Source organism: Oreochromis niloticus, linkage group LG22 (genome assembly GCF_001858045.2).
Source record: "Oreochromis niloticus isolate F11D_XX linkage group LG22, O_niloticus_UMD_NMBU, whole genome shotgun sequence".
Taxonomy (NCBI): Eukaryota; Metazoa; Chordata; class Actinopteri; order Cichliformes; family Cichlidae; genus Oreochromis; species Oreochromis niloticus.
The window spans coordinates 33384808-33528986 of record NC_031985.2 but is presented as its reverse complement, the minus strand read 5'-3'; the positions used below and the strand labels follow the sequence as shown (position 1 = coordinate 33528986).

The following is a 144179-nucleotide window of genomic DNA, read 5'->3' as shown; positions in this document are numbered from 1 at the left end:
AAATTATTTGGCACTGCGCTTTCCAAGGCCTGGAGAGAAGAAAATGTTAACTACTTGGTAAGAGTAATGTTTGGATTGTGCTAAAATTACATTTATATTGACTAAAGGTCAGTCAGAGGTTGTAGTCACCCCTGTGGCTACAATGCTGAGGCAAGCCATGCACTAAGATTGACCTAGTAAACTGTATAAGTTTTACAGAAAGTGGTAGAACAGCAGGGGTTAAAGGGGACCCAATATCTTCTTTTCATTAGCATTAGTAAATGTACTGGTATTTAAAATACTTATATAACATATACATTTTTCTCATAGATTTGAGAGTTAAATAACAGTGGTCATTTTTGTACCATTACATGAAGGTAGAAAATTATCAGCAGCATGGTGCCATGGTGGTTAGCACTGTGGCCTAGCAAGAAGGTCCCGAGATCAATTCCACCATCAGGTCGGTGGAGTTTGCATGTTCTCCCCGTGTTTGCGTGGGTTCTCCCCGGGTACTCTGCCTTCCTCCCACAGTCCAAAGACATGCACTTAGTGGGGATAGGTTAATTGGAAACACTAAATGGCCCAAAGGAGTGAATATGAGTGCAATTGGTTGTCTTTGTCTATGTGCTAGCCCTGCTACAAACTGGCGACCTGTCCAGGGTGTACCTCTGGCCCGAAGGCAGCTGGGATAGGCTCCAGCGCCCCCATGCGCCCTGAAAAAGAATAAGCGGATCGAATGGATGGATGAATAGAAAATGGTCTTGGTACAAACAACAAGGATACAAATAATTACCCAATACTGAGGGTACAATAACAGTACATCATGTGATGCAGCACTCTATCACACTTGTTCTTATCAATGATGCTGAAACCAGGAAACCACAGACCCTGAATTTGGGCCACTGCTTTAATCTCAGCTCATTTTGTTGGTCCTCCTCTAGGTTCTCCTCTTCTTGGTAGAAGTCCCTTTCTCTGGTAGAAGCGATTACTTTGCAAGTGTATTTGAAGAAACTTGACTGATGTTTGTGTCTTAAAGTAATTGCTGTCTATAGCTGCCACTGTTGGCATACTTGTCAGTTGAAACTTTAAGCCTTACTGCTATCCAAATGCCTCCAAAAAATATCCATAGGAACTAAAACAGTTTCGTACAAGGTTGTATCCATGAATTCCAATGTTGTTAACTTGGGACACTTGTTAACATGGGAATCTATGGGAATTGACTCACTTTAGGAGCCAGCCTTAGACTGGCTGCTCCAGGAAGTGCAAGTTTTAGCACTTCTGCATTTCTTCGTTTTTGAGACTAGGGTTCATTTTAGGTACACAGATGAGGATCTCAAATGAATCAAGAAAGCAAGATACCCCTGCAGTTAAATTTGAATAAGGCCAGGACATTCTATGAGCTGAAAGCCATTCCATCTGTAATGGGAATGATGGTTTCGGGCTTGTTTCACACGTTGTTTCATTATTTCCTAGAAGGAAAACCCTGTAAATGAATGTGTCCAAATTTCTGATTGTAACTGAATGTTCAATGGCTCCACATATAATTGCTTCTTTATCTGAATCTGTAGCACCTTGAGAACAAACCGGTTCCCTGGAACCATTACATGAAAGAGGAAAAATTCCTTAATGTGGAATTACAGCCAGAACATCACTTCACTTAGTGGTAGCTCCAAATGTTCTAATCTGTGTCACTATCTCCCTTAAAACCCTAACATCACTCAACCCCCAGCTGATATCACCAAGCAGCCTAACCTCCCCTCTGTTATCGCTACACATGGTCAACCACCTGTCGGTTTATATTAACAACAACTCTTTGCTATATTAAAAATTCAGTCAGCCTTGTAATAGTTTTTTCACATCTGAGATCATCATCATCATCATTTCACCCCAGCCTGGCTTTATCTCGTTCTTACCCATCACCTCTGCAGATCTGTGTTTCCCCTCCTTAATAGGTCTCTACTGACCCCCACTCCACTCACCTTATCCCTTGCTGCCTCACACTCCCTGTAGTTCCAGCCTCAACCTAACCCTATTTGTTGTTTCCCCGCAGACATTTTCATTAAGATGATGTCAGGATAAACTCAAACTCATTCTGCATTATGTTTACTCATGGAGATACTGGCCAGAACATCACTCTTCTTTGCTCTGATTTCAGTGTGGAACCATTTGAATAAATACAAATGACTGGGATGAGGGGGCGGGGATCAAATGAAAAAAAAGATAAGACTTTCACATGGCAGAGGTAATTATTGGCTTTGTTCAATGGAAAAAACAAGTTGTTAAATTTTGCATGAAATGCGATTTAAATGCAGAGGTCAAAACCTTGGCTCCATGTGCGTCCTTGGAGGGAAGAATCATTTCAAATCAGTACAAAGTTCATTTGAGCAATCACCTTTATTCTGTGATGAAACATTTCTATATTGATGGCACTGATCTCTGCCAGGATAACAGTTCCTCCTTATACAGAGCTTGGGGTGTGTTACAAAATGATATGAATCACACACTATGCCCTTTTCAGTAACCAGTTCTAAATTTAGTTGGATAGCTATGGGAGGTAGCACTTTCCAACACTAAATTAAGGAATATCTTTTGGAAGGATTTTGTTGTAGTTTGTGAAATAATAGGGACGGACTCTTTGGATCTCCTTATGCAGGGCAAATCACACTTCAGTGTACTTCCTCAAAATTTGAATGTCATATCATTAGGTAACACACTTAGAAGTCACTTCAGTGATTTAAAAAAAAAAAAAGGACTCCCAGGAGACTAAAAATCAGTGGTAGATAAACATTATTTTAATTTTATTTATTTTATTTTTTATTAATATTTTATGCAACACTTTAATCTTTGTTATTAGTTAATTGTTGTATTTAAACTTTATCTGTTTTGTACAGGGAGTGTTGATTGCTGGAAGACTGTTGCCAGCCATCAATATGGGATTTTCTAACATCATTACATTCCCTTTCACATACAGATACTGCAGTATTTGAAAGTTTAAGGTAAATAGCGTATTTACGTACCTGGTAAATGTAGTTTAGAGTATTTCACTAAACTACTAACTAAACAATTAACCCAGTTCTGCTGTTAAATATTTATATACATGTAGCAACCCGGCTTTAACTAAAACAACCATCTGTTTTAGTTCAGCACATAACTAGCTTCTAAATTCAGCAAGCAGAAGCATCTTTTAACAAAATATGCTAGATAGACCATAGATGTATGGATTGCTTCAAGCAATCTTAAAAAATTATAAGGTGTTTTTCTGCTCCCCTCAGTTTAGTTTTCATGCTTTCTTCCAAGGCATAGTTCCCTTCTATTTATCTTCAACGTACAGCTACCAGTTGGAGAAGAGCAGTGAGCAGTAACAAATACTGACAATCAATGTCTTTAGACTACTTGCATGAACACCAAGATGAAAATAAACAATGTGTAAAATTGATATTTAATGAAACAAAATGTAACGTCTTTAACAAATATCTCACCCTCTAGTTCACAAGTAAATCTAAGAGTATCTCCAGAAGAAACATAAAATTGCTCATAAGATCAGGAGCTTATTAGCTCATTTGTTGCGGCCCCTGTCAGACAAGTACACCACAATATTATGAATAGTTCAACACCGTAACACAACACTAGTGGAATAGTTAATGAAGGCGCACAGTCTAAGTGTTTTTATTTATATAAATATATTTATATGATCTTGTGAAGAACAATCATAACTGTTTGATTAGTTTGAAAAACTTTAATTGGCAAATAAATCAAAACTTTTAGCCACAACTGCCGGCTGCCTATCCAATCAGAAGATAAAAATGATGCTATGTTTTCTGTGCTACTTTTTCCATCAGTTCAAAAAAAGCAAAACAGATTTTTCTTCTGATTGGGTGAGCAAGACACCTACATGGGTGGTCTGAGCCAATAGCTAAAGCCAGCCGAGATTAGGATTGTGACTGTGAGCAAGATGGCATGCTAACTGGTACTTAGCTCAAAGCAGATCCTCACAATGCCCATTGGCTTGGCTGCAGTCTTCTCAATGCTTCTGAGCTGTGATTCAGAATGCTAGTCAGCCAAATGCGTTAAAGCCATGCACACCACCAATATCATGAAGCTAGAAGCTAAGTGGTGAGGGTTCAAGCCATTGCTCAGTGTTAACATTTTGTCCCTATCCAGAAAGTTATTCAGCATGGTAGGTAAACCACGTTTTCACAGGTTCTACTACAGCTTGTAGAACTGACTTTAACAGCAATAACTGGAAATAATTGTTTTCTGTATGACTTAGTTTCAAGTATCAGTCTATCAAATCATTTCAGATGTTGCTTCAGTTCCTTATTAGGATTTGTGGATATTCACTGTTTGCACAGTAGCCTTAAGGTCCCATCACAGCATTCCAGCTGCGTTACGGTCTGGAGTTTGACTGGACCATTGCAATACAGTGGTATCGCGTGAGTTACACTCTAAAAATAACCCGTGATAGGTGAAATCCACCAAGTAGCCAGCTTTAGCTTTATTGTTTACAATTATTACAGATGTTTTAAGGCTGTAAAAACCCCTCACTACACACTTTACAGACTTTTCTAAGACAGGCATGAACATTTTCACACTTTGCTCTCTTATTTAAACACTCTCAAAGTTCAAACCTTTGTAGAAAAATAAGTCCAGTATTATCGAATGAAGCAAAGATCAAACCCTGTTTTCAGGTCCAAAACATGGGAATAGAGCACTGCGAGTGAATTCAACATTAATTAATCAATGCTACAGAAGTGGAGGAAGCAAGAAGAATGATTTGAGTAAAGTTTGACTTATCTGACTGTTTTGTTTCACTTAATGTGCCTTATAATCGGTGCGCCTTATGGTCCAAAAAATACGGTAACTTCTACCTTCCTTTACCATTTCCAGAAGTCCAACTTTGTGTGCGATGGTTAGCATCTTCTTCTGCCTTTCCTTTGGCGGTGCAAAACGTTTTGTCGACATTGTTGTGTTTGTTCGGGAAAAAACTTGCAAACATACAGTTTGAGCCGCGTTATAGTGAGGGACCACTGTACCTTAATTCTTTGCATCCACTCATGGAAGGACTGTGGCATCGTGTTAACACACACTAAGTGCTACTTACCCTCATAATTACTATAGAAGCAGGACTATATGGAGTCCTTTATAACAAAACTGCATTTGACGCTGGTTTTTCAGAACACAGAAGACATTTTCATAGAATATGACTACCTGACTATTAGGTGTAAAAAAAAAAACAATAAAGGGGTCATAAACCAGACCTGACAGGAACCCTGAGATAAAGCAAATAACAACCAAAAGATAGACAATTGTTAGGTACTTACTTTAAGATGAGCAGGGAAAAGTAAAGCAAGGGTTGTTTGCAGTAAATATATGTGATTGCGCTTCTCTTCAGGCTCTGTTCAATAAGCAGTGAGTCATAAAAAGTCAAAACTGTCAAAACTGTGTTTAAAAGAGTAAAATCATTAAAAATATAGGCCTGGAGTGTTTTGCCAATTAAAGCCAATTTTTACACAAGGTTTGTGGAGCTAACAATGTGTGTATTTAACACTAAGAGCAGTGCGTTCATGCTGTGTAATTATCCAAGCTCTTGTGCACACAGAGCATTACTGAACTGTCGTGCAGCAGGTTTTCTTAGGTCGCTCCTGCTGTGATAACAAAGTTGGATCACAGAGGGTTATAACAGGGCATTTGGCTACAGAGTGGGCTAGTCATGCTAAAACGCCACGGTTGGAAATGTTAATGGTTCATTTCACTTTTTAACCCACACACTTCGCCTTTCTTGAACACTGACGAGCCTCAATAGAGTTTTTTGTAATCACTCTTTTCTGAGTGATACAGTGGAATAAATCAAGCATGGAGAATGAGTTCTCCTACAAGGACTTTTAACAGGCATGATATTTAATTTGTCACCCCTTAGTGCTGTCGCGAACAGCAGAGGCAAATTGCAGCCAACTGCCAAGTTTCGTGGTGACACCTTGATTGTCACCTACATTACGCCCAGCGTGTGCTTAGCTGGTTACTGTCTGAGGACTCAACAGGGGGTCATTTTCGTTAGTTTGATGGGAATTGTACAGATCTTGACCAGCATTTGACCAGTGAGGTCATATGTCAGCTGAGGCAGCAGCTTTAAACAGCCCAATAGTTTGTTGATAATCTAGAGCAGGGATATCAAACTCAGCCCATTTTGATCTTCAGTGGGCTGGACCAGTCAAGCTGCCCTTTCTGTCAATGAAAAAAAGCTTAACTACATATTTAGTTAAGATGTCTTAATATAAGAAAAGACATGTAATTTCAATAGTATTCCTGCAAAACGCTAACGGGGTGTTGTCGTCACCTGCCAGGTGGGCAGGTGGGTAGGTGGTTGGTGTGTGTCTTCTAAATTTCTAGGACAAGTCTGAATCTCGGTGACCTCAACCTCAAGGTCAGAGTACGTTTTCTGAAATTATTGTGAATGCGATAACTTGAAAAGAAGACAATGTAGGATGTAGGTGTATCTACTAGGAGGCTGGGAGGTAGCAGTGGTGGTTGTCAGTATTTTTCTCCATTATAAAAAATTTTATGTATCAGGACAACTCTTTGGGCTTAAACTGTATGAAATCAGTGTGTAAAAATAAGGTCTGGTAGCCCATTGCCCAGACTGTGCTGTAATGATAAAAGAGAAGGCTTTTTGATTTTTTCTTTTTTTGTGTGTGGATCCATTGTGAAAAATCAACATTTCTATCATACTACTACTATATTTTTGATCAGGGAGTGACAAGTATTCACCACTCAGCACTCCTCTCACAATCAAGGCTGGTGGACCCTTTGCAACTTTGAATCCAGGCTGCATATCAGGTCAGGTTGTTAACTTTTGGTGGGCCAAAACTTAACAACCTAGAGCTTTTGTTCTGCACTGCAAGCACAAACTGTCCTGAAGCAGTTTCCACCCGAAGTAGGCTTTTGGAGGGGAATAAAGATTCTTTTATTGTTAGATTTTAAATGAAGTCGTAATTGTAGCTAATGTTTATATACACGTGACTCCTTCCACGCTATCTGCAAGCTAACAAGCTAGCTAACACAGAACTCAAGACTGGAGACTGTTTCTGTTCAAAGAGCGTAATTTGCATAGTAATTTTGGTTTTTGAATCCACACACAAGCAAAGATGCGGACTCAGACACCGAACAAAGGCTTCAGAAAGTCACTGAACCGAAATGAGGTGTGTAACCTCAGCCTGTGCTGAGCCAATGTTATGAAAAAGTGGTGGAGCTGTAAAGACAAATTTAATTTTCATGTGCAGCTAGTTATATCGCAGGAGGCTTGGCTGTAGGTAAAGTATACTTGCTGACTGATGAGCTTTCATTTATTCTTTTTGAAATGAAACTTTCTACAGAATTGTTGTGAAACAGGCAAACAACAGCATTAAAGAGATATTACTGTTTTATAGCAAGATGTTTCTGACTTTAATAAATGTTACAGCTGCCATAATCAGACCTCGGAGGTTCCCTTGAGTTGGCTGTAATTACGGTACATTATTGTGTTTTAAAGTCAAATAAACTTTATATGCAGTGGCTGAAAGCTGCGCGTGGACCAAACCTACCCCACCCCCAATCCTGATATAAATGATGATGAGTCATTTACATCAGGATTATCTAAGATGGTGCGCCTGGCAAGATAGCCTCACATACTTAAAGGCTTTTATTTCTGTTACATACTGAAGGCCAAGCAAATACAATATTGCTATATACAAGCATGAATCATTGTTGAGCTTTGAAACAGTCCAGCTGATACAAAAAGGATTGCAAATTTTAAAAATAAAAATGTCTGCTCTGTGCTTTTCTGAATGATTTGGGCTGTATTTCAAAATCCTCACTGGGCAGATGGTTTTCCAGCTGGCATCATGTAACTTTTTATTAAGAGAATTAAATCATTCTTTCTGACATGCATCATATAATTTTACTCAGTTGATCTTGACCAGTTGATGTCTACATGGGTCTTGTCTACATAAGTAAAAAACAGAAAGATCCTTCCACATCAGGGTAAAAGAAGCTAAAATTCATTGAGTATATGTAGAGAAATAAGTAGTCACTTGCTCCTGAGTAAGAGGTGCAACTAAATAGTGCTGATTACATTTTATTGAGGTGCCTGGAACATTTCCTGATGCAATTTTTCAACCATAGCACGCTTTTAAAGAAAACAAAATAAATTTATTGTTAGATTTTGAAAGAAGTCCTAATTTTAACAAGTGCTTGGGGACTGGCGGGGGAGAGAAAAGAAGCGCAGTAGAAGAACAAGATTGCCATCTAGCGGTCTCTTTGGGTGATTACTGAAACCAACAACTGCCAACGTATTAAGAACTCTACCCTCAGTCATAAGAGCACGCCAGTCAGATTTTATTGGAGTTTTTTATGTTTATATAGATATTATGATATTTTCTCAACTATTTAAATTATAAGCTTTGCACTTGTAAAATTATCTTATATTTAGATACAGTCAGCATATTATACAGCATTTGTTATACAGTTTTTATTGATGTAAATTAAAGTACATGTGAACTGTGAACAAACACATTTTACTCATTTTTATTTACTTGCAGATTCCAGACATTAAAAAATGTTTTAATTTTAGTTTCTTATTATTTTTTTATTTTACATTGCATTATTGCTGCAGCATAGTGGCGCAATGGTTAGCACTGTTCCACAGGTGTGAATGTGAGTGCAAATGATTGTCTGTCTCTGTGTTTTAGCCCTGCAACAGACTGGGGACCTATCTAGGGTGTGCCCTGCCTGTCGCCCTGTGGTAGCTGGGATAGGCTTCAGACCCGATAAGCAGAAGAGAATGGATGGATGGATGGATGGACATTGCATTATTCAGGATTCCCAGTTCAGGTGGACTATTCCAGCTGGCATTGGGCAAGAGGTGGTCTGTCGCAGGAACAACAGACAACATTTCACACCTATGGGCAATTTAGAATCACCAATTAAACCTCCATTTTGTCTTGTTTTGTTTTGTTCTTTTCATTCAGAGGTGGAACTGCTGGTATGTTTCAGATGATTGTCCTGTTGCATAATCCAATGGCTGGATATTTTCCTTCAGGATTTTATGGTAGAGAGCAGAATTCATGGTTCCATCAATTACAGCAAGTTGTCAATTAGTCTTGGGGATCATTGTTTTTTGGCAAATGTGAGATCAGTCTTTTTGTTCTCTTTGGTCAGCATCACTTTTTCTCCTTGGAACTCTCCCATGGATTCCACTTTTGCCCAGTGACTTTCTTGAACCTTAATTGCCTTTACAGAGACAAGTGAGGCTTATAGTTGTTAAGATGTTGTTCTGGGTTCTTTTTTGACCTCGTTGATGATTTGTCAATGCGAGTAAATTTGTAGGCCAATCACTCCTGGAAAGGTTCACCACTTGTCCAAATTTCCTCCATTTGTGGATAATGGCTCTCACTGTGGTTCCCGGAGTCCCAAAGTCTTAGAGATGGTTTTGTAACCCTTTCCAGACTGATAGATGTCAGTGACTTTGTTTTTTCCAATTTTTGTATTTACTCATGTAAACATGAGTAAATAAGCTGTCACTGATGATATCTAGTAGCTATTCATCTGATCCATTTCCATCTTTTTTGCATACTCTACTACCATCTGTCTACATTTATCTTCTTAACACTTACCCAACACCTCTTCATCACCTCTTTTCCCTTCACCTAGACCTCCTTTAGAGTCCGCTCCGATCACGAGTCTCTCCTGCCTGGGGACACTCTCTACCACCTCATCCAGCTTACTCCTGAATTCGTCTTTCTCTTTAACTGAAATTCAATTTGTGGGGCACTTATAACATGCATCATCAAACCTTCAATTTCCAGCTTTAAAATCATGATTCTGTGTGATACTCTCTTCACCTCCACATCACTATTCACATAATCTTACTTCAAGATTCCCCTTATTTTATGCCACTTCTTATCTACACCATGGTAGAACTGTTTAAATCCACCTCCAACGCTCCTGGGCTTGCTTCTTTCTCCCTAGTATCTTGTACACACAATATATCTGCCTTCCTTTGCTCCATAAAAGCCAGCTGTCTCCCTTCACCTGTCCTACTCCCCCCATTTAACGTCCCCGTTCTCACCTCTGAACTGCCTTTCTTCTCTCTTGCTGTCTCTCCTCGTCCTTTGTCATCACTCAACAGTGGCACAGTTTCTACCAGCACCGGAGGTGTTTGTTGTTCACCCAGGCAGTAAATCCTATTCTTGATTATCCTAATGTTTAATTTTGCAAAGAAATTTAATTTAGGAGGGTCCCGCTCTTCGTGACACAACCCTCCCCATTTATTGTGGTCAACATTACGACTATCTGACTTGCGGCCCCTCCATAGTAGGGTCATCAATCTAAACCTAAGATTAGGATGATTCTTTCCTCACTTAATACACTTTTGTAATTTTCTTTTCATTTAGTTTTAGATTTTTTTTTCAGTTTAGTTTTTCTTATTTAGAAATGTTTAGGTTTTATTGATTTTACTTTTTTACAATATATGCTATATTTATCAGGCGTAATATTTAACATGTCCAGAGAAGGAATTATTATATATATTATAATTACATGTGCACCAAAGCCGCCTCTGACTAGTTGATTTGATTGTTAATTTTTATGCAAAACTGACTGTTAGTTTTTGCAAGTACGCAATAGTTTCAATTGTGGTTTGTTTGGTTTATTCATGCCTTGATTTCAGTTAATTTGTTGAGTTAACTACAGTTTTTTTAAACATGTTTACTGCCTTTATTTTTTAGTTTTTAAGTTTTGGTTGGTGACCTATAGAAACTGTCAGCTGTGCATCACAACCCTCTAACATCTAAGTTGCTGCTGTTAGGTTGCTGACAACTGCAACCCTAACCTTAATCCTAACTATAACCCTGGGCAATCAGAATCTAGAATTGTTTTTATTTTTTATTTATTTAGTTTTATTTAATGTCATTTTTTTCCAAAAGCATCCAAAACACATGCTTAGGGTAGCATTAGCATTCATGATGACTTAGACACCAGAGGGTTAAAGATATCATTAGAACTGAGATTTCAATTAATTACCCGGTAGCGTGGTGATTAATTATTCGCACTGGTCATTTTTTAAGAAAAAGGATAGTGAAAAAATATAATTAAAAAGAAAGCTTTTTTTTCCTTCTTTGGGCTACACTACTCTTAGACCTGTAATACTGATGAGCACTCAGTATTAGAGTAACAAACTCATGCCTACCTGTTGAAAGTATCAATGAAAGCTAAGGTTTGTAATGAGCATGGATGAGGTCACATTTAATTTGACACACCCAGACACTAAATCAAACCACCAGCAGAGGGAGACAAAGACTGTGGTTTGTTTGAATCCGAACCATGTAATGGACTATTTGCAATTATGGCTATTTATGTAATTTACACTGGTCTATAGCTCTCTACACCTAGTACCAGTCTAGAAGAAAAATTAAATAATTATCTCATATAGACAAAGTTTATGGTCTAGGACTCAACTTCATTTGTGTTTGAGAGAAGGGTTAGGTTTGTTAACAGGATTTTAGCTCTTGTCTAAATTGTACCCTACATGTTGCCCTTTAACTGCAGAAATAGGGTCCAGGCTCCACAACAGTAAACTGTAGTGGTAAGAGGGATGGGCAGGCATTATGTTGGATTCTCAAGCAATCAAAAGCATCAGTATTTTTGTGTAGAAGGACAGGCATTTTTACTTCTGCCTACAATTGGAGAATGTCAATCATAGCCAGGTCTACCACCATTTACACAGCAAAGAGCAAACATTTAAGCATCTTATATTTGTTAAAATCTGAAAGGTTCATCAAAACGTGGCACACTAAACAAGTCATTGTGAAGACAGGCTAAAGTTTCGTGCACTTTAATTGATTTAAGGCTCCAAAACATCCATCTATTCTCTTCTGCTTTTCCTTATCAGGGTCGCAGGGGGGCTGGAGCCTATCCCAGCTACCATAAGGCAAGAGGCAGGTAAACCCTGGACAGGTCACCAGTGTCCTGGGCTGGCCTCAATACAGTTATCTTCTGGGTTTCATTGTTTCATATTGTACCCACTTCCCACAGCAGGGCAAACAACAGAAGAGGACAAAAATGTTTCAACAGCAAGAGTGCTTTGTTCCATTTTTATTTGTTTTAGTACAACAGTTCAAGTCAACTAGTCACTGTATCTATTGAGATGCCAAAGTGTGTATTGCTCTTCTGCATTCCATGTGTAGAACCCTGTTCAGTAATGTTCAAGATGACATCCATCTCCATATCTGGCATGTTAATTCACAGCTATACAGCAAGAAGTCATGTGCTTTGAGGACAACCCCGTGTTTTTACAAAAGCAAAGAATCAGCAGCGGCACAAAACATGATTTGCAGGAGTAAACAAGCAGAATCTGGGTAGCAAAGCTGCACTAAACACTTGTATGTATAACAGCAGATGCCAAAAATCAAACCTTGTGCTACTTTGAGATTTTTTTTATTTAATTTTTTTTTTTTTTTTTCTTTTTTTTTTTTTTAAATACACAGTAAGTGCCGAGAACAGGTGTGGTTCACAGGGACATTTTCAAAACGCACTATGAAATCTGTAGGAATAAAGACCTATGCATAGAAACATGCTTCCTCAAAAAGGGTATGTTACACACTGCTAATTTTCAAAAAGGGCAGAAGCTGCACTGACAAGCTACATAATCAGATGAATTAGACAAGAGGGGGAGGGCAGGATGATCCACATGTAAAACCAGCGCAAATACACTTAGCAGAAGAATTGATATCTTCACAAAGTGAAACTTGTATTTACTTCAAAAAGGTGGGCAGTGAACACAACAAAAATACTGGCTGAACAAAAAATAAATCAATCTTTGGATACGTAAAAAACCCTATACAATCCCCCGTGTGTAACCTTCAGTTTTCCGAAGTGCCTTCTTCTGAGTTGGGGTCTTTGGTCTCCTTGTTCTTTCGCACCTCTTCCAATTTCTTGTCCTGTTAAACAGTACAAGATTAGTATCTTAATAGTACTCATGTCTTATGTCCATAGAGTCAAAAGAAATTACTGACCTTCTCTTTAAATTTCTCATTCATCGCTGCCATAATTGCTGTGCGGTTCTCTTTGTTAGCCTCCATCTTCTGGTTGAGCTTCTCCTCTGCCATCTTGCTGAAGTTGTTGTTCTCCTCCATGGCTTTCTGTTGCACTTCTTTTTCATGCTCACGCTTCTCAGCTAAGTGCTTCAGAACCTCAGCTTCATGGTTCTGGGAGAGGATGGTTAAAAATACATAAGATGCTTGAAATAGCCCACCAGATTTTAATTATTCCAACCCACGCAAAATATGTAATCTTTTTACCTTGCGTCTCTCCTCTGCAGCGTCCAGCTTCCTCTGAATCTCCTCCAGTGAAACATCCTTCTTCTTGGGAGGAGACAGTGGAAACTCGCCCTTGGCATCAGGGGCAGGAGTAGCCAGGATGACCTCAAAAGCCTGACCGGAGGCACGCTTGTCGAGCTCCTTAACCTGGATATCTGAACACATGCAAGGTAAAAAAAAATAAAATAAAATAAAAAAAATAGATTTAAAAACATGTTTAAATACTTGAAAGCACAGTGTAAAAAAAAAAAATTAGGAAATAACATAGTGCATTAAAGTGTAAGACATAGTTCACCTTCAGCGGCTGCCATCTTCAGAGACTGCTTCAGGTCAATTTAACTAAAGGAGGGAAATATCAGAGAGAGTCATATCAGCAGATGATTTTAGAATTACTGACGTCTAGTGGATGATTTACACCATTATCGAAGAAACCCTCCAAGATTAAAACAGGTCTCACTGGCGACATCCTGTGGCAACACGCAAAGCTGCAAGCAACCACCGCCCATCAATCCACACACACAAAAAGAAAAAAAGAAAAAAAAAAAATGGTACTGGCATTCAGGGCGGTCATGTTGTACACGCACATTGTTTATCTTCCAACATGAGGAAGCAGTGACATTCTGATTAAGCCACCAGCAGTCGAGCCGCTTCAGGAATGAGGAGGGCTTTTTAATAACCTGCCCATCGGTGAGGGCTGTTAATGACAAGTCACATTTAGCTGAAACAAAAGGCTGTGATCGGGCAGGGTAACGGCAGGCAGTGGGGGGGTGCAGGCAGGGCCTGGGCTCGGCCTTTGCTAGAAGGCAAATATGCACCAAGAAAAATGAGATTAGTGAGCGATGAGCATATCTGGGAGGAAATGATCATCAGGGAGCACCTGTTCCTTGCACCATGTGTTGGACCAGCGGGAGGGGAACACAGACACACACATCTACACACGTACCACAACAGCCGACTGAACAGGCATCTTGTCAAATAAAATTGCAGGAAAAAATAAAAAGGTAATTCCTCGTAAATGTGAGAAACATCTGTCATTCCATTTAGTCAAGTGGTAATGATGAGTGAATGATGAACCATGACCAAATTCAGTTGGGCTTATTCAATGAAAAGACCCCTCCCCTAATAATTCAAAAAAAGCTATCAGCTAGCTAAATGTGGCGTTAGAAGGCAGCATGAAAAAAGAAAAAACAGGAAAAAGGGGTAAAAAAAAAAAAAACAACTTACTTTGACACAATCTGAGTGAGGTTTAGTTTAAAAAGCCCACCCCTTGGTATCCATTGTGACACCCACTGTTGCCATTTTATAGAACTGCTCACTGAATAAGTCCAAATGTCCTATTCTGCCAATGACATTAAGGGCAATTCATGTAAATTCCTTGTTTCTGTGAGGCTGCTGGTGTCATTAGCTCAAAGCTTTAACAAACACCCTCAAACAAAGGCGCTTTTGGCAGCACAGTGACGAGCAGCTGCAAACAAAGAGAGACTGAAGGCAGGTCACTGCCACGAAAAAAAATAAAAAAAATCTCGAATAAAGATTTTCTCACAGGCGGCATTAATCGATGAATAAGGAATTCGAAAATGTCTCTGCAGCCCACAAGTTTCACGAACATAAAAAAGAAGTCTTCAAAGTCCACCCTCATCGCTGTCGGTGCCAACTGAGCCAGTGTCGCCTACCATACAATAGGCTAACAGCCCGCCAAGCAGCAGACAAAAAGAGCAACAACAATAGGCGTTTCTGTCTCATTTTGTCCCTGAAATGTTACAAAATGAATGCAAATGCCCACGAGGGCGAAGACATCCACAAAAAACCCACTTGTCACGTTAGTTTTTCACGTGCTGCGCTAACATAAGCGACAAACAACGAAAAACGTTGAAAGAAAATTGACCATACTGTCGAAAAATTACCGACTCCATTCAAGGATTAACCTCGTTTTGCCCTCATCTCCTCATAACGTTTAAAATTCAGACATATTCCTACTTACAAACGACAAAAATAATTCCTGTGGACTTTTTCGGTTATAGAGATGCTGTCAGTCACACCCACCTTCAACAACCTCCGGATGCTGTGCTCTGCTCTCACAGAATTTACCGCGAGCCCTCTGCGCGAGCTTACCAAGCGCGCACATAAATGGACCAAAGCAAGTGCCGTCACGCCGTTTGCTGGCCACTCATTGGCTTACCCCGCTTTCCTGGGTGCTTCTGGCGATTGTAGTTTTTTATGGCTGACAGTAGACATTGCGTTACAGTTATGTTATCGCTAAATATCTGGCCATTTAATGTACATTTTTGCTTTATTAAACAAATTGTGTGAAGCAACAGTCCATGGTAGTGGACTCGAAACATATATAATACCAGTATTTACAGGATCATTCCCCTAACAGTGATTTTGACCATGGCTCCACCCATTTATTTAAATACGTTGATAGCCTGCTGAATGTAAATTAAAAGCCCGTTCCTCTCTCGCTCTCAAAATAAAATACAATTTTAAAAAAAAAAGTTTGCTTTTCACTTAACAGAGTCATTCATGTTTAAAAGGCTTTTTTGTGTTTGTTTTTACTTTTTGTGGGGAGTTTTTTCAAATTGTCCAACAACATTTTTGTGATATAACAGTGATTTTGGAAGCTAATTGTGGTTCAACATACAAAAGTAATTTTAATACACTTGTGTGAAGTGCTATCAAGAGTAATGAATAACTGAATAAGTAACTGATTCTAGTTTTTGTTTGGAAAACAAAACAAAAAATAAATAAAGTCAGGTATTCATTCAACCAAATATATACATTTTGATACATGTAATGTTTAGGGAAAGTGCAGTGGAAACCTATATGGAGAAACACAGAGTTTCTACCGACCCTGAAACATATATCTTTGAGTCGTCTTTCTTCTTCTAGTCATCATTTGCAAACCCACCCTGTGAACTTTGGTGTAATCTGACATACACATCCTGAGAAATGTAACTACACATGGACTGATTCTTATATAGCGCTTTTCTACTCTCCCGGAGTACTCAAAGCGCTCTATACAACATGCCTCATTCACCCATTCACACCCACTCGTACAAGCACTTCTAAACACAGTGCAAACGAACCTGCATTCACACACATTCGTACTCCGATGAACGCATCGGAGGGCAATTTGGGGTTAGTATCTTGCCCAAGGATACTTGACATGCAGATCGGGGAAGCCAAGGATCGAACCACCGACCTTCCGATCAGTAGCTGATCTGCTCTACCACCTGAGCCACATCATGTCTATGCAGCCAGCAATATCTAATTGACTCATTGTGTACCGCCATTTCGCCGTATCAGTTTCCAGGTATTTGTTCTGCAACCATTTTTAAAATCGACCAGAAGAGAACAGATCAACTTAAATAGAGACCGCCAACTACTGTTTTGGCAGCATAACTGCACAACAACACAGTCACACTGTGCGCATGTACATTGATCCACTGCATAAGTATATATTAAACGTAATTAATATGGCCATACTTATAAAAGATACATGCATATAAAAACAGTACATTTGAAAACAATTTTTTAAAACTCAATAAAAAGTCGCCACTCCACTTGACCACTGTTTGTTAACTTTTAAATCATAATTTGAACTGTGAGAATAAACACCACCCTTGCCCCCTTCATTTATCAATTAACTGCAAACTAAAGACTTTGTCTTAGCACTCCGTCTAACAATATCCACAGGTTACTAGCACATGGTAGTAAATGTATGCTAGCATAATCCTAGAAAAATACAGAACTCCATAATGTAGACCTCGTCACAGATACCTGACATTTTTTTCATTCTTCTACTTTTTTGTATTTTTTTTATTTAAAATGGCTAATATCATTGTTGGACCAGTTGTTATGATTCATCAGAACTTGGTGGGTTGTCTTTCACACATTCTCAAGCTTAGGCGTGGGCTTGTCTCTGGTCTGTTCCTAAGGGCGGAGCTTCTTAGTGTGGCTATGCCCTTCCTCTTTGTTGACTGCACTGAATCATCCGTCTACTAGTATATGGAGAACAGGTGGTGCTACAGTTCTCTGCCAGACTGGTGTTGTTGCTGTGCATCTGAGAGCCCTGTTTGGAATTTGCTGGCACAATAATCTACTTACTTGCAGTATGGTAGCAGCCCAAGCTGTTTTGTTTTTCCTCCTCATCAACACTCTTGTTCAGTTATCACATCAACCTGTTCTATTTTCTTCATGAACGGTCAATCAATTCTCATTCTGTCCTCTGGCAGACCTCCCTCTGCATTAAAATTCACTTAATTTAAGACCCTGCTTGTTGTGTCTGCTTTGTGGGTCCAGCCTATCTCACACAATGACAGAACAGTCTGGTCATAATTTGGACCCCACTGGCTCAGCTGCAGTACAAGAAGCCCTGTCTAAGAAGGAAGAGCTTTTGAGTCAGCATGATCCGGTTCTGTCTGAAGGAGTGCCACACAGAGTTAACATCAGAGGAGCATACAGAAGAAAGATAGACATTAAGACCATCGACTCTCCAAATCACTGTTACAAACAAGCACCCACTGCCACTGATAATACCTGCCTTTTAAAGTATACACAGCACCATCATCTTCTCCAAACTAGGTCTCAAATGCATATCATCTGGTCCATATCTGAGGGTGATGAATGGGAAAACTGCTGTTAACACTCTGGTTGGCTATTTTGCTCTAGCAATTTGCCAAGCTCTGGCTAATATTGTGTTCAGATATCTTTAACATCTTTTTTTTTGTCTATTTGTATAACATATTAATCTTCTCAAATCACTCTCTCAACATGAGGAACATTCAAAAGATCCTCCTGAGACTCCTCGAAAAGGGATTTTATGTGAAAGCTCCATGGTTCCTTCATTAGCTTACTACATCTTGGAGAGTGGTCCAGTAAAGATGGAAAGCTGTTGTGGAATGACCACTCCCACCACCAACAATGGAATCCAGCATTTCTTTGGGTTGCAAACTTTACTAAAGATTGAATAGAAATGGAATGTGTAAGGAATACGTTGAGAACCTCCTTAATCCCACTGGCACGTCTTCTGTAGAGGAAGCAGAGTCTGGGGATGAGGGGGTCAACTCATCAACTCGTCCAGGATGAGGTCACTGAGGCAGTTAAACAACTCTTTGGTGGCAAGGACCCTGGGGTGGAAGAGGTTTGCCCTGAGTGCCTGAAGGCAACTCAGGGTTGTCTTGGTTGACATGCGTCTACATTGTTATTTATTTTTATTACTTTTCTTTCTTCATATTCTGAGGTGGAGTTGAGGGATTGGCTTGCCTCTGGTCCCCTCCTTAGGGCACAGCTACTCAGTGTGGGTTAACCATTCTTCAGCTGTTGGCAAATGAATCATCAGGGTACAGGTATAAGGACAGATGCTGCTATACTTCTTGGCCAGACTATTCCTATTGTTCACCTAAGAGCCCTGTTTGGAAGAAGAATCAACTAACTTGCAATCTGGTTTTGTTCTTCCTCATCACCACCTGGACCTCAGAACACCTGCAACCCACACTCAGCCTGTCTGCCCGCTCACCTCCTGCACCTCCTGCAACCCGAGGATACCCACCTGCTGACTCAGTACTTATTCCATACTCTGCAAATAAGATTCAATCTTATTCAATTAACTTACCAACCTGCTATATTCACTTCCTGGACAATGAATTCATTCTCGTTCTCTCTAGCAGAGTTTCTGTAACCCATCCACCATTGAAGCTATTTTAATTCCCCCATCCACTCTCTTATCTAATCACTTTTCTACCATAAAATTAATTTAATTTAAGATGCTCCCTGTTAAGTCTGCATTGTAAGTCCAGCCGTTCTTGCATTATGACAACAGTTCACCTACACTCAAAGGTAATAATGCAGCTTCAGACAGCGAGCATCCACTCTGACATATCTCTCATTCTGACCCTTAACTCCTCTGATGAATGTTATCTTACACTTGATTCTGTAAATTTCTCTGAGGAACAAAAAGGATGTTGGTTGTCCTGTCCTGCTATGTTTGAACTGAAGAATCTTTTCAGACCAGTGTGTCAGAATTTTCTGCTGATACATACTAGTGGGGTCAGCAAACACAGCCAGTAAAAAAGACTGTTTTGAGCTGTTTGCTTATTTACAAGGAGTCGCCACACTGAGTAGTTCTACATGATTAAATCCTTCATGCTTCTGTATTGTCGCCCCTAAACTGGGTTAAAATGGTCACTTTTAATCACTTTTAATGCACCTCTGAATCTTTTTCTCTCACGTGGCACTGACTGTTTCAATAAAACCACTGTGAGGCATTATGTAAATTCCAGGAGCTAGTGCTGAATTTGGCTTCTATCGACCATACTCAGACTATCTGATTTTAAGCTATTTTTAGCTCTGTGTTATTCTGATGACAGCAGGAGCAGATCAGTGTTTGTTCAGTCACAGTGATGCCTTGCTGAAAATATTTGTAACCACAGGGCCTACAGTTTAATCTATTTTTATTGCTGTCATGTGTATTCCATTTCATCTTGTGAATTGGGGCAGTGATTTAGGTTGGTTTTGAAGCTGCTTTCAGTGAAATGTATCAGCAAGAATTCAGCCTATATCCACATGAAATACTCTTTCCTCCACCGGGCCGCCAACCAGTGCCTAGTTATACTAATTGGATGGATAAAGGATGGATCCAGTGTCACTAACAAGTTAGTAGAATCACCAGTAGGGCAGGATGGCTTCACTGAAGTAAAATAAAATTACTCATGAGTCCTCACAAGTGGCTCAGTTCACAGTAGGTTAGGGGAAATAACTAAACAGAAGGCACATAAGACAAATGACTATCAAATTAAATGGGAAGAAACTAAACACTAACAAAACTGAAGATTTGACAAGCCAAGAAGGGATACTGGGAAGGTTTGAAATAAACTAAAACATTAAGATTCAAATATAACTCTAAACATCAGCAGAAACAAGAAAGAAAAAGTAAGACGAACTAAAGAGGACAGAGAAATGGATGCAACCATGAACATAAAGAAAAAAGCTAAAAGCTATAAACTAAGAATGCGAAATATCAAAACTTGGATTCTAGTCAACAACAGAGAATGCTAAATAATAAAGCCGATTTCAAAGTTCAAAAACCACAAAATCCTGCGTCCAAAACCACAGATCATGACAACAATTAGAGGAAAGGTGCCTTTGAAGACTATATCCACTGTTGGAGCATGATCTGTGCAAGTGACAGCTGATGAAGCTGTGTGGGTGACTTTTAGAACTTCTTTAGAACTTTCCTGAAAAAACAAACAAATAAAAACACACACAGGCATGCACTTTATTATCACATAGATCTACTTTCTTTGTCTTGATGCATGCTTAATCATCCAAGTAAGTAAATCCCAAAAGGTTGATTCTGTTCATCTGGATTTAGCATTTTCAGTGGGAGAAACATGTTGTCACTCATCCAAGTGACTTCTTCACGCACTGTGCAAATGTGCTTATAAGACTGGGGAAGCCTGCAGTAGGCTAAGACTGAAGAAGTCACTTGGATGAGTGACGAAACATTTCTCCCACTGAAAACGCTAAATCCAGATGAACAGAATCAACGTATTGGGATCTACTTTCTTTACAACCTTTTGGGGATTGAAGGTTCTTATGCTGTGAAAAGTGTTTGCCTCTGTCTGATTACTCTTTTTTTAATGTTTATCACACTTCAGTGTTTCAGAATGTTAATATTAGACAAAGATAACCCAAGTAAAGACAAAATGAAGTTTGATTTCCCTTCATATATGAAGAAAACCTTTCACAATTGGTCATGGAATGCTCATTTATCCCAAGGGACTGGTAGTTGTAAGTTGTTGTCAGGTGGTTATTAGTCAGTCTGTGTGGCAGAGGCCTTGTTTAAGTTAACTGTCTGCTGGCTTTAGTGTGAAAGTATTATCAGTCCCTTCATCATTTGAAAACTTAAGCTATGCCAATTGGCTTTTTTTCTCCAGCTCCAGGCTTATATTGGGGTACAAAACAGTATTTCAAATAAATCTGATCAAATCAGATATTTCATTTTGCATGATATAAGAGAAAAGGGCCTAGGTTGTGCTTCTTCTGCTGTTTCTTAAACACTGTCAGAGGTAGCAGTGAGAAATAGTCCTCTGGGATTATGACAGTAATGTAAGCTGACACACAAACAGTTTGGTTTTGCACAGTCTGACGGCAGACTAAGCACCAAACTGATATCCGACTGAAAGAGATGCAAAGCAGACCTGTTCCAGCACCTGTGACAAAACCTCACAGTGGAATGTTAGCTAGCATGTTAGATTCAAAAATCACAGCCAAAAATGAAGCAATGACCCTGCATGCTTTATATCAAACTATATTTTGAATCTGACTTTGCTGTTGGCTATTTTGCTCTCATGATAGATGACAGTCAGTCTGCCGTATTTTTCAGCTATCAATAGGATCAATAGGAGCCTTTAGTGTCCTCTGTATTCAATCCCAGTCAGCTGAGTGTGGCTGCGGAGGAGCAGATGGCGTTCACAGCCTGCCAGCATCAGTCTCCCTCTCTAACTGGATCTCTGGTGCTTCGCAGGACAAAGACGGGTGAGTGAGACACAAACACACATTGAGATGGGGAGGGCAAGGGGAGGCACAGAAGGGCTGTCTGTCAGTACTGTCCAGAGGCAGCACCAGCCAAAATCTGCAGATGCGTGTGTGTGTGTGTGTGTGTGTGTGTGTGTGTGTGTGTGTGAGAGAGAGTGTGTGTGGTAGAGGATTTGGTCTCATTTGGGGAGGCGAGACTTTGTTTGTGTGTGTGTTTGTGATTATCTTTTCATACATTCAGCCTTGTGGCTAAGACTGGGGCCTGAAAAAAAATCTGTTTTTGTAATCAGGTCATTGCTTTGAATTAGGAGACTTGCTTACTCATTTGAAATTTTCTGATGAGTTTTCATTAAAACAGAAAAAAATCTATATTAATATAGAAGTATATAAAAGATTCAATATATTGGTATATGCTTACAAGAAGAGTAACTGTCCACAGGGTTTGACTACATGGACATTTCAAAGCCTTGTGATGAAAGAGAAGACAAGTGGTTGCATGATGGGGGGGGGGGGGGGGGGGGTTGCATTATCTCCTACTGGGCAGCCACTGTGTCACCAGCAGCTGATCCACAGGAAGCATTCCTCTTTAGATGTAGGAGTAGTGGAACCTTCTTTTCAAAAGCAGTCAGCCATGCTGGTGTGTGTTGTGGCTGGAGCTGGAAGCCTGACCCATTTTTTAAGTCCACATAAATACAGTGTGCTGCACCACCAGCCTGCCTGCTTCCCTCTTTCCCTCCCGTCACAGAACCAATGAGATCCAATCATTAGCTGATCTGAAAATGGTAATGCTTTAATTGTCGACAGGAAGCTTGGCAGGTATAATGTGCCTCTGGGGCATGGTAAGAGGAGGCAAGTGCAGCTGCAGGTAGATGTATCCCAGTAATGTTTAACTGTTGGTGGGTAGCTGTTTAGGACTAAAGTGCAGCTGATGATTCAAATCCCAGAGTAATCAAACGCTACTTTACAGAGAACCCAAAAGCCCTTTTTTGTAAATACTGCACGCAAGACGATACACTCTGCCTGTTGTTACCACGGCTTTAAATCTATAGGACGTGTTTAACTGTAGCGATAACTTTTATGTAACTGTGAGTTACATAACCACCATCTCAGCTGTTTCTCTCTCTGGGAGTCTGCAGGCTATCTAGTAGTGGTTTCAGCATGCATGCCCCCACCCCCATTCTTGCTCTGCAAATGTGTGCACAAGGCTGTGTGTATGTCTGAGTGATGGCTGCTCACCTGCAGATTGTACCGTAGAAATGTGTTGTGTTGTAAATTCAGAACAAGGGAGGGGATTTGATCATTGTCTACAAGTGAACAGTTTAAAAAAAATAATAATTAAATATAATATTGATAAGCATTTTTGGCCTGTTGGGTAATATTAAACGGTTGATATATTTTATTCTTTGCTTTAACGTTTGTCTTAAATATGACAGAATAATCACAAATAGAAAGAAAATCACTGTGAATGTAATAGAAAACTGTGTATATGAAATCTATCTGTGATATTCACATGGTTTTCAATTAAGCTCGGCATATCAGGGCTGTATTCTTTTCCTAAAACTAATCCCATTAATCGGTTATTGGTAATTTCCAGAAGATCTAGACTACATATTTCTCTTCATTAAGCATGATCATGTCTGGAAAAATGGAAATGTGACGTGATAAAGACAAAGCATTCTAGACAAATACGGCCATTCACGAGCTTGAAAAGTACTGTTCAACAGGCAAGCAATGAGTAGGGCCATACCCTGAGGCATAAGGGCAATAATAAAGCCTTCCAGCATGTGGCCCAAAAGAGAAAGAAATGTGTCCCATGTGAATAAAAGTTAATTTTTAGAACACACAGGATGACCTGTGAGCAATATTATGGTCTTAAAAGCACAGTGCCCATGTAAAACCTAAACTCTTTATACGCTGATCAGGCATAGCATTCTGATAACCTGCCTAATGTTGTCTTGGTCCCCATTTTATGCTAAAACAGCCCTGACCTGTCGAGGCATGGACTCCACTAGACCCCTGAAGGTGTGCTGTGGTATCTGCGCCAAGATGTTTGCAAGATGTTTGTTTTTAAGTCCTGTAAGTTGTGAGATGGGATCTCTGTGGATCAGGCTTTTTTATCCTGCATATCCCACAGATGCTCAGTTGACTTGTGTTTTGGGGTACCCTGACACCAAGTCAGCATCTCAAAGTCATTGACGTACTCCTCATCCATTCCTGAACTGTTTCTGCTTTGTAGCAGGGCACATTATCGTGCCTAAAGACGCCACATCCATCATGGAATACTTTTTCTGTGAAAAACAACAGTCTCCAACAGTGTTTAGGTAGATTGTACGTGTCAAAGTAGCATTCACATGGATGGCAGGACCCAAGGTTTCCCAGAAAAACATTGCCCAAAAACATCACATTGCTTCAGTGGTTTGTCTTCTTTCCATAGTGTATCCTGGTGCCAGGTCCAGTTCTGATGTTCACGAGTTAGCATGGGCACCCTGACTGGTCTGCGGCTATCCAGCTCCATACACAGCAGACTGAGATGTTCTGTGTATCCTGGCACCTTTTTATCAGAATCAGCATGACGTTTTTTTGCAGTTTGAGCTACAGTAGCTTGTCTGTTAGATCAGATCACACAGACTAGCCTTTGCTGTCTAAGTGCATCAGTGAACCTTGGCTACCCATGACCATGTCGCTGCTTGACCACTGTTCCTTAGTTGGACCATGTTTAATAAATGCTGACCACTGCAGAACAGTAACACCCACAAGAACTGCAGTTTTGCAGATGTTGTGACTCAGTTGTCTCGCATCACATTCTAGCCCTTGTCAGACTTGGTCAAATCCTTACACCTGCCCATTTTTCCAGGTTTTAATACATCAACTTTGAGGACAAAATGTTCACTTGTTCCCTAATATATCCCGCTCACTAACAGGTGCCATGATGAAGTGTTATTTACATCACCTGTCAGTGGTCAGAATGTTATTCCTGGGCGGTGTATGTTATCACATCACTTGGTTGCCACTGGTTGAATTGCCAACAGCATCACAAGCAAGAATAGCCCACAGACTGGTTGTTTATGGCGCTGCCCCCTGGTGTTTGTAAATGTCTACAACAAAGACATGATGGTCTGCACAGATGGTCTGCTCATAGGATCTAGATATGGGACCAATGTACAGCCATATTTAAGGCAATAGGTGTTGCTGAAGATGCAATGCTAAGTTCTGAATTGGTTGTGGGTGCTTTTCAGCCACAGATGGCGTATAAAAGATACATGTGTAAATGCTACTCTGTATTTTGAGGCCTCAGTGTTACCTATTTGGGGTCTGTCTTTTTTTAATCCATTCATTATTTGATTATTTTGCCAGAAGTGACCATATTTAGCTAATCTATAAGATAATACTAGCAATCTTGATTATGATCAATGAATGGAAAGCAATAGGATGTCAAAAAAATGTTTTTATGACCTTGGTCCTTGTTGGGTGTTACAAACATGGCACAAGCTGGAAGCATGGCTATGGGAACGTCTCTAAATAGGCATGTGATTATATTTTTTAAAATGCTGGTACCTTCTGAATCCATCCCTCAGATATAGCCCTTCTATTATTTAACTCCTCATTATTCTTCCTAATCTCACACCCCAACACCCCCTGCACTGTGGCCTTGTCCTCCCACTATCTTGTTGCCTCAGTGTGTACAAAACAGTCCCTAATGAAGGCTGACAGATGGGACTCACATCCACTCAAATAACAGGCAGGGGGAGAGATGTGATCACCTTTTTTGTTCCACTAGTCTGGACAGCACAGTAGTTTGTGTCTTTGTTCAGCAGTATGTTAGTTGTTATGCGGTAAGCATCTAACAGAAGCAAAACACAGAGCTGGGATTGATATTACCTTTAACTCGCTGTTAATAATGCATGCTAGCGACACACAGCATAATGGAATTAAATTGGCTTTGCCGCATCAGCAAGTTTTGAAAGCAGACATTCATGTCTCAGTGTAATAATTTGGCTGTAACAGAACTAGAAACTGTTATCATGGATGGGTAATCAAAAGTAATCTAATTTTTCAAATATTTTTCCTATTTATTCACATAAATTGTTGCCAGTAATACAACACCAAGTAAATGTAAAAGTGGGGGGACCTTAAAATCTAGTTAAATGGCCTGTATTTGTATAGCGCTTTACACTACATTCAGTCATCCACACATTCACACACTGGTGATAGCAAGCTACATTGTAGCCACAGCTGCCCTGGGGTGCACTGACAGAGGCGAGGCTGCCGGACACTGGCGCCACCGGGCCCTCTGACCAACACCAGTAGTTGGGAGAATTATTCTAGTCAGCATAAATATGTGCTGTGAACTCCAGTAGATTGTTTTCTGTGACGACAGACTGTGTAACGTCCTGAATTCTGGCTTTCAGGGTTTCAGGGTTATGGCTCTTTGTGCAAAGCTTCTAACCTACAGCCATACTATCAAGGGGAGGTTCGACCTTCAACCTTCCCAGTTCATTACTGTAATCACACAGTTCATAGGCTGAGGATGTTGCTGTCCAGTATTTTCACACAAAATGATCATTTAATTTGCTGTCAAAGATACATCTCAAGACAAACTGACCGGTCACAATCATTTTCATTTTATTGGAACATAGTTTTAGTGTTTTGGGGTTTTTTTCTTTCTTTCTTTTTTAGGTTTGAACCCCCCAAAAAACTGTTGTTATACAGAACTGTGTGGCTGTGGTCAAAATAATATTTTTAAAGCTTTTTGAAGAATTCATCATCAGCCTGGTAGCTGAAAACCTTACACATTATAGCTTGGGCTGTTATCACATTACATGAGATTTTTAATTTTTGTTGGAACTTAGCTCCCATCACTAGAAGTCAGGCCCTTGAAAATGGAAAGCTATCAAGTCTAAACAGAATCTTAAATATAGGAAAATACTTTAGTTTTCTTCTATATATTCAAGGCTTACATAAATATTTTATTTTGGTGTTAGCCTCATGTTCCTGTTGCCCCCCCGACACAGCCTATAGTGAAATAAGAGCTCTGGCCACATGGGAGAGCTTGTTTTCAGCACTGTAAAAACAGCCTAAGCTCTCTTAAGGCCATGGTTATGGGGTAATGGGGAAGGGAGGAGGGTAAGGAAGATAAAAAGAAAGATGAGAAACATGGGGAGTCACCACTGACTACAAAGTGATGCAGGGTGGGGACATAGATGGGAATAGTTGGTGCTGAATCAGGGCTTGTTACCTCCTCTGGGACTGTGATGTCAGCCCCAGGACAGAGAGCAAATGAGAGGCAAACAAAGGAATAAGGAGGATGGAGGGAGGTGGAAGTGGTAAGGGAGATCTTAGGGGGATTGACGAAGAAGACTTGCAGAGAGGATGTGCAGATGGCTGCTGAAAGCTGCAGGCAAACACTGGATGTCAATGGAGATGCATTGTAGAACTACAATCTAATTTCAGTTCCCGTAATAAAATTACTTTTACAAGTAAAATTATTACTTATTGATTTATCACACTGATTAACTTGAGGGGGTGGGGTTTGCACATTTATTTATTTATTTATTGACCAGATTTGGTGCCTCAGCATTGGATACTGATGTGTACTGTCAGATTAGTCCGGGGTTTCGTTTGCTGCTGAGTAATAGTAATAATCCCAGTCTGGGCGATTATCCTGATAATATCATACCAACATCCACTCATACAGATGTCTGCATGTGAAGCTCAGCCCAGTTTAATTCAGAGTTTCATTACAAACTAACTGTTTCGGTGACCCTTAACTCTCAGCTCTTAGATATGACACTGATCTTCCACCTCATTGTGAACTGAACTAAGGCCCACACAGCTGCCTGTAAACAATGTAAGAAATTCAATTTTATTTATATAGCGGCAAATCACAACAACAGTTGCCTCAAGGTGCTTGGACTATGTTTTATGGGTGAAAGCTGGAATAGCTACAGAGAACCTACACAGACACAGAGCAGAGTTCATTTACTAACAATGCAATTCAGTGTAGTTCTCTTTGAAAATGGATTTGACTGAGCACCTCATTGATAAAAAGAATGAGTAGTATTTGTAGCTTCTTTGAGAAGGCACTGCAGTTCAATTACAGCTTTTTTGAGGTTGAGAAACAAACTTGTGTGCTTGTAGATTATAGTTTTGTTCACACTCATCATCACCTGCATACATGTTTATATCAATCTGCTTAGCACTTTTAATTTTAATTTTTATGTTTATTTAAGTGTTTGTCTTACAGTATGTTTTGCAGTACCGCAGCAATTTCCTAATGTTGTAAACCTGCTCAACACTTGGCAATAAAACCCTTTCTGATTCTGATTCTGAGTCTCTAGAAGTCTGTGAAAGGCGGTCTGCAGACTATGGCAGACTTGAGTTCACTGTGTGGAGAAAAATGAGAGATGGAAGAGGGACAAGGGTAATCCTCCCTTGAGTCTGTCGTTGAACATGACCAATTAAGATGGGACTTTATCTGAAAGATGGCAGAGGAGGGTCAAGATGTGGGGACTGTGACTGTCTGTCCTTTTTATCTGACTATATTTTTAGGAAGAAAATTCTGGAAAGAAGGAGGAGGGAGATTGGGGGAAAAAAAAAGGCCAAACATGCTAGACTGTAGAGATAGCAGGGCATAATGCTGTTGTAAAGTGACTTGGTCGCCGTGAGAACGGGGTCAGGCTAATGCTTGTTTCATCTTATTGGGAGAGAGTGATGCCAAGCTGAGCTGTCTGACAGAGAGCTTATGGAGGGCGAGGAGTTGTGCTGTCCTGCTGCGTATGTGTGTATGAGCGATGCCAGGCTTACTCTGCCAGTCTCCGCCCCACCACTGTTTGGGTGATGTCATGTTTGTGTGTGTGAGCATGTGTGTGTTTGCAGCCTTGTGATCTGTCCCTGGACAAAGAATGAAGTCACTTCCAAGCTCAAACACACTTTAAGGAAGACTGGATGCAAATGGCAGAAACAGTTGTTAATAGTAGCGTCTATGCACTGAGGACGGGGGATTAAAATGGATGTTTTGGTTGCACTTACTCAACTGATGCAGGGATCAGCAGCATGTTCATAGATTACACACTGCGTAATCTATCAGTGTGCCTAATGGTTTCCAACTAAATATTTTTAGTAGATTATTTTGCCTGTTTTATTTTACCATCTTGCTGAAGCCCTCTGCCAAAAAAGGTACAACGGTATTTGTTTTTCTGCTCTTACGTTCTCTTTGTATCCACTCACCTGTGACATTCCTCAAGGACATATTCTAGGACGTCCTTAATCTTCTCTTTACATGCGTGTTTAAGTGCACAAAAACATTAATGTTTGATCATGAGCATTGAACTGATAATAAGTGCATTTAACTGATTGGATTACCAAAGGAATTATGGATAGATGCTGTTCCATCATTTACATCGAGCATCTCATTGCTTAGCTAATCACAGCCCACACCACCCTGAGGGTTCAGCTGACTGGAAACATTCATATATGGTGAGCTCTTGAAGATAGGCTAGCCAGTCCAGAGTTGCTGTACATCTATTAGCCACATGGCAACCCACCGCTACAACCCCAGCTCCTCCTATCATTCCTGTTAAGTTAATCTATTGTTATTGGTGCCTGCTCTGTTGTGAGGGATACTCTCCTTACTTATGCTGTCCACATATCTATGGAAGGGCAGGGAGGTCGCAGAACAAAGCCTTGCCACCACATATATAAATTACGACACATGGACACAACAACTCTCCCCGTGTGTCTGTGTGGTTTCTCTCCAAGTACTCCGGCTTCCTCCCGAAGTCCAAAGATATGCAGTTATTGGGGTTACACAAGGATAGGTGGAGGAGAATGGATGGATGGATGCAAGTAGCAACTCTATTTGACAACAGTGAACCTGACTGAAATGTGCACTTTGTGTATTGTAACACAACAACAAAATTTCCTTAATGTCCCTAAACTATCCTTATCTTTCCCTAAATCTAACAATATTGTTATTGTGCCAAAAACTAGGAGGACATACACATGATATTGATCTGTTTATATAATATTCTTTATTTATTTTTTGGTTGCTCATTGTAACAGAGGGTAATGGCAAAACAACCAGTATATGTATATGGTGAACCTAAGATGTTGGTTTTGATCTGTTATGGGATTTGCAGCAATAAAAATCTGGAAGCATTTATTTTTTGAATTAATTTTTTTTTAGCTATTTTAGATTTTATGATAAATGATAGTAAAAGCAAGGAATAATTACCAAGCAATAAGAAAACACTGAATCAGCGCTCCTGTAACTTATTATATCCTCCTTTTGTTTTTAGAATCCCTTTTGTCTTTGACCCTCTCTCATGTCTTCTTCTCTCTTTCCTTTTGAGGCTCTTGGGCGTTGGAAATAGCACGTTGACTTCCACGTGAAGGCTTTTCCCTGCCTGTCTGGCATCCTCTCTGTGACCCACGTTTGCATGGCCTCAGTGTCAGTCTTATTCATCCCCTCCCTTTCTTTCCCTCACAGTGTCTCTTTCTATATGTCTCTCTAACACTTACTCTGTCCTCCACAGCAGCTTTGTCATTCTCTCTTTGGCCTGTCCACTGGTGGCGAGAACAGCACAAAGAGCTATGGAGATTGCAATGGAGAGTAAGTGGAGTATCGTAAAGGATGCTGCTACCGCTGTTCATTCACTTAGCTTCGACTGATAGCACAGCGTTTGGCTCTAATCTGTTTGTCAAAGGAACCACGATGCATTTCTGTAGGGCAATTACACGACATTTTCCTTGAGGAAAACCAATAGCTAACCGCTTCTACCATGCTGTTCAATTATGTAAGAAAACAGAGCTTTTCTGTGTGCTGCTCTTCTGTTCTGTGGATTTAGAAACAAACTCTATAGTAATTTATGATTTGAAAAAGTGTGCACAGTCTGACGTGTTAAGAGAGATGAATGCTAATCATGGAATTCAGAGTTGGCAGTTCACTGCAGCCAAAGCTATTTTTAGATATTGCTTCCACATTTCATGACTTGGTTAAAAAAAAACAAAAAAAAACAGGGTCAATCACAGCTCCATAAACAAATGCATTTTCAAGCCAAACCTTCAAATTAATTCTTCACCTTTTCTTGTGTTCTAAAAAAAGGGAAAAACCTCCATAATTGCATTTAAATCAAATAAGGTCCAAGCATCTCTCAAGGCTAGGTTACCCCAGCAACATATTACGTACCAGCAGTCTGGGTGAGGGAGCCACATCAGAGGAGTGGGGGATGTCTGAGAATGCAGGGGGGGACTTTTAGCAGAGATAATAAGTCTCAAATTTATTACACACTTCTGTTTTGCTTGATCAAAAACATACATGGTTATCCCATTAGCACGGTAGCGATTGTTATGTATTTAACCTCTCTTACATAATCTGTGGACCACAGCATCAGTTAACATAACATACCAGAGACATGTGCTTTACATGGTTCTCTCTGCAGAGAGAGAGATATGGGTGTGTCCAAATGCAAGTCATCACTGGGTTTTTTAATTAAAAGATGTGTGCAGGAATGTGAAATCCGAAACCTTGAAACTGTGATTTTTTTTCAACCACGATATTAACGTGATGCATAGTACCTGTGCCAAAACTAGTGTAAAACAACTGTATTTCAGCCATTTTCTTTCTCCCAGACATAACAAAGAAATCGTCCCCAAGGTGTACAAGGATGATGTGAGGTGAATGATAATTTAGTGAATGTCTCCATCTGCTGCACACCAAGAGGAACTGCTGCATTATGTAACAGGCAGGTGCCAATATGCTCATATTGGAAGGAAAAAAATAAGTGCATGTGCTTGCTTGTGCACACTTTAATTGATCCACACATGCCCTTATTTTACAGATGTAACGAGCGATTTTCACAACTTTAGCTGTCTTTAGTTATTATGGCTATTTAGGATTCTGTCTAATCTAGTATTCTGTTGCCTTTGAACATCAACTAGGTGTCTAATCAGAGATTTACTTGTCCTTATCAGTTTGCAGTTGACCCCACATCTTTTACATTAGAACTTTAAATCCCATGCTGTGGGACTGTTACATGTAATGACTAACCAAGTGACAAGTGAAAAAAGGGAGCTGTGGGGCTCACTAAACTACCTTCAATAATTACTTACTCCAAACGATGAAATGTGTCTGTTAGACTCCATTCCTACAAAACTGTTCAAAGACGTCCTGCCAGTAATTAATGCTTCCATTTTAAACATGACCTCTTTATCTCTGTTAGCACAGGCTTTCAAGGTGGCTGTAATTAAACCACTGCTTTAAAAACCCAGACTTAATCCAGCTGTTTTAGGTCATTATAGACAGATTTTTTTTTAGCCTTTCTCTTATTTAATTTTTTTTAAAGATTTGCAGAGGAATTTCCTGTTTGAAGAGTTTCAGTCAGGATTCAGAGATCATCATAACACAGAAATGGAACTAGTGAGAATTCCAAGAGTCAGCTCCGTGTTTGTCTTGTTACACCTTACTGCATTCGATACAGCTGATCACAATATTTTAACTCTAGAATGCAGATTTCAGGTTGTGCATGTCTTCTCAAAGGTTGGTTACAGTTCCAGAGGCTTCTGTGCTGGAACCATTGATCCTTTGTCAGCTACAAATACTACAGAGTCATCACTCGCACCAAGTCTAATGACACTATTACCCCTATCCTCATCCAGCTTCATTGTTTCCCATTCCTCAATGGATCCAGTATAAGATTTTGAATTTCACTTTTAAAGCTCACAGTTACTTGTTACCCCGATATTTTTCAGACCTCAGCCCTGCGCTCAGTTTCAGCTGCTCTTCTAAGTGTTCCTTACTTCAAATTTAACACCATGGGTGCCAGAGCCTTTAGCTCTACTCGCCTCATCTCAGGGGCTTATTAGTTGAACTGAAGTCACTGTTACTTTCTGGAGACAGAAGTGACCATATTTAGAGACTGGAGATTAAAGTTATCAGCCAACATTAGCAAATAGGTAGCAAGCCACACCCTTCTAGGATAGGGTGAATATTATGTGTCAGATAATTCCATTAAATACTGTTTTAAAATGCAGCAAATTGTGAATATAGTTCAGAGATTCAATACAATAACTTAACTGAGGTGAAGCCTAGCACACGGTGATCGGCTAAAGCCCCTGCGTCAGCACACTTTTCAAACAGGCCTAACATTAAGCCTCAACTAAAATGTAATCTGCTATGTGTTTATCCACTGAGACATTACTTACTAAAACAGATACTAAAATATTTTTTGTACCAGTTGAACCTCACGAGGCTATTTGAGCAACTGTAAGTGTTTTTGGTTGTAGCCATCAAAGTTCCTGCTTGGTTACATGTTGACACTTTTGGCCTGTCAGCTGAGCTTGCTAAACTGGCATTTTCTTTGAAGGTGTTGTCAAGTAATAGTAGGATTGAAATGGACGCAGCATTTCACATGCTTCGTTTTTGTTACAGAGGTCCAGCACAGGGAGAAGAGGCGGAAGCAGGTCATCATCAAGGATGTCCTTGTGCACTGCTGCATTTATCTTTCCATCTACCCTGACTACTCTCTCAGTTCCTGCTGCCAAAACCCATCCCCACAGCATGATACTGCCGCCACCATGCCCCACTGTAAGAAAAGGTATTTGCCAGGTGATGAGCAGTGCCTGGTTTTTCCAAACATGATGATTCAGGTCGAAGAGTTCAATCTGTGTTTCATCAGACCAGAGAATTGGGTTTCTCATGATCTGGTCCTTCGGGTGCCTTTTGGCAAACTCCAGGCAGGCTTCCTTTTAGGCTTCCATCTTGCCACTCTACCATACAGGCCTGAGTGCTGCAGAAATGGTTGTCCTTCTGGAGGTACTCCTCTCACCACAGAGCTCTTGTTTGTGTTAAATAAATAAAAAGGGGAATGGTTATGTGTTACTCTTCATCTGAGGTCAGAGTTATTTCATTAATTTTAAATAATTAAATAATTTGAATTCAGCGAAACCTGATAAGGACCAGATTATCTTTTTATCATGTCCTCAAAACCTTGGTGCTGAGAGAGGGTTTACTTTCTTTTTCAAATGACTATACCGAATTGTGTCCATAGAGCCATACCTTCCCTTTTGCCTTACAACTGACAAAAGCACTTCTGGAGGAAATTTACAAAAAACAGACTGAGCTTTTAGGCGTCAAACACAACACTGTTTTTCTTCTGTTCTAAAACAGCATGATCTGAATATTGCAAATCCATCAATTCGACTTTACATGCTATCGGAGAACTACTTACCAGACTTGTCACAACCCACCCTGGAGGCAAAAAAGCTTTATGCAACTTTACTCACATAAGCAGCATTCTGAAATCTGTAAACACATTTAACCTGGCGGTTCCCCTTCATGCCGGGCATCTGTTGTTTAGACTTTCTCATCTATCTGCAAATGCAGCAAATTAAGTTTATAATAGAGATGTAATTAATTTGACAAAAATGGTCAGCATTTAGGGTTTTCAGTCAGGGGTTCAGTTATTCATGTTAGTGTATATGATTAGTGGTGGCTCCATAGTATAGTGGTTAACATGCTCAGGTGGCAAGTAAAAAGGCTACTGCTCACCTCCTAGCAAAAGAAACGAATCCCTTTTGGGGTTGCGTCAGGAAGGGCATCACAGCCTACTTTTACCAAATCAACCATGTGTTGCTACCTGTTGTAGCGCTACTTTGTGACAAGGGAGAAGCTGAAAGTAGTATTTACATGCTAACTATGAAAGGTAGACAACTCATTTAACAGCTATTAGTGATTAAATATTTTGAAAATACGTCAATACGGGCCACATGTCAGACTCGTATAGCCAGACTTGAATCAAAAATTCTAGCAAATATTAGAATTAGCAACATACTCCTTAATTTAAAAGTCAAGAGGCAGGACTGAGGGGCATATAGAGGAATAAAAGTATTCAACACACTGCAGTGTAGGTAAAGCTTGGAGATTTAATATGGCAATTTTCACCACCAGATAGAATCAACATAAAGGATTCAATCCAGCTAAGTAAAATATATGCACCAGGACACTACAACATACACCTCTGATTCATCGGTCTCTTAAAATGTGTTGATCAGCTTCAGACAGACCACAGACACTTTATCAGTACAGCATAAAAAAAATAAAAAAAAAGAAGGAAAAAAAAACAGACTGGGCAGCAGCACGTCAGGTTTTCCTTGTTGCATTTGTGAAACACATCCACATAAAGACAGGCCACCAGTCAACACATCTTCAAATAGAGACAATTACAAAACACCTTTTGTTTGTGGGTACAGTCCGGTAATCATACAAGCAGCATGTATGACACACATGGATTTTACTACAATATAGTATATGTACAGTAGCAGAGAGGGGATAGCTGGCAAAGTGTGAACTCTTGCTGTTGTTTCTCACTCTCCAGCTCGCGTCCTATTCACAGTTCTGCTCATGTGTTGATGAGTGCGAACAGACTTTTCTCTGTGCGAGCGAGACAGAAGGGGAACTGCTGCCATTTTCAGCACTCGAAACACATTGTGGAGGTTGCGGCATTTCTTAACGCTTGCTCCCGTGCCCAAGCGTATGCTGCTGTCACTGCAGACAAAAAACCCCCAACAAAAACCCTCCACACTTGATTTTGCTGCAAATTGAAATCTGGTTGTCCACATGGATTTTACGGCCAGTGTTTTCTTCTTTCATCCACAGTCCAAGTAGTTCAAATGGGTTTTTTTAACGTTACCTCCTATTAAAACTGAGGAAATATCAATAGCCCCAAAATTTGCAATAACAGTACCTCACAGAGAAAGAACACAACACCCACTTTAGTTGTAAACTGCCACTAGGCACATTTTCAGATATTTGGAAAATGAAGAGACTTTGAAAAACAAAACAATAAAACAAAAACAAAAGAAAATGTTAATTTTTCTCTCAGTATTATAATGAAGTAGTGTTGGCAGTGGGAAACTATTCTCTAAAGGAATGTTTCAAGATATGGACTCCACTTTATTTGGATGCCATATCATCACCTTGCACCAAATCACCCCTAAAAAGTGCAGAGTCCCTGGTTGCTGTTATGGTTAAAACAGTCTGGTGATGAAGGATACAAACTGTACAACTGCAGTGTAGTTATAGACTCATTTGAAAATGCACAGTAGATCATACACATTTAGTGTAAAAAGCATAAATGAGCCAGATAACACATATCCCAGTTTTCTTAAGTCGTGTAATGAGTTAAAAAGGATCGAGCCACTACAGGCTGCAGTTAAACTACTGTCAAAGAACACGCAGGGCTACAAAACAGAGATCTGCAGGAAATGCAAGGAAAATGGTGCGTTACATTTTGACTCACAAGTTCCTTTTTTCTTTAGTTTTAAATAAATCATAGAAAAATAGTAGTAAAGAGTGTACAGGACACAATCGGTCATTGTCCTTTTGATTCCCAATGTAGCGTATCCGCGTTTATGCATATATGCACACGTGCACACACTGTGTGGTTCAGAACTAGGTGACGTCTGACTCTTTTTAGAAAGTACCAAAACAGTCCTAAGCTCTTGGCTCCAGTCCTTTGGGAGTGGGTCCATCACCCTCCCTACGTGGCTCAGCTGCATTGCAAACGGTGTGACTCTCCACAGATCATCACTCATTCTCCCATAGGTCGCCCTCTGCCTCGTTCCTCATCCTCTCTCAGGTTATCTCTGTAGGCCTCCGGGGAGGTAAATAAACGAGTCCCTATGATCCCTCTTTTCCATCTGAGCTCTCTGGCGGTGCCGGTGGCTCCTCTGCTGTGGGTGACTGAGCCCCTCCCGGACCATCTGCACACAAAACTCAAAAATGACTTCCAAAGGCATAAATGAGGAATTTCTTTCCAAAGCTATTGTTGATAAATGATCGTGACAGTGATGTGTTTGGCATTTTTTGCTTTTGCTTTCATTTTAAGGCTGCTATTTTTTCAGAAACCCCAATGGAGGCAAACAACGTTTTTAAAAAGGGTCTCTCTGCCACTGCTGGAGGAATTGCAAAAGATCTGAGTTCATGTGAGGAAACCTCTATTTTCATTTTGGGCTCTGTAAGATGAATTGCACGACCATGTTGTGTTGTGTTAGATGCTAATTTGTTTTCTACACATGCAGCCAACGATGCTCAGTGGCCCAAATTTGGCACTCCTGGTAGCTACACTCTTTTAGCAATTGTGATGCATGACAGGGAAATGGGCAGCATTTCCCTAGTGATATTGCTAGCCTATAGCTCACCCATCTGCTACTACTATGGAGATGTTTTAGACAAGGACAACCTTTTCTAAATCTCAAAAACTTTGCCATAGCTCCAAGCCGTAAATGAGCCACAGAAAGGCCTCCGGGAATCAAATATCTCAGTCAAGTTCACAAAAGCATTTCTCAAAGTGTCCTTAATTTACATTATACTGTTTCTAAATAATCAAATATGTTGCTTCACATGCTAAAGTACTAAGTTAAAAAGGAAAAAAAACACATTTAAAAGGAAATATCACCTTTTAGCGATAGCTCAGCCAGTTTCAGAGGCAAGTCACCAGGGTTTACACCTGCTGGAGAGCCCAGGATATCAGGCAGGGCATTTCTCCTCCCTGAGCGCCCCGAGGAGGCAAAGTCCAGCACTGGCTCCACTTCTGTCATTTCAGGAACTCTTCAGGAAAAACAGAAGGTACAATGTTACGATTTCACTCACCCTTTAAAAAGAATGTATCATGTATCATACCTTATATGATAAGGTATGATGCATGATTTTAATTCAACTGAGCAGTATTTCTGCTTTGTTTATAAGTTACCTAAATCATAATAACAGTTGCCTTAATGCGCTTTATATTGTGAGGTAAATACCCTATAAACATGTTTAACATCTAAAAACACAGCTTATAAGGGATGTCTTCTGGTTTGTGGTTCTAGTTTTTTTTTTACTTGGAACTTTTAGTTCCTTTTGCTCATCTTGTTTTTCAGAGTTTGATATGGCGTTCAACTATTTGCTTAGTTTGTTAGTTAGCTAACAATGGCCAAGTAGTCTGTTGAACAAATGAAGGGCTTTACATGCTGAGAAGGCTGCAACTGATGCAGTGTCACAGGAAGGCCTGAATATCAGTCATTCAAGTTGTGTTTCCATCATTGCCTTGTCTCTTGCACACAGAGACTTTTGCAGATTCTCTGTTTGTTTGAATATTATGACATTTTTAACAGTTTCATGCTGCAAAAAAAAATCATTACTAAAATATTAGGCTGCTCGCCTCTCAGTCTTTACTTCTGGAAGACTCGACCTTTCTTTGATGCAAGCAACTAGTTGTAACATGTTCCAGCTCTGTTCCCTGTTCCATTTTTTGCTGTGCTTTGCACCAAATTTAAATTAGAATATATTTTTCAAAGAAAAGTCTTTGTACAACATATCAAATGTTTAAAAGCATGGATGCAGATATAAAAAGGTATGCCATTTTTGAAGAGAGGATGTTCCAGGTCTTATTTTGTAACATTTCACTCAATCAAGTCATGGTGTGCTGTGTGTACTGCATGGGGAAAAGATGTGTGGGGTACATCTTTAATGATATAGCTAGCCTGTTAATCATCCCCATATCTACCCTAGTAGTTTTAATCCCAACACCTTTAAAAAGTTGACACTCCGTTTTATGTTATACATAGTCTAACAGTGGATAATAATTTTGACATTTCTCAGAAAACAAAATGTACTTAATGTGATTTGAGCATCCAGAGAAAAGGTTCATCACTGAAAAGGAGGATGTGTCTGTCTGGTCTCATGGCAACCAGCAGCTGGGGAGTCCGCTCCAGGCTACACTGGTGACAGGCAGAATTACATCCCTTGTCTCACAGACTCACAGCACAGCACACATAAAGTGAGCTGTTGTTGCCATGGCAACAGTACAGAAAACGCACCACTGGCAGGTAAACATATGACTGGAATCCATTCGCTCACTATCTCACTCTCTCTTCCGAGTCTCCCCCTTTTGTTGTGTTGCCTCCCTTTAAATAGCCATACCATTCTGTGGAGCGAAATCTCAGTTCCCATTGCTCTCTCTCAACAAAGGGCTGACGTGTGAGTTAATGCATATTTGCAGCTATAAACTCGCACACACACCATCCTCAAAAAAAGGGCCATAAGTTGACCATCTGTTAGCCTCAAGCACAGTTGAAGCCTTGCTACTGAGCTCATGTAAGCTTTAAATGTCTCCATAGAGAAAGGCACTTTGCTTCCAACACTTTTACATTATTGTATGCTGGCAGCTAAAACTGTGGCTGCAGGTAGGAATCATGGCTGTGACTGAGATACTTTAAAAACCATGTACGTACCTTTGGTTTAAAAATATGTAGCATTTATCAAGCTCAGTATATAATTCTGAAACCTCTACCTACGATTAACATAAATATTTTATATATTTAATCAGTACAAATGGTCTTGAAATGTGTAATCACATTCTCCACAAAGCCTGTGTCCACCCTCCTCCATACCACACAGGATGTACACACAGCAAGTTGCTAATAATTCATCCAGCTTTAATTAATTGATGTCAAAATGCTGTTGCACAGTTACCATTACCAATACTCTGTCCGGGGCCATTCAAACAATTCGTTTTCATACTTTATTTATTTAGCTGATTGCATTTATTTCCAATTCAACTGTATGTTTGATTTTTTTCCCTTTTATTTAATATGCCCCCAAAAAATCTATTATTTTTCTCATTTCTCAAAGTCATTAAAAATACAGCTGATCAGTGGGTAGACAATTACATCGAGGCTGGGTAGGGTTCAAACAAATGCGAGCAAAGGAAAAATAAACTGTTGTATTTTGAGATTAACCTGAAAATACTACCAGAATTTAAGGATTTAGAAAGATTAAAGAAAATAAGCCCTGACATTACAAAAATATTATATATATTTTAAATTCTTCACTGCACTTCTTCTAGGTCAGCAGTCGAAATAAAACAGCTTACTGGCCATGTCAACTTCCCTCAGTTGTATCTGCCAATTGAAGCAGCACTCAGATGGCTCTGGATCTAGTTTTCTGCAACTGGTCACCTGTGTATATGAATGCATATCACGATATAAACCAAATCACTATTTCTGTCAAGCTTAAAGGTTCCTTTTTAATCCCAGGTGAAGATCAGGTTCCTTGTCATTTAAACATTATTTATATTCTGTCAGAAGGTGAACACGACAGACAGAACATTATGGAACTGTATTTCAAACAAATAACGAAAGAAATGCACAATGAAAAAAAACCCAGCATACTCAATTGTTGTTTACCTTTGCTCTAAAACAATAAATAAATAAAATAAGAAAAAAAGGAGAGCAGTGGACAGTGAGGCCTGACTACCATCTCTCTACGCTCTGTGTATAGCTGCCTGAGAGAACTTTTTATGGCCAGGGAGTTGGTAGCGAGGGTCAAATACTTTAATCAGCGTCAGCTTCCTGGCAACATGTCTTTTAAAATAAAGTAGGCTGCAGTGTTTACAATATCACTGCGTCTCTTTGTTTGTAAGAAAAAAATCTTGCATTATTCAATGCATTGCACTGTACTGATAAACAGGCAACTGTACACTGTGCAAGGATGCCACCACTGCAGAGGGTGAAAACAATTTGTGGTGTAGCTGGCCTTCGTGGGAACAAGTATGTAGAGTATACTAGTCTGGTTCTTTCTTGGACTTTAAATAACCAAAATATTTCAAAAAATACTGAATTCCTCTGACTCTTCCTTTTAACAGTGTCCTCGCCTTTTGCACTTTGGCCTGTCATATTCAGAAACTCTACCACCCGAGTTATCACTAATGTTTTCTGTTTTCATTTTGTCTTTCTTGACGCTCACTCTCTTTCATGCGGTCTGTCAAAACAAGGAAGTAATGGGATTTATTGACTTTATATTCACCATATTTCATGTATCTCTAGTGAGGAAAGGTTATTGTGCACTACATATCTTTATTGCTTTATTGTCTTGCCCTAGTTGTGCACTCAAAAACACTTTTCTCCACACCTAAGATATCAGAAGTAGTTATCTGAGTTAATGTTGGCTTCCTATCAGCTTGAAGAAAACTATTCTCCTCTGACCTGTGATGTCAAACAAGATATTTTCACCCACAAAAGCTCAGCTGACTGGATAGCTTCTCTTTTTTGGAGCACTCTTTGTAATCCCTAAAGATTTCAACAATTTCTGAAATACTCAGACTAGCCCATGTGGCATAAACAACAATGCCACATTCAAAGTTACTTAAGTCACCTTGTTTCCCAATTCTAATTCTTAATTTAAACGGCAGTCTACATGCCTCCATGTCACTAGCTGATTAGAGTCAGTGTATATATAAAACAAACGTAAATATATAGAATGAAACTTGCAATATATTGACAGCTCTTTCGGAGTACTCAATACTGGGAGTCTGTGATCCACGTGCACATCTTCGTCATTAAAGTGATAGCCTTGACCTTTCATAATAATAGTACTTGATTAAACCGGAAAAGTTTCTTTTTCTTAGAAAATGTTTAAAAGACACGGAGACTGGCTTCAGACAGAAGATGAAACAGGTGGTATGTTCAGAAATTTTACATCTGAAGGAAAAGAAACAGAAGTCTGTTGACGATTACACACATAATCTGACGCACACTTCTTCAGGTTGAAGTGTCAGATGTCAGACTATTCGTCCAAAGAGAGTAAAGGTTTTTGTGTTTTCCCCCTTGAGATCCCTTGCTAGGCTTTTACGGTAGCTGCCTTCACTTGCTGCTTCCTTATGGGTCTGTCTGTCTTCAGTTTTCTATTTAATAACTGAAAAAGGTCCTCTACTGGCTTTAGTTTAAGTGCCTGACTTGACAATTGAAGCATATCCAATTTCTTTGCTCTTGAGAAGCTCTTGCGTTTGTAGTGTGCTTTGGGACATTATCCATTTGCAACATTTGGCGAGTCTCAGCAAAGTACAGGTCTGTTCACACACACACAGAATTCATCCTGCTACTTCTATCTTCAAAAAACAGCTAGCCATGAAAATGCTTGTTAGTAAATTATCCAATTATTTTTGAGCCTACAAAAATGGAGGAGTGTGCATTTAAAACAAAAAACTGTTCATATGTAATTCCTAGCTGATACAAAATTTCATGAGTTAGAGCAGAAATTCTGAATTTGAATCACAACAACAAATTACAGACCTAAGTATAAAGCCGTCATATTTACCAATTGGTTTTAAATATTTGATGATTATTTGGCACTCTTAATTACAGTGTTTTGTTGCAATATTAACTGAGACTCAATGTCCAAGTCAAAGGGGTCAACTGAACAACATCAGCTGTCCTCATGTTTCTCAAATTACTACCATCTACCAAGTTCAAATATAAATATATAGAATGAGTCATCGGTGTTCACATGACCACGTCACACCTGCAAATTTAATCGATTTCGAGTGAATTACTTTGTGGCTGCAGTACTAAATTTAGCCATTCAGTAAGTTTATATTGTAGGCGAATCCAGAGTATCGCTCCAAATTTCACCCTCAGAGCCCACGTGTCAAAGCTTCTCTTTGTTCAGCTTTGAGTCTAACAATAGGTGTTTGGGTTCAAGCAGTAGGACAGATAGCTCGTCTCTCCTTGAAGTTTCAGTCTGGCTCAGACGCTTCTCAAGCTGAGAAACTGATTATCACTGAGAAGCTCCGCTTTGACTGTTAATCCTGGTAATTAAAACCAAACTTTGGCTCTTACACTGACTTGCTATAACAACCTTTCATTTAATACCAGGTGGTGGCCACAATCCGTCACTGCTGATCTGACAGCTTTCCAGGATGATTCAGCTCTGGGGTTTTTTAAACTGTCAGGCTGAAGTGGAAGCTGAGAGGTTAAGAAGTTGTTTAGCCAGCTAAAATCACTGGCTTTCAGTGGCTTCACTGCTGAAATATCAGAATCAGTAATAGCTATTGTTATTCGGGTCCTAATTAGAACACATGGTAACTTTCATTGAGCTACTGGATTAAGCACTGAACAGGCAGTGACCCATCATGTGAACAGTTTAATTTTAGCTGATAATCCAACAACAGTTTAGATGGGATTATCTTGTCAAGTAAACTGACCTACATAAAGGTATCTGTGCCAGCTCAGGCAGACACAGGAACAAGCTGCAGGTGAATTATGCAAAAGGTTTATGTTATACAAGTCTTTTCATAAAATAAACAGAGGTTGAAGCTGGCTTACATTAAAAAAAGAGGAAAGGTAAAGTCTATTTTCTCCTCTTCTTCTTTCAAACTTGTCACAGCTCTGCAATTACATAAGAACTCATTAATGTTGCAAATTGCTATCTGGGCTATTCCTAAACACAGCCACCGCTATTATTTTGTACCATATTATACACCACATACTAAAGACATCCTGTCATGGGGCTACTGTGTAAATAATCATGCAGCTAAAATTATCCACTTACATTTGCCATGTGGGTATGTGCAAATGGAGTAAAAGCCCTTTCACACTTGTCTGCTTCTCTAGCTTTAAAAGAGAAGGCTTTACACAGCACTAAACACATTTGATGTTGGAGGTTAGTTTTGACAACAACAGCACAGAGCATTGTCTCCAATCAACCTCACAGGCTCTCAGTGCCAAGGAGAAAGGGTCTTTTCAGAATAAGCCTTGCTGGCTTTTACAATGGCACGCCTGCTATTCTAAATGGAAATGCAAATGGAAGAGGCTAAGCAAGAAAGCTCTCAGCCCTGACAGAAAGAAACCAAGAGTAGCAAAAAGAAAGCAACGCCGAGAGCTCGATACCTTAGACTTTGTGCATCCACACAACTGATGTCAACATAATGTCCCTTCTGTCGTGTGGAGAAAATGCCAAACTCGAAAGTCGATCCAACAAACCTTTACCAATAAATCACAATATGATGCATGTCATTTACTGAAGCTTTTGGTAGTGTCTCTGCTAACCTTTACAATATAAAATGCAACGAACAGTCATGGTCCTGACTCTAATGACTCAGTATTTTTTCGTTAATTAATATCATCTTACGTTTCGGTTTATTCTGGTTATGTCTTCTACTAAGATTTCTAGTTTTTAGGTTTTGGCTCCCATGTTCTCCCCGTTTCCAAGTCAGTCATGTCTCTGTGTGAAGCCCGTGTCTCTGAATCTGTGTCTTTGCACGTGTGTCGTGTTTCCCGTTTTACTTTGAAGGTTCGTGTCTTATGTCCTCCATGTCTCGTCATGTTGATTTGGTTCAGCTGTGTCTCCCTCCTATGTGCCATTTCCTTGTTTCCCTCTGTGTATATTTAGTGTGTGTTATCCTTTGTTCCTCTGCTCTTCGTCAGTCCATCTGCCTGTCATCCCCTGTTTTACCTCTGCTCTCAGTCCCTTCGCGGTTCAGGTTTTCTAGTTTGGTTTCTTGTTTCTTAGTTTTCCCAGTTTAGGTTTTGGATTAGTTTTCTCAGTTCCACATGTTTGTATTAATGCTCAGCCATCAATAAAGGCTCGCCATTTGTTATCCTTCACCACTGTCTCCGGTTGCCTACATTTGGGTCCACTTCTCTCTCTCGCCGCACGATTTGCCTCTACAAATCATGACACCAACTCAATATACAGGGTGGGCCATTTATATGGATACACCGTAATAAAATGGGAATGGTTGGTGATATTAAAGTCCTGTTTGTGGCACATTAGTATATGTGAGGGGGCAAACTCCTCAAGATGGGTGGTGACCATGGTGGCCATTTAGAAGTCGGCCATCTTGGATACAACTCAATTCAATTCAATTTTATTTATATAGCGCCAAATCACAACAAAAGAACAACTTTTGTTTTTTCAATTGGAAGAGGGTCATGTGACACATCAAACTTATTGGTAATGTCACAAGAAAAACAATGGTGTGCTTGGTTTCAACGTAACTTTATTCTTTCATGAGTTATTTACAAGTTTCTCTTTGTTCGCAGCTATTGACATGTCGAAGAGGTTAACACGTGAGGAGCGGATTGAAATTGTGTTGATATCTGGTGAACGCAGTAACCGGGTCATTGCAGCAGATTTCAATGCAAGACACCCTACGAGACCACCCATCTCCCATGCTACAGTTAGCAAACTGCTTGCTAAGTTTCGTGAAACTGGTTCAGTGTTGGATTTGCCAAAATGTGGACGCAAGAAAACTGTCACTAATGAAGAAACATCAGTGGCTGTCCTAGCTTCATTCAGCAAGAGCCCACAGCGTAGCACTCACCACATGTCACTGGAGAGTGGCATTAGTCGAACATCCCTTCGGCGGATATTAGCTACTCACAAATGGCACCCTTACAAACTCCAGCTACTGCAGCATCTCAACGAGGATGACCCAGATCGGCGCACAGAATTTGCAGAATGGGCAAAACAAAAATTGGAACAGGACCCTCAGTTCACACAGAAGATTTTGTTCAGTGATGAGGCAAACTTTTATGTGAATGGTGAAGTTAACAAACAAAACCACCACTATTGGTCTGACACTAACCCACATTGGATGGATCCCTCCAAGACTGTTGGAACAACAAAAGTGATGGTTTGGTGTGGTATATGGGGTACAATGATAGTGGGTCCATTCTTCATCAATGGAAACCTCAAGGCCACTGGATATTTGAAATTGCTACATGATGATGTGTTTCCCTCTTTATGCACTGAAGCTGGCACGTTCCCTGAGTTTTTCCAGCAAGATGGTGCACCACCACATTATGGGTGCCAGGTCCGAGCATTCCTAGATGAACAGTTTCCTGAAAAGTGGATTGGTCGTCGTGGGCCAGTTGAATGGCCCCCAAGGTCTCCTGATCTGACCCCCTTAGACTTTTATCTTTGGGGTCATCTGAAGGCAATTGTCTATGGTGTGAAGATATGAGATGTGCAGCACCTGAAACTACGGATACTGGATGCCTGTGCTGGCATTTCTCCTGCGGTGTTGCTATCAGTGTGTGAAGAGTGGGAGAAGAGGGTTGCATTGACAATCCAACACAATGGGCAGCACATTGAACACATTTTATAAGTGGTCAGAAACTTGTAAATAACTCATGAAAGAATAAAGTTACGTTGAAACCAAGCACACCATTGTTTTTCTTGTGACATTACCAATAAGTTTGATGTGTCACATGGCCCTCTTCCTATTGAAAAAACAAAAGTTGTATCCAAGATGGCCAACTTCTAAATGGCCACCATGGTCACCACCCATCTTGAGGAGTTTGCCCCCTCACATATACTAATGTGCCACAAACAGGACTTTAATATCACCAACCATTCCCATTTTATTACGGTGTATCCATATAAATGGCCCACCCTGTACTTTAGTTTGGTGCTGAATTCCCTTTGAATTCATCTGGAATATCCAAAAAGATTTAATTCAAATAACTGTTGTAAAATTTAGAGAGCAGAACTAAAGTCTAACTCTAAACATATAGGTATATAATTAATTTTTTTAATTACTGTATGTTGAATTTTGTAATGTTTCATAACTTTAGAGTGTTTAGTGTTCAATTCATATCCAGTAAAAGACCAATAATGCATATGAATTAAAAAACAAAAACAAAACAGTTGGCACAATCTCTTTTTTTTCATTAAATAGAAGAGATACTATTTCTGAACTACCTCTAAATGGAACCATATAAACCACAGAGGACAACATAACCTCATAACCACATAATCATTCCTCTGTGCAATGACTGAAAGACACTCGAGGGGAACTAGAAATTGATTCTAAATCAGGGCACTGTGTCCCCAAATTACATACATACATACATACAGCAACTGTAAAAACACTCCATTAAACGTTACTTAGCTCAAAGTAACTCAAAGCCACCAAAAATTGAATTGACCATATTTAACCAGATGATACCTTCATTCTTTCTTATTTTGTCCATGATTGGAAATTATAGCCAGAGCTGTAAAATGGTTAACAATTGTGATTTGAAAATTATTCTCCAAGCTCATGTCTAGCGCACATATAGGTCTGGTTCCAATCTAAATGCTGGATGGTTAAGTAAGTTTATGTGACTAAAAAGCTGTGACAGCAATTCTTTCTATGACAGTTTCGCTCACTCACTCTTATTACGTGCAGGATAACAACTGCTGAAGAGATTTTATTGCACTTACGGTAACATAACGAATGAAAGTCCAGAATACAGCTTATTAGTTTAACACTGGTAAGAGATGGTACTGAATATCTGCAGATACCTGGAGCAGGGGTGGCATTGACTCAGGAGGTAGAACGGGTTGCCAATTATTCACAAGGTTGATGATTTGATCCATGACTTCTTCAGACCATAAGACCAAGTGTCCTTGGTAGTTAGAAAAGCAATGTATGAAGGCTTGAAAGTGGGTTGTATTAAAAAGCTCTTAAGTGTTTAATTAAAGAAGCACTATGCCCCCTTTCTGAATTCTTTCTTTCTTTTTTTTTTGCCACTATAAATGTTTGCATGCTGACACAAACAAATGTCAGGCTACAAATTGGATAAAAGTCATTTTTGAGACAAAATTATCATTATAGAGAAGATTTTCTTAGTTTTATTGTATGTTAAAGTCTTTTGGTTCTGGAAGGTTGTTCAGAAAAGTTAAAAAAAACAAAACAACACACTTTGGACTTTTGATTTTACTAGTTGGAATGTCAGCGATAACCAGTGACATGTGCTGTTAACATATAGGGCTAAGATCATGAAATTGGACTTACACATTGATAATCTGAGTGCAAAGGTTGTTAAAATGTTTTTCACATTCCTGATCTATGTGCATCCATATAGTGCTGTGTAAAAGTATTTGCCCCTATTTTGATTTCTTACTTTTTTTGCCTTCAGGAAATACTTTTTCACAACATTGCCAGTAACAATCTAATTACTCGTTATCAATTAAAGACGTCGGAGCTGGAAAACAATAGAATTATCCTTACTAATAACTTAAGCAGTCAGATGAAGACAGATAGTGCTTCAAATTTGAGTTTAGGTAGATGGACTCCCTAAACTCACTTAATGATGTTCTTCACTACAAAATCCATTTAATCAACCAGCAAATTCAGTGTAGTAACTTTAAAAAGTCACATCCATCAAAGCGTTCGTTTCTCTAAACAGGAGACAATAATAGATTTCTCTTCCCTGTGCACAGCAATCTGGCCCTGCCTGCTGCCTGAGGCTGACCTCTGCTCTGTTACACCACACTCTCCTTCTCGCAGTGTTACAGCCAGACCGACTGCACACTCTACAGCTTCTTACCAAGTATAGCATATGAGCTGGCAATGATTAAATGTAACATTATAAGGCCATTTTATTGCCATTTGCAGCAACATCAAGAGAAATATTTAATTACACATCAGCCAGTTGTCAGTACTGATGTTTTTCCTAGTTACGTGCACTGCTACGCTGACTCTCATGCTCGCTCAGGAAGTAGGAACACTAAAATATTAGTCCTGTGCAGTTTTTAAGCAGTTTCCCTCAACAGACTGTGTCACCACACTAAATCCAACCCCTATATGTCCATCCCTCTTCTCCTATAGTCAAGGTATTAGTCAGTAAGACTGTGGGGGTTTAGGCTGGAAAACAGCCCGCCTGAAGAGGAGCTACGAAAGAAGTGATGTTTACACAGCCGGCACAGACACGAGAAGTTTTAGATGAATAAATAATGCCTGGGATTAAGTCCCTCGCTATTTTTAGTTCCTCATACCCTGTGATTAGACCCTGTTGTTCTCCTGACTTTTTTTTAACTGTTATCCTAAAGCTTAACATGCTCTAGCTGCCATGGAAACTGCACCATTGTTATGAAGGCAGCTACAGTATATAGTGGAGGAGGGGAACTGAGGAGGAAACATTCAACTGCAGTTGTATGTTTGTTTTTTTCTAATAAAAATAAAAATGTGATTACATGACATGTAGTCTTAAGATTGAGACAATTAAAAATGATGAAATATAAAGACGTGCAGTGCAACTCTACCAAGGTATACGTAAAAATCACAACTAAGCAAAGCAATGATGGAAATCGCCCTCATCATCTCAGTCACATTAAACCAGGTGCACAGAAGGTCATGCATTTATGAGCGCAGACGAGGTGAAGCACGACACTGATATCAGCAGTTGGTTTTCAAAAAGCTACAATGTTTTTTTTTCTTCCTAAGCAGCAGCAGTGAAGAGAGAGACAGAGAGAGAAATGGAGGAAAAAGGGAGAGGTGAGACTGATCTAATGAGACAGTGTGATCACAGCCTCCTTTCAGATCTCACAAACATCCCAGGCAAATCTTCCGTCTTTCCCGCTGATCCGAGCGCCCTGTCTTCTCACCAAGGCTTCCTGCTTTTATGTTTCACAAACCAGACAGAAAAATTCATCAGTGTAGGCTTTTACTTTGTAGATAATTTGCTTTGGGGGGGGCAACAGAAACTGTCAAGGTCTTGTGCTACAAGTGTGGGCATGTACATAAAAACCTGGATGACTTGGTTGGTGCAAAAAAATCTCTTAAAAATGTTACAATTCCTGGGGGGGGGGGTTCTGGAAGCCAGAAACTCATCTTATCCCTTTATTCAAAAAAGAAAATGTACAAATGATTTACTAAACATCAATCACATTTAAGGCCCTATATTAATGGTACATGTTATTTCAGAGGGTTATCTTTCTGAAGGTGAAGTCACCTCCAAGTGAAACAGGCAACTGAACTGTCCAATTGTAGCTAAGCAACTAACCAGGCTTTGCAGGTATTTCAGCTTTCAATTTTTACACATGCCACAGATCTGTGCATTGTACTCTATTCATGGTACAGATTTTGCAGTGTGCATCTCTCTTTTAAACCTTTCCAAAAGTGATATAAGTAGATTACTTCGTTAAGTAGTAACCTAGTGTTACATTCAAAGCCAAGGAGTATTGTCTAACAGATCTGGCAGATGATTATGAATGCCGTCTAAAAGCCCTAGAGTCAAATTTTCAGTTGGAAGAGCTCTTTGTTTCTACGTAGTACTGTTAGAAATAAAACAAAAATAAATCTACTGCTGGCTCATCACTGTATATTTTATAAGGCTACAGAAGTAGGGGGTCCACTGGGTCATCGAGGCTTACTTAGACTCTTTGCCCTAACATCATGATTTAGGAATTCCATATTTTCTGGTACTTGGAAAAGAATTCCAGGTCCATAAGTTCCAGGTGACACGAGAAAAGGCCCCTTTTCCACTGGGAGCCAGTGGGGATATGTTTAAGCTAACATGAGAGGCCCAACACTCTAACGACAGTTGGTTTACTGATGTATCCTCAGTGTTAAATGAAAATCATCATTTAGAATTATACAAAGCATAAATGTGTTCTTTGTTAGCAGGATAAGAAAGGTGTGTATCTTTCATGAGGAAAAACAAGGATTTTCAGTATCACAATCATTCAGTCCTAATAGAAAGAAAGTATCCACAACATAACAAGGATTTTGATATCATTCAGCTATACTGTTTACTGCTAAAGTCCAAGTAGTACTTCACATCAAAGCCCTTTTAAGCAAACCACCTTCTCTGTTATTAACCGTGTTTAATGTGCTGTGGCAACAAAAACAAGCCTTTCTATAAAACGAGGCCCATAAAATGGGCTCCACTTTGCCAAATATGAGACAGATTGAGCAGCTTTTCATAAGGGTCAATCACAACAACAGAACACCCAGCTATTTACAGCAATTAGCGCACTTGACAGAAAGCTGTAGAGAATAGCTGGCAGGCAGCGCTGGCAAAAGCTTTGGGGATGATCTGAAGAACAGACTGTTTTGGGGGAAGTACGACTTTTGGACGTCATGTTCTGATTACGAACTGATCTCGACCGTGCGTAAATAAGCTCCCCAATTTGATCCATTGGAAAGGTCAAACATTAGAAAATCACATTGTCAAACCCTACAGAATGACCTATTTTTTTGTATTTCACCATTCATTACACAGCTGTTGCTATTGATCTCTGTGGTGTTTCTAATTAGACTAAGTGAAGGTGAGAATGGATTGGTGGCTTCGGTGTCTGATCTTTACTTGCCCTTTACAGGTGAACACACACAACGTTATCTATCTTCTAAGTAGGAATTCTACTCAGGTTGTGAAAAGTGTTTCATCTCCTTGATTTCTTGTAATAACTCTGATGATGCCAGGGTTACTGTGAAGCTTTTAATGAAAAGCCTTCATTGTAACTATTAATTTAAGGGTATCTGTATTTGGGATTTGGTGACAAATGTAAGGTTCAACACTGGAGCTTGACCCATACCATCAACTAACAGTAAGGATGTCCCCATCTTTATCTTTGCATTTTTCTATATACATGGCTTACAAAATCACAATGCTTCCTTTAATGAACCACCAAATTTTCTTAAACTATCAACCACTTAGACCAGAGGTCTCAAACTTGCAGCCCAGGACCACTAGCAGCCCACATCACCGCTACTTGCGGCTCATTGATGTGAAGAAGTATAGTGCAATTTGGCCCTTGAAGTTACTTTTTTGTTAAGGAGGATTTGTTTTTTGTTAAGTGCAATGTTAAAATAAGTTCTTTAAAAAGAAAAAAAAATATTTAACATGAAGGCAATATGAACAAAGAGTACAAACATGTTGAGCGATTGGCTGTGTTAGTTCAGTGAGAGAGTTATTTGTAAAGAAAACTATTTTCACTAGCAGTCAAAAACTAATGTTTACCTTTATGTCTGCATTTTTATTTTGTTAAAAATAAACTAAATGATAGCAGAAGTGCTGCCACACATCTGGCCAGAAAGAGAGCACCAATGTGTTTATTTGGTAGTTCAATGAAAGGCTTCAGCATCGAAATGGATAATTGATTAATTAAATGACAGACAACTATAAAAAAAAGAAAAAAGAAAGAAGAAAAATGAACTTACAAGTACACTAATATAGATGTCTTTGAACTTAATGTTACAATACTTATAATACTTATAAGTATTTCTTATTTGGGTTACTTCATTACAAAACATTAATTTTAAGAGTTTGATCCAACTTCTAGAGGGGTCCTCCAGGAATAACATGGTAAAAAAGTTAAACACGTAAAAACCCATGCAAACAGATTAACAAAGGAAACATACAGTACTGTGAAAAAGTATTTGCCCTTTCCTAATTTCTTACTTATTTCACAATCTACAGAAACGTAACAGATGAGAGACAACGTCACGGTCATCCGTCTGTCTGGAAAAACCCCCCAACTATTTTTAAGGCTTCGGGTGAGAACCATTATCCACAACTAGAGAAAACTTTTAGCAGTGCTAAACCCTCCCAAGGATAGCCAGCCTAGCAAAAGCTACTCTAAGAGTGCATCAACCACTCATCTAGGAGGTCACAAAAGAACCCAGAAGAACAACATCTAAAAAACTACAAGCCTAGCTTTTTCTTGGTTAAGGTGAGTGTTCATGACTCGACAATAAGGAGACTGGAGACTGGGCAAAAACTGTCATCTAGAGCTGGGCGATATGACCCAAAATTCATATCTCGATATTTTTTAGCTGGATGGCGATATAAGATATATCTCTCGATATTTTTTTAAAGCCATAAAGTAAGAACAAAAAGAGAGTTCTTAGTCAAAGCTGTGTCCCAGATGTCACACAGGCACTTTTATTAACATACAGCATAGATGTACATGAAAAAAACTACTCAAAAATAAATTATGAGCATTTATTAAATAATGATGCTCTATAAATAAAAGAAAACTATGTTGTTTTGTGCATAACAAAGAACTCACAATTGTGCAGTCAAAATGTAAACTAAAAGACGCTGAGCATAATAACATAGACAGATTTCACAGCTGCTCTGTTCCCAACTTCTACTGCGTGACTGACAGCCTGGAGTTTGAAATCCGCTTCGTAACCATGTCTCTGGACAGGTGCCATTTATGGTCCTTATACACACACAATACGGTAATATTACGTTGAAGCACAGTACGTATCACTCCGCGAGGCTCCTTGGTAGCCGTAATGCTCCGACAATCCATCAAGCGGTGCAGCTCCGTAGCTTACCAGAGTCGAACTAAAACATTTTTTGACAGATTGCTGAGCGCTGTGTATCACATAAAATCGGTTCGTGGTCATCAAGCACAACCAGAATTCATACAAAAGGCGCGCAGTCAACTTTTGAGAAAATGAAAGGATTTCAGGCCGTGCATGGCGTTAGGGTGGCTAGCTCGTTAGCGTGGTTAGCTCGTTAACACATTGACGCCGTCCAGCCCCACGCGCGGGGCGATGCGCAGTAACTCATTAACGGAGATTTGCCGTGTCCATCTTGTCGCTGCCTGCAGGTGAAGCGATGGGGGAGGAGGGGGAGTTGTGTTCAGTGAAGGAGAGGCGAGGCCGAGTAACATTGCGTAAAGACAAAAGTGGACGAAAGAGGCAAACTTGCGGCTCTGCAACTATAATTATAACGTAACATAGACTATATCGATAAAAAGGATATTGTCACATCTTATATCTCGTATAAAAATATATCAATATTTTTAAAAAACTCGATATATCGCCCAGCTCTACTGTCATCTACAATTTAGTTCAAGATTTAAACTATTGCATACCAAAAAGAATACAAACGTGCATCTCACATTTGCCCAAAAAACATTTTGATGATCCCCAAGACTTCAGAGAAAATATTCTGTGGATTGACACGACAAAAGTTGAATTTTTTTTGGAACATCTGCGTCCCACTACGTCTGGCATGAACACAACATTTCACAAAAAGAACATCATACCAAAGTCAAACATAGTGGTGGTAGTGTGATGGTCAGGAGCTGCTTTGTTGCTTCAGGACCTGGACAACTTGCTGTAACTGATCGAACCATGAGTTCTGCTCTCTCCCTAAAGGAGAATGTCTGGCCATCAGTTTCTGTCCTGAAGTTCAAGAGCACTTGGGATGACAATGATCTAAAACACAATTACAAGTCTATCTCTTAATGGCTCCAAAATAAAGTTTGTTGAATGGCCAAACCAAAGTCCACACTCAAAAACTCAAGAAATCTCCAATGTGGCTGAATTTTAAAAATTCTGCAAATAAGTAAGTTGGAAGTTATCACAAATGCTTGACTGCCCACACTGGCACGATCAGTTATTAGTTTTAGAGGGTAATTACTTTTTACATAGGGCCAGGTAGGTTTGGAATCTAATGAAATCATATAAAAAGTGCATTCTGTATTTATTCGAGTTATCTTTGTTTAAAAAAAAATAATTTATTTAAAAATCTGAAATGGAGCACATACTTTTTTACACAGCAAAATATGGTGCACATGGATCAGAAAAATTAGAAAACATTTTAAGTCTTTGGACTCAGAACTTACAGACTGCTAATCTATTTCATGACCTTTGCCCTATATATTAACGATTCATGCGAATAGCTATCATGTTACATGATAGCTTTTTGTTTATCATTTATAATCCCACTGGTAATATTAAGAGTCCAAAAAGCTATTTGCTAACTTTTTTCTAAACAACAGTCCAAAACCACAATTGATACACAATAAATCTGAGAAATTTTGACAATAAAGAACATTGATAAATTGCCTTTTATCCAAATTTTGGCAAGACAATTATTATACTATGTATACAGTCTTAAATTAGTAATATCCATTGCTACAAAGTGCATGCATGATGCAAGGAGGACAGTGCATACTGCTGTCATATCAATATATTGGCATAAAGCCTGTTGTTTTGCAAAGTGCAACCAAGGCCATCATCCACCCTGAGGCACCCTCTGAAGAGAGTGTTGTGTCAGCAGCGATGTGGCACAGGCGGATGCAGCTACATGTGCTGCCCAGGCACGATGGCGACCAACAACAGACCTCTGGCACTCACTGACAACAACCCTGGCAATTGGGGCATTGGTCCACACAAATACACAGGCGCACACAGAGGTAGAAAGCTGTCACCCTATGTCAGCAGAGGCGTCTCACTTCTGTGTTGGGTTTGTTGTGACTAAAGCTGCACTAACCTCCTAATCTTAACTTAACAGTGATAGAAGAGGATTTTAGAGCCACTTCTAGATTTACTGAAGTTTAAACTTAGCAAATATAGCAAAGGGCATTTTCCCAGCATTTCCTTTAGCTTCTCCTGAAAACCCCCCCCAACTATATCCCAGTGCCCAGGCATGAAATATGGCTAAAATATAACCTGTTTACCCACATCAGGAATTCACCACGTTGAAAAGTGCAAGGCCAGCTGTCATCGGCTGTATATGTGTGCTATAGTTTCAACAGAGGAATAATGGTCAGCATTTTCAAGCCGTCTCTCCAGAAAGAACCCCTCAAAGAGATAGAAAAATAACAGCTGCCGGGTTGCAGCTTTAACTGTGTGTGTCTAGCACATCTCCAGTTTTCAAAGTGACAGAAATGGACACATTACAGCCTAATCTGACACCAGAAAGGTGTGAGTGTGTGGATTTTTTCTTTTTGAAAACAGCTATTAGCTACAAATAACATTATGAGCGAGGTGAGGGTGAACCACAATACCAAACAGCTTACTATAAAGCCCCACAAAGGCAAGGAGAGCAGCAGATTCAGAGAATAAAGTATGTTCATCATTACTAAGGATACACTGATACACAGTTCTGACTACAAAAAAGACAATGGCCAATCTAAGCAGCTGAATTTATTCAGTTCAATTCTGTGTCTGCAGCGGTGCACCGGTTGTTGCCAACCCCTTGGCAACCCCCATTTGCTAGGGATAAATGTGTATTCCGAGACTGGTTGGCATGTGGTTGCTGGAACTTGGACATATGATTGCAAAGAGTACTGCACCAAAAACCTTCTTATAATCGCCTTGGTTGCTAGGAGAATGCAAATAACCACCAAGCAGTCATGAAACTTGAAAATCTGCAATGAAACCCAGGAACAATGTTTGATATGGCACCACAAACCTCTTTGTGACCAGTTTTACCTAGCATAGAGCAAATTTCCTAGTTGCCAAAGGAATCCCAAGCAGGACTTCCATACATTCATATAGCTTTGTAACCACTTTCACGTAGTAACAAGCAACCTCCAGCAGTAGGCAGTTGCCAACTACCAATAACAATGGAATTATTCAATAAAGACTCTCACATTGAAATAGTACTAGTCTAAAAACCTTTTGAGTTCTTCAAGGTTCAATGAATATTTGTTCAGAACATTAGTTGTATAATGGATGTCTCTTCTCTTTCCCTTTGAGAATTGGAACAGATCACAAATCTACAGTGGGTTTAACTGTTAAAAATTAGAATGTTTTAATTAAGCATTTAACATTTTCTAATATTTCCACCTTGCTGCCATATGTAGATGCAAATGTGCCAAGTTGCCAGGCACAGCCACACCGAGGCCTCCTCAACCAAACTCTTCTCAATGGTGGCCACTGAAACACCATTCAAACTGCATCTGAACCTTTCACTCTTTGACAGCCTCTTCATTTACCAATCAGCAGAATGAACTCGTCACATGGTTGATGTCTGACAAACTGTTTTGAGATGCTGTGCCTGTTTCTGGGGCAGTAAGAATCTCACGCTATAATTACAGAGAAAAACGAAGCAGCGGATTTTATTGTATGGTCTGTTACACTGATAGGGTCATTGACCTGTGGATTTGATGGATGCCTTGGGAATTACAAAAAAGCCTTTGTCTCCATAGCAAACCATCCATTTCATCGACTGTTCCCTTCCCATCTAATCAGTATGGATAAGCTGGCAGCAGGAGAGATGACACTGATGAACCCTCGTCCTTTCCCATAGAGTCAGGCAGTGGCATGCTGGGGGAGGTCTATGAAGTTTTGTTGCCACCCCACTGCCTTGCATCAGGCAGGGCTGCTGCAAAAACAGGCATGAAGAGGTTGAGGTCAGAACAGTCTAACACAACCCTCTGTTCCTATTATCATCTGCTGTCCTCTGCATCTCAGCAAAACATGACTGCCATTTCATATGCCCTCCACAGCCAGGTGGGAAAAGAACTGACTGACATGTTTTAATGGCAGAAAGATAAAAGTAGCAGCAGCTAAATGGCAGCAAGCCATAGGTCACAGTAAAGGGCAACAGGGTTTACAGAAGTAGCGGCTTGGACTACACTCTTATAGGTCACTGGTCAATACATAGGAATAATGAATGACTTGCATTTTGCACAGAAAATTACTGTTTCCAACCTCAAATAGGCAAAACCCATAATCAACGGGAATTGCATTCAGCACCTGGTGGTAAAACTGTTAGCGACAGGCGACACTTAGCTGATGCCGTCTCTCTCTTGCAGCAGAGAGACGAAATTCCAACTTTAAAAGTGGGTCCATCTTCATCAAAACTTCATCCATCTTTGAGCACAATTCTAAGGCAGACAGCAGATGTGTTCACACATCGCAGCTTCAAAACAACATGTGTTCCTTTATTTTCAGTCTTAAACTATGAAATTGTAGAAGGGCCAGAGCATAAGTCTCACTGAAACATTCTGGGCATTCCCCTTTAGGAATTTCTGGTAGAGAGCAGAACTCGTGGTTCCATCAATTATGGCAAGTTGTCCAGGTCATGAAGTAGCAAAGTATCCCTAGATCACACTACCACCACCATGTTTAAAATGCTTTGTTAGTTTCATGTCAGATGTAACAGAAAGCTTCCAAAAAATGAAACAGACCTCAACAGTCCATATAATATTTTCCTAAAATTCTTGGGGATCATCAAGGTAGATTTTTTTGGCAAATGTGAGCTGAGCTTTTGTGTTCTTTTTGGTCAGCAGTAGTTTTCTCCGTGACACTCTTCCATGGATGTCAATTTTGTCAACCCTCTTTCTTATTGTTGAATCATGAACATTCACCTTTAACAGAGGCAGGAGAGGTCGGAAATTCTTTTGACGTTGTTCTGGATTCTTTTGTGATTTCTCTATGACTTGTTGATGCATACTTGGGATAATTTTGGTAGGCTGGCCACTCCTGAGAAGGTTCACCTCAGTTCAAAGCTTTCTGTTTGCGGATAATTGCTTTCATCTTGGTTTGCGGGATACCTAAACCCTAATAGATTTGTAATCTAACTGAGGGGGGTGCTGCTATTGAATTATTTTTTTTTCCAAAAGTTTGTTTTTCCCATCTCCAAAAAATAGGGTTAGGGTTATTAAATCTCAAAGGGCTAAAAGAAGTTAACAAAGTGCCTCCAGCAGGATAACCATCACCAGTCATGACTGCCCTTCTCTGAGCCAAGTTCTGATAGAGGTTTCTTCCTGTTAAAAGGGAGTTCTTTCTTCCTGCCGTTGCCAAATGGTTTGTCATAAAGGATCGTCTGATTGTTGGTGTTTTCTCTCTAAGGTTGTAGGTTCTTTATCTTCCCATACAAAACGCTTTGAAGCAACTATATAAATAAAAATAAACTGAAAGTGAAACGAGATGATCATTTTCAAATTAGATTCATCAGCTTTGTGGATACAGTCATTTCTAAATGCATTGATTTTTTTGTCAGGATTTTGTCAGTTACTTATAAAACACTGAGCCGAGTTGATTTCTTTGCAAAGTGCTGCATAAATAAAGTCTGATTGATCATTGGCATACTTGATATTCTGACGAACATGTCATTTGTGTGTGTGTGTGTGTGTGTGTATGTGTTTTTTATCATAAACATTTTTATAACAATTATTATTTAAATGTATTTGTGGCTGGTGTGGTTTGTGGCTCAGCTGCAGGGAATGAGTGGAGCAGCGGGTTCAGAGTGTGGTGTCAGGGAAGGCTGGTTTTCGCAGCCGGCGAGCATCATCTAATCATGCCTTCCCTATTTCAGTAGCGGCCGGGCCACAGAGGAGGAGAGAGCTGCTGGAGCAAAGAGCTGGTGCAAAGTCGGAGCAGTGAGCACTGCAAAGTGTTGAAGCGCACAGTGAAAAGCCACAGAAACACTGTGAATAAAATAAAAAGCAAAATGCGAGCTTCTGAGTCGCGTCGGGTCCTTTCGGTTACAGTATTGTTACTTACATACTAAAATATCTGTATAACCCAATAAGAAAACAATATCTCCAAAAAGTCAGAGAGCCATGTTGTCATTGCTCCATTATTGTATTGGTGTGTGTGTGTCTATCGTTATCGGTCAGTTTTAATAATGCATCAGATTAGTTTAGTGGCTCAGTTGTTAGCTTTCTCCTGCTGTTTGCCATTTACAACCTCTGAGTTTCATCTTCTTTACTGCAAGTTGATAAATGCCACCACTATAAGTTATTAAATAGTAACTCTAGTGGGTTAAATTGGTGGATGAACCTTTTAGAATAACAGCAATTACTAATTACATTTTTTTAAAAAACGAAACGCTAGAACTACTGACAATGGTGCATTTTAGCTTGATAAATGGCTTATAGCTAACCTCCATACTGTAAATTTGTTATGTGTAATCTATGATAAATTAGTCATTAAAGTTGCTGTTGAGAATCATTCTAAAGTGTTTTTTTAGTGCTCAAGAAGTAAATCGCTATATAAAAGCGAGTCCATTTATCATATATTGTAAACTAATCCCTCCAATCTTCTTTGCCAACCAACTTTTCAAGTTTTGAGATTTATTATAGAATTTTGCTCAACACAACACATTAGCTTTTAATATCTTTGGTCTAAAGATCATTAGTGTTGTTTAAACTTCGATACACGCTGGTTCTTACTCAGTCCTGGCTTTTAATGAGAGGAACTGTTAGATAAGAGCTGAAGATAAGCTGCTCAGCAATATGGAGGCCACTGAAGATTAAACAGTTTTACAGGTAGAGCAGTCACCTGCTTACTGATAACAGTGGCATGCTTGGTCCTTCTAAAAGATAAAATTAGGCTGACTGGAACTGTTCAGGAGGTGACTGATAAAGGACTGAGCCACGAACCACATCTGGCACTTTTGGGACTGCGAAATCACAACAGGTGGGAGGAGAGCACGGTGTGATGCCGTCATCTGTCTGCCATCATCAACGTTAAAACAAAGTGACGTAAAGACTGATTCTCAAGAAACACCAGGATGTAGTACAATCCTTCCACTCCTGCATCATATAATGCTTACACAAGTACATTTGAAAAGCTTCAAAACTTTTATTTTTGTATTTTACCAACATCAGAGCTGGTATGATCACTATTTAAGAAAGTTATTTTTTTATGTAACAAAATGGTCAATTCATTTAAGCTGCATTTATTATCAAATGTAAGAAAACAACATATGTTAAAAGCGACAAGAGAGCCTAATAAGAGCTAAAATAAGAGCCTACTTTAGCTACTTTTTTTGGTTTCGCTGTTCATTTCTTTTGGTTGATTCTCACTGCTCTCATTGATACTGTGTTTAGCAAAAAGTAGAGCCTGACTGATTTATTGGCAGACCAATATTATTGGAATTATCTTAGCTATTTGGTGATCTATTGGCATCAGCATTTAACAAATTACCAGAGGGCATTTTTGCAACTTCCTAGGTAGGGCTGTGCAATATGACCAAAATCTCATATCCCGATATAAGACATCTATCATCCCGATAATGATATAAATCACAAAAATTTAACATTTTCTGCAAATTCTGTAAATCTCGGGCAGCTCGACTTGCGTAATGTGTTTCCAGCTGGACATCGTGTACCTGGAGTTGAGTGTTTTAACCAATGCATGAAACGATACATTTTTAGACATAAGTTGTAATGGCCGCCGTTTTCTTTGTGAGTATCTATTACACAGCGTGCTGCGGGGAACAGCCTGTTCTAATGTTTGAGTCTAAGGTTTATTTTTTAGCACCTGATGGCTCTTTTTTGCTTCTCATCCGTAAATACTCTGCATACTCTTTCACATGATTCAGTTTATTTTGAAAAGTCTCAACAGGATCTTGAGCTTTATTGTGAAAGGTTTATGTGGAAAATAAAAAAGTGGACACGCGATGGTTTTACCGTTGTTGTTGCTAACGACAACACATAAAAACAGGCGCTTGTCCGTCCGTAGTGTGGTTATATTAAATATAAGAGAAAGAGAGAACTTTAGGAAATTAATATAGCCACTACAGTGACCATCAAAACGATGAAAAAAATATTGCCATAAACAGTTTATTTTGCGACACCACAAAACAAACGATAGAGTAAAATGAAACGATAGATGTTTTTATATCGTCATACGATATATATCGTTATATCGAACAGCCCTATTCCTAGGTGGCAACACATGTTTGGAATATCACAAGCACAATAACTATCTGCTCTGACCAGAGTTGGCAGAGCATGAACAAGAATAAAGGTATCTTGTTCAGGCCAAGTTATAGCACATAACCTAAGATATATGCTCTTCATTACCCAGGCTTCTGTCATTATGCTTTGGTCCATGATAAAATGGAACTCATTTGCCATTTTGTTTAAAGCCCAATATAGGATTATATGTATATAGGAGTTTTAAGATCAATGTCAGTAACAATATTTGGTGATTTTAAAAATCCAATATTCTAATATATCAGCCAGGATTAATTTTTTTTGCACTTTTAGACACACGAAGCATAAACAGATTTGCCTAACATTTGTTATGTGTACTTTACACTTTGATGGTCTCCAAACAGCTGGTTGTTGCGTTTATGTATGGGGTTTCAAACATATGTGTTGCTAATACTGCTGAGTTCCCTGCTGGTGGAAAACAATGTAAAATCATGTACAATGTTAAATTTTCCCTTATTAGCAAATACATCACCAAATAGTTAACATCGGTCAACAATACTGGCCTACCAATAAAAATCAGATCGGATCTATTTTTTGTTTTACAACGAGAATTACGCAACTGTTACCCACTTCCAAATTTCTGGTATCATACTGGGGGTTGAATGAAACGTAAACAGCCCCACTTAGTAATGATATTATTCTTCAGATACTTAGAAACACAACTTTAGATAAATGCTAGTCTTGCTGAGGCAGTTGTTTGCCAACACTGCTGTGCTTATACAGTATAAGTACGTCAATTTTTTTTTTACATTAAAAGGATTCCTTTTCTAGAAGAACTAATAAGTTACAATAAACATGACCAAAACTAAAAAATAAATGAATAAAAAATAATAACAAAAAGCCCAGGGTTTGGCAATCTTTACAAAAGCGCTATTTTACAACAATTTCTGACATAAAAAACAAAAACGTACGGAGCCTTGAGACATAATGGAGCGTTACAATACCTGTTTATTAAGCCATGTCTATTGTCTCAAAATATTTTTACCTGTTGTAACAAATTTTCTGATGTTGGAATAAATAAAGTACCAGTACATGCGGTCTAATTCAATTCAATTTTATTTATACAGTGTCTAATGACAACAATAGTTGCCTCAAGGAGCTTTATACTCTAAGGTCTAATCTTATCTTAATGTAGTCGCCCCTACATATTTGGTATAAATTATATATATATTAATATTCTACCACATGTGACTATTCTGCAGTTGGCTGGTTAGGAGGATTATTTAGCACTTTATAAAATTATTAACTATAATCACTGTGATATTTGCTTATTTTAAATACTAGAAAAACAGAACAACAGTGAAAAAGAAAATATGTGTAGGCCTACACTGAAATGGAGTAACCAGAAAGCTCTGCAGGCCACTTTGAGCCTTACCTGTCTAAGAACAAATAAAATTAAAAGTATTCCATTTCATAACAAATAATTTATTTAGCAGTCCAACAGCTTTGAATATAGTCAATTTTAATTTAATGAAGACAAACTATTTATGTGTCTACATCCACTGCTATTGAGGTTCAGCAAAATTAAGAGTTTAATTTTCACATTCCTTTAGTGGTTTTGTCAAAAACAAAGGGAGCCACTGGTTTGAGACCGCATTGCCCACACAGTGTGATTGACAGGTATCACTGAATCACAGAGACCAAAAAAAAAAGCCCCACTGGTGCCAGCTACTGATCAGAGGCCAAGAACTGAGGCTGATTCTCAAACATGACCTCATGGTGATGTAATTACAAGAGGGTGAGATCATAAATCAAAACCAAGTGCCTTGGAGCTAAAATGACTTTTAAAAATGGGGAGGATCTGCTAACACCCAGGCCGACCCCAGACTGCAATTTTTTTACCTGACATTGTACAACTATGATTCACTACAGAGCTCGTGCAAGACGATGCAACACAGAGAGGCAGGCAGTCAGACAGGGTTTTAAATCCTGAGCTGTTTTGGGAACATTTTTAGCTTCACCAAAGCAAAGACTGAGGCTTGTTCAAGACCCTTTGCTCACTCGTGGGTCTGACACACATATGAATGTGAAATGACGGTGTGCTGAGGATAAGGACAAAGATAGCAAGGCTATTAAGAGTTTAGTAGATTAAAGGGTTTAACAGTGTCACCTGTTAATATATAACAGGCAGGTATGAAGCATTATGAAAGATTAATTTTAGTGAAGGTTTAGAGTTTACAGCCTCTCGTAGTGGTGTTTGTGGTACATTATGTATCTTTATCCTTATGAAAAAAAAGGTGTCTTTTAAAATGAAACCAAAAGCCTGTTCTCCTACGAACATTCATCCATGTTTTCAATCATTTTAAACGCAGCCTGAGAATTATCCTAACACTTCATGCCTGAAGGTCACAGTTTACCCACCTTTTAATAAACCAAAGCAGATAATCCAGCTGCCATCAACCTCTCTGCTGGGAGCCTGTGGCATTTTCATATGAACAGCTGATGCGCTCAGTGGTACCAGCTCATACGGAGGTGACAGGTATGCTGCTGGAGTTCACACCTGTCAACGTTTATAATAAGGTGCTGTTCGGTTTGAACGAGCCTTCTGCTGGTGCCAGATGTGAGTGCTGCTGGCAGATAAGTCGATTGCTCCTGTTGCTTTCTCTCTGTCTTTTTTTAACCACTTTCGGTGCACATAATGGCTCCAGCATGCCACACTGATTCCACCCTGCCTTTAATCTATGGAACCAGCAGCTTTCCTCTCCTGCAGTCTGACTCTAAGACGGAGGCACATGAGCAGGCAACAGTCTGCTGTCCTACCTGTGGAGCAAAACAGGTGTAGGTATATGTGCGCAACGACGAACACTCACCAACTGATTTCAGTGCGCTTCAGGCGAGGGGGGGTAGAAGGGACCTCCAAGGAGTAAGAAGTTGGAATTAGCCACCAGCCACCATCTTCCGCAGGGACGAAGAAGAGAAAGTGCGCAGTGTCAGGGAGTCCGTCCGATACGACACACCACACCGCCTCATTTCAGATGACAGCGCCGGACCCGCGGCATGGTGGACTAAATGATGAGCGGTGACAGCACACGGACAGAGGAGCGCTTAACTGCGCGCTCAGCAGCGGCAACAAGGAGGCGGGTCAAGACTCACGCGCTTAGGCCGTAGGATACAGGAAGAGAGGGGAACTCGGCCTTCAAAATAAGAGCAAGAGCAAGCGTTAGCAAAAGTGGAAGACTGATTCGCAGAAAGCACGATCTGACATAAACAGAAAGATTAATTGAATATATGGATAAAAAAAAATAAAGCAGTACTGAAGAAAATTATTACTTGTAATGTCAAGTAATTTTACACTGACAGCAAATCCGCTTTGTATTTAATGGACGACAGTTATTTGTTATCATTATTATTATTATTATTATTATTATTGTTATTATTATCATTATTGTTGTTGTTGTTGTTAATAATAATAATAATAATAATAATAATAATAATAATAATGATACTAAGTTAAAGGGCAGACATGTCCAGCTGAGTGTAAGGAGGTGCAAAGTGCAAACCAAAACACAAGTGTAAAAGAAAGGCAGCCTTACATAATAACCTTTGTAAGCATTTGGCTAGGTATCATTTTCTACTTACCAAATAAATATTGACCCTCTTCTCTTCCTTAATTTCTGAAAAGCCTTCATGGCAAAATTATCACAGATTTTTAATAATCATCAAATTAACACAAACCAATTATCGTGATCAAAACAGATTCTACTTCTTAATATTATTGAGTTTGCCTTCTGTAATCTGAATCGCTTTATTTTATTTTGAAGGTACACTGTGCTACAGTTTCCGTTGTTACTTTTCTTTTCTGTGCTTAGTCTTGTGGTTCAAAGGTTTGTACCATTGTTTTATGAGTGAGGGGTGCGCCTTTTTTATACGTTTAGGTGATCATAAGCAGTATCGCTTGTTTACATGCCCTTTGACTAAATCAGATAAGTCCGCCATATGTCTTCAGTCCGAAATACCACAAACATTTCAATCCTTCCTATTGCAGAGATTGCAGTAAGACTGCAATATGCATGCCAAGGCTGTTTATTGAGGCTTCCACCTTAAAACATTAAGAGAAGAAGAGCGATGCTGTAATAGCAAAGCGCTTTCTGAGGTTGTTTTAGTCAACAGGCAATTTTACACTAAATATTTTGTTCCGTGGACCTCTTATTATGGCATCAAATGACATCTAGAACAAGTCTAATGACAGGACACGGAATGTTTGGAAAAACATCGGATTGATTATAGTCATGATTTTATGTATCAAAGGGTTTGATTTGAATATATTTTTTTATCTGGTAGAGAAAGCAAGTGTGAAGAGGCAGAAAATAGATCCTTGCACCGTAACAAATTACTCACAGCTGAACACCTTCACTGCGTCCCTGAAGGTCAGGCACACAAACAGATGGAGGTTTGCACCCTACTGCTTTAAACTCACTGCCCGACCTTCACAGTTTTTTTTTTTATTTACGTTTTATTTTCTTTTTTTTTTAAATTTGTGCTATAAGCTGTAAAAAATCAAATAAACATTTATTTAACATTTCTTTACCATAAAGACATTAAATGTTAAGGCATTTAAAGGAACGCTATAAAATGATCAAAAATGGATGACGATACAACACCCTATGGTTTTAGAGAACACTCATTAAAACAGACACGATGTACAACATAAAAGGGAACATGTTTTTTATGTAATAAAATCATTGTTAATAATAATAATAATAATAATAATAATAATACTATTTCACATTGTCTTTCTGTTTTTTTATTGACTATTCTTTTTACTTGGCCATAGTTCACTGACAAATTTAGTAGGGAATTCTAAGCAATCGTGACGTACATTTTGGTTTAGGTGTTTGAAGGCCTGTAATAGACGGGCGTTTTCGCTATTGCCCATTACCACATAATTGGTCACATTTCTGGAGGGACAACTCACGGATCCAATCACAATAGGTTTTGAATGGCCAAAAGCCAAATATCTGGTTATTAACAGTAACGCCCAAGAGAAAACTGTACGCGCAGTTTTACCCAATTTAGCCAAGCAGTGCCGGAAGTACAGTCGATTGGCCGTCAAAGTAAAACAGAGCAGCTACAGTTTTAACAGCAACAGGATTATTTGTATTTCACATGAGGGTGTAAACTAATGCAAATATGTATGAATAACTGAAATATTTGTGTTTTCAGTTATGGATTATACCTGAATTGTGTACGTGCAGACAAAGCACTTTTAATTTGAAGATCTCGTGCGGACGTCAGTCAGTGTGTTCCGTGTAATTGACCTGACCCCATTGTTTTGCGTCAGTTTCTTCCTGAACTTTTCGAGCTTTGAGGACTTTTATCGAGACTGTTACGGAATAAAACATCATGGGTGCTTGTTTGGCTCTGGGTTCACTCGCAAATTGTGTAAGTATACATTTACCGGCTGTCGTGTTGGCAAATGAAATAGTTTTTAAACGTCTTTATTTATTTGTTTTTGGCTAATTCTTTTGCCTTGCTCTACTAGGCAGGCCGACATTAGGCATTGGTAATGACACAACTTCAAGTGAAACTGCTAAAATTAGATTAGTTTCCTTTAGCCTACTGGCAAACTCACCACTACACGTGTCCTGTGACTTTTACTTTGATCTTATACATTCTTTAATGTTCTAAAGAAATCTGTGCTGGATAGTTGAATTCGAGGGACGTCGGAATTATCAACTTTCTGAAGCGTTTTAGCAGACAAAGTGAGTAACTTGGTTTAGTGTTTTAGAGTGATGATGGAATGGTGCGCTTAGACTCGTGGAGAAAGGTTTGCGGTTACGACCCACATCATTTCAGTCAGTAAGTCAGTAGACGACGCTGCTAGCTGTCCAAGGTGGAGTTTCGCAGATCTAAAGTCACGTGCACCGTTAAAAAAAAAAAAAAAAAAGAGCATCACTGTTTGTGCTGTTCATGTGCAAGTGATGATCTAGTTTTTGAGACTTCTGGCACAACATATTGTGATGAAAACAAACGTTTTTAATGAGCTGTTCAAACTGAAATCAAACGTAAGTGAAGACGTCATTCAGTGGGAACTGATTAGATTACCCCTCGGCAATTTGAAGATCGTGATCTGTGTTTCAAAGCATATACAAAACCTCCAAGACAACGTAATTTTGAGCTTTTCAAGCGCTACTTTAACATTTTATTTGTTTATTTTAACTGCCATATTCAAATATCGGATCCAGGGTCGGTAGCTATAACACTAAATCCTGTCAAAGGTTGGAACATTTAAAGTAGCAGAGATGGTTCTGCAAGGAAAATGTAGCGAACGAATGTCCTAAAATAAAATCCAAGCTTGCAGCTTTTGAACTTTTGACTTTTTAACACACTCAGATGACGTCACTTCCCCATCGCGGTGTCACCTAAAGCAACAGTGGTGTGTTTTGGGCGCAGGAATACGTTGTGATGTGGTGGACCATAGCTCACGTCAACCAAAACCGAAACTTTTTTTTTTTCATTCTGATGACCGCATTTGCCATGAAGAGGAAATCATTCATGCTGTTAAGGACAGCGTCTGAGATTTATTGCAGTTTCTAAGAGTTGGAAATGTGGAAATGACTACAGTGTGAAATATAGTACAGTATTCTGATTCCAAGAAGCCAGACATTGCTTTTTCACTCTCTTTGTTAGTCCAGTCGTTGTACCTGTTTATTTAATGGGGAGTGTTTTGTTTTTTTTTCTTTTTTTTGGGGGGGGGGGGGGCTTGTTTTTTTGGTTTGTTGACACACTAACGCTGACCTAAAATTATTCAAGCATACAAACGCACCTCAGTCAGAGAGTTGAACCAGTTTTGTGTCTACACATAACAGATACATTAGCAAAGAAAACAACTGCCAATTCCTGGTCTTCCTGGATAAAAACATACACTACCAGTCATGGATTGTCCTCCCCAGAGCTCAGATCTCAACATTTGTGAACCAGCGTGGGATCATCCTGACAGGAAACAAAGTAAAACGCTGGCTACATCCAAAGAAGAGCTTTGAATGACCTTCAGTAAGCCTGGAGAACAATTGCTGCAGATGAAGGAAATGACAAGATAGCCTGCATAAGAGAGATGAGGCTGTGTTAAAGAATGAAGGTGGTCATACCAAATACTGCTGTTCAAGCTGTTTCTGGCAAAATCTAAAGAAATTAAGACTCAAGACTTTTGCAAAGCACTATAAGTGCTATTGTTTTAGTGCCTTCAGTCACTGAAAACAACAGTGCCATTTTACACTGCTTCATTTTATCCTGTAAATGGTGCCCCAAAATATGACAATTTTCTTGCAGTGACTCAAAAATTGAAGTTGGCTCTCTTTCTGGAACAGAGAGTAGAGTTTCCCCTTTGGCACTAAATCCACCTTCTGGAAGAGATTCTAGGTGTGCTGAAGTTTGCCATTCACCTTTTCTCATGTTGTACAGTAAAACCAAAATATTTAATTAGCTGACATATGCATGGTAAACTTAGCAGGTTTCTTCTGGCAGTCTTAGAGAAACTTCACGATTAGGTTTAATACATGTGTCACTGACTTGGTCAGCTGTTCAGTTCATGCTGTTTGTTGCCAGCGCTCTGTGGCACAGGCCCGGCTCAGCCGTAGAAACCAAATGCTTTTCAACACAGCTGCAGTGTTTACACCCTGGGCTCGTGTCCTCTGGAGCATGCTTATATTTAGTGAAGGATGGCTGCTCTCAGCTACAGTCTCTGCCTCGGTGCTTCACACACCTCTCAGCAGCACGCGCGTGAATCATGCAGAAGTCCTGCGTGATCCGGTTTGCAGCGCCGGATCAGAAACAGACAGGAGGAGAGATTTGTTATGGTAGCGTCTCTAATCACAGACTTGATTAGTACCACAGGAAGGAAAAAATGACTTGTCGTTGCTCTCCTGAAAACATGCAGAAGAAAGAGAAAGGTGGTTGCCCCTGACAGCAGCAGCAGTATCTTTTTTTTGTTGTTTTTGTTTTTCCCCTCTCCTAACCACAGTGTTTGCAAGCCATGCATGCATTATCCTGATTATCCTACACCCCCCGAGTCCTATCCCTGAGTTGCATAAAATATGAAGCTGTCCTGATATTTCTCTCTTTCGTCCTTCTCCAGGCATCCTGTTTGTGCGGCTCGGCCTCCTGCCTGCTGTCATCATGTTGCCCTTCCACATACAACTCCACCATCAGCCGGCTGGCCTTCTCCTTCCTGCTGCTGCTGGGCACGCTGGTGTCCATCATCATGATTCTGCCAGGCATGGAGGAAAATCTTAAAAAGGTTGAATGAGATTTAATGGCTATGAAAACAGTTTATTAACCGCTGTAACCATCAACACAGATATTTTAAAGTGACCTAACTGGATGCTTGAATTGGGTTATTTTATCCTGATAAATCTAGATGAATCACTTGTACCCCACCATTGCCCTTTCACCCTTTAATTTCCTATTTGTGTTCACGTCAGATTCCAGGGTTTTGCGTCGGCGGTTCGAGCATAATTGGCATAGAGAACAAGGTAAACTGTGACATCATCGTGGGCTACAAGTCTGTGTACCGCATGTGCTTTGCCATGGCCTGCTTCTTCTTCCTCTTCTCCATCATCATGATCCGAGTGCGCAGCAGCAAGGATCCCCGAGCAGCCATCCAGAACGGGTTAGTGCTGCAGCTTTGTTTTCTGTGCTCCACGTTGTCACAGCATGCTGCACTCTGGTGGCCAATCGTGGACACTGCACCTTTTAAGAATGCATTTACACAAACACTGATAAACCGGTTTGCTGTGTGTACATAGATGAAATAACATTGATTTTTTTTCCCTCAGTTTCTGGTTCTTCAAGTTTCTGGTGCTGGTTGGTATAACTGTGGGAGCGTTCTTCATTCCAGATGGAGACTTTAATACAGGTATGGTTTTAGCCACAGTGAGGACAGTTCTGATAAAATTAGAGCTTGAATCTTAATGCCTGTAGTTAAACTTTTTAAAATTCTGTGAAAATGGAAACTTAAAGTGGGGACTTATATTAGTATGCAGTTAAATACTAGGGGTGGGTTTTAATAATCGATTCATCAATTAAAATCGATTCTAGCTTGGATAACGTGAAATCGATTCATTAAAATCCTGAATCGATTTTTTAATATAAATTTATTTTGCCCGAAACGCCAGGAAATTTCAACAACCACCAAACAGCTAAGACAGTAAATGAGAGCAGGTACACGGATTCTGCACAAGGACGTAAACACACAGCGCGGACCCGCGGATCAGAATCAGTGAGATGTCGCCTTTGTCACCCGACGGGCGCTACCGCTTTAAGCGGCTGCGCGCGCTCCCGCGGACGGCAATCACTTTCTGGCAGACAATCACTTTTTGGCACAACAACTGCACGGACACGGTCGGGGCTGAAAGTCGACAGCTCACTGATTCTGATGTTTTGGCGGGTCCGCGCTTTGTGTTCACGCCCTTTTTGCGCTGATTCTAAAGCTGTTAGTTTTATCTCTCTCCAAACAATATTGACTGAACCAGCAGCAAAAGAAGATCCAAACTACGCTTCACATAAACATCGTTATGAAATCACTCTGACTTTTACTGTTTTGCTTCCACCATGCACAGGTCTCGCTCTCTCTCTCTCTCGCTCTCTGTACTTGAAGAACAGTTTCCCGTCTAAAAATCTGTTTTCTGCATTATTCGCTTGCTTGTTACGCACAAGTCTACTGTTGTTTACAGCGCTGTCGGCCGCTGTTTTTTTTTTTTTTTTTTTCGTTTTACATACTTCCGAAAAGAAAACCTAATTTCTGCCGTTCAATACTGAACAAATTTAAACTTTTAAAAATTATGCAAAATGCAAAACGCTTAGCCGTGTCTCTAATAAAACCTCTGTAACATCAGAGGTAACGTTCATGTCGATTAATGGTTTTCTTTCGTTTTTGATGTACTGCAGAATACTTTTATAAAATCCCAGGCCAGGAAAACCACCTTCATGTTTTTCTGTGTTTTATCTTCAGCTACTTTGACACAAAGGCATCTGATGTGACGCTCACACCTTTGATAAAGACTTGCGTGTGTCAGCTTCCTTTTTATAGATACAAAAATATGTAAATGTACTGATCTGAATTATAATATTTCTGACTGTCAAAATTTCCCAGATTCAAATCGAATTTAATTGAATCGAATCGTGGATTGAATCGATTCGGGACCTTGTGAATCGGAAACGAATCGCTTCAAGAAATCAGTGACGATACCCAGCCCTATTAAATACCATTGTCTTCTTTAGTGTATTAGTCCATAACTGATGTAGAGTATGACATTCAGTAGTATCTAGATTTTTTTTTGTGGTATGTCTAAAACTTGGTATGAACCCAATAGTCTTGGCATTAATTTCCCACAATGCTATGCAGCATTGACAGATTCCTGGACAGCGACAGAGAAGAGAGCTGAGGTCTAGCGTCAGTAACTCATCAAATGAAGTCTTTCAGTATAAAAGTTTTAGCTTTGTTGTGATAGATCTTTCAGAGTTGTTTATCAGTGCAGGGTTTATCTCAGATGAATTTGCATTACCATGGAAACATGTCTTATCTTTTAGACCTGATCAGATTTTAATGACGATGCTCCTGATCCAGATTCATGTTGTTGTAAACAAATGTCTGTAACACCACACAGAGCAAACTTGTGGAATCTTAAACGATCTTGTTCTGTCTGCTATAAGTGTGGTATTACTTCGGCATGGTGGGCTCCTTCATCTTCATCATCATCCAGCTCATCCTACTGATTGACTTTGCCCATTCCTGGAACCAGTCCTGGCTTGAGAAGGCGGAGGAAGGAAACACCAAGTGCTGGTTTGCAGGTATAATACTACCAGATCTTCAAGTGATAGTTCTGTGGAGAAACTGGAGTTTCCCAGATAGGGGATAATAAGGGATATTATCCCCTATGTAAGATCAGGCTATGTATATACTACATGTACTACTTTTTCTTTTCCTTAATCACTATACAGATAATTTATCTACATAAAAGCCACTGAACTAACTTTGAGGTTGTGCTGTAAAAGTCTAGGATTTTGATCAAGAAGCTGATACTTTCAGGTTCAGTGGGTCAGTGTTACTTTACAACCCAGCGACGTGTCACTTTAAAATGATTGTCTCTGATTCTGTTCTTCTGTTGCCCCCACAGCTCTCCTCTCCGTCACCTTCATCAACTACGCTTTGGCTTTTACGGCCATTGTGCTCTTCTATATCTTTTACACCCAACTTGACGACTGCACAGAGCACAAAGTCTTCATCAGCCTCAACTTCATATTCTGCATCATTGTGTCCATTGTGTCCATTCTGCCCAAAGTCCAGGTGATGTAGAAACTTGAGGAGATAGACATTAAGAGACTTCTATAATTTACAGAAAAAGCTGCTGCCATATTAATGTGGTGGCCCTGAGAGGTCAGATGGATTGCAACTTAAGAAAAAGCTTGCAAAACATGACGGCAGTGATTCTGGAGTCGCATTAACACCACGGACCAGCTGCAGAAATCACAGAAAGGATTGCACTGAGATACACTTAGAAGAAGCTGAGGGTTCATCAGTATTGTAAGGGACAAAAATATGCAAGTTTTAAACAGATGATTCATATAACACCATAGATACATTTGCTATTAGCCATTTACTACTAGCTTGTCACTTCCACAGCTGTTCCGTCAAGTTGCTGTCTCCCCAGAAACGCTGAACGCAAAAACACCGTTTTGTTTTGTAATTATCTTTTTCCTTCTCTCTTTCCAGTGTGTTTTATTCAACTTCCATTGTGTTTTGTGTGCTTTTGGAGCGCATTTCAGGGCTGCCCTTTGTCACCGGTTCTGTTCATAATTTTTATGGACAGGATTTCTAGGCGCAGCCAAGTGGCGGAGGGCTTTCACTTCGGTGGCCTCAGAATCTCATCTCTGCTTTTTGCGGATGATGTGGTTCTGTTGGCTTCATCAGGTGAGGGCCTCCAGCTCGCACTGGAGCGGTTCGCAGCCGAGTGTGAAGCAGCGGGAATGAGGATCAGCACCTCCAAATCTGAGGCCATGGTTCTCAGCCGGAAAAGGGTGGAGTGCCCACTCCGGGTCGGGGATGAGTTCCTGCCCCAAGTGGAGGAGTTCAAGTATCTCGGGGTCTTGTTCGCGAGTGATGGGAGAAGGGAGCCGGAGATCGACAGACGGATTGGTGCTGCGGCTGCAGTGATGCGGACGCTGCACCGGTCCGTCGTGGTGAAGAGGGAGCTGAGTGTAAAAGCGAAGCTCTCAATTTACCGGTCGATCTACGTCCCTACCCTCACCTATGGCCACGAGCTGTGGGTAGTGACCGAAAGAACGAGATCGTGGATACAAGCGGCAGAAATGAGCTTCCTCCGAAGGGTGGCTGGCCTCTCCCTTAGAGATAGGGTGAGAAATTCGGCCATCCGGGAGGGGCTCAGAGTAGAGCCGCTGCTCCTCCACATCGAAAGGAGCCAGTTGAAGTGGTTCGGGCATCTGACAAGGATGCCTCCTGGGCGCCTCCTGGGTGAGGTGTTCCGGGCATGTCCCACCGGGAGGAGGCCCCGGGGCAGACCCAGGACACGCTGGAGAGATTATATCTCTCGGCTGGCCTGGGAACGCCTTGGTGTTCCCCCGGATAAGCTGGAGGAGGTGGCTGGGGAGAGGGAGGTCTGGGCTTCTCTGCTTAGGCTGCTGCCCCCGCGACCCGGCCTCGGATAAAGCGGATGAAGATGGATGGATGGATGGATGGATGGAGCGCATTTCTATTTGCAGTGCATTTGACCTCTCAGGGCCACCGTATGTTAAAGCCCCGACAACTTCACTGAAGCATTGTCTACCGATCACTGTGCCGTAGCAAAGAAAGTGAGAAGAAGTTACTGAAAAGACTTTCTTCATGCGAAAAGATCAGTAATCGGGCGACTAATTCAGCCTCTTCCAGCTGTTAGTGTAATATTAATCAGTGTTTCATGTATATCCTTCCTCTCAGCAGTTTTTCAGGTTGTGATAATATTTTTTTAATAGTTTAATTGTTTGAGTTCACTTCTAACTTCAGTTACTTGCACTTTATTTTGATTTTATTGGATAGTCAGATTTGTGTTAATGATAAAATGACTTTGTGGGCTGGTACTATGATGGTGCTTCACTCAAACTGCATTTTTACAAAAACAATATTCACTAACTATATCTAACTGCTGTGTACACACTCACTCAGATGGATGTAGCAGGGGCAAGCTTGGTATCTTGCTCAAAGACAGACATGCAGACTGCAGGAGCAGGGCCACACCGCTGACCTTTTGATTAACAGACGCTGCCTTCTTTTCTAATGTTTGGCTTTCTCCACATCTCCACAGGAGGCACAGCCCACCTCAGGTCTGCTTCAGGCTTCCCTCATCTCCCTTTACACCATGTATGTCACCTGGTCAGCCATGAGCAACAACCCCAGTAAGTCCAGTAATTGAGTCAGTGTAGTCAAAGCTAAAGGAAACAAGTACACGTGTTTTTACAGCTACATACTCTTGTGGTCTTAATGGAGATGTTTCTAATCACTAACTGTTAGTGCTCACCTAAATTCCTGCTTTCCCACCTCAGACCGGAAGTGTAACCCCAGCCTGTTGAGTTTGGTCCAATCCAGCAGTCCAACTCCAGCACCAGGACCCACCTCAGCCCCCGGCACCACCCAGTGGTGGGATGCGCAAGGCATCGTGGGATTGATCATTTTCCTGTTCTGCACTCTTTACGCCAGGTATTTTACTGCTGCTGCTGAAAGAAAAGAAGTGTGTGATGTATTATCAAGCTCTGTCTGTCAGTGGTGTCATAAAATATCAAAAATGCTTCAGATTGAAGAAAATCAACATGGCTAAACACACGATTGTGTTGATTAAGCAGTGGAAGTGTAAAAAAGAAACCCTGCTGTTCATCCAAATGACTATACTGGATTATTGTAGTACATAAATGCTACTAGCTTTTAAAAAAGGACAATAAAACATATATGGAAGCATAGAGGATGTTTAAGTTGTGCTGCTGCTGATAGAAATTTTCAAGCGAGGTCATTGAGTCAGTGCAGGAAGAGAGATGAGCAGTAGCAATAAAGAGGATTCAGAGTCTCAGAATGTAAAACTTTAAGTAAGCCAGCAGATTTTACCAGCAATCTTGACTAAAACAGATTAGTCAAGTACTCGCAGTAGGTTCATATTTACTTATCAGATAGGTTCAGTGTTGTAAGCCCCAACCACCAAATTTCAGAAAGTATCACCTCCATAAACAGAAAACCTTTATGGGGTTAAAAGTTCATGTGACAACTGAGAGAGAGACAACTGCAGAATACATTTCTTCTTCGGTAGATACAAAACGACCCATCAAACATGCTGGTGAATAATGGAATGGCCAAAAATATAATTATTTGTTTGCATGTGGCATTGAATTGTTGCTGTAAAAAATTTACTTTGTAATAAAACACCTTTATACACTTTGTAATACACACTTGTGTAAAACACACTTTGTAATAAACGCCACAAACTCCACACAGAGAAACGTAGAAAAAAAATACATTAAAAATCTAAATATTCACTTAGTTCAAAATGGAAACCAGTTCAAAACCAGTTTGTCTGCATCCACAATAAGAAGCTGCTGAAATGTGCTGCTGTCTGTGAAAAGTGAGTTTTTCATGCTGTTCCCCATCACAGCATCCGCTCATCCAACAATGCTCAAGTGAACAGACTGATGCAGACTGAGGAAGGTCAGGGTCTGACCGCCAGCGAAGAGGCCCCGGCGGAGGAGGACGGAGTCCGACGGGCTGTGGACAATGAAGAAGATGGAGTGACCTACAGCTACTCCTTCTTCCACTTCAGTCTCTTTCTGGCCTCGCTCTACATCATGATGACACTCACAAACTGGTACAAGTAAGTATGTCCTGTTTGCTGCCGCTACACCTTAAAGAGGCTCGCTTCTCTCCCAGTGCTGACTGTCTCTTGTGATTCTCTAGGCCTGATACTGACTACCACGCCATGCAGACCAGCATGCCAGCCGTCTGGGTGAAGATCAGCTCCAGCTGGATCGGCTTGGGCCTCTATCTCTGGACTCTGGTGGCTCCGCTGGTGCTCCCTGACAGGGATTTCAGCTAAAAGCCGCCGTCTGCCTTTTTGCCATTTGCACCTTAAGTAAAGAAAGCTTTTGCTTAAACTTGTTCTGCTTGGATGTTGTACAGAAACAAAGAGCTTAAGAGCTTTAATCACATTCCAGTTTGTCACCTCAGGTAATTTTTCCTCATTCTCCACTGTTGCAAATATAATTGAAAGCACTATATGCCTTTTATAGGTCATTATCAAATGAATGCTGATTTCTATGGGGAATGGTGTTTCACTACATTTACATCATACTTTTTTTAATCATTGACTCTGTTTCAGTTTGATGGGAACATGTTTAGGTTTCTGAGATGTATTTGAGTTACCCTTTGTTTTTTTCACACTTTTGTCCATTTCACATATTGTGCCTTTTAAATGTTTTGCACATGAAATGGTCATTCTCAATTTATTGATATCTGTAAAAAGTTTTATGACATGTAGCTTTCACTAAAGTTGCTTCCTCAACCGGCTGATTTGTTTGTTTGTTTTTCAATGTAAGTAATAAAGCTGACATTTTTTTTTTAACCTGTATGCAGTAATATTACTGTCCTGCAGATGGTACTGTTCTCCCTTTAACTCCAGCACGATTGGCAACATTGTTTGATTTTAATTACTGCAAAATCTATAAAGATGTGTTGTACTTTTATATATAGACTTTTTAAATTTTATTTATTTATTTATTAGGCTTCAAACACTTTATGCTGCCTGCTGAACTCTGGCTGGCAGGCATTTCCAAATGCTTCACGGTTCGCTCTCCATTGATCACATGGTGCTGCGACGATGTTATTCACTGTGTTCCTTCTATGCGGGATTCTCTTGTCCAGCACAAACACAACCATTTGGCAAGTAGTGGTGGGGGAATGTGCGTTTTCCCATCACAAGATCAGCCTGAACAAGCTGCTTACACACAACTGTTTATTCAAGTTATCTGTTGGGGATGAGCAGCAAGTGACTGGCCTATAAAGTTTTGCCTGGAGATTGGACAGCAAATTTTCTCTTCACTATTCTCATTTTTAAATTTTTTTCAAACCACACAAAAATAAGATTTTCTTGCACTCTGGGTTACTCACACCCTACCTCCTTTTTTCCCTGCTACATACACTCACTGTCCTACCTCTCTCCTGACCTCTTCGCCACATACTGACAAGGTTTGGAACCAAAAATTTCAAATATCGATTCCTCACACCATAAGATCTGTTGCCACTGATTATCAATCCAGTTCTTGTGAAAAAGAATTTGAGCAAACTGCACCATTCTATAGCAGGTTAAGTTTTTAATAGTTACATAATACCAAAACACATATGTAAACAACATTTATTTAGGGCAAAATAAATGGATATTTTAAGCTCTTAGCATAATTTGTTAAAAAACAAACCAAAAAAAAAAAAATCACAACATGGCACAATAACATTAAGCCAGTGTTCCCATAAGGCTGACAGGTAACAGCTTTGTTGACATAGGTCACTAAACAGGTTAATTTGCCGCAATAACTGGCGCTGATACAGTCTGCACACATTAAAAACCACAAAATGCAGAATTTATGGTCAAAGTTGTGATTTTGTGAATTGATCCATATTGATGTGGGTGACATCCACAGCTCAGCTATGAGCAGCAGGCCAACCTAATGCTGTTATATAATGCAGAATGAGGCGCTGATCAGTTGCATAATCCAGTTATAGGATCATGCTGTCATTGGGGACTCGCTGCTCTCCTCTCCCGGTAGTCCTTTGGTATTCTCAGCATTTCCCTAGGAGACCCTTCTCATCATCGTCATCACCATTGTCAACAGTGACTGCACCCCTAGTCTTTGGAGGGTTTGAAGAACCTGGCAACCCATGTGAAAATAAACAAAAAATACCGCCCTGGAGCCCTGTGACATATTTTAATAGGCAGCCCCAGTAGTCTTCATTGTAGGACTTTCACCACAGATCCAAGCTTGTGAGGACTAAACATCAGGATAAAGGAAGCCCTCCTTGAGTAAAAACATGTTTAAAAGTTTCACATATTAAATTTCCGTATTCAAATCAATAAAGTCAAATATGTTTTTGCATAATTAATGACTGCAACTCTCCTGCTAATGAGACTGCATTAAGAATGAGATCATTCTGCTGACAACCCGTTTAGATTCTCTAAATCTTATTTTGTCATTTCACTATTTTGTTTTATTTTGAGCTGTAAATGCAGTGCGAGCCACTCAAAACGGAAAAAAATCCACATTCTTTGATTTAAAACAAACAAACACACAATAACGAATATAATATTTATGCCACATATATATATATATATAAACTCTCACGCGTCAGGAAAGAAATTAAGTAGTTTAACATGAACGGAGTTTGTTTGTCTAATATTCTTGGGCTGTAACATTACTGTAAGGCGACGGGTCTCCTGGTAGCGCGCCTGGGTTTGTGTCTCGCGCTCCAGCGGTGGCATGACGTAGCCTTCAGTTAAGCTCGTCTTAATAATAAACACGCAAAGCGGAACTTAAGCGACTAGATCACCAGAATAACTGCACGGTCGGATTTTATTGCTATTTATTAGCAAAACCTGTTTTACTGGTCCACATATACTTCTTAATAAGTTACAAATGATTATATGTTCAGATGACTGGTGTTGCCTTAATTTTTGCTTCACTTCAGAAATGTTATGACTGAAGGCAATTGAAGCTGTTCTTGCTTTCTTGTGCTTGTTTGTTTGAAAAGCAATGGCCGGAAATACTTCATTTTTAATTTACCGGACATTGACAGCAATGATGCTAGCGTGATGGCAAATTACAGCAAGAGACCCTTCTCAATTACAGCGTACACTTTTGGGGGAATTCGCTTCGTCCCGCTACAACTACCGCATCTGGACTGGACTAATTACGTTAGCGGGTAACAACTACGCTTCTTCTCCGCCTGGTGTGACACAGAAAGCTTCTGTCCGAGTCCACGGGTTAGGGAGCCGGAATTCGGCAGCTGGAGGTGTTACGATAAATTAGCATAAATACTATTATCTGATGTGCTGTATGAGGTGTTACTGAATTATGCTAGTAACAAGCTAGCTAGAATGGCATGTGGCGTTTCCGGTTTTAAATGTGACATTTGGCTGTCATGAGTGAAGCTTTAACCTAGGCCCGTTGACTTTGGTTTTTTTTTTTTTTTTCTCAAACAAACGTTAAAGCTATCGTTTGTACATAAAATAAGCGACGATTTATTTTCGTCCCGTCAACGCCACAAGACTAATTGCATGCATGTTTTCGCTTTTAGTTTGAACGCAAATCTGGTCATTTCCTGTCTCCTCTCGGACAACCTCGGTTGACTTAACGCAGCTGGTGAAGCCGTGGACGCACCGCAGGGAAGTGAAGTTGAGCATCCTGCAGGTAATGTAAGCTCATATATGGTGTCAAGGGGGCGTTGTTTGAAATATTACCATTTGTTGTGCTATTTTAGTGAATTTGTAGCATTGTACACGCCGTTGCTGAATAGTTGTAATCCAGCGTGTTTTTTCTTGTCGCTATTTGTTGTGAATGGTAAAATAAAAATATAGTCAACATATGGTGACTAGCACGGGGAGAGCAGTCGGAGGACGCTTTCATGCGTTTGTAATGTTTCCTGCTCGCACGATAGAAATATACGCGGCTACCTGAGCTGCTGGTGGGCTTGCCCATTCCCAAAACTGGCTTCATTCATTGTCTGCGAGAGGGAGGAGGTGATGGTGGTGAGCTGCGGCAAGTCGGTCAGAAGTGAACATAAAGGGACAGGAAGTGCATTTATTTCAGCCTAAATAAACGCCTTGTACCGTAGAATACGTGGGTAACTGGGGTTAAAAGCAGCTGAGTGGTGTTAAAATTGTGTGTGAAGTGAACAGCGCGGAGCTGTGGTTGGGGAAAAAAAAAACACGGGAGGAAAATGTTTGGGTTTTTTTTTTTTTTTTTTACGACGCCGTTTTATTTTGAAATCACGTGGATGGTGGGGTTTTTTTCAGTAAACTTGACACTGAACGTAGTAGCTCACCTTGGCTCTGTGTGTGGCATTATGTGGAAAAATTGGAGTGGTCTGCCTCTGCGTGTCCTGGGTGTTTTGCCAAATCTGTATTTCCTTGTTGTGGCAGGGCTGCGGCTTGAAAACGCTGCTGTGCGAGTATTCAGTGCCTTAAATCGCAACAGCTATTTCCTTTCACCCAGTCACTCCATTTAAAAGCCCCCCAACTGGCTCTTTTACACAGGTGTGAATCACTGCTCATGGCTTGTTATTGATTAGTCAGTGTTTGAGTCGGCAGCGCGTGATGTTGCTCGGGGCTTCAGCAGCTCTCTGCGCCTCGTTTGTAGCAAACTAGCCTCCATTCAAAAAAATCTGGCACTTCAATATTTATTAATTCTTCTGAAAGTGCGCATGCTCAAGAACACGACGTTTCTTTCTCACTTTTTTGTGGTCAGTGTAGCATCCACCTACGAGCACTTTTATTTCCATTTTTTGTGTAGAAAGACAACCCTGTATGTTCAGGATCCCCCCCCCCCTCCACCTCTCCACCCCATTATTTTATTTTATTTTTTTTTTTTTTAATGATTTTCGTCATACCGTTGTGAGCAACATGGAGTAAAATGCGAGATTTTCTGAACGGACTCTGGCTACACGCAACGGAAAAAGGCTACCCGCTGCGCTGTCTGCATAACGCCTTCCCCTTGCTCGGACATTTCTGCATAACCTGCTTGGCAAAGAATCCAATATGACATCATGCGTGAGAAGAACCCCCCCCCAAAAAAAAGAAAAACAAACAAACAAAATCAAAGCACCGATAATGTTACATAATCACAACTGAGCTTAAATTGGTGGGCTTGATTTGTATGTCAGTGTGGTTGCCAAATGGATAAACTTTACTGTCCCTGTGTTGTATGTTTGGATTTCTGTAGCACCAGTTGCTAATTACTAGTTGAGATGAAAATGGTGTGTACCTACAAAAGGGCAAGATTTATTGTACTGCTCAGAGCTAAAAATGATGCTGGATTCCAGGGCATCTGGGGACAGCTGTGGCTGCTGACTTTGCTACAAAAACAACAGTGTTGTTAGTTAATCCTTCCAAGACAGCATTTCTGGAAGTAAACTGGAGCTTGGGACAGTGCACTGGTTCAGTATTTTTTTTTTTTTGGGGGGGGCAAAAATAGTCACTGATTATGTAAATCCAATTGTTCCTTCAAACATTTCATGTTATTCCCTTTTACTAAATGACTGAATTGGGGTCCAGTTTTTGGTTGTTTTCTTTTGTAACCTGATTGTGAACATGTATTTCTGCTCCTGCTGAAGTGAAACATGTTTCTAGGAAATACTAATGGATCACAGTCATAAATTAATGCTCATCATGAGTCAGGCTGGGTAAAGCAGCTTGCTTCATAGTTTCGTTTTTACAGTCCAGCCCACGGCACATTCTTATCCTTTTAACACGCTGAACCCAAGGCTGCTTCTCTCCATGTGTCTCACATGGTCATGTCTCGCTTTGTAGTGAAAGGGTCAGATTTTTGGCATTTCCTGGAAAGGCTTCATGTCAAAGCCTTGGGGCTGTGACTGTGGTTGTTTATTATAATCTTCTCTTCCCCCTGTGCTTCACCTTGTGAAGGGTGCGCAGGGGACACAACAGTGCAGCACTGGGTCTTCCAGCAGTCAGTTGTGATGCTGCGTGCCTGCATCAATCACTCACTCACTCCCAAGAGGAACAGAGGTAGCTCCTGTCAGTTATAGGATAAATAAATGAAAGCACAGCTTAATAATTTTGAAGCATAAAGCTGTTTGTGTTGCTGTAAATATTAACTAAAGCCTCTTTTTGAAAGGATTCCCATTAATCTCATGTAGTTTAATGTGTGTCATGATCAGGGCTTAAAGTAGACTTTGGAACCTAAGATCCATGTTGTGCTGGAGCAGAGGAAAATGACTGAGTTCTGGTGTTCTTGTTTCATTTGTCGATCGTCCTGCACCTCTGACGTTTACTTCTCAAGGGATCAGCAGATAATTCATTAAGGTATAACACAAATGATTGAAAAATAATTATTATTTTATATCTGTTGCTTTGTTGTTCACAAAATTATTTAGTTTTATTTAATTTAGTTAATTCTGTTCAAGTGCAGTCTTGAGTCAGTTCATATCTCCTTCCAATGAGAAGATTTTTTTGTAATTTTTTTTTTTTAAAGGTGGCTTTAAGCAATTGTTCTCCTGGCTTTACAGAATTGGCTGCTGTTTTACTTATTTTCAGTCCAGTATCTGAATCTGACCATTTTCTGGGGAGCGTGTTGTTGTTTTTTGTTTTGTTTTGGGGGTTTTTTTGGTTTGTTTTTTTGCTTTCTTGTTTGTTTGTTAAGCTATAAAGGGTTGAACCTGTTTAGTGTATACACATAATGAACAATTTACACACTTTGTTACTAGCAGCATTTTGGAAAAACACATGAAAATGACAAAGATAACAGTTTGGCATATCTTGGCATGGTGTCCAGTGTCTTCTTAAAAAAATTTGAGGAATCTGGACAAGTGCAGGACAAAAGAAGTAGCAAAAAGTACAGCAGTATCTAAATGACCTCTCTGTTCACCAAAGCCTTATCAGAAATGGTCTACAAGGCACATTGTGGAACACTCAGTCATGGACTGGCCTCCTCAGAGCCTAGACCTCAACGTTACTGAAGCAGTGTCCTGGCAAACGTTACCCGTTGAATAACTTAGTATTTCTACATCTATTCATGGTTGGAAAACAGTTCCAAAATGAAACTTGAGTTCAGTGTTGCCTAGATGTTATTTGACTTTCTAGTAAGAGAAAATTTCTGTTCGCTAATTATTTTCTGCTATCTTTATATTAATTAGAATAAAATGAAATGTAAAAAGTTTCTCAGTAGACTGATTTTAAAAAATAGAAAAGTAGTCTATAATGCTTTCATAAATGTGGAGGAGATCACTTTAAGAGTCTGATGTGTTGGCATACCACAAATTAAATACAATTTAAATGTAGCAAATACTAGTCTGTATGCTTTTTTTCCTTTTTCTTATTTTTTTACCTAATAACACAAAATCATATGTGATCAACTCCTGTAAATACAGTGTATAATAGATATGAATATGCTTAGAAATCGTAATGTCACATTTTTAAAAGTTCAAATTTTCATGTCCGTAAACTCTGTTTTAAATTCTAATGGTTTAGGAGGCCATGCTCTTGGTAACGCCCACATGCTCAGTAAGGATACGGTAATCAATACTGCAAATCCTAATTTTGAATTTCAAAAGATAAAATAACGGCTTTGACAAAAATCAATAGGAACACTTCAGATTAACTACAATTTCCAGAGAGCCCTGATGGTGCTCAGGACACCCGATAACTAGCTGAGAGCAGCACCTGTTGAGCCTATAATTCAGTGGTGAAACTCGGCCTGTGTGTGTGTGTGTGTGTGTGTGTGTGTGTGTGTGTGTGTGTGAGACAGTTCACCTCTCCCAGTTGTACAAAGTAGATTTTACTCTTGGTCTTGAATAAACCTTTGATTATGAATAATTCATTACCTTAATGTGTAATTCTCCTGCAGTAGCAACAAACAAACAAAAGAAAAGGGTGGAGTGCCCGCTCCGGGTCAGGGACGAGTTCCTGCCCCAAGTGGAGTTTAAGTATCTCAGAGTCTTTTTCACGAGTGACGGGAGAATGGAGCGGGAGATCGACAGACAGATTGGTGCTGCGGCTGTAGTGATGCGGACGCTGTACTGGTTTGTCGTGGTGAAGAGAGAGCTGAGTGTAAAAGCAATGTGCCGGTCGATCTACGTCTCTACCCTCACCTATGGTCACAAGCTGTGGGTAGTGACCGAAAGAATGAGATCGCAGATACAAGTGGCAGAAATGGACTTCCTCCGAAGGGTGGCTGGCCTCTCCCTTACTGATGGGGTGAAAAGTTCAGCCATCCGCGGGGCTCTCAGAGTAGAGCTGCTGCTCCTCCACATTGAAAGGAGCCAGTTTAGGTGGTTCGGGCATCTGATAAGGATGCCTGCTGGGTGAAGTGTTCCGGGCATGTCTCACCGGGAGGAGGCCCTGGGGCAGACCGAGGACACCCTGGAGAGATTATATCTCGCAGCTGGCCTGGGAACGCCTTGGTGTTCCTCCGGACAAGCTGGAGGGAGTGGCTGGTAAGAGGGAGGTCTGGGCTTCTCTGCTAAAACTGCTGCCTCCGACAACGCAGCCCCAGATAAGCGGAAGAAGATGGATGGATGGATGGATGGGGGGTGGTAGTAATCTCATTGGATCAATGATACAGCGACACAAACCCACAATCGCTGTACACAACAACACAAACCCAGAAACGTATCTGAGAATGACAGAAGCGTGTCAGCCTCTGATGATGAATTTGTCCCTGAAAAGGGAGCTGCTTTAATACCCTTCAAAGCACAATACTTTAATGATTTTCTTGCATATTTTGTAAAGTCAAAAGACAAAACTTTTTTGGTTTTACCACTTAAAGCAAAAAAACCCCAAAAACACTTTTAGATCGAGCTGGGCGATAGAACGATAACGATATGTATTGCGAAATAACTTTTTCTCGATAGAAAAATGAAACTATTGCGATAGACCTCATCTCTCTCTCTTCCTGTCTTAAAAAAAAGAAAGAACAGCCAATCCAAATTAAGTAGCGCATAGCCGAACCAATCACAGCTGCAGTGTCACGTCACGTGACTTGTTACGTATAGCACAAGTGCCAAGCCGCACATGTGTATTTGTTTGGGAAGCAGCCAGCCGCCGTGCCGGCCGGTTAATGGAGAAAATGAGTTTGCCCGCTAGAGAAAAATCAACCGAGAGCTTGGGTGACCAGGTTACCGAAGAGAACACAGATGACGGTTCCAATGCCGGAGAGATTGTTGAAAGGAAGGGCCAGAGAAGTTCCGTAGACTGAAAGCACTAATTCGTCATCAAAAACAACCAGGAGAATCCCTGCGAAGCAACAACAGTCAATTGAGTTGGCTTTCTCCAGCGTCTTACCATATGACAAAAAAGCTAAGAGACATAGCGACATAACGAATGCCATAGCCTACTGTCTTGCTAAAGACATGCTACCAATAAACATGGTCGAAAATGAAGGATTCAAGCAGCTAATTGAGGTAATAGCTAAGCTATACAACAAGGAGAGATTGAGAATTTCCTTTTAGTTCTCAGTTTATTTGATATTGACAAAAGTTAGTCAATTTTGTCTGTTCTTCTGTAAAACAAACTAAGATTTATTTTTAGAATTAATATTTTGTTTCTAAGTGGAATTGACAATTTAGTAGTCTGTTTTGTTTGTTCTATTTTGAAACTTAAACGCTTTAGTGGCTGCCTTTTGTGTAGTTTGCGATATTTGCCTTTATTTATTAGGGGTGCAGCAATACTCGTATCGATATTGAACCGTTCGATACAGTGCTTTCGGTTCGGTACGCATATGTATCGAACAATACAACATTTTTTTATTTATTTTATCAACTTTTCTTCTGACGATGCTGTCTGTGTTGAGCGTTCAGTGGATCTGCGTTCGACTACTCCGCCTAGGCTGCACTGTCGAGTGCAGATCCACTGAGCGCAGAGCAAGCTAGCAAGACAGAAGCTAAGCTCGTTGCAACATGGAAACTGCCTCAACGCTACCCGAAATTGAGCCTTCCCCACCCTCATTCAGATCTGGCGTTTGGAGCTATCTTGGTTTTCATGTGAAGCATGACCCTGATGGTAAGCGCGTCATGGACAAAAGTAAAATGGTATGTCGGCTGTGCCATGCAATGCTCAATTTGTGGGAACTAGTGCGTCAGCGCAGTTAGCTTGTTAATGTGTTGACGCCATCCAGCCCCACGCACGGGGCGATCCGTGGTAACTCGTTAACGGAGATTTGCTGCGTTATGGCTTTAGTGTCATTTTAACGAGATTAACGCTGACAGCACTAGTGGGAACACAACGAATATGACTGCACATTTACGCCGACATCATCCTAGTGCAAAGACAAGTGGAAGCAGACAAAAACAACAAGCATGCATGCTACAAACTTTACCCGAGTCATTTAGACAGCCGTTAGCACATGATTCTCCTTATGGGGACCTGATATGTTTAATGTGCTGCTGAGAATATACCCCAGAAGAAGCGTATAGTATAGCTTTTATTTTGGAAAGAGCCATTTCTCTGTAATAAACTCTCTTTTCCAAAGATGAGTGATTTCTCGATCAGATAGATTTATTTATTTTTTTTATTATTTTGTTGTTTCAGCAACATTAAATTGAAAAACTGTACTTTTGAGTTAAAATATATATTTATAATTTTAATAAATGACAAATTAAAAAGGCATGAACATTTTTTTTTGTATCGAAAAAATATCGAACCATGACACCAAAGTATCGAACCGAACCGAACCGTGAATTTTGTGTATCGTTGCACCCCTATTATTTATCTGAAACTGAAGTCTCATGTTCCTTAAGTACATCTGCCCTGTTGAACTTATTATGGGAAATAAATATTTAAATCAAAACAAGCTGCTGATTATTTCACATTTTACTTGTGAGCAACGGCACATTTAAATCTTACAAATATAGTTATTTGGCTTATATCGTGATATATATCGTTATCGCCTGAAATGAAAAAAACATATCGTGATATGAAAAAATCTTATATCGCTCAGCTCTACTTTTAGATATCACCAGGCTATGAAGGCATGTCAGGAGATACTAGCAAGTAGTGACGTGAAGCTCAAAAGTAATGACTCATGCATGTACATGCATTAAAGCATGTAAAAGGATGAGCGCATTTCTGAAAGAAATTAACAAATAATACTGCACATTGGGGTGGCACAGTGACCTGTTACCTCACAGCAAGAAAGGTTCACTGCTTGAATCCAGTTGTCTCTGGGTACTCCAGCCTCTTCTCACAATCCAGAGACATTGAATTGGCAGTTTCTCTGTGTTAGCCCCGAGAAAGATTTTCCAGAGTGTAACCTTCCTTTTGCTCTATGATAGCTCAAACAGTTCTACACACTCAGTTTTTTGTTTGTTTGTTTGTTTGTTTGTTTCTTTAGAATGATTAAACTGAAATGAACCAGGATTATACAGTGGAGTTGTTTTCAAAGTCAAAAGACCTCATCTCACATTGGAAGATTTGCCATCATATATTGATTTAAAAAAAGATTTGTATACTCACATCACAATGAACTCAAAAATTATGTTGAACATTTTTTTTCCTGAGAGTACAGAAAAAAAATGTTGGAAAAAAGTATAAAAAATATTGATTTAAAATACAGCCCTACATGGTTCATTGAAATATTACTGTATGTTTCAGCCCTGTTGGTTCAGTTTTCATTTCCTAGAGATGATCTGCTGATAAGTTCATTTTCTTGGATACTCTATTTGAGTTGTCTTGTGTTTGAGTCATCTATATTGCCTAAAGGTAGTGTGTGTGTGTGTGTGTGTGTGTGTGTGTGTGTGTGTGTGTATATATACATTCTGTACCTCACAGAAGACAGAAGGACCAGCATGTCTAAAACAGCCATTAGAGAAGCATCGTGGGAAGTAGCTGTAGGTTCACTTATTATTGTCATATTATTAAGTGATGACAAGCAATGAAGTGGAAACATATGTTCAGGAACAGTATTGTTGACTACAGCTGTAATGCACTTTTATCCAGAACAACTTACCAAGCTCCTGATGTCTGCCAGTGTATCAAGCATAAACAAAACCATCATTATCACCATTATGCTGTAATTCCTGTTAGTTTGTAATGGATCCCTGTAGATTAGCGTCACTCCTATCGGGCCTGATGTTCAAGCAGGAGCATAATGGCCTCACTGTGGCATTGATAGGCACTAAGCCCAAATAGCTTTCACTGTCTTTGCCACGAGAGAGGGAGAGGGAGAGAACATGTTGAGTGGAGCTCAAAAGGCAAGGCACCCAGTTCTTAACACGTACAGTGGTGGTATGGTAAACATTTATGCAGCATGCAGAGTCTCCGTGGGTGTTATGAAGTCCCACGTTGTGCTGCTGTGTTATAAAATGGCACAGTTTTTGCTACGTGCTTTTCACAGGTTCCTCTGTTCAGCAAGGGCAGTGAAGCCAGCAAGGACAACATTGATATTCATGCTTCCTGTTCTTAAGGGAGTCACCAATGGGCACCTTGTCACTCAGGTGCCGTTCACTAGTGTCCTTGGTAGCAGGTGAAGTGTTCCAGGTTAAGAAGTCAAAATGTATTTAAACAAGTGTAGACTTCTTCATCAGGCTGGACCTTTTTGAGTTTAAATGAAAAAATAATTTAAATAGTATGTTAATCATGTAAGCATTGCATCTATTTGTCAATAAGTTACACGACTGAAACTCTGACTCTCTTCCACAGTGTTTCCTCGACTGGTTGGGGATGAGAGACACTCACCCCCAACCAGTCGAGGCAGATGGTGGCCCCTTGCTGAAGCTTTTTCTGCTGGAGGTTTCTTTTGTTAAAAGGGAGTTTTTCCTTCCCACTGTTGCCAAAAGCTTGCTCGTTGGGGTTTTCTCTGTATTATTGACCGATCCTTACCTTACAATATTAAGCACTGTTGTGCTTGGTGCAAAATAACTAAATGATTGAATTAATAGATGCCTGCTAAGCATTCATTAGGCTTTGTTTAATTTTTTTTTTTTTAATTATTCATCATCAATTTGCTTTGGTTTACTTTGGTAAAACACTCTGTCGGTAATGATAGGTGTTTGAACTCATCTTAGAGTGCAAATGTTTAGGAGCAAAAGCCCACACATGGTCACTTGACAAGATCAGCCATACAAAAACCCTTGTTGAATTGAAAAAGTAGCAAAATGTTGGTTGGTTTCAAACTGACTGGCGAGAAATAACCAATGCTCCTTACATGTCCACAGAATTTTGCAGAGCTCTGAACAGCCTGTAAACCCATTCATATCTACTGGTTTTGCCAGCGATATTAACTAGATGAGTGATTTTTGTTTATTCCAGTTTGCTGCAAGTGGGCTGTGTATTTTATTTTATTATTATTTTTTTTAAACTAACATTTAAACTACCATGGAAAAGAAGGATTACATATTAAGGCTCACTTAAAAAAAATGCAGTCACAACTAATAAACAAATACCATGCAGATAGCAAAAGGATATTTGTTACTTGAGATGTAAACCACAAAGATATTTCATCTGAGTTTTTTGGTAATCAGAGTTGTGATTTGCGCAATTTCAAACTGGGCAGCAGCACTCTAAATCTTGGGAATGGCTGATCATTATCATTCATTATCATCTTATCATTCTCTCATTGATTATTATGCTTAATTGTTTAATACATTAATAAATTTGCTGATTTTGAAAAGGGTCCATTGCCTCGAAAAGTTTCAGCTTCCATCCGTAGTTGTTGTTGTTTTTTTGTTTGTTTGTTTTTTTAAGCTCCAGACTTTAAAAAAGGAGGCATCATTGTCAGATGCCCGAACCACCTCAACTGGCTCCTTTCTATGTGGAAAGAACAGCGACTCTACTCTGAGCCCCTCCTTGATGGCTGAACTCCTTTCCCTATCTCTAAGGGAGAGGCCAGCCACCCTTCGGAGGAAGCTAATTTCCGCTGCTTGTATCTGTGACCTCGTTCTTTTGGTCACTACCCACAGCTCGTGACCATAGGTGAGGGTAGGGACATTGATCGACCGGTAAATTTAGAGCTTCACTTTTACACTCAGCTCTCTCTTCACCACGGCAGACTGGTACAGCGTCTGCATAACTGCAGCCACAGCACCAATCTGTCTGTCAATCTCCCACTCCCTTCTCCTGTCACTTGTGAAAAAGATCCCGAGATACTTAAACTCCTTCACTTGGGGTAGGAACTCGTCCCTGACGCCTTTTTCCAGCTGAGGACCATGGCCTCAGATTTGGAGGTGCTGATTCTCATTTCCACCGCTTCATACTTGGCTGCGAACCATTTCAGTGTGAGCTGGAGGCCATTGCCCGATGAAGCCAACAGAACCACATCATCTGTGAAAAGCAGAGATGAGATTCTGAGACCACCCAAGTGAAAGCCGCCTGCCACTTTGCTACACCTAGAAATTCTGTCCATGAAAATTATGAACAGAATTGGTGACAAAGGGCAGTCCTGGTAAAGTCCATCACCCACCGGAAATTAGTCTGATTTATTGCCGGCTATGCGGACCAAGCTCTTGCAATGGTTTATAAGGATTAAATGGACCAGACACCCCATACTCCTGAAGCACCTCCCACAGGACACTCGGAGGGACACGGTCAAATGGCTTCTCCAAGTCCACAAAACACATGCAGACTGGTTGGGCAAACTCCCATGCACCCTCAAGTATCCTCGAGAGTGTAAAGAGCTGGTCCAGTGTATCATGACCAGGACAAAAACCACATTGTTCCTCCTGTATCCAAGGTTTAAGTTATGGGCGGATTCTCCTTTCCAGCACCCTGGCATAGACTTTCCCAGGGAGGCTGAGGAGTGTGATTCCCCTATAGGTGGAACATACCCTCCTGTCACTCTTCTTAAAGATGAACCACCCCTGATCTCCACGCAGCATTGTAGAGTCAGTTGAATGTTGTTCAGTTGACGTCAGCAGCGCTCCACCCGCGCTATACACAGTGTAAGTAGAGCACTGCTTAAAACTCCTGAGTCGCCTGACGGTTTGCCAGAATCTCTTCGAGGCAGTCTGGGGAAAAAAAAAAAGAAGGACTTTCAATCTCTTCCCACACCCGAGTTTTTGCCTCAGCCCCTGCCCAAGCCGCATTCCTCTTTCTCTTGGCCTGTCGGTACCCATCAGCTGCCTCCAAAGTCCCACAAAGAAGTCCCCGGGTGGAGCACCCTCAAGCACCCCGCCCAGGGACTCCAAGAAATCCAAACTGTTGTTTGGCACATAAGCGTCAACGACAGTCGGGACACCTTCCCCGACCCAAAGGTGCAAGGAACAAACCCTCTCGTCCACCTTGAGAATCCCCAACGTACAGGCACCAAGCCGATGGGATACTAGGATACCCTTGGTGAGAGGCAGCGGGCTGGAGTGGGTAACTCCAGACTGAGACAGAGTCCAGCCCCTCTCCAGGAGACTGGTTCCAGAGCCCAAGACGTGCGGTGAGGTGAGCCTGACTATATGTCGCCGGTACCGCTCAACCTCACGCACTAACCCAGGCTCCTTCCCTACCAAAGAGGTAACATTCCATGTCCTAAATGCTAGTCTTGGTAACCAGACATCGGTCCACCAGGGCCTCCATTCCTGTCTGCCTATACACATTGCACCCGACCCTTACGGTGCCTCCTGCAGGTGGTGGGCCTACAGGAGGATGGATCCATGGCCCTTTTTCGGGCTGTGCCCGGCTGGGCCCCATGGATTAAGGCACAGCCACCAGACGCTGGCCCTCGGACAGCCTCCTTGGGCCAGGCTCCAGGGCGGGGACCCGGTAACCCTATCCCGGGCAGGGTGAACTGTTCTTATACCCATAGGGATCCAGATTTATTTTTCAAAATAAACTTGTAAACTGTTAGATACATTACCCAAATCTTTTTCTTTCTTTACCATTATTTTGAAAGATGACATCTGACATACCACTACAGCTGGAAATCCCCAGACACCCCACAATGATATATTATGATATGCTTGCTGACTATTGCAGTAAAATATATTGCAATGTATCATCTTTTTTGTAACTGCAAATTATGAAGTTTGAAAGTTAACTTTTATCAAGATCTGTGTTATCCTGTGCAATAGGTTTATGTCAAATTTACTGCAAAATGAGCTTTTCAACTGTATCAAAACTCTTACTAAAACCTGCTGCAAAATATTGATATAAGACCGAGTCAGTCTGATATCAGTCTGTGATTGGATGTGGTCAAGTTGATAGTTATTGGCAGTCTGTTTAATGATATATATATATATATATATATATATATATATATATATATTTTAAATTGATAAATTGTTGAAACTCATATCTGTTGTGTCTACATAGACAGAATTTCACTTGTGTGACAGCGCCATTTGGTTGCTCTGAATTCACATTGTCAGCTATGTCCAGTGTAGGGTTGTTTTTTCGGTCGTGCTGATTTCATGTAAGTTATCTCAGTGCTACGAGATGAGCTCTCTTTTCACAGTATTCCAATGGTCTTGGAAAACCTTTTATTTAATAAAATATCGATATTTGGTGTCTCGCCATCAATACAATATTGCCATCCAAACACTGCAGTACTATGCTTTTCGATTTTTTTCTCCCACCCTTGCGCTGTGATTGTAGAACTCTCAACCAACACCAAACACACCACTTACGAAGAAATGTATATACATTTTATATTTATACATTGCATCATACTATTATGTCTCAAGCTTTTTGTTGGTGGTTTTACACTGTTTTGTTGACTTAAATTATCACCAATGACTTGGTTTTAGTGTGTATTTTTAAGTAACAAGACTATAACTACTTGCTTCTGGCTAGCCACTGCAGTTCAAGTTTGAAATAGGAAATGACTGTTTCCTATCCTCTACACTGGCTACAGTATATAATGCTGAAATTGCACTGGAACAGATCGCTTCCCAATGTAATATATCATCAAACTCCATGGCCTGACAAATCCCTTTTTTTTTTTTTTTTTTTTTTTTTTTTTTTTTTTCTTAACTCTAAGCAACTACAGCAGTAATAAATAAGATTCTTCACTTATAAATCTCACATATGTATTATGTAGCACTGACCTGTGCAAGGATGTACACACACACACACACACACACACACACACACACACACACACACACACACACACACACACACACACACACACACTTCTATGTGTTGATGAGGGTGACAGTATTCTAGGTAGTCATGCAGTAGGAGACCCTCTGTTGGCCCTGATCATCAATCAGGACAAACAGGGCTTCCCCCAGCCACAGAGACGCTAGCTTGAATGTCAAAACTGCCATCAGCAAACAGATTTCCTCCCCACCAGCGGCCAGCCTAACATGACAGGAGCGGAAATTGACTCTCATCCTTGTTAATGAAAGGATACACTCACCCTGTGTGGGTGCGCGGGTATGGGTGTGGGTGTGTGTGCGTGTCTTTGTGTGTATACGCAGAGGAAAACATGTTGGCAGAAAAGCGTGCAAGTGTGCTTTGTGAATGCCGTATGCTCGGGTGTTATGCATGCAGTGCGTGTGTGTGTGGCTGTGTATGGGAATTGGAGCATGTGTGCTCTCTCTGCGAGCTGTTAGGCCATCGGCCGAGCTGCAGCCCTCTTCTGGAGGGGGTTGGATGCCATCACTGACCCCGGAGGCAAGCGTATGGGCCCAGCTTGGGTTTCTCTGAGGTGGAGAGAAACCTCTGGTTTCTGTGACCCCTGAGGAGAGAGCAGCATGTCAGGCAGAAGGCCTGTCAGCTGCAGTTCTCATTCACAAATCACCTACACACAGAGAGCACAAAATGTACCCACATTCACCTTTCTGGCAGTTTTTAATTCATCCATCAAGGTTAAGTGTTCCTGTGTGCTGCAAGGTACCATACATACTATTGTGTGTAAGTTTTTTTTTTTTTTTTTTTTTTCTTCAAGCAGCCTGCTTTGCAAGACATAAACAGATTAGTGTAACTGGGGCTTGCGAGTCTTTCTAAAGTTAGCCCCAACTCTACCACCTTGGAGTACAGGTGTAGACGGTCGCAGTTCTGCTCCGCAGCCTCAGTAAGCTCAGTGCAGAGAGGTGGAACAGTTTCCACCTGTTGCAGGTTGGTTAGAGTTGCCCTCCAGCTCACAGCAGAACAGAAGGAGCACCTTTCCCAGCTGCAATATAGACTGTATTTTATTTATTTATTTTTTTTAATGGATGTATTTACCGTGGCCTCCTAAACTGGCTTTTGGGCTCCATGTTTTGAAACCTAAACCTTAACATTTTGTCTGCCTTCATAGTCAGGTGGTGTTTTGTTGCTAAGGTGACCACATTTGGACCAGAGTGTGAAGTGCAAAGAGTGTTAGTTGTATCAATGACCTATGCAATGCATAGACATATATTCATGGTAATTATTGCAAAAAATAAGTAAAAAGAGTTTCACTTGCCAGAACTGGATGACAAATGTTTTGGATGGCCTGCATTTCACAGCAAGTATTTGTTAAAGAATTCCATTAAATGATCTAAAAGGCAACAACAGCACAAACATTGGGGAAAGGTCCAGTTCAATTCCTCAAATTAGTGATAGTGAGGCCAAGCAGACAGGGATTGGATACAGCTGACTGTGTATGTATATTTATTATTATTTAAAATGGCAGTGCCTCTAAACTTATGCCTCAATCAGTAGCAGAATGCCAGTCAAGCATCAGTTGATAGCTCTTCTGATGATAACTATAGAAGATTTTTTTGGAACGAGTGCAGAAGGGTAAAGACATCCAGGAAGACCACAGCAAGATACAAGAGTTGTCAGCAGTATTTTTTGAATCTAATTCAATTTGTCTTATTGGTGTTTTTAAAGACTGCAGGATGGTCTGTTTTTACTTCTTTTTTTTTTTTGGTTAAGTGCGATGGTGGTCATGGACTCTGCTTGCTGTTATGTAAAAGTCACGACATGCCAATGGCCTTAACAGCATCAAGCCCACTGTGATATATTTAAAAAAACAAAACAAAAACCCCACCTTTATCTAGTTGTTATGAGGGGGGACCAATGAGACCAAAACCATTTTTGTGCCAGCCTGTAATACCCATTATCCAAATCAATACCCATTTTGGGTATTGATTTGCTTTTGGATGCAGCCTCAAGTGGCCATTTTAGGAACTCCAGTTTTTACCACTTCCACTTCGGCTTAATTTTTCAGCTCTGGAGCTTGCGTATCATTCGTCTTTTGTTTTTTCTTTCCTTGTTTCATCTGGCTACAAAATCAAATGTTTTGAAAATGACGTCACTGGTGTGAGATGTAATAACTTTTAAGTCCAATAGTCATTCTCTTATTTGTGTATCGGTCTTTTACAAATCTAGATCCTCAGTTGGGAACTTTGTCTGTTGTTCAGGGGCCTGCAGGTAAGTCACAGCTATCAGAGCCTTTTCATTGAGAGAGGACCAAAACTGTAAAGTGTCAAAATCACCACAACACCAAAACAGTGATGTGAAAGATGCTCAACTGCTTTATGAAGCCAAGGTGGAGAGTAACTCTCTGTGGGTTTGTGACATCTAACTCATTACACTGCCACCTGATTCATTAATCGTTTAAAAATATTGATTCTAGCAGCCTTAAAGTGGATACATGCTGCATTGTGTGTGTGTATGGTATTTAGGATTGCATCACACTGTCTCCCTCTGCTCTGCATGCTCCTGTTGACATGTCATTGTTGTTAAAGGCTGTGATTTTCTGAGATCTCCATGGTAGTAGCTTCTGTGTTATGTCGCTTCAGTTGTGTCGGTGGATTTGTTCCTCAGTATTACTCTTATCTCTGATCCTGCAGCACTGGTAGATAGCATGGTTTCACACAGCTACTGCTGACTCAGCTGGTACCCACAGGTAGACCTCGAGATCGTTCATGGCCACGTCCCAGTTATTGCTTTAATTCAGAAGTGTTCGTCAGTTGTTACTGCTGCCTACAGTAACAGCAGTTTCTCGCGCCACTCTGTGTGTGGACAGTATAGATTCCTGAACAAGCAGGCTCTTTGGCAGGTTGCCTCAGCCCTGTCTGTTGATTCACTGTTGGTGAAATAAGAGCACATATGGCTGCTCTCTCTCTGCATTACGTCACCTTGAGATCCAGGCAGATTGGTTTGCATTTACTGCCCAGTTTGAGGAAGAAAAAAAAGCTCATTGTATTTGGATTGGTTTGATCTGAGCTGTGCTTTCTCCAAAAATTGGCATGCTGTTTTTGAAATGAACTGCGCCTTAATGAGCTGGATGCACAAAAGGTCAGCAAATTATTTATTCACTTATTTATTTATTTAGACTTGAAATAAAAACAGGCTAGGATGTACTTTTGTGTTCCATATCCTGCTTAACCCAGCAGACAACCTAGCCAGATGCACCAGGCTCTACTGTGTTAGTATTGATCCATCTGAGTTATATCACATCGCACAGAGTTGCTGCCTGCTGCACGCGTTCACTCCCCTGTGAAGACTTTGCATGCGGTTGTTATCAGCTATTCACTGGTTTCCATTAGTTTCCTGATTTAGCTCTTTTCATGCACTGATGCACCGTGTGCTGTCACTGCTTTGATACTCAGAATGATTTGGTTTTAAACATCTTTATGGCACCTTTGCCTCAGCCACATTCACTTCTTTAAAAGCCAAGCTGCTCTTAATAGAATTTAATGTAGAAATCTATAACAAGGTCTACTTTAACATTCAACAATCTTTTTTTTTTCTTAAATCAGTTTTGATAATCTTACAGTACTGAAAATGTGTAAAGTTCTTCTGACAAAATGTGTAACATTGAAGAAATTTCATCCCTGTATGGTGATCTTTTTCAAGAATTCACCAATCCAAATATGATCTTGCTTCATACATATGTGTCGATGTGTTTTAATTGGTTTTGCTTAATTGGTAAAGTGAAGAGATGGATCTGTGTCCATCGTCTTTCTCGTTCTAAAATGATTTTCCATGTGACTGAAGGCAGTCAGGAAACTGTATAATGTTCAATTTAATGGGGGGATTGTGCCATGTGTGGAGTTTTTCAGCACCATCAGAACTGTAACATAGTGTAATCCCTCCTGGTTTTCTCTCTTGTCCACCATACATTAATATTTTAGCTGGTATGACTGTGAAACAGAAAATAAAAGTCTGATATCTATTATTGTGAACCTTAAAATAGTCAACAGTCCCAACACCAAATTCTGAAAGTACTGTAGACTAATCACTACTATGAATGTATGGCAACCTTTGTCTTTAAGGCAGCAGAACAAATTCTGTCCACTGATGAACATGTTGGACTCGGCTAAGCACAAAATTAATCATTTATCACTGTATAAAGTCTTTTTTGTGAGATTTCCACATTTACAACTGCAACTAATCTTAAATTTATTTTTATTAAAATACTTTTTCTTCTATAAAATGTCTGAAAAAAAAGTTGGATATAATTTTGCATTGCCCAATAGATATATTCAAATCATACATATTTAAAAAAACTAAAGAAAACGGAAGCCAATATGAATGTGCCTTAAACCGACAGTGGGTGACTTCTCTGTTCAAATTCTATAAATGTGCATGGAAGATTTTCCCTTTCTTATAACCTCAAATTGTTAAATTGTGATGAGTTTATGATGTTAGTCATTAGTTTCAAGACTTATTGAATGACATTACACTGGCTACATCAATCCTTTATATGCAGTCTATAGCAGAAGTAGTTTCTTTTATTTGCTTCACGATTTCCCCTATAATAACTTTCAGTATTAATTCTCTGTATTTGAATATGAATATTTATTAATTTTACACATTTATTGTAGTTGCAACAACAGGGCTGCAACAATTCAAGTATTTTGAATAATTTTATTATTTTAAAAAACATTATCGACACAAAGTCTTTGCTTTGATGGTTCGTTTAATGCATGGCTCTGTAGTGCGCCATGGACCATGGAACCATGAGTGGGTGAGTGTTTCACCCACATTTGTGGGTAAAAGCAGACCTGCAATGCAAATGTTTTTAGGAGCAGCGTGTGGATAAAAAGTTTGACCTCATTAAGCCCAATTTTATAGAAAAAACTGATAAAACAACAGGAGTAGTGATGATGATGCTGGTGCAGTTTAACATGGCATCCAAAACAGCAGCACTGCTCCTGTAACCTCCATCAAAACTTTACTGGGGGGGTGGGGGTGCATCCTTCATCAGCGCACCTGATCAACAAACTCCGATGTGAAGAAAAGAAAACTTTGTAGCTGCTTCATCCACCGCCGTTTGTTTCACACAGCGAAAAATCTACAGTAAGGCCACATTAAAACATGCAGATTAACTGTTACCTTGGTCTGACATCATGTTTAAATGATACAGCTTGCTGAAGGCTGACGGCAGCCGTCCTATTTTACATGGAAGTGAACAGCAGTGAGTCTAAATTTGGGGTGGGGGGATTAAAAGTGAAATGATATAAAACAGTGTCTCAATTAAATATACATGCATAGAGCCCTCTCTCTCAGATAGATAAAAGCATTTTTCACAAGGCAGTAAGAATGTACATGGGTCAGTAAAACTTTGAGCCACTGACCTCAGGGTTGGACATTGAGTTATTGTTAATTAATGTCTATATGATCATAACATCTTGTTTTCAGCATCACAAAAACTTCACATCAAAGCACAGGGCAAACCTCAGAGTGCTGATATGTTCGCTTCTCTTTACTGCAGCCACCACATTCTCCTTGAAACGCTACAGACTCAAACTCATTCACTTCCACACCTTAACACAGAGGAACACATGTACAAAAACTCAGCCTTCCAAGAAGAAAGAGTAATGTAAATTTTTTGATCCCTTAATTTGGATTGGGACATTCTATCAGCTTTATTATCTTTCTGTAAAAGCAGTTGAGTTTTCTTGGCTGTGTGTTTGGGATCATCGTCTTGCTGAAACGTCCACCCTCATTTCACCTTCACCATCCTGGTAGATGGCAGCAGACTTTTAATCACAACTGTCTCTGTACATTTTTACATTCATCCTTTCTTTAATTATATGAAATGTGCCAATGCCGTATGCTGAAAAAAAAGATCCCCACATGATGATGTTCCCACCTCCAAACTTCATTGTTGGTATGGTGTTTTTGGGGTGATACACAGTGCCTTTTATTGAACTCCAAAAAGTTCAATTTTAGTCTCATCTCATCAGACTTTATTCTCCCAGTATTTCACAGGCTTTTCTTGTCTAAATGTTTTCCAGCAGTCGTTTTCATGCTTTTCTTCAGCAGTGGAGTCCTATGTGGTGAGTGTACATATAGGACATGGCGGTTAAAAGCATTATCGTTTTCTTTGAAAAATGTTACCTGCTGATTCCAGGTCTTTCTGTAGCTCCACACAAGTGGTCCTTGGCTCTTGGACAACTCTTGTGATAATTCTTTTCACTTCTCATTCTGAAATCTTGCATGGAGAACCTGGTTGTGGCTCGTTTATGCTGAAATTATGTTCTTTACTTCTGGATTATGGCCCCAACAGTAGTCACTGGAACCTTCAGTAGTTTAGAAGTTCTTCTGTAACCGATGCCATTAATGTTTTGCAACAATAAGGTTGCAAAGGTCTTGAGAGAGCTCATTGGTTTTAACCATCATGAAATCTTTCTTGTGTGACACCTTGGTAATGAGACACCTTTTTATAGTCACCAGTTGGGACTGAACCAGCCGATATGAATTTGCACTAAGTGGCAGGATTACTTTCTAATTACTGATCGTTTTCAGCTGGTGTCATGACTTTCCATGCCTTTTTGCAACTCCCTTTCTTCATGTGGTCGTGCTGTATAGTCACCTAAAGTGTTTCCCATTATAATGGTAGGGAGTTTTTAAAAGGGCAGAGCTAGAAACCACAAATTCAAATCTTTTCCTGATGTCATCATTTATATATATGAAGTGTGACCTGCTGGGGGTCAGTGTGGATTTCCTGCTAGAGAACTGACATTTTCTCTGTTGAATTTCTCACATGTAGGAGCAAAAACGAAACTAATTCCTTTCATTTGGAAAATTCTCATAAGTGGCTCACCAGATAGAATGAATCCCACTTATTTGTGTCCACATAAAAATGATTCACACAGTCTCACGAGATGTAAGCTACCCTATGTGACTGCAGGTGTAGCCATTAGGAGTATGCCTGTGTTATCAGGATCGCAATGAGGGAATGCAAATAGTGTCACAGTTTCAGTCAGCGACCAAACCAAAAGCCACATTCACACCCTGAAGCCAAAAACTCTCGCAGAAACAACCTAACTTAGATGTGGGGACAAATATAGCAGGCAGCTGGTCATTCTCCCTATAATTAGCATTTCCTCTCTCCATTTTCAGCTTGTTTTCTCATCACTTGCACAATGCCTCCCATTTTTTTGTGTCAAACTCCTTGTTCCTGATTTGGCTTGCTGCTGCTCTAAATATGATTTACTAACTTTTCTGTAAATGAGCCTTTGGTTACTGGGCTTCTGCAAATATTAACACAACACATTTTTTATAGAGAGTGTACCTTTTAGCTATATGATATACATTGAGGTTAATGAAGTTAACAGAGCAAAAAATGTTTAGTTATTTGAGTCCTTTCCTCTGCTGTTTTTAAAATCTAAGGCCACAAAGTACTGACTTTTATCAACCAGCACTGATGACCAGGAAGGTGCTGCAGCATCAGAGTCTGACACAACTTCCAGCAGCCTGTAAGCAGGGTTTTTTTTCCTAGCTCTAAATAGGGCTTTGGCGGTGGACCACCCATATAGATCAACAAACATAGCAGGATTGAACAGAACTGTTAAGGGAATTGTTAACACTGTGGTTGTCTGTGCCGCACATCTGTCAATGCAAATCAGCTTCCTTTAGACTTTGACATGGATAATCAAGTAAAAGTAAAAAGTAAAACAAATAACTTAACAGTATTGTCCATATAAGCTTCAGTAAAAAATGATTTAAAAAATGTTTTGATAACTACTCAAGATACTACAACAATTACTTCATGAAAATATCCCAAGAATGGTGACACACTGCAGGTCTCTGTCAGACAATTACATTAGAGTATATAGTTTTTTGATTCACAGGCTGGCAAGTTCACAAGGTCACTAAAGTGTGTTTCCAATTATAATTGTCTTACTGTATGTGCGGGCTTTCTGTTGTCTGTGTTGGTACTTTGGAACAGCAGAAATGAATTCAGGCTATCCACTAGTTTGACATTTGGGGGAAATTTGGCTTTGCTTTCTAGCTGAGAGTTACATAACTGTAAAGCCCCCGTTTCGATTCCAGCTCATGACCTCTGTTGCTTGCCATGCTTCTGTCTCACTCTCCTTTTTTCCTCTGAATTTTCCATGGGAAATTGGAGAAAATGACAATAAATAATTGGATAACAATACTGGGAATGCTTAATCAGCATTCACACTAATAACAAAGTCGGTATGATAAGGGGCGCATCTAAATTTCAGCTTCCAATTTTGTGTAATATATTGGGATATTTGTATATTAGAGCTCTTTGTATTATTAGAGCTATTTTGTAATATTTTGTAGTATACTGTAATATTTTATATTGGTACTTTAGCTTGTTCGTAACTGTCTTGAGCAACTGTGACCGCATAATTTTCTTCGGGGTTAATAAAGTATGTGAATCTGAAAATAGGAAATTGGAATGTGATGGTTACCATAGTACAGTGTTTCCCAACCACTGTGCTGCGGCACATAGGTGTGCTGTGAGAAATGATCAGGTGTGCCATGGAAGATTATCTGGTTCCTGATTAGTAGTCTAAGCGACCGGCGTAACGGGTAGAACAATTTCATTCTCTTCCACTAGAGGGCAGTACAACTACCTGGGTTGTCACCAGTAAAACAGAAGAAAACGAAGAAGAAATTACATAATAGTCATGCTGTGAGACCACGCAGCACGTAATAGCAATAGATAAATATTTAAAAAGAAAAAGTAGTCAATCTGACCTGGGTCCTGGAGGAAATCCGACCCAGATGAAGGCCCGAGCATGAATAGTGGTCAGAAGAAAGCAAAAAAAAGTATACTGTGGTCAAACAGAGCCAATTCCCCTATGCCTGGTGTGCGGGGAAAAATTATCAATATGCTTTTTGTGACATTTTTGTTTGGCAGTGTTCCGTGTGATTGATAATCACACATCCAAAAGGTTGGGAAACGCTGCCATAGGACATGTCACAAAACCCCTCTATCTTAGTTGTCGTGGACTTCTCCTTTTGGGTGTGTAGCCCGGATGGGAGTTTGGGAATGGATGCAATGTTCCCGTGGACTTGAACGCCACAGTAGCATGAGGTATTCACAGTTAATTTTATGTGATGTAACTGTACTCTGAATGAAATTTGCCCTGTAATAAGTCACAAGGTGAATACATGTATTTAGAGCAATGAAACTGTTGTGTTAATCATAAAGTATTATGTTATGTGATTTTGAAGAGAGTTGAAATGTGGATCGGAGTTCTGATTTTCTAGAGGCCCGTGAAGGTAGCACAGGTCGGGACCTGTGTTTTTGTTGCAGGGGAGGGAGGAAGAAAGCAGAGACGGAAGGGAGGTGTGCACGCGCAAGCTGAACAAAAAGGAGAGACTCAGCTAGTTTTGACTGCGGTTGACTAGCGGAAAAGAGTGCGTGATTCGGAGGTCCACCGGGCTAGAGCTTCGCGGCAGAGGCGGGCGAAGCAACCTTTCGGCTTGGCGGTCGCACCACCGTGAGAACCGTGTTTCCAGCTGCAGCGGGGCTGGAGGCTAGCTTGGACCTGCTTGGCTGCGTCACGGAGGCGGCCGCGGAGGGCTGTTGGGCAGCGGGACGGCGTCTGGCTGATGCGCCGCGGCAGAGACAGCATCGGATCCGCCGGGAGAGCGGAGAGTGGATTTAGTTCGGGACTGGAGGACGGTAACCTACCGAGCAACTGAACTGTAAGTTGGATTTTCGTGCTGTTACGGGAAAGAAGAGGATTTTTCTCTCCATCAGTCATCGTGAGCAGCAAACAGGCCTGCAATCAGTGTGAATGTGAGTGTGTGTGGGGCCCATGTGTGAACAGTGTGTATCTAGTGGATTTATATAGCCTAGTCTCGAGTATATATTAGTGTGTTATGTGCCAAGAGGTGATAACATAAGTTGTATTGTTTAACCTAATTTCAAAGGGGAATTAGTTTATTTACCCAGCTTGTTTCATTTGTTTATGGAGCTGGATATCATTTGAGTTGAGCCGAGAAAAGGGTGTGTTGTACATTATTTTTCCTGCCTTTGCATCCAGTAAACTTTTTGTTTATGTTAAAGAGTTGTCTGGGGTTGATTCTTTTATTGCTGGTTAAGTTTAACTTGCAGGTCAGGGCTTACTGGTAGTTTCCCTGATTCCTGTCTTTACCAGAACCATTCGTGGTATCTGGGCTGTAACGAACCTAACACCCTGCCTAGGGGGTCCAAACTGAGGTACGTGGGTTTAGACTCAGTATAACGGGTGGGGTGCTACATAAAATGGAGGCACCGCTGGGATCATGACTGGTAGTAATTTGTAGTAACTGCTGACCCAGACAACCCTTAAAGAGAGAGTGATTTGAAGTTACAGTAAGCTACAACAAAGCAAAATTAGTTTGTGTTTGGTATTGTGTTACACTATACACATACAGTAAGATCCACACACACCCAGCACCAAGAAATGGCTCAGTTACGGCACTGGTGTAAAGGAGAAGGCCTTAACCCTTCGCATGCCATACTACTCAAAGATGTTCCCGAAGACACAGAGATCGAAGTCATAGAAAGAACTCTGCAATTCATTAAAGTTCTCGGACGTGTGAAGGTTAGAGGACGTATGTATGATCCTCAGGGCAAGTGTTTGAACGTACTGTGTGAATGCAGAGAGAAGGTAAATACTAAAGCCATTCCTCTGGACATTCTAGCTGATGGCAGCAGGTCACCCTGGAGAATCATCGGCCACTTAGAGGAGGATGATGGTTCAGATGACCAGCTGGTTGCAGATGACGGGCAGGCACCTCAAACTGATTTGGGACCTGCCGCCACACTCCAGGCCTCCACTCCTGAAGCAATCATTAGAGCGGTTGGAGACCTTCTGCAAAATACCTCTAGGCCTGCCAGTGACCATAGCAGCTACAGGAGGTTGCGCACCTTCTCAGGGGTTATTCCCACACCCCCAGGAGAGGAGCAGTTGGAGAACTGGATACTACAGGCTCGATTGATGATAGAGGAATATGATCGGCCTGACAGAGAGAAGAAAATCAGGATAATGGAAAGTGTAAAGGGTCCCGCATTGGAGATTTTACAGGCTGTACGATTTAATAACCCTGAAGCAACACCTCAAGAATACATTGATGTGATTGAGAATACTTTTGACACACCAGAAACAGGAGAGGAACTCTATTTCGCCTTCCGTATGCTATGCCAACACAGAGGGGAGAAACTTTCTGAGTTTCTGAGAAGGATGGAGAGATCTCTGAGCAAGGTGGTCAAAAAGGGAGGTCTGTCTCCCGCTCTCATAGACAAAGCACGTCTTGATCAGCTCATTAAAGGTGCAACGGGATCTGACCTGATGCTGTTAAGTTTGCGTTTAAGGGAGCGAAAAGATAATCCCCCTACCTTTCTGCAGCTGTTAAATGAGGTCCGCATTGAAGAGGAGCATGAAGCTTCTCGGCGCAGACTCAACCCCAACAAAGCTGTGCATGTCAAAAGTGCTACTGTACCCACAGGGGCACACGTGGAAAATCTCAGACTTGAGATACAAGGTCTGAAAACCCAAGTCAATGAGCTCACCACTACAGCAGGGGTGCCAGGTGTCCATTCACCTGGGGCAGCATCCACAGAAAATGCTGAAGCAGAAAGCTTGGGAGAAGACAAAAACCTCCAAGCTTTAAAGAAAGAAGTGGTGAGGCTAAGAAAACAGATCTCTGTCATGTCAGTCAACCCCAGCAAAGGGGTTGCGGTGCCCTCGCCCAGGCACCATGGATCTCCCACGCACCTTCAGCGTGGGACGAGAACACCCAGAGATACCAGTCAGTTTTTCTGTTATCGTTGCGGGGAGGATGGGCACATCTCTACCAAGTGTAGGGCTCCAGAAAACTACCCCAAAGTGATACAAAAATTCATTCAGGCTCAACGGAAGCAGGGAGAAAGTAATAAAACTCCCAGTCCTGCAAAAGAACCGGCCACCACCAACGTAGGTGTTAACCGGAGTGTTGTCAATGTCCGGACGCCTAGTTTCCCTGAAGGACTGGTAGGACCACCTTCCACAACTTGTGTGAAGGTAGATGGTGTACCTTGCACTGCTCTCCTCGACAGTGGCTCTCAGGTGACCATCATTTTTGACAGCTGGTATTCAAAACACTTGTCTCATGTGCCTTTACGCTCTGTCACTGGTCTAGATATTTGGGGCCTAAGTGAATCAGAGACCAGCTACCCTTACCGGGGGTACATTCAAGTTGAATTGGGATTCCTTGAAGAAACACAAGAGAAAGTTGAGACTATCCCAGTCCTCGCTTTGGTGTGCCCGGACCCTCGGTGCTCAGATACCATACCAGTCTTGGTGGGCACCAATGTTCATAAAATCAGACCCGTTTCCGCAACTGGAAAGAAAGGGAGGGTGGAGAAGGTTTTCCCTACCAAAGTGAATGTGCAGCAGCCTCAGAACCTACCGACTATTAAGTCTGAGTCTGCCAAGGATGATGACAGTCCTGTAGCTAATGTTAAGTGGACTGGTCCTGGCCCACTGGTCATTCCAGCTGGGAAAGAACATATAGCTGTCTGTAAAGTCAAAGACATTCACACTATTGGAGACAGCATCCTCATCACGGAACGGGCAGCTTCACATGCCCTTCCCCCAAGTGTGCTTGTGCAGCCAACCGTACTGTTCTCCAAGATGCTTGATAGAGACAAGTTTCTAGTGCTCATGCGCAACCAGTCACTAAAGGACACTGCCATTCCCATGGGCACTGTGGTTGCACACCTGCATGTAGCTGATATAGTGACTGATGTCCCAGGCCCAAACACAAACGCTTCTCCTAAGCTTGACCCATCTTTGTTTAATTTTGGGGACTCTCCTATACCAGCTGAATGGAAACAGAGGCTTAGTCAGAAACTTGCAGAGAGAGGCAAAGTTTTCTCAACGGAGGAATGGGATGTGGGTTTGGCTAAAGGAGTGCAACATCACATCCGTCTAGTTGACCATACCCCCTTCCGAGAGCGGTCCCGCCGTGTTGCCCCAGCTGATCTGGATGACTTACGCCGCCACCTGCAAGGACTTTTGGCAGCGGGGATAATAAAAGAATCAAGGAGTCCTTATGCTTCCCCCATCGTCTTGGCACGAAAGAAAACGGGGCGATTGCGCATGTGTGTGGACTATCGGACCCTGAATCGCAGAACTGTCCCTGACCAATACACAGTTCCTCGCATTGATGAGGCGTTGGACTGTTTGTCTGGGAGCAGGTGGTTCTCTGTCTTGGATTTGCGTAGTGGATACTACCAAATCCCATGGCAGAAGAGGATAAGGAGAAGACCGCTTTCATATGTCCTTTGGGATTCTTTCAATTTGAGAGGATGCCCCAGGGTATAACAGGTGCTCCCGCGACCTTTCAAAGAGTAATGGAGAAAGCAGTGGGAGACATGCACATGATTGAGGTCATAGTGTACCTTGACGATTTGATTGTGTTCGGAAGAACGTTGGAAGAACATGAGCAGAGACTAATCAAAGTTCTTGACAGACTGGAAGAGACTGGCCTAAAATTGTCCATCGACAAATGTCAGTTCTGCCGACCACAGGTGACATATGTTGGACACATAGTGTCAGAGAAAGGGATTGCCACTGACCCAACCAAGGTTGAGGCGGTAGCTCGCTGGGAGCAACCCACTGATCTCCCATCACTGCAGTCTTTCCTAGGGTTCTGTGGGTATTACCGGCGCTTTATAAAAGACTACTCTATCATTGTTAGGCCGTTAACCGAGCTATGTAAAGGTTACCCACCGACCCAGAAAGGAAAGAGAGCTGTTAAAGTCCCAGAAAAGACCTACCATCGGGTAAATGAACCGTTTGGGGACAGGTGGGATGCTGCATGTACTGAAGCTTTCCAGAACATTATACATTCTCTTACAAATGCACCTGTGCTGGCATTCGCAGACCCAACCGAGCCTTATGTGTTGCACATTGATGCTAGCCTTCAGGGGTTGGGCGCTGTGCTCAACCAAGAACACCCAGAAGGGCTGCGACCAGTTGCCTTTGCTAGCCGAAAGCTTAGTTCATCAGAGAAAAACTACCCCGTGCACCAGCTTGAGTTTTTGGCGTTGAAGTGGGCGGTAGTTGACAAGTTTCACGACTACCTGTACGGAGCACAGTTCACTGTGAGGACGGATAACAATCCCCTCACATATATCCTCACCACAGCCAAACTCAATGCCACCGGTCATCGGTGGTTAGCTGCTCTTGCCACCTACGATTTCACTCTTCAGTACCGACCTGGAAGCAGCAACATTGATGCTGACGCATTATCGCGTAACCCCTTACCAACAGAGGACACTGATTGGCAAACGCTGCCCTTGGACAGTGTCAAAGCTCTGTGTAAGCAGATCTCCTGTAGAAAGTTAGCAGGAGGGGCGGTCAGCTTTGCTGAATCTTTGGGGGTTTCCCCTGAGGCGCTCCCCGAGTGTTTTGTTTTCCCCACTCATCTTGACTATGGGTGTTTGGCCCAGATAAGCAAAGCTGAGCTTATCACAGCACAAGACAATGATCCAGTGATTGCTCCTGTAAAGAAATCAATGAATGGGGCGATTCCCTTTACTTTTGACAAAGACTCCAATGCAGAAGCTATGCTGCTTCAAAGAGAGGCAAACAAGTTGGTAATCACTGATGGAGTACTCTACAGGAAAGTACAGAGACAACCTGGAAAGGACATACATCAGCTTGTACTGCCCCGAGAGCATGTGGCCATGGTGCTTAGATCGCTTCATGATGAGTCAGGGCACCTGGGAGTGGACAAGACAGTGGAGCTAATACGAGACCGATTCTACTGGCCTAGGATGAGTGCAGAAGTTGAGCAGTACATCAGGAATTGTGGGAGATGTGTTGCACGTAAAGCACCTGCACAACGAGCTGCACCATTGAACCAAATCACCAGTAGTGGGCCACTAGATCTCGTGTGTATCGATTTTCTATCCCTAGAGCCAGACTCTCAGGGATATGCTAACGTTCTGGTAGTGACTGATCACTTCACCAGATATGCACAAGCTTTTCCAGCTAAAGACCAAAAAGCCTCCACAGTAGCCAAGATTCTCTGTGAGCGGTACTTTGTGCATTATGGACTTCCGGCCCGGATACATTCCGACCAGGGACGTGATTTCGAAAGTAAGCTGATCCACGACCTTCTGAGAGTGTTGGGAATCCGGAAATCCCGGACAACGCCGTATCATCCCCAGGGAGATCCACAGCCAGAGAGATTTAACCGGACGTTACTTTCCATGCTGGGTACCTTGGATCCCAAGAAGAAACAGGCGTGGAATCAGTCCATCAGTCATTTGGTACACGCATACAATTGTACGCAGAACGAAGCAACTGGGTACTCACCCTACCTGCTTATGTTTGGCAGGGAGGCCCGGCTGCCTGTGGACATCTGTTTCGGAACCAACAATCAGACACACAGCAGTCTGACACACCACCAGTACATAGCTAAGCTGAAAGCCGATTTGCAACAAGCTTACCGCCTAGCGACAGAGGCTGCTGACAAAAGTCATCAGAGAAACAAGAAAGCACATGACAAGCATGTGAAAGAACAGACCTTGGCACCCGGAGACCGAGTGTTGCTAAAGAATTTTGGTGTCACTGGAAAGCACAAGTTGAAGAATAAGTGGAGAACTGCACCCTACATTGTGCTTGACAAAATGCCCCATCTACCAGTATACAGAGTGAAACCTGAGAAGGGACTGGGGGTGGAGAAAACAGTGCATCGTAACCACTTACTGCCTATTGGGTATCTGGTGAGACTGTCAAATGATAGTGAACCAGAGTTGTTTGCTCGGCCGGTCACACGATCCCAAAGGGGACTCGGCAAGGCTAAACCGGTTGACAATCAGGGAGATGCAATATCTTCGTCAGAGTCGGAATCCGAAGATGCATGCCTGACACAATTCCCATACATGGGTTGTGAAAACCTTCCGTCACTGTCAGAACAGCTTTTGAGGAACCAGGGTCAAAGGCCAAATGTGTTGGATCTTGAGAGTTCAACCACGGATTTGGCAGATATTGAAAGAAATCCAGATGATCATAATCCTTTAGATCTTCATCTAGACCCCGAGGCAGTGGCAGTGACTGGCCCAGAGGGGGAACCGAAGAGAGTGGGATGTCACTGGAGGGAGAGGAGCATCCAGTAGGCCGCCCACAGAGACTAAAGAGGCCTGTGGTGAGACTGAGTTATGATGAACTCGGTCAATCATCAGATCACCCTGTAGTGGTTCTGAGCCATGGGGTTTTGGTGGGAAGTGGCATTTATAGACATGCACGAGATCACACTTGCCAGACTTCATGGTGTCACCCACTAGCGCTATGCCCTTCCTGTGTTAAGTTAGGGCTGGACTAACAAAGCTCAGATTTTTGTGTTTATAAATCTGTGGGGTTTGATAGGGGCATCAAACACATTTAGAAGGGGGAGGGTGTAGCCCGGATGGGAGTTTGGGAATGGATGCAATGTTCCCGTGGACTTGAACGCCACAGTAGCATGAGGTATTCACAGTTAATTTTATGTGATGTAACTGTACTCTGAATGAAATTTGCCCTGTAATAAGTCACAAGGTGAATACATGTATTTAGAGCAATGAAACTGTTGTGTTAATCATAAAGTATTATGTTATGTGATTTTGAAGAGAGTTGAAATGTGGATCGGAGTTCTGATTTTCTAGAGGCCCGTGAAGGTAGCACAGGTCGGGACCTGTGTTTTTGTTGCAGGGGAGGGAGGAAGAAAGCAGAGACGGAAGGGAGGTGTGCACGCGCAAGCTGAACAAAAAGGAGAGACTCAGCTAGTTTTGACTGCGGTTGACTAGCGGAAAAGAGTGCGTGATTCGGAGGTCCACCGGGCTAGAGCTTCGCGGCAGAGGCGGGCGAAGCAACCTTTCGGCTTGGCGGTCGCACCACCGTGAGAACCGTGTTTCCAGCTGCAGCGGGGCTGGAGGCTAGCTTGGACCTGCTTGGCTGCGTCACGGAGGCGGCCGCGGAGGGCTGTTGGGCAGCGGGACGGCGTCTGGCTGATGCGCCGCGGCAGAGACAGCATCGGATCCGCCGGGAGAGCGGAGAGTGGATTTAGTTCGGGACTGGAGGACGGTAACCTACCGAGCAACTGAACTGTAAGTTGGATTTTCGTGCTGTTACGGGAAAGAAGAGGATTTTTCTCTCCATCAGTCATCGTGAGCAGCAAACAGGCCTGCAATCAGTGTGAATGTGAGTGTGTGTGGGGCCCATGTGTGAACAGTGTGTATCTAGTGGATTTATATAGCCTAGTCTCGAGTATATATTAGTGTGTTATGTGCCAAGAGGTGATAACATAAGTTGTATTGTTTAACCTAATTTCAAAGGGGAATTAGTTTATTTACCCAGCTTGTTTCATTTGTTTATGGAGCTGGATATCATTTGAGTTGAGCCGAGAAAAGGGTGTGTTGTACATTATTTTTCCTGCCTTTGCATCCAGTAAACTTTTTGTTTATGTTAAAGAGTTGTCTGGGGTTGATTCTTTTATTGCTGGTTAAGTTTAACTTGCAGGTCAGGGCTTACTGGTAGTTTCCCTGATTCCTGTCTTTACCAGAACCATTCGTGGTATCTGGGCTGTAACGAACCTAACACCCTGCCTAGGGGGTCCAAACTGAGGTACGTGGGTTTAGACTCAGTATAACGGGTGGGGTGCTACAGGTGTTTCTGTTAAGGGTTAGTACAGCAGATCTTCTACCTACATCACAACAACAAGCGCCTTGAGGCAACTGTTGTTGTGATTTGGCGCTATATACATTGAATTGAATTGAATTGAATTAAATTACATCTGGGCCTTCACCAATCCGACACGGAGTTATTCTGATCCACACATTGATTTGGCACAAACTTTACGGTAGGTGCTCTTCTCGACACAGCCCTCCCTGTTTATTTAGACTTGGGGCTGGCACAAGACATACACTGTTTTATAGCCTTTCATATGGCTGGGTTTTCTTTTAATGTTACTGTTATACTAGAACATTACCAGGAAGAAGAAATCTATGAAAGGCAAGAAATTCAATACAACAAATAAAAATAAAATGCTTGGCATATCAAAATGTATCATTCGTGTGAAATGTGGAGTGTGTATTACAGTCATGTTGCTGTGGTGCAAAGAGAAAATCTGAATTATTGCTCCTTAACCTCCTAAGACCCAAACTCTTTCATGGCATGCATTTTCAATTTCTCTTTGCTATTTGCCCCGATGGGACCTGATGAATGTAAAAACAGAAAATTACCTGATATTTTTTTTTTTTTTTTTTTTTTTCCCCTGGTTTTTGTTTCTGAGAAAAATGAGATTCACATAAGAGGAAATTCATTTTAAATTTTGATAGAACAGTGGCATGTCCTCGTAAGTGGATATCAGGCCCTTGTAGAGCAAAATTTAGTATTTTGATCTAGACAACCCAAAATGTGATGTCCACATATGTGGACGCCAGGTCCTAGGAGGTTAAATACAGAAATGTGCCTCCTTGCTACATAAAGCCACATTTGTACACACGTGGAATTAGTATGTTATTGGAACATTTGGAACTAGAGTCTAAATCAGCACCACCCACCACAGCTGAGCTCTGCACAACATCTGTCAACATGGACTGCTGTTGACGAGTCAGGTCATACAGTAAGCGGAGCTCTTTTTGGAGCTCAGGTGACCATTTATCTCCATGGACTCTTTACACTGTGGCAGTCCAACTTAACCTGTGTTGGTCACATGGCTGTTTTCATTGGCCATTAGGGCAGGTTGAGGCATCTGTTCCCTTCTGCTTGGTGGGTGTATGGTGGGGGTGGGGTGAGGGATCTATGGTCTGTCTGTGGCTCACTGTCTTGTAATGGCAGGTAGACTGTACTGTCTGTACTCTAAGATCATACAGCTGTGCTTTACATCAAATATGAAGTACAGTTTTAAATTGGCTGTGATGATGTTTTTACGAGATTATTATGTACCACAAACTGACTCTGTAAAGACTACTCCACACTGTGGCAGGCGCAGCGGTGACAGATTCTGCTTCCGGTGGTGTTTTAAGGCCATATGTGAAACCTTCGACTGCTGGGATTCTAAGGAGCACAGGGCTCGCAAAATCGCTAGCCCGACGTCCCGGGGCTAGCGATTTTTCCAGTCGGGCTACCAAAATCTAACTCAGCCCTGCCCGTCGGGCTATCATAGGAAGGAAAAATATATGTCAATGCTGTTCCATTCTTTCTCAAATGTAGCTGGGTAATTATGTCATTGGCATCGACGAGCCTCTGTCAATATGTGAAATCGAGTTTGAATTTGCGCTTCTTTCCTTTTTTTTGGCTTTCACTTTCACTTTGCGATCGTGCGAACTGTGTATAGTGAGCGGCAGTACTGATTGGTGAGTGACAGATTAATTGCGCACCAATTCCTCTGACATCATCTTATCACTCATTAGCTTACTATTCAAACGTGACAAGTGAAATTTCCCGCAGCAAACTTAAACATGTGATAGAGGTTGATTGCGCAGAGAATCGCTGACCGTTATGTGAGTGTGTGTGTGTGTGTGTAAAAGCAGATGGATTTACGCTGGAATTTTAGTTCTGCAGAGCCAAATAAGACAGGTCAGGGTGAAGAAAGGACAGCCAAAGAAAAGCCTACCACAAAACGGAAAAGTTATGACAAATCAGATTATGAGGCAAAAAGAAAGCGTAGCTTTTTTGGTTTCATGGACAAAAGAATTTCTGTGGCTGGAATATGACAACGTAAATACCATAATGTTCTGCTGGGTGTGTCGTGAGTTTCCCTCGATATCTGAGTCGACAAGCGCCTTTGTTACTGGGACCAGTAATTTTAAGAAAGACCCCATCAGAATCCATGAGAAATGCATTGTTGCTCAGTCTGCAGTATCTTTCCCAGAACAAACAGCAGTTGCAAAAACATACTAAAAATAAACCAAGCACAGTCCTGAAAAAGCTGTTTAGAACAGTGTACTATGTTCCAAAGAGTGAACTACCACTGGCAAAATGTAGCCGTATTTGCAAACTTCAAAAAGCAAATGGCCTCGATCTTGGTTTCACTTGCCTCTTACCCGTGATTTCAGTGGAAATTTCAGATTCAGGATCTGACACAGACTGATTCATGTTCTACACAGTTCCAAATATTTGAGTTGATGACTGTAATTTTTATACAATTGTTGTAATTTGTGTTTTAACAATTTTTTTGATGGATGTTTTGTTTCCTTTACAGTATTATACTTTAATGTATATTACTGTAAAGGAAACAAAACATCCATCAAAAAATTGTTCTCATGTTTTTTTTCGGGCTAGTTAAATTTATTTTGGGCTACCAAAAACTGAAGAGTGCCTGCCCAAAGGGCTACCAGGGATTTTGAAATTTTGCGAGCCCTGGAGCACCCTGCCTGTGTTTTCTCTCTGGTGACAGGTGGCACAGTGCCTCGAAACTCCCTCTATGGCTCTGCAGGATGGAGTCAGAACTGACCCAAGCTTGGATGCTACTACTGACAGTTTACCTCAATGCAACGAAAGTTAGACCAATATATGTTTTTGTCAATACTGGCCTTTTAGGTAAAATCGAATATTGATCAATAGTCATCACGCTCATCCAAATAGAAGATTTACTTGACAAGTTAGACCAACAAGTCCAAAACCAGCCATAATTGATATACTCTCTTCTGTCTTATTTTGGGGAAAAGCTAAAAATCCAGCACGATATGTAAATAAACCCTCCCCAAAAAACAAAACAAAACTGAAATCTTTTAAAGGCTTGTCACATAAGAGGGCTCTAAGGAAAAAAATGCATCTTTTCTAAATATTTTGTACTCATAGCTTGACAATATAATGACTATAACAACAAAGTAGTGAACTATGTATTTACTCCTTTGTTGGAAAGAGAAGTGTGTTGTGTTGATTCTGATCATGTGGTAAATATGATGAACTTGTGGTGTCTGACCCAAGATACTTGAATAATTTCCCTAGACACCCACCTGGGGCCGCCACATTTAAAGAGCACAGCACTGGCTCCATCCTTTGAAGATAAAATGAATACATAAGCCTTTTCTGTAAAGCTTTGATAGGGGAAATGCTTGACCTGTTTTTAAATGTAATCTTCCATAATTTGGAACTTTTACAATAAACCCATTTAGCTGTAAATGGGGAAAAATGGCTTGAGTTTGTGGCTATAATGCAGAAAATCAAAAAAAAAAATAACAGTACAAACAAAACTTTTTATTCTTCCTAAAATTGCATATGACCATTTTGCAGACAAAATGGTGTCTAAACTGGAATTAGCCAGATGTAGTCAAAACATTTGCATCTTCAAAAATAGCCCCCTTTTTTCCTGTTCTACCACTGCTAAATGTTAATGTATTGTGTAGCTCGAGGAACTAAAATGAATTCATAGTGTTCAGTTTAGGGAAAGGAGGGCAGCATTGTGAAACCTAATCTTTTTGTTTCCATCCTTTTCTCATCCTACATTCCTAACAGACAAAAAAAAAAATCCTGTTGAGGAAATGTGTTTGGAAGCATGATGTTCAAACTGTGACAAGGCCATGCAGACGAGCCCCAGCTGCACAGACGGAGACAACCCTGTGAAAGAGCTTGACACTGGCAGCTCTGTCACCTCCAGACAGTAGAGCAAGGGTCAATATTTGTCCTCTGATAATATGATAACAAACGCTGAAAGCAATAATCACCTGCATTTTCACCAGATTTAGGCCTCTGTAAACATTTTTCGTAAACAGCAAGGCTGAAGTAGCCAAGATGACCTCAGTCGTACTGTGTGAAAGATTAATGTTCAGCATTTTGCATACGCTGCCATTTGCTCTGAACAACTGGGAACATCCAAAGTGTTCACTCTGCAGCTTGCAGTAAGTTATTCTCAATACAGAATCTTTGTTCTGGGTTACTTTGACAATATGCATAAACATGTATTAAATCCCATATTAGGTAAGCGATATAAAAAATGTGCTTTATGTAACCCAACTTCAAATCTAGAACCAGCACATAATCCTCAACTTTACCTCTGATGTAATGAGGCTTTCTTCCTGATCACTGTTATTAACCACTGAAGATATTAGGAATTGTTAAACTCATAGAAAATGCATTGCGATAATACATTTGTTCTCTCACAGGTACCAAGTTTTCATCCAAATCTAGAGTAAATTTTAATGATCTAATAGCTTGTGACCTTTAGCAGCAGTATCTTGAATTAGTTTTCCTTATGGCTTTATGAGTCTCTCACATCATTGTGTTGGAATTTGATCCCACTTTTCATCACGTTTCTTAATTTTTTTTTTTTTTTTTTTTTTGAGGTTTGCAGACATTATTTTACGCACAGCCCTTCTAAGGTCCAGTCACAGCTATTCTGTTGTAGATTTGCTGGAGTGCTTGGGGTCACTGTTATATTGCATGACCCAATTTGGGCCAAGCTTTAGCTGTCAGACAGTTGGCCTCATATTTGACTTTTCATGGTCATGGACTCTTCATGGAGTTCATGGTCAGTTCGATCAATGCAAGGGACCCACGTTCTGTAGCTGGAAAATAAAGCCAAATTCATTAACTCCATCAACTTGCTTGGCAGTTGGTATGATGTATTTGTGCTGATTTGCTGTGTTTCGTTTTTGCTCTGCAAGCCTCTCCTTGGTCTCTTCTGCCCAAAGGACAGGGTGTCTTGTGGTTTGTTCAGTTGTAGCTTTCCAAATCTAAGTTGTGCTGTTCTCTTTTCTTTTCTTTTTTTTCTTTAGAAAGAGAAAGCCTTTCTCCTGGCAACCCTTCCAAACGAGCATTACTCCTACAGTCTGTTTCTAATAGTACTCTCATGGACTTTAACATTTAGCTTACTAACTGAGGCCTTAAGAGTTTCAGTTGTAGCTCTTGGATTTTGTTTGTGCAGTTTCTCTGAGCATTGCACAGTGTGTCCTCTGTGAATTTGCTGGGACGTTCAGTCCAGGAAAGATTGTACTATATATATATATAAAAACCTAACTGTTCCAGACCAGCAAACTGCCATTTGCTTTTATAGAGATGGTCACATTTGCTGATATTTAAAAAAAAAATAATCAAATATATTTGATTTCCATTGCCTACTTACCCTCTTTATTTATTTATGGCAACATTAAGGGTGTATGTAAAATAACCTTTTTTTTCCCCCTGTGACTGTATGTAAAGAATGGGCATAACCACCTTGATTTCACCCACTAAAGGTTAGGGTTAGGGTTGCTTCATTTTCTTCTATCGGAGACCATGTTGGATTGGGAAACTGTTGCATCATATCAGACATTTACAGAAATTAATTACAGAAAAATTACAATTTTAATTTTTTTTTTTTTTAAAAAGACATTAAATAAATGAAACACACACACTGCACACAAGTGTATTTGCTGCTTTCAGGCATACTTGATTTGTTTCAATGACAAAGAAACAAATAACAGTTATGCGTACAGAAGGGTCCCCTTCTGTACGCATAACTGTTATTTGTACCTTTTTCCAGAATTTATAAGCACTTAGTCAGATGACAGCACTTGGAAAAGGTCAGCTAAAATCCTTTTAGCCTTTTAATCCTTACGGTGAACAGTGGACTTTTGAAAAATAGTCCACTGAACAAAGCATGAAGTTCATTTCGTAAATTTAAATTTTGATCATTCATAAAAGATGATTATTCGGGGTATGTTCATTGGCTTGCGGTCAGATCTACTGATCTTCATCACATGGGGGTTGTTTTGGGGTTATTTTAGCAGTGTGTGAGCTTTATTTTATTTTTAACTTTGCAGTGATTTAGTCACTGAAGAAACAACATGTAATTAAGATTATTATTATTTATTTATTTTTCAGAAAAAAAACCCTCCATTGGTTACTTTTAATTAATTTTTTTCTTACATTTCTTACATACCTACAGTTCGTGGTTCTGTGCTCTGAGTTGCTGTGCTCTTGTATGTTAGGGTGAGATAATTAGGTTTCAGATACTCGATTGGTAAGAACAAGGACTGTCTGCTGGCAGTGTTTTGCCAGAAATGTCTGTTTGCGAGCAGACACATCATCACATCATTTTCGAATCTGGAGCCCTGTAGTCACAAGGTTTCACTGTGGCCTGATGCAGGATGGACACCCTGGGCTCTCTTCCAATCCTCTCGGCTTCTCCTTTTTACGCCTGGCCAGATGAGCAGCTCACTGCTTGTCTTCATCCTACCGGCTGGTACTCCCTCAATGCTCCTCCTGTCTGTGAGCTTTCAGCCTGCTGGAAAAAAAGAGAAAAAAAAGGAGGGAAAAAAATCAGTTCATGGGCAGAGGGGAAATGGCGGGGGGGACCCATGGCATAAAAGAGTGATGTCACAGTTGCCTGGACCTATTTCAGCCTGACCCCTGGCAGGAGCACTGTGGACATTCTCCAGAGCCGCTCTTAAAACCTGGATCTGTGTGCGTTTTTTCCCCTTGTATCTTCCCCATGTTTTCTCAAAATGCAGCATCAGTATATCTCTGTACTTGCGTTGGAAAAATTAGATCTGAATGGTGAACTTGTATTTTAAAAATTCTGAAGTCAGCCCCCTTCACCTCCCCTCCTAGTTCAATTAAAACACAGAGCACTCCCCCTGCTCTTTTACCTCTCACCGCTTTGCCAGCTGTGCAGCAGAAACCGCTGCCAAAAGAAACACAAGCCTACGTCAACATCAATATAAGGAGCCCCTGCTTCACACGAACCCAAAACAGAGACACCAGGACGTGGGAGGGCGGTGTATCAAAGAGGTGGAGAGGGACAGAGAGAGAGCGTGTCCCCTCCTTCTCATTCATAGACATAATATACTCAGCTACCTGTTTTTCAGCCCAGTGCACGTAGAGCAGAGACTCGATTACCTCTCTCTCTCTGCCTTCAGCGTAACTCTCATTCATCCTTTCTCTCTCTCTCCTCGTCTTCGTGTCTCTCTGCTCTCCCCGTTTCCAGTCATTCAGAATCGGAGGACAACACCACCTGCGACCAGGTAAAAAAAAAAAAAAAAGGGGGTCCATTGATATCCTTTTTGTCATCTGCAGTGATCTTGATGTATGAGGTGTGTGACGTGATGTGGGAACTGTGGAGGGAGGGAGGAAGGGGGGGGATTCTTCATTCATGTCTTTGTTATTGCAAAAGGCTGCTACACGAGTGAGGCAGCGAGAAGTGGAAAAGCACAAGAATCATTTGCGTCAGTGTGCTTGTATACATTTGAAGGCAGCCTAATGTTTTTTGGAATTTTTTTTTTTGCCCATTTTAACACATGCAGACAGCTTCTGTAGAGAGAGTGAGTGCGTCTGTGTGTGAATGAAGGAGAGAGTGCACGTAGCGAGTGGTCCGTGGGCTGTGTAGGTATTAAAGCTAGGAGTGAATGAGCTGCCTGTGTTGTGCATCCAGCCACCTATGCTTGGCATGTCCTCCATGTGGACCTGTGGGAGTATTCCCAAAGTACGCACGCACGCACGCACGCACGCACACACACACACACACACAGGGAGAAAGGGAACACTGTGTATCCACTAAGGGCTCTCCCCTGTCCCTCCAGAGAGCACCGTTATCAGGCTGCTGATGAAGCGGCACTGTTGGACACGACAGCGTTGCTAGTGCTCAGCTGACAACATAGTGGATAACACAACAACAGATGAATGCTTTCGGGATCACACAAGTACGGAGGGTTTCACATTTTTATTAACTTTCATTAAGAAAGTGTTTAAAAATTGTTCTCCTCTCTACAATGGGATGCTTTGATTGTCCCTGTTTACATTTTTGAAGACAATAATATTTAAAGACGAATCATCTGCAGTAATGCAGCACTGGTAGTCAGAATGTAGGCTTTTTAGTTTCAAGAAAAAGAACCAATATTTTTTTATTTATTTTTATTTTTTTGTGGTTAAATTGTCAACTGGTCTGTGGTTCTTTGCAATCCCAGTGTCTGGATTTGGCTTCAACTCTTCCTGAAAGAATGGAATATCGGTGTAGTACCAATTGAAAACTCCCAAACTATTGATTTTTTTCTTTTTTTTCTTGATGTGCTCCTCTCCAAAAAACAGTAGCTACTGGGAGGGAGGCACCTCGCCTACCTCCTTCTCGCGCTCTCTCTCTCACACACACTCTCTCTCTGTAGTCAGTGAGGATGCTGGAAGATAAATTTAGCCCTCCAGCTCTCCTTCCATCTGCTACCACATGGTTTAGGGCCGTTACCATAGGAACCACCGCTGGGTGCCCATTAGTGTGAGAAGGGGAAATTGACAAGATTTTTTTTAAAGGCATTTATACAATATTCTCTTTCTTTGTGTGGGTGAATGGACACGTCATTTAAATAGTTTCGTTTTTTTTCTTTATTTTCTCTAATGTGGCATGTCGCGTTTCAGTATCTCGTGATTTTCGAGCAGTTTCTGCAGACTGTAACTGTTACTGTATGCACACTCAGCACTGCAACCATTTGATAAACTTGAGGAAAATTTCATATTGTGCCAGTGTAGGTTTGTCAGGTGTGCAATGAAATGGCTTGTATTATATATCGCTGATATCACTGCCTTCTGAGAAAAGCTTTTTTCTGTCTTTTTTTTTTGTCACTAAGCGTGGACTCAACAGCTTGCATGCATAACTGGAACAAAGCCATGGATTGTGTAAGATTTGAAAAGACCTACCATCTTCTTAGAAAGCATATCAGGCGGTACTTTAAATGGTACACCACCCATTTTTATAACACCGTTGGACCTCACAGGGAGAGTATAACAGAAAGTATTAAAATAAATATAGCATAAATGTTGTTGCTTTGCAAAAACCTGGCAGCTACATTACCTCCTGCACATTACCCATGTTTCCTGTTAGCAGAAGCTACTAGAACTTTGAGTATCAGAGGTTTGGTAAGTTTACTTCCCCAAGAAGAGTTTACCCAAGAATGCACTTTGGTTAACTGACGTCCAATTTTTGATACAAATGTTGACATTCTTGTGTGTTTGGTTCTGTATTTCTATTTTATGATTATCTAAACTAGATGCTAATTAGCCATGTGCTTATGGACTTGCATGCTAGTTAGCCCGATTTGAGAGAACAGTGGTTAAATCGTATTTGATTATTAGTTTTAAAAATTCCATTCCGTTACCGCATAACTCCTACCACCGCCCTTCAAAGGCCTAAGCATTGAGGAGTTTTCTGTTTTTAATATTATTTAGACACAAGCTACAGTCCTTAATGCCAATTATGATATATGCAGTGGTTGGAGACAGCAACACGACTAAAATTATTACGACTGTGTGCAATTAATTTCCAGTCTTGCTGCACTTGAAAGACCAGGACCAGATACACGCCCACCTGCAGTCAGTTGTTGTTTTCCAAAGGAACTTTGGTGTAATAAAATGGCAGTAAGATGGAGCCTGTCTGCTGTCAGTCTTTGTGGGGGCAAGTTGGCATCCAGAGTGCAGCCAGAAGTTCGGAAATTCCTTCACAAATAGGACTGCAATTCAGGGGCGGATCTAGAGAAATTTTCTTAGGGTGGCATGAGGGTGGCAAAGAAATCAAATGGGGTGGCAAAATCAAAGCCTTTTTTTTCCCCAAACACATATGCAGGTGGTTACATATGGTTAAAATAATTCAAATGCACTAAGTATACACGTTTTTCATATAAATATAGTCTATAACTTAATTATTGTCTGTAGCCCACATAATTACACACTTTAGTTACATAAAACATGTGAGTTTTGATGTTATGTACTGTATAGCCTGTATAATAAATAAATATGTAGCCCAATAAGTATAAACTCCAGAAAGCTACACAACATGGGGCGGTTCATTTACAAACACAAGTCTAACTTAAGTTTCACACTGTTTTTTGTTAGAAATCAATCACAATGTTACAGCTTAAATTACACAAAATGTCAGAAATCTGCACTGTCATGAACAAAAATTTAAACCTAATTTTTCATGATTTGTTGGATTAACCCACTGAGGTCTGAAATACACCCGGCCATTTTTGACTCCTTTTGAGTTTACATTTGTATTTCACCCTCAGATTGTTTCATTTTATTTTTTCCACCTTGCCTTGTTTGGTGTCATTCTTTTCAGCTCAACTGAATTTACTTGTTTTTTTCACTGACATACTGCATTAGTACTACTGATCTGAAGTCACACAAAGAACTTAAAATCCTAGTAGTATTTTTTTACTGTAAAAAAAACCACAGACATGTTGAGTAAATTTTTATAACTTGAAATGCAAATATAAAATGTACATTTTGTAAACATATACAACTATTTATCTAAAAATGCAGCCAATACACCTGCCATTTTTTTTTTCATTTTGTACAACCATTTAAAAATATTACTAAAACTAAAATGAGAGAACAATCAGGTGTCGCAATAAGATGCCCCACAAATGATGTGTGCCAGTAAAAAAAAAAAGTTTGTCCACCAAAAGACAGAGGAGAACAGCACAGGGATAAACCTGCAGGCCTGACAACAGGAGGTGTATCACTCCGCTGGTTTTCTACTTAGTGACAGTGTTTACGTTGCAAATGTGCCTTAGTGACATTCATTAGTGCCCTCACTGACACACAAAACAAAACGACTACACAACAGAACAACTACACAAGACCACACGACACACTAAGTATACACTCCACACTAAACGTCACAAATCTCCCACATCTAAAAACTCTCTCTCGCTCGCTCGCTCTGTCTCGCTGCCGTTACCGTCACTCCCAAAACTTTTCCCTCTTCCTAAACAACCAAATAACCAAATCCCACATGTTGACTTTTTTTTTTAATTGGTCGACATGGTGCATTTTTCCACCAATAGGAAAGAGGTGGCTTTCTTTCCTTTCTTTACGGTTTTCGCGCTGTCCTTAGAAAACGCTTAAAACACACACACACACACACACACACACACACACACACACACACACACACACACGTGACGACAGTATTTAGAAAAAAGCGTGGCTTATATATATTATCATAACTCTGGATTTACTAGCCTGTAATTAAAATTTAAAAACTTTGAAGTCCGAACTTTTAATGTGGGCTGAAATAGAGACTCAGCGTGGCTGCAGCTTGTTGTTATGTCAGCTTACATCAGTCATGTGATTTGGAGGTGCAGCGTGTCCGTGGACCACAGAGGGTTAATAACACTCACCTTCCTTCCATTTCCAGAGTGTAACATCCAACCACCTGTGTAAAACCCGAAATTCCCATGGTGTTGTTCAAAATGTGCTCTGGCACAATCATAGGCATCGCTTGTTACTGAAAACAAGAAAAAAGCCGGTCCTGCTATGGGCTGAACCATTTGTTAATTGTGGGGGAGGAACACTATGCAATATATTCAGTTTTAGCATTTATATTCACTGTTGACTGTAACTACGCTCAAACTGTTAATGCTATCTTATTTTAATAAACAACACTGTCATATGCAAAACTGGGGTGGCACTTGGGGTGGCAAGGGATCATTTTAGGGTGGCACTTGCCACCCCATGCCACCTTTCTAGTTCCGCCCCTGCTGCGATTTACCTGCAAAATCATACAGGCCCTCAGCAGTCCTGCTTCTATATAGGAATGTAATCAAAATACGACCAGTTGGCAACCAGTTGAGTGAAGATCCCTGTTCCAAAGAGACACGTCAGAGATGACTGATTGCAATTTGTTGACGATCTGTCTGCATTTAGAAATTAGATGACAATTATTTGCAAACCTTTCCAATCCCCCTGAGAGGGATTGGAAAGGTTTGATTTAGACCATGATTCTTTAAAGAGAGGTTGCCTCGTACCAGGCACTACAAGCAATTGCCTTGTGTTTCAAAGTGGTCTCCCAGAAGCTGAGGGTGTTGCATGCCCAACCTCTGGGACCAGTTAGACTTTAGAGCTTTTATTGTCATTGTGTGGTTTCTTGCACAGCGAAATTGGGTTAGTAACTGTAACTACTTGCGATTAGTTGCCAAATAAAAAAAAAAAAAAAAAAATCTCAGTGCATTCACCAGACAAGCACCATTTGTTGTGAAATGCAAGGAGGTTGCCTTCTATTTTTAGTTTAGTGTGACTGGGCTGTTACCTAGCCCATGTAAGTAATTTTTCAGAATTTAAAAAGACCTGAAACAGTTACTAAAATACAAGAACTTTTGAAAATGATAAAAACAAACAACAACCAGACAAATGTTTGGGCATAACATTGTTCTGTATTTTCACTAATGGAGGATAATAAATGATAATGCTCCTTTAACCCCCTTCAAGTAAAACTCCAGCTTTGCTTGCACTGAGCCTTGTGAAAGTTCATGCAGAGAGTAGATATGTGGGGTGAGGGGTGCAAGGAGAAATGTTTGGCTTGTTTGTGCATTGGCTGCACCCATGTTATGTGAGGTGTAAATGAACAGTTCATAGTTAACTTTGGAGCAAGTGAAAATGAGCCAATTTTTTTTATCTTATTTTTTTATTATTTGACTAGTTGTTGGTAGCAGTCATTGTCACCTTCATGCAGAGAATGCACATGCCCCAAACAACTCTCAGACTGATGTGTTAATTCTAGTTTTACAAACAAGAGTCTGACTTCCCACTACAAGCTATATGACTACCTGATTGGCCTGCATTTAACACTTACTAGGCTTATGGCAAGAGAGCTATGATCTCAATGGTCCTCTGCAAACTGCACAAATTCTATAACTCTCTTATACTATGCTTGTTTTGCTGGTAGTATAAAGTGATCGTTTTTTATTCATCCAATATTGGCACGTATACTCTTCTCACAAGTTAAATCAAAGATGGTTGTCAACCTGTTATCAGTAATTTGGATAGTATCCAGCAGCTTTGCCGTCTTCCACCAGAATGTGGGTGTAGAAACCAGCTGGTCAGTGCGTGGGATGCCTTGTTTACTGTTTCAGCATGCTGGCACAAAGTAACACTGGGAATTTTCTTCAGTATCTCCACTGATTCACCTTTTGTATGCACTCACAGCTCGCAGCCATCCGTCGCCTCCGTTTGGCTTGGCCCTTTTTAAAATATCTAAAATCATCAGTTAATCCGATGAAACAGGTAGCGTCCTTCACATGTCCTGCAGTGTGGCAGCACTGTATTTTAGCACAGTCTGATGATCATTTTGCATTTGATAGTAGACTGCACAATTCAAAAGCTGCAATTTCATTAACACCAAAGACGAAAAAGATGCTTGTAAGACAGCAGTACGAGTGTGAAAGAGTACAAGAGATCTCTAAGTCAATTTCATAATCAAACCATTAGGACATTATAGTTCCACAATCAAATGGATCAAGTGGCAGTCTGATTTATTTATTTTTTTTGTCTTTGTATTTTTCTCTGTCTTGCAGCAGAAAGATCAGACCAGTTTTATGGGAGTGGGCAGTATATGTAATGTGTTGTCTGACATAATGATATTCTGCAATCGTTAAGAAATAGGAAATCATTAAAGACCAAATCAAATGATGTTATTTGAATGTTCAAGTCACAGTTGGGTGCGTATACTGCCTCTCTCAGGGAACATTAGCAGAATCATCAGTTTTACTGCATGCTGATATATTTTTACAACAAAACATTACATAAACCATTCTAATTTAAAACAGGCAGCAGCCGCGGGAAAGCGAAAGATGAATGTTATGACACATAGTGATTATGCAACACACAAAACATAAATATTCTTATGTGGCAAACAGAGAGGCCAGAGGGTTATCTGTTTCTCAGTGTTGAACTGTATGCACTATCCTATATAATGACTTGTTTGTTTTTGCAGATCTACATGTTGAGAAGACAAAGGAATTGTGCGTTGAACTGAACCAGCTGAGCAACAGAGTCTGTGTGCTTCATGATGGAATGCTTAATGCTTGCATGGCAGAGGACTTCCTCCACAGCACATGGCATATCACAGCTGCATTCTTTGATGCTACTGTTTTACATTTGATGGCATCGTTCCTTTGTCAAGCAATAACAATTTGAGTAAAACAAGCAAATAATTATGAAGTGCAGTCAAGTAAGGTGGATATTTTGATCAGATTTGCTCAAATTAAACCTATTACCCAGTTAATGCTTTGGCTTTAACTCTGTAGCCTGGCTCAGGCAGACGCATCCTACGTGTCTACCTGAGGCTGTCCTTCCATTTTATGGAGGCCTTGCATTGTCGCCTGACCACTGGGGAGCAGTCCGGAGGTCAAGAACATTCTCAGAAGGAGTCTCCACAGCGAGGCCCTCAGCCCAAGTCTCCCCCCCAGCCCTGTCAACAACAGCAAACTGGCTCCCCAAAGCCCCATGGCACATTACAGCAGCCCAAACAATCCAGAAGGCAGAATCCAGAACGCAAACGTCTCAGACACCAGCGGCAAAGCATTGACTCAGATACAGCACCGGCGCATAAACAGGAGGCATCGACAGCAACGAAACCAACCACAGCTTTGAGTTTGACTCCAGAAATCCCACCTTCCTCAGGAGATGACCCTGCCCAGTCTAAACCAGAAACCCAGGAAGGGACCCCAAAGCAGAAACGTGAGCGTAAGCCTCAGAGACCAGGGAAATATGTTTGCACTTACTGTGGCCGTGCATGTGCCAAGCCTAGTGTTTTACAGAAACACATTCGCTCCCACACGGGTGAAAGACCCTATCCCTGTGCCCCATGCGGGTTCTCTTTTAAGACCAAGAGTAACCTATACAAACATCGCAAATCTCATACCCACCGGGTGAAGGCAGGCCTGGCGCTTGGGGAGTCGAAATCGGCAGCGGAGCAAGTCACAGAGTCGGACGAGGAAACGAGACAGCTATCATCAGCTTCTTCTGTTTCAGAAAGACAAGACAGTGGAGCCTCAATCAAGAGTGTTGAAACAGACATGGCCAAAGATTGCCCTGGAGGAAACAATTACTCCTATGCGGTGAAAAAGAGATTGGCCCTGCGCCTAAGCAGAGGAAAACCCACTCCTCAAGACTCATCTGATGAAAAGACGTCATCTTTAGCATTAGGTAGTAGAGGTAGTACAGAATCTGGCTATTTTTCTCGCTCTGAAAGTACAGAGCAGTCACAGGACAGCCCCCCCAACACAAGTGCCAAAAGCTATGCTGAGATCATCCTTGGTAAATATGGACGCTTTGGACACCTACAGAGGATGTCTCGTCATCAAAACCAGCATCCCTCTGGTGAGGAGGACAAAAGCATCTCATTCACGGTGCCCAAGAAACAGGTCATCGACCATATAACCAAACTTATCACCATCAACGAGGCAGTGGTGGATACCAGTAAAATTGACAGTGTAAAACCAAGGAGATTCTCACTCTCCAGAAAGAACAGTTCTGAGTCTCAAAAGAGTTCAACTGTGAAAGAACCGCTCATTCATAGCCCCAAGGTTGGCGATGTGGGCTATAAAAGCAGCGGCTCTATCACTATGGGAGTTCCATGTGAAAAATTTCATCACCCACCCTCAAATGTGGAGCAGCCTGCTAACCAAACATCCACCGCCCCGCTGGTGCGAAGTCAATCAATGCCACCTGAAGCCAGTTTATTTGAGACCACCAGTGGCGGCCCAAACAAATGCCGCCTAAGTCAGTCCTTTGACGAACGACAGCCTTCGCGCCGTTACGGGATGCTGAGACGACAGCCAGCAATTGAAATTCCACTTGGTACAGAACTTACAAAAGAGGAACACGAGGATTCTCATTCATTTTACTCTGACAGCTTAACCACCGTGCCTGACTGTAAGCAAAGTCAACCACAGCCATATGAGTGTGAGGCCTGTGGCACAGGATGCAAAGATTGGATAGGTTATAAAAAACACAAGCAGAGCCTGTGCCTAGCACATCAACCCATCAATGAAGTGGTAATTAGTCAAATGGAGTGTTCACAAGTAAAGAACAGTGCAGTCAGGGCAGGCGCTTCAGTAATGCGCAAGAGAAGGAAAGAGGAGAGTTTTGAATTTGATGACCCCTCTTCTCCTTCATTACCTTGTTCTTCCCTGTCTTCAGGCCAGTGCAAAGATGAAAGCAGTGCAACTTATGAGGGCCAGAGGAAGCCTGCATTGCAAACTTGTTCAGTAATTCAGCATACTAGTTCCTTTGAAAAACAAGAATCCTTAAGTAATGAGAATCCAGGTGCAGAGGCAAGAAAGCACTCTCCACCTCATGAAGATCATCAACTGTTGCCTCAGAAACAACCTCAACAACATGTACCAAAACTAGCAGCCCGAAAGCTGGTCCGCCAACACAATGTGCAGGTTCCAGAGATCCTGGTGACAGAGGATCCCAACATGAGTACAGACACTTCAGCCGAACCTACCACCACAGCAAAACATCAAGAGAAACTAGATGAATTTCAGTGGCCGCAGAGAAGCCCCTCTCTGGCACAGCTCCCTATTGAAAAGCTTCCTCCAAAGAAGAAGCGGTTACGATTAGCTGAAGTTGCCCAGTCATCAGGAGAATCCAGTTTTGACTCTCTGTCCCTGCCCCGCAGCCCTAGTCAGGATAGTAGTGCATCATATGCATCCAGTCGCTCCACATCCTTTGAAGAATCAAACAGACAGGACATGGACGTTGCAACATCAACGCCACTAAGGAGATCAAGAGCTCTTCATATGCTGACGGTGCCGGGGGTGCATCAGCACAGAGAGATGAGGCGCTCAGCATCTGAACAGGCCCCTCATGACCCACAACTGAGTGTCCTCATGGCTGAGACCCGCAGTAAGTCTTTTGACTACAGCTCTCTGTCCCCTGAGCGCTCTGCAGTTGGGTGGAGGGAAAGAAGAAAATGTCTATTAATGAGACACACTGCTATCAGTGATCCAGATGAGGAGGAGGAACAGTGTACGATCCTGACCCGTGGTCCTGAATATCTCGGCCCAAGCAGATCTTCTCAAGCAAGAAGCCCAACTTCTGTACACTGCAGCAGGCCCTCTTCTTCTTCTCTATCAGGGGACACAGTTTTACATAATCCAGTGGAATTGCAGTGCAAAGATATCTTTTCTCAGTGGAAACTTACTCAAAATATTCAGTTGATTGGGAGCACAGAACTGTCCCTTCCTCATGACCCATCTGCAACTGTAAAAGAGGAGACCTATACAGAGCAGGCCCTTGCTCCTGCACCACAGCAATATCATACGCATGGACCATCAGGGGCTGCCAGAGCCCGCTATCTCCCCATGTCTACAGGGCTGAAACTAGAGATTCCTCCACAAGACGATGACTACTCAGTAAGTCGCTCCCATGTTCGGCACTCTGCCCCTAACATCAGGTCCAATCTAGAAATACTGAGGCCAGTCACAGATCCAGCAGTTGCAGTGCGTCTCCAAACAGACACGCACACCCCTGCATGCGCCATATACACCACATTGTCTCAGTCCACCTCCCCTAGGCCCCAGGAGGCAGTTAGTGCTGTCCCACAAAGTGCAGGTGTTTCAACAGCTGAACAAAGACCCCACAGGGACATGAGTCCAGATCTTCAAACGTGGTCTGATGATAGCCTCAGGTTATCAGGCTCAGGGGGCAATAAACGGATGCTTTCCCCCTCAAACAGCATGGAGCTGCCTCCAGAGTCACAGCAGCAGCAGAAAAGAGTAAAAGAAGAAGAGGAGAGGGAGATGGGTTGTTCTGACAAAGCAACAGTCGAGACTTGCAAGCACAAGCTCAAACAGGAGTCATGTTTACCTGCTATTTGCTCTCCCGTCTCGCATGTTGGGCCTTCATTCCCCAGTCTGCTGTCCAGCACCTGTAACAGCTGGTGCTATTTAAACTACATTAAACCAAACCCTTCTGCTCTGGATGAACAGAAGCCCTCAGTGTATTCGTCGTGGTCTACTAGTGGCTATGACCCCAATCCACCTGGCCTCTCCAGCAAGACAGCTCTCTCTCTGCTTCACTGCAAGCAGAGGCTCAGTCCATCCATATATACCCTATCCCCCATGTCAGTGCAGGCAGCAGAGTCAGTGGAGCAAGAGGACGACAAAAGACCCTCCTCCACAGAGGTAATTACAACACTGACCACTGATTACACCTGTCTGTAGACCTAATCATTACTATTGTAACAGAACTTGGGAAAGAATCAAATAAAACTGATCAAAATGTAAGGACTGGTAGGTGATAAGAAGTAGAGCAGTCACTGAGACACTCCATATAGGAGGCGTAGAAAAGAGTGGGTTAGCTTTCCTTACCATTTTTGTTATAGAATCCAAGACGGGGAGTGTCGTTTAACGGGGTCAAAATTTAAACTGTTGAAATGAAGCGTGTGTCTTAAGACATGTGATAAAATACATCGTTCAATGAGAATTCCCAATTTTTGTCTCCCTGGGCATGCTGGAGCAGAGTTGGTGAATTTGCCCGTGTCTCTTTCGAGTATAGGTCTGCAAAAAGCAGTCATGCTACAGAGACTACGAGGGAACAAAGAAAGGACAGACATCAGTGGATGACAACAAGTCAAACAGAAAGGAGGAGAAGGAGGAAGAGAAGGAAGACGAGGCAGAGGAGGAAAAAGTCCAGTCATGCTCCAGAAATGAAGTTTGGGTCTCTGAGAGAGGGTGAGTATGATCTCCTGATAATCGCAGCAGTATGTTAGCTAACCGTGTTGGGTTCTGGAATGTGATGTTACACATTACTCAGTACTTTTCTTAAAAGTAATGCACTACATTACATATTTACTTATCAAAAAAAGTAACTTGTAACTCGTTAATACTATAATACTATAAACCTCAGGCTACAGTCCTACATACTGGCACAAAGGCTTGTTCTAGTGAGAACACACACCTGCGATTTTTCTCTTTTTACAATATGAACACAAAGCTAAAAAGACAAAGCAAAGCTGAGTTATCACAGTGATTCTACTTTACAAACATGCACAGATAGAAATGGAGGCTACAACGCTGCAAGCCTGACTGCTCATCACTGCCTCTGTTACCTGTTAAAGTTCAGGGTCTGGCTGCTGGTCTGAGGTTGGCATGCACTCAGCTTTGAATAATTCTAGGTTCTTTGCGAGCTCTGTGTTAGCAGCATAATACAGTTTTTTCACTTTACCAACGTACTCTTGTCCTTTTATGCAACAGAGCTAAAAGTAATGTCCATATCTCCACCACTAAAGTTATAGACAGCGTCACCATTTTCCTCTTCTCTGCACAAAAACAAAAATCAGCTGATTGTAGCGCTAGTGTGTGGGAGGAAAAAGACATGGTTGTTTGTTTGAGCCACATGTTGTGCAGATAACTCTTAAGGATTTTTGTAACACAAGTAAGATTATCCCGCACTGTTAGGTAATAACGATACATTGTTTTTATTTATATTGTAATGCTCCACATTACTTACAGCGCAGAAAGCATGTGTCACATTCTGTTCTGTGTTCTGGAAACTGTTGTCGTCCGTTACGTTGGACAGGCTAAGGGTTGGCTGTCTGCACCAACAGAGTCCATCTGTTGAAGGGCTGAAGCCAGGAAACTACCTAGCTTCCTCTGCTCCTGCAGTGATTCATTTACACCAGCCATCAGAGCCATTCACATGGAGCAGCAGTACATTGTTGGCTGTGTGTATTGGTGTAACACGGACATTGTGTACAGACATGGCATTAATCATTAAAGAAAACCTGCTGTACAGACAGAATGGAAAATGGACAAATGCTATACAAAAAAAAAAGAGCTTGGGCCTAGGAGTATGCTGAAGAAACGTGAAACAAAGGCTCTGAAAATGTTTTCATTTACTGTTAGTTTGGAAACAGTTTCCTGTAGGTTTATGGGTATAATGCTTTTTTGGAAAGAAAGCATGCCCAAAAACATAATAATATTAAGATGAGTCAAATATTGACTATATTTTGTTTTATTAACCCGCTGAGGTTTAAGTCATCATTGGTGATAATCCTAACCCTATTTTGGAGGAGAGCAAAATGGGTATTTTGGTTCAAATGAGCTGAATATGTATCTTTACAAAGTTTTGTTTTTTGAGCTATGTTGCTTCCATTATTTATGAATGTATTTTTTTGGAATTGGGATAGTGTTAGTAGCAACCCTGTAGCCATTCTGAAAAATCATTTCTCAAAACAGCTTGCAGATTAACCCTGTGAGGTCTAACTTGTTGGCGATGACTTCGTCCTTAAACTTAACCTTTACTCTAACCCTAGACAATCAGAATATGATTTTTTTTTCTGTATTTATATTGTTCTTTCAAGTCGTGGCACTAATGGAACAAAGAAATGATTCTTAAGATTACTCTAAAAGAGACGCATCAAAATGAGGGGGTAGGCTTATCGACAGTTATTACTTAGACCAGCGGCCCGCGACCTTTTTTTGCGCCACAGACCGGTTTATGTCCGGCAATATTTTCACGAACCGGCCTTTAAGGTGTCGCGGATAAATACAACAAAATAAAACCAGTACCGGTACCAAAAATAGATGATGTATTCATAACACACGGGGAAAGACCCAGGGAAACCGAGTTAACGATAAAAAAATAACAATAAAAACCCTGAAAACCATAAATGTCACACCTGAGCCTCAACTCTCGAAGACTGGTACCAAACGACTCACGAACCGGTACCGGTCACTAACAGCCGGGGATTGGGGACCACTGACTTAGACCCCAGAAGAACCTTGTAGCCCAGACTTGGCCTGCCGGACCTAGCAGAGGTTGGTCAGGCCATTTGGTTGAATGAGCGTATTATTTCTTAAACTGTAAATGAATGTTTGCCACTTGACTGACGTGCATCTTACTCATGGCAGGAAGACACATTTGATTAGCTGTCAGGGCATTTAATCAATCTTCCAACCTTCATTTTAAAATACTGTTCTAAATTAGTGTGAAACACAGTATATTAAAGAATCATTTAAATGCAAGTAACCATAATAAAAATAGCTATGCCTAATCATGTTTAACAGATATGAACTGTACACAGTAAATACTTAAAACTGAATAATAAGCTGTGATGTGAACACAGTGTTATCCTTTAGCAGGATTGGCACAAAGATAGTAAAACACCTCTAAGTGCCCCAATCCCAGCAAATCAGTGGAGGAACTACCTCAGATTTACCCAAATCTGGCAGGAGTCACTGTTCATGTTAAAAAGAAAACAAGATGATCAATGGCTAACACTCATCCTGAAACTAACATATCATTTGAAAAGATGGAAGTAGGCACAGTCCGTTCTATTATTCTTATGTAGCACACACTCATCTTCTCAGATTCATTTGCAGGGAGGTTAAGCCAGACACGCTCAGTAATTTTGATACCTATCAGAAATAAACACTGCTGTGATGTGATAAGGGGAGTGCAGAGAGGTGCCATCTGTGTGTCTCTTTTTGGTTCAGGAGTGTGTCTGCGAACAAATCCCTGTTGTGACTCATGTTGACGCTCATCGCAGCCTTCCTAAAAAGAGTGAGTCATCCTCACGCCCGCCCGCTTTCTGCTTTCTCCGTCTGCTCTGTCTGTCTGAGGAACATAAAGACACAACGGAGGCAGCAAGCTAGTGGGATGTTGCCATTTTTTCCTTTTCTTTTTTTTGAAGTGGGGAAAGCCAAGGGGTCTAGACTCAAATCTTGAGTGGGAACAGATGTTACATGAAATTTATACCTGCCGAGTACAGTATAGAGGCACGAAGGCAAAGTGTTTCTCTTTCATTAACTTGGAAGTTTTCCGACACTGTAAAAGCAACCATTTATGATACCTGCTGAGTTTATCCAGCCACACAGCCTGTGGTGAAAATAGAAGAGAAAAACAGCCGATTATAACCAGAACCATTGTTTGTCATAGGAATGTGTTTTCATTTTCAGTGTTTTTTCACGTTTATTTGGAGCAGCTGCTGGTTTGGGCGAGGGTTTCCCTCCCTCTTGTGCCTGTTTTTATTGGCTGCGCTTTCAGCAAACCTCTGGACCTGAAGCCGCATCGAAGGCTCCCTCTTGTTTGGGCTTGGTGGTTGTGTTAGCTGTGAAGGGGGCTTAAAGGCACTGGGAGGCAGAGGGGTCTGGTTTTTGGCTTATGAAAGCTGCTCTGTTGAAGCTGAAGTAGGTGCCTCACTGAAGGAGTCTAAGTGAAGCGGTGTGGACCCCGAGCCCAGCCGCCACAGTTTGAAATTCCCATGTTGTAAAGGCCAGCACCAGATATTACACTTACATTGGATAAATGCAGTCACTAACAGGTGCTGAAGGGCCCCCAGCCTGGTTGTCAGCTCCTGTTACACTCATATTGATTGCTGCTATCATCCTGAGCTGACCGACAAGGAGACACCCTGAGTATCAGACTGAAACCTCTTTCTCTCTCTTTACATTTGCAGATTAAATAAGAGGTATGATGACGCACGTGGTGGAGTTGGAGAAAAGTGCCAGTGTGAAGATACTACAGTAATCACCAAGGAATCACCATCATATAACTGCAGTTTCTGTGACACCGCTTTCAAAGCTGCAGGTAAAATAAATATTTTATATTTATTTATTTCAAGTTTCTAATGTGTGTGTTTTCTGTGCATCAACAGCGAGCTCCTCTTTTCTATTTCCAGGGAGTCTTACTGAACACCTGATATCTAAGGGACATGGAAAGGAAACCTGCTGTTACCCAGGGAACATACATGAAGGTACAATTTGTTTTATGCTACTAAGACAGTGACATATTTCAGAGAGTATTATTTTTTTGGTTTTGCCTAAAAGTAAATGCAGTAATTGCTTGGTAAATTACATGCCCTGTGCTCTTTTTCTCTTCCTTTTTTTGTCCTATGCTTACCACATTAGCATTATTAGCACTATCCTTACTGTGTTAAATGTCTGCTTCTAACTCCTTATTATATACACATTTTATCAAATGTCAAACCTCTTTAGATAAATGGAACATGGAACAAGAGGCCAGGCCAGCATTTCGCCTGTTATTAACATAGTGACCCGCTCTACAAACTTCTTCAAGATGCAGAATGCGATTAAAAATGAATAGAAAAATCCAAAAATAAAATTTTATATTGCATTTCGGTCATTTATGTACATGCTAGTTTCTTTCAAAAGTTCTCAGGCTATGGGTTTCTCCCTGTTGGGAGAAAGGGCGGAGGGCTTAATTAGAGCAAGTATAGCAGCAGATGAGGGAAAGGTGGCATTGAGTCATTTAGATAAATGAAACTGAGTTTATTAAGATCTGCAACTCTGCGTTTTCAGTTCTAGAAAAGCTGATTGTAAGTTCAATTGACTATTTTTCACTCAGAGTTAAGCGTGTGTGTGATGAGTGAGTAATAAGTTACTGTAAATAGTAAGAGTTAAGTGATAGTAATTGTTTTACATGTTACTCAGAAAATGCATTGCAGCCTTTGAAGTCTTGAATGAATGTAAAATTTTATATGAAACTGAAATACCTAAGCTTTCATAAACTATCTACATGTTGGTCAGCTAGATTTTAGCATCATTTTTAAAGGATGAGCCACTTTAAATATGCAGTACAGATCATGCTGGATAAATGACTATGAACAGATCCAGAGTGGATCCAGAATGGATGAACTGAAAAGTGACAGCATCATAATTGGATTTGGGCCTGATGTCGTCTAATCTTTAATCCTTTTCTGTTTTGGGTCTGGGTTCCCAGACCTGAGTGGACTACGATGTAAACCTGGGTTTGCTGAAGTCTATAGGGAAAATGGCTTTGCAACTTGATCTCTATAAACACTTAAAGGTTGAGTTTATGGTCTCAGTCGCTCATTTTGGTCTCTAAATAATCAATTATGTTAATCTTGGTCAGACCCTCCCCTCTTACCACAGCCAATATTGAAAAGCAAAGATGGTAATGTTTATCTTGAGGCTTCAAAACTTAATCGGTGGGTGACGACACTGTAGATACGGTCTTAGATCACATCGACCTACTGTGGCCGTGCTCCTAACAGAGCATCTTTTTAAGCCTTTGATATATTTTGCCGCTGACAGTAGAGTTGACATGTGGAAATTTGCTATAGAGACTAAATTTTTGTATGTCAGGATTTATTCATTTTAGCATAATTAGTGTTCAGGTGATTGACTTGCTTTTTGGAACCAGCTTCAAAATATCAGTTAATAAACATTGAATGTTTGATGTCATTTTTCAGCCCAAAAGACTTCTAATAACAGCACTGTTTGGACAATATCAGGGCTGGATTTAGCAGTTGGACTGATCAGAATCTGTTGTTCCTTCTTTGTGTTTTTAATAGTATTGTATCATCACTTAGGTTTGTGGAACATGCATCCATCGATGGTAGAGAATCACAACAAAGTCTATTTTTCAGTGGCTGTTGTGCCACAAGATAATTATTTTAAATGATCAATAATTTCTTCCATATGTATTTGTGAAAATATAATTACTGAATAATATGTATGATAGCAGGACAATTGTAAATTAATCATGTAGGGAATATGACCTGACAGTTTTTAGCCATATTTGCACTTTATGATGCAGATCAAATTTTAAATAATGTAAATAAAGTTCTTGATGTTTTGCCTTACTGATGTAAGAAAAATTTGAAAAAAGTTCAATATAAAATTAATTTAAAATAAACTTTTTTTTCTGTCCTTGAAGTCTGCAAAATCCCATCGTGTCAGCCAAATCAACAAAAAGGTCATCGGTGCTCTGTTGCCGGGAAAAGTGGAGATCATGAGGATGAAAACACAAAGGACAAGTATGATGGGCATAACGAAGACAGCCAGTCTACAGTGGCTGAAGGCTCCGACACTAACAGAGAGAAAGTTCATCCAGCACGTCAGCTGGGGGAACCTGAAGGCAGCTCATCCTTTCCGATTACCTCCACGGATTCCACCCAGAAGAGCTCAGCCAGTGCCAGAAGGGCGTTGTTTGCCCGCAGACGCCTCGACGCTTCAACATTAGCGTCCTCTGGAGGTCCTCATTCTCCAAGTAGTCAAATCATGACCTCACAAATCGAGCTTTCTCCACCTCGCAACCCATCACCCAGCCCTCGCCAGTCCCCTGCTCCTCCTTCATCCCTGTCCCCATCCAGTTGTCATGTCTCCTCCGCCTCACAGAGACCAATCTCCCCTGTTAGAGGCCTCTCTCCTATAATAGTGCAGTCTCAGGGGTCGCATTCCTATGGGTTTCTGGGCTCCCTGGCTGACACCTCTGCTCACTGTCAAGCCCGTATTCATCCAAGGGACCAAGCATCTACAGCAAGACTGGTGAGTGACTTCAAAACATTTGTTTACAGCATTTTTTGAGTGTTCTTCATACCAATTTAGTTTTTTTGTTGTATACTTAAGTCAGAATTTTGCTGCGTGTATAATTACCACTGGCCAAAATGTGGCTTTTCTTCAAACCGCGTCACTCACCTGTGACTTGATCCAACTCTATTAGTTTAGCCTAAAGTTATAAAAATAAATCAGGTTCCAGCTCACAAAGCCAATCTTGTGTGGTTCAGTTAAATCCCAGTAAGTCAACATTTAGAATAAATATAGATAGGCTGGTACATATGAGGTTATTTTAAAGTCACATTTATTGGAAAGGTAAGGAAAGGCAACTCTCTTGTTTTATATCAGACAAAGCAACCATGCAGCTCCTAGCCCTAAAATAATGCAGGAGAGCTCCCAAATAGACACAGCATGTTTTCCCTGGGTAACCAGGGGAAAAAGGAAAAGCAGGCCAATCATTAAATTCTGAAGATTGGAACCACATGTCAACAACAAAAATAGCGTGGGTGAATATCTCGGCTCACCCTAATGAAAAACTGATAAGCAAAAAATATACTCCAAACATGTTATGGTGAAACTTCACCATATATTCCTCACACTAATGTAGGTCGCAGAGGAGCAGGTGCTGATTCACATTCACTACAGAGTGACTTCCTGTGTTTGCATATACACTGATCAGGTATAACTTTATGACAAACCTGCCTAATATTGCGTTGGTCCCCATTTGGCTGCCAAAAAAGCCCTGACCTGTTGAGGCATGGATCCTTTAAGTCCTGTAAGTTAAGTGTGGTCTCCATGATTCGGTCTTACTTGTCCAGCACATCCCACATATGCTCAATTGGATTGAGATCTGGGGAATTTGGAGGCCAAGTCAACACCTCAAAGTCATCGTTGTGCTCCTCAAACCATTCCTGAACCACTGTTGCTTTGTGGCAGGGCACAATATCCTGCTGAAAGAGGCCACAGCCATCAGGGAACACAGCTTCCATGAAAGTGTGTACGTGGTTTTCAACAGTGCTTAGGTAGATGGTTTGTGTCAAAGTAACATCCTCATGGATGGCAGGACCCAAGGTTTCCCAGCAAAACATTGCCCAAAGCATCACTCTCCCACTGGCTTGCCTTCTTCCCATTGTGCATCCTGGTTAACAGGTGTTTCCCAGGGTAATGCAAAAGAAAATGTGATTCACCAGGACACTTTCTTCCGTGGTCCAATTCTGATGCTCATGTGCCCATTGTTGGCACTTTTGTTGCCAACAGCATGGTCCCCCTGACTGGTCTGTGTCCATGCAGCCCCATACACAACAAACTGTGATGCTTGGTTCTGATACTTTTCTATCAGAACCAGCGTCAACTTGTTCAGCAGTTTGAGCTACAGTAGCTCGTCTGTTGGATCGGACTACTGTACCTGTAAATGTGTTTTTTAATGACCACACACTGACAAGGAGACACTACACAACAGTACAGCATCTGTGCATGCACGCTTCAAGTACACTTCAACTGGAGTTGAAAAAGTCTAAGAGTAGTGTTTCCTGTGCTGTGTTCAGCTGGATATAATAACTAAGAACATTTCCATGTTGGAAAATGAGACATTTCAAACAAGGAGGAAAAAAATATCCATCCATTCATTCATCTATTTTCTTCCACTTACCTGGGGCCAGATTGCGGGTGCAGCAGCATAAGCAGAAAAGTCCAGACCTCCCTCTCCCCGCACTGCAGCCACAGCGCCAATCTTTCTGTTGATCTCCCACTCCTGGTTCAAGAGCCCAAGCTGTACATTGAGTTGAGTCCAACTCAATGCACAGACTCAACCTCACGTACTAACTCCGGCTCCTTCACCACCAGAGAAATGATGTTCTATGTCTCAATCTCTAGTCTCGGTAGCTGTGGTTCGGACCACCAGGGTCACCGCCCATGGCTGCTGCCCAGCACGCACTGCACCCAACCCCTACGGCACCTCCTGTGTTCTGCGGGTGGTGGGCCTACAGGAGGTTGGGCCAAGGTCCCTTTATCGGGATGTGCCCAGCCGAGTCCCATGGACTAAGGCCCGGCCACCAGGCGCTTGCCCTCAAGCACCCTTCCAGGCCTGGCTTCAGTGCAGGGACCTGGTAACCCTATCCCATGCAGGATCAACTCTTGCCTGGATCTTCTGCTCATAGGGGTTTTTCAATCACTCTTTGTCTGGTCCCTCAGGACAAATTTGCCATGGGAGACCCTAACAGGGGGCAAAAGCCCCCCCACAACATAGCCCATAGGACACAAATCCCTCCACCAAGGTAGCAATTCACAGTAGATGGATAAGATGAAATATATTTTGCCTTTGTCATCTATTTTCTAGTGATAGTATGATCACATCTGCAATTGACATTGGAGACTGTTCTGATCAATCAAGCCCACATTGTTTTTCACCTTTCACTCTCTGACAGCGGCAATATTCAGTCTGCCATGATTCATTTTTATTTTATTATTCCAATTTAAAGCAAAACTGCTTTTTGTTTTTGTTGTAGTGTGTAGATGAGGTTGGTCTGACCCACATCCCCTCGCATCCCATGCGTCCTCGTGGAGCCCACAACCTCCTGAGTCACCTTCCTCTGCACTCGCAGCAGCCAAGCAGAGCCCCAAACATGCTGATTCCAATTGGGGGAATTCACATGATTCCGCCCAGGTCCCCCCTGCAAATGTACAGCTTCCTGAGCAGCACCACTGCTAACACCTCAGGGGCATCCATGAGACTGAGCGAGGCTCCAAAGGGAAGGCTCGCTCTGCCACATTGCCAGGACGTTCTTAAAGAGATGCCTCTGAGCAGCCAAGCAAGCCTGCTGAACCCTGAGGCGACAGGACAAATGCCTGCAGGTGTCGTACCCAACAAAAAGAATCAAGGATCCTTCACCATCCAGCAGCCGTCGAGTCCCAGAACTGAGACGAGACACCCGGAGGTGAGCGCAGATGCACCTGTTAGAGAAAGATGTGTTTACCCTGAGAACTCTCAAGGCCAAAAAAAGGCTCCTTCCTCCCAGACACAACTCTGATAGGAGGCAGAGTCTGAAGGGACAGTGCAAAAAGACTACAGACCAGCCTGTGGCCAGAAATCACCACACGCTTGTTTTGAGTCTGACGACAAAACGCAAAAGCACTTGAGCACCGCTTCTGAATGACGCTGTTATGTAATTATATTATTAATATATATAGACACTATGTTAGATATGCAGTATGTTTTGTAAATCTTTTTTACCCTTCTTTGATGTCATTGGTGTTTATTTATTTCTGTGCTAATATGCAAATTCTGTACTATATGCAAAAGCAGCTGGAATGAAAATAGACAAAGTTTAAATCAGTTTCCCTATTAACCCTGTTGACAGCTAATATACTATTGCTGTGTTTATGTACTGTATTACCAAAGTGGATATAAAAAGGTATCGCAAATATTTATTCACCCAACCAGTATTTTGAAGTGCAATTTTATGTCAAGATTGTGGTTTAATATGTCATTCTTAAAAGCTGTGATTATTATTATTATTATTATTGTTATTGTTATTATTATTATCATTGTTATAATAATAATTATTATTAGTCTGATTTTTGTTGCTATTGTTGTTCATTTTGTTTTTAAAGAAGCAAGCTCACGATTAGCTCCTTTTCTGAAATCTCCAGGAAAAGAAGTTTCAGATCCTTTTCGAGTGCACTGACAAATGATTTGATATCCAGTGGAGACCTGTTTCACGTACACGGTAGCTACGGTACAGTTTTCTTTCATAAATAGATACATGTATTGTTGTGTTGTTGCTTTTTTTACATGATACAATCACTGTCATTTTCATGTTTACCATTAAACTTCTCATTTTTACAGATTTCTATTAAAACATTTGAAAGTGTGTCTCTTTTATTTATTTTCATTTCAGTTGTTTAAGTTTAATAAATCCTGTTGATGTATGGAAATTAACTAAAATCAGTGGGATCCTGAAAGAGGTGTAAGATGCCAAAATTACAAAAAAAATAGTGATCCAAACAAAATACAATGGAGCTAAGTTTAATTTATAGTGGATACATTTTTATTTATGACATGTAAGAGGCTCAGCATGAATGGTTCATTCTTTAAACAATGTCAGTAACATTAATTAGCTGCTATAAGGTAAGTCAAGCTTCTGTTTCCCAAATATTTCATGGAACATTATCAACTCTGACATCTTGCCCATCTTGATCTCTTTAAAAACATTTTAATTTTTTAGTTTATATCGAGTTTACTTGTTGGTGAGAGGTGTTTTATTGTATTCTTTGATTTGTTTCATAAGTAAAGAAAAACTAGGTATGCTGTATGCTCTGGGTTTTTACCCCTCAGCTGTGAAAGACTGGGTAAGCAGGCATTCAAGACTGTGAATGTGATAACTCGATACATTGGTTCATCTACTAAAATTCTCAGATGAGTGTGAATCCCATGACCTTGAAATCAAGGTCAGAGGTCAAGCCCCCTGAAAATCTTGTGAATGCATTAAATGGAGTGATGTTACCTAGGATTTTCAAATTTATACCATAGGCGCATCTATTAGGCTAAAGGGCAGCACTGGCCACCACCAGTATGTTCATGCAGTTACCATAAAAGAACACCTTCTATTTTCTATCTGTTAACAAAGTGGCTGATTAATCATTTTACCACCACAGCGCTGTTTGCTTGCTGGGAGCCTGACGAAATGATGACTTCTCCGAGGATGTCAGTGCGGGCTCTGACAATGGGACAATGGGTTTCTACTGTAGCTTAGTAAAAAGAAAAACAGTCAAAAAAAAAAAATGTAGCAGGCAACTTATCTGAAGAGCTTGTTTTCACCAATCGAAGTTGCTATGATTGTTCTAAGTAATTCTTGCAATCCAACAAATTGATCTTAAGACTAATTTTTAAGAAAATTGTGTGCTTTAAACAAAACCACATCTTAGGGTCACTAAAACTAAAGTTTAAAAAAACAGCTACAAGTAGGTGTCAAAGGGGGCTTTTGATAATAGAGATTAAAGACTGAACAATATTATGTACTAAAAAAAAGTAACTAAATAGGAAAATTGAATTGCTTTCACAAAGCATTTTGTTTTGCGCTGTAACACTGAAACAAAAATTTCCCCTGACAAATACCACCCCTAGTATAAAAATTTAAAAAAGGTAAAAGTAAAACCAAAACAAAGAAAAACATTTCCAAACAATAAAAACTGAAATGAGAAAAACTTGGATAACTAACAGAAACTAAACTGAATTTAAAATAAAAAATCAAAGTAGAAATAAAAACTAATTAGAAGTTTAAGAAAAACTATAATCTTGCCAAAAATATTCTGTGTTAAAAATATTGCTGTTGATATTTTCCAAATGTAATTTTTGAGTTGCTGTGAATATAAAGTTACATTTGATTTCCACTGTGCTGTAGTGGAACACATTTAAACATGTCAGCATGTTGAAATGTTTCAAATACGTTTATTTCCTGTAGTAAGCTAAAGGTTAAAGGACATAAAATGGTCTCTAAGAATCAAGTGCATTTTTCCTGGACTGAGCGCACCCCATGCTGATGATTATGGCACCATCCTGTGGAGATTTCATAGCATAGCAAATTCCATCTCTTGGAATCAATCACCCCCTTTGCTGTCTGTCGAGCTCAGGCAGCTCCTCTTTGTTCCTAGGTACCGAATGTTCCTCCTGTCACCACTGGGTGGCAGGAGAACTCAAATTAAAGCCTCCTGTTATTCTCTGTTAGAAGAGATGACATCATCCACTGAAGGTAATGGAGCACATACAGAAACCGAAGGCAGACCAGTTGGGGGGATTTTATTGTATATTTTCACAGGTAATATGAAGACAGTGACAAAAAAATCCCCACATCACAAATGTGGAAAAAAGGAAAGTTTTACTGTAGCACTATAATTGTCTGCCTTTGTGTTTTATCAGCAATCTACAGATAAGTTTCTCAGTAAAGGAAGAAGTTTCAGAGAAAGGGCAGCCAGACACATGCCCAAAGCTTTAAATCATCTACCTGTGAAGAGGCGTGCATTTATTTATTTAGAGTGTAAAATAGACGTTAACGTGAAAACCCAATTTTATGACGATAGTTGTGATGTGTTTCGTTGGAAAATGAGCTCCAAACAATAACCCAACGTAAAACGGGGAAACCTGTCTGAGGGCAAAATAAAACAAACGGAACTGAATGAAGATTCCTGAAAACTGGAAGCCAAACAGGAGTCGGGAGTTAATCCAGGGTGGGTTTGTTTGCATATTATCTTGTTACCATAGTAATAATTATGGAATTATGTTCAAAGTATGCAAGGCCAAAAATTACAATTTTATGAAAGCAAACACACACAAAAAAAGACAGGAAAAAGTCAACAATAAAAAATGTGTAGATCGTTTCACTTCAGAGAACATCCTTGAAGTTGTTATTTCTAATGGCACCATGTGATCCATTTGTGTTAATGTTATAAAGCTCAGAGTTTACAAATAATATGAATGTAATGCGTCAGATGAAGTTCACACACATGTTAAAGGTTTATGGCAGAGTAAATAGAGTTCAACGTTTTATTCTGAGAAAGGCTTTGTGGCATTTAATTCATTTATGTATCACAATTCTGTTTTGTGGTTCTGTTCTGGACGTAAAACCTTCCTTTTTGACAAAGCTTATCGTTGAGGTTAGATCGGGTGACACTGAAGCATCCATTAGCCATGCTGCTATAGTCTCCGCGTGCTGGGGGCTTCCCATGATGCACTGTTTCTTTTCTATTCACATGTTTTCTCTTTTCTTGTTTTCATTCATCACTCTTAAATTTAATCTTTATTAATTAATAAACTCCCTCCCATAATATGTCTTGTGCTACCCCCACCCTCTCAACCAGTTGTGGCAGATGACTGCCCTGAGCCTGCTTCTGCTGGATGTTCCTTCCTATTTAAAGGGAGTTTTTCCTTCCCTCTGTTTCCAAGTGCTCACTCATAGGAGTTATCTTTTTGTTTTTAAAAAAAATATAAATATATATGTAGTAAGGCCTTGAGGCATCAGTTCTTGTAAGATGATGCTGAAGTGAGAGCTAAAGCATGGAAAATTATTTAAGATCTCTAAGTGTCTGCATTCAGCTGTTTTAACACTTTTTTGTATATTTTAATTCCAGAAGGCTACTCTATAATGTTTTGGAATGATTGTTAGTCAAATTATTTAAGTAACTTTAAGAAGAAAAAAAACTTTGTGTCTGCGTTTATTGTCCCAACGTATTGGAAACCCCGTGAGTCACTCTTCCCAAAGAACTGCACCTTGCTAGATGTTTTATCATATTCAAACTGTTCTCTGTAAACCCTGGAAACGGTTGTCTGAAAATCTCAGCAGTTTCTGAAATAGGCAGACCAGACCAGCTGGTACCTATAACCATGCTGCACTCAAAGCAACTTTGCATATTCATCTAGCCAAAAACAGGAAAAATAATGAAGATGTTATTGCAGAATAAGTAAATGAAAAAAAGCTTATTTTATTTTGTGTAAACTGCAAGTCAATATTATTAATGATATAAAACTAAACATTACAACATTTTAAATAACAAATTTAAAGCTAGCCAGTTATGCTATAAAGAGGAGACTGCTTCTGTGATGTAGCCATTACATTAAGCTAACTGATTTAAATTTTTAATTTAGCTATCAATTTAACCATTTGATGTTTTTAAATTGATGACATGTATACATCATAAATATACATGTCATCTATTTGTAATACAGGAACATAAATTATTATTTTAAATGTTACAGTTATTGTAGCTATTTATTTAACAAAGTTTTACTTTTTTAATTTGTCTCTGTCTTTATCTCTTCTTCTTTTTGTTTATCTTTCTTTTTTTTAAATCATTTTCAGCTATTTATCTGCTATTTCACTAATAGTTTAGCCGTTACATTTACTGTCGCTCATTGTTTAAACTCTTTTTTTTCTTCCTGGTTCCATGTGTGACTCATTCTTTTTCAATGATTGAACTTAATGAAGCAGACAGGTGTGCCAGACACTCTCATGACATGTGATGAATAGAGGTGACAGGAGAGGCCTAATAACAAGTAGGCTGCCGACAGTTAGTGTACTTTCAGTCTGTACTTGACATGCTGGTAATGATACTGCTATCATTCTTCACCTCACTCTCATCAGGGTCCTGTCTGAGTGAGTCAGTGCATTTCTGTACTTAAAATCAGTTAGGTGCCAAGTCCATTTCCTGTCTTCTTTTCTGTTTTTTTTTAAGCAATAAGGAACAAGGACAAGGTGTCTGCATTTTTCTCTGATGAGGCATTACATTCCTGATGTATACATCAGAGATGTAGTACTATACAAACTTAGTTGCTAATGGAATGAAAGCTTAGCTAACAGGACAATACCTTTCAGGATAAACATTTAGATAAACTAGCTATTTTTATAACGCTGTGAAGAAGTCAAACTAAATATAGAAAATTCTGTATGAAAGTATACGTTAACTGA

General features: G+C 40.7%; 4 protein-coding genes across 9 annotated transcripts; 2 read left to right on the top strand and 2 right to left on the bottom strand.

Annotated features, from left to right (window-relative positions):
• Positions 1-12088: 12088 nt before the first annotated feature.
• LOC100709328 (stathmin) lies at positions 12089-15479 on the bottom strand. Of its 2 annotated transcripts, none has more exons than XM_003443747.5 (5): positions 15372-15479; positions 13624-13667; positions 13311-13483; positions 13026-13217; positions 12089-12950 (listed from the first exon to the last, which is right to left on the bottom strand). In XM_003443747.5, exons 2-5 carry the CDS (start codon positions 13637-13639, stop codon positions 12873-12875), a joined length of 459 nt encoding a protein of 152 aa, XP_003443795.1. In that variant the 5' UTR covers positions 13640-13667; positions 15372-15479; the 3' UTR covers positions 12089-12872. The 2 variants fall into 2 exon arrangements, with proteins under 2 accessions (XP_003443795.1, XP_005450760.1); XM_005450703.4 differs by having other exon boundaries at positions 15310-15409.
• Positions 15480-34766: 19287 nt separating this feature from the next.
• Positions 34767-64013, bottom strand: pkib (protein kinase (cAMP-dependent, catalytic) inhibitor beta). Its single transcript, XM_013270492.3, has 3 exons — positions 63690-64013; positions 37322-37473; positions 34767-36626 (listed from the first exon to the last, which is right to left on the bottom strand). The coding sequence occupies exons 2-3, from the start codon at positions 37461-37463 to the stop codon at positions 36544-36546; spliced, it is 225 nt and encodes a 74-aa protein (XP_013125946.1). The 5' UTR covers positions 37464-37473; positions 63690-64013; the 3' UTR covers positions 34767-36543.
• A 2094-nt stretch (positions 64014-66107) lies between these two features.
• On the top strand, positions 66108-76469 carry serinc2 (serine incorporator 2). Its single transcript, XM_003443748.5, has 10 exons — positions 66108-66261; positions 68954-69115; positions 69300-69487; positions 69654-69733; positions 71530-71667; positions 71994-72163; positions 74175-74265; positions 74413-74566; positions 75507-75722; positions 75806-76469. Exons 1-10 carry the CDS (start codon positions 66223-66225, stop codon positions 75942-75944), a joined length of 1377 nt encoding a protein of 458 aa, XP_003443796.1. The 5' UTR covers positions 66108-66222; the 3' UTR covers positions 75945-76469.
• A 2172-nt stretch (positions 76470-78641) lies between these two features.
• Positions 78642-139580, top strand: hivep3a (HIVEP zinc finger 3a). Of its 5 annotated transcripts, XM_019350971.2 has the most exons (9): positions 78642-78817; positions 79193-79305; positions 117612-117648; positions 124383-128583; positions 128957-129132; positions 132861-132991; positions 133083-133157; positions 135104-135714; positions 138228-139580. In XM_019350971.2, the coding sequence occupies exons 4-9, from the start codon at positions 124750-124752 to the stop codon at positions 138747-138749; spliced, it is 5349 nt and encodes a 1782-aa protein (XP_019206516.1). In that variant the 5' UTR covers positions 78642-78817; positions 79193-79305; positions 117612-117648; positions 124383-124749; the 3' UTR covers positions 138750-139580. The 5 variants fall into 5 exon arrangements, with proteins under 5 accessions (XP_019206516.1, XP_005450761.1, XP_005450762.1 ...); XM_005450704.4 differs by lacking the exon at positions 117612-117648; XM_005450705.4 differs by lacking the exon at positions 117612-117648 and having other exon boundaries at positions 78642-78907.
• The last annotated feature ends 4599 nt before the right edge of the window (positions 139581-144179 follow it).

Coding starts and splice junctions, on each gene's coding strand:
- LOC100709328 (XM_003443747.5), bottom strand. Junction 13,218..13,310: donor CTGCAGAGGAGAGACGCAAG/GTAAAAAGATTA, acceptor ATCCTCTCCCAG/AACCATGAAGCTGAGGTTCT. Junction 12,951..13,025: donor ATGAGAAATTTAAAGAGAAG/GTCAGTAATTTC, acceptor ACTGTTTAACAG/GACAAGAAATTGGAAGAGGT.
- pkib (XM_013270492.3), bottom strand. CDS start 37,463: ATGACAGAAGTGGAGCCAGTGCTGGACTTTGCCTCCTCGGGGCGCTCA. Junction 36,627..37,321: donor GGCTGAGCTATCGCTAAAAG/GTGATATTTCCT, acceptor TTTTGTGTGCAG/ATGGTCCGGGAGGGGCTCAG.
- serinc2 (XM_003443748.5), top strand. CDS start 66,223: ATGGGTGCTTGTTTGGCTCTGGGTTCACTCGCAAATTGT. Junction 66,262..68,953: donor TGGGTTCACTCGCAAATTGT/GTAAGTATACAT, acceptor GTCCTTCTCCAG/GCATCCTGTTTGTGCGGCTC. Junction 69,116..69,299: donor TGGAGGAAAATCTTAAAAAG/GTTGAATGAGAT, acceptor TGTTCACGTCAG/ATTCCAGGGTTTTGCGTCGG.
- hivep3a (XM_005450704.4), top strand. CDS start 124,750: ATGGAGGCCTTGCATTGTCGCCTGACCACTGGGGAGCAGTCCGGAGGT. Junction 132,992..133,082: donor CACCGCTTTCAAAGCTGCAG/GTAAAATAAATA, acceptor TTCTATTTCCAG/GGAGTCTTACTGAACACCTG. Junction 133,158..135,103: donor CCCAGGGAACATACATGAAG/GTACAATTTGTT, acceptor CTGTCCTTGAAG/TCTGCAAAATCCCATCGTGT.